This window comes from Gossypium hirsutum, chromosome A01 (genome assembly GCF_007990345.1).
Source record: "Gossypium hirsutum isolate 1008001.06 chromosome A01, Gossypium_hirsutum_v2.1, whole genome shotgun sequence".
Classification (NCBI taxonomy): domain Eukaryota; kingdom Viridiplantae; phylum Streptophyta; class Magnoliopsida; order Malvales; family Malvaceae; genus Gossypium; species Gossypium hirsutum.
In genome coordinates, this window is record NC_053424.1 from 118370248 (window position 1) to 118478341 (window position 108094).

Sequence of the window (108094 nt, forward strand, 5' to 3'; positions counted from 1 at the left end):
AAGCGTATTATTCTCCTATTTATAGGTTAAGGAGGGGTTATGAGTAGTTTTAATCAATCATAAAATGACATTACTATGACTTCAACAATCATAAGTAATTGAAATGAATATTATCGAACAGTTTCGTGACTATATTGTAATTTTTTAAAGTTGAGTGACCAAAATGTAAATTTACCAATAATTTAGTGACCTTAAATGTAATTTACCTAAATAATTTTATATAAAACTTTTAAATTATTTTCACTATTTTTATAAGACACGTACCTAAAATCTGAGCACAAAGATGATTCATTAAAGATTCTTTTGGTTCATCAATGAGATTAATTTGGGTGAGATTAAAGATAGTGTCAGTAATGAAATTAATTACTGTAGTGATAAAATTACATATTATAGCATTGAGATTAAAAGCATCGGTGGAATGCATATTTGAATTCAAACGCGACTATAACGATAAAGTGAGAAAAAAAAAAGACTACTAAGGAAATTGCATTAAGTTATTGTATATGTAAAAAATATTTTATATTAAATAATAAAATATATATGAAATTTGTATTTATGTTAAATATATATTAAATTATTCACCTAGGAAAAAAGAATTTTATTTTATATAAAATCAAATATTTTTCTCATATCGACTTTTCTTATTTAGAATAAAAGAATCGATCACAACACCATGAAATTCTAAGATTATTCGTAAACTTTTCGATGTAAAATTTTCTCTATTAATTAAACTCGTATAATTTTTAATATGAATATGTATTTGATATGAAAAATTTTATAATTTTTTTTAAAAAATTTTCATGTATTCAAACATGTGAAAATAAAAATATTTCATGACAAGGGGCTTGATTTTCAATTGCATTGGACTATCTTTTTACATCATCCTTATATTATAAAAATGGGACCATCTTTATTTATTTTTCATTTTAAATAAAATAAATTCTTTTTTATATAAATTATATGCAAAGCAGTATATTGCCCTTTAGACGCCATACGTAAAGTTGCTTGGCCTTTCTTGTCAACGCTTGGTGCAATTTTCATATACGAGCCGAAATAGAGAGAAAAGCTCCAACTCCATTCTATTCAATTGCTGCTCAAGGCCTTTGCTACCATTGTGACAAGAAATACACTTGGGATCACTAGTGCAAATCTAAACCGCAATTGCTTCTTTTTGGCGAGGATAGAATTTTTCCTCCGGTTCTTGATCCTCATTCTGATCCTAATCTTGTTGTCCATCTTCAACTCCAGGAAGTTCTGACTGAGTCGGCTATTTCATATAATGCCCTCGTAGGTGGTTGCTCCACAACGACACTTCGATTCACAAGTCAGGTTCATGGCAAGTCAGTTCAGATCCTTTTGGATGGGGGTAGCACTCATAACTTTGTGCAAACCCGTGTCGCCACTTATCTCCGCCTTCCGATCGAAACCACTATTCAGTTTTATGTCTTGGTTGTTAGTGGCGACCATTTGGTGTGTACTGGCATTAGTCGACAGGTAACACTCCTCATTCAGGGCCAAAAAATTTTAGTGGATTTCTATGTCTTACCGTTACAGGGATGGGATATGGTGTTAGGAATTGAGTGGTTAGCTACATTGGGACCAGTTATCATAGACTATGCTACATCAGTTTTTCAGTTTACACACAAGGGCAACCAAATATGTTGGTAAGGAGACTGATTTCCTGTTGCTCAGCCAATTCAATACAATTCCCTGCGTCGATTATCCTCCACACATGCCATCGTTGAGTTTCACCGGTTAGAATTGGTCTCTAATTCAAACGGGTCCATTTCTTCATACCCAACCGATATTGACATTATGCTGGATGAATATCTGATATTTTCACTAAACCCCAGGGTCTGCCACCATCGGAAACACGTGACCATGCCATTAACTTGCAGTCTAACATGAATACGATTCAAGTACGGCCTTACCGGCATCCTCACTTTCAAAAAAAGATGGAAAAACTGGTCACCGAAATACTTCACGATGGAATTATCCGACCCAACACCAGCCTATTTTCTTCTCCAATTATTTTGGTTTGAAAAACAAGATGGCACATGACGTTTTTGTGTGGACTATTGTGCCCTCAATGCCGTCACGGACCATGATTGCATTCCCATTCCATCAATCGAGGAATTGTTTGATCAACTGCATGGAGTTCACTATTTTTCAAAGCTAGATCTCTGGATATCATCAAATCCGTATTTGCACCGGCGGTGAATGTAAAACGGCTTTCCAAACTAACGATGGGCATTCCAAATTCCTCGTCATGTCTTTTGGCCTCACCAATGCATCCTCCACCTTTCAGGCCCTGATGAATGATGCGTTAAATCAAACTTTAAATCAAACTTTATTTGATAATATGTTTTGATATAACAAATTAAAGTATTTTCTAATAAAAATTAAAGTTAAATAAAATTGAAAAAAAATAATAAAATGATGTTAAAATAGTTTCAATTAAATTAAACATTTTCAATCATGTTAAAATTATTTTTAAACAAGTCAGCTCATATCTATAATTTTCAAAACATCAATACCTATTCTAAAATTGATACCAAGTTAATATTTTGTTTTCAATTAATTATCAAAAGTATCGATACCTTTTACTAGGTATCAATAAATTATCTTTGGTATTGTTGTAAACTATCTTTAACTGTCATTGAATCAGACATTAAATGCTAATAATATCAATACTCTCGTATAAAAAGTATCGATACTTTTTGTTGCAGGTGAATTTAATAATTTGGTATTTTCATCCCCAACGATTCTATTCATGTTTCCAACAATCGCAACGGTTGGCAATGAATTAGAGAGTATAAATACGATCTTCCAAAGGTCCTACAACAACTAGAGAGATCATCAACCCAAAAGATTAATCAATACAACCTTAGTGTTTAATTCTTTCATACTTTTCATACACTTGTAGGTTTCATTGTTATTCTTTAGCTCAATTGTATTCTTGTTTATTTTTGCTTAATTGGCTAACATTCTGTTCTTGTAAGGATTGCTTCTTAGTTTGCTATTTGTATTTACTCTTTGAAAGGGTTGAGTTTAAATGTTTGGGTAGGAACCTTAAGAGAGTTGCAATCTTAAGATTTTGGGTAGAAATTTAAAAGAGATTGTAAGGTTAAACCTTATCTTCAAATGTTATCAAATTAGTGAATTTGAGAAAACTAAGGTAGTAGAGTAAGCAATTGGGGGTCGAACCACTATACATCGAAGTGTTCATTATCTCTATTCTTTTCTTAGTAACCACAAAATCTTTAAGAAACTAATTCACCCCCCTCTTGTCGTGCCTTAAAAAAAAGTTGACCGTTCAAGTTAACACGATATTTTCCTACCGTTTTTTCGGTAATTTGTTCTCGTCTTCTTCGACGACATACTAATCTACAACGACTACATCTTGTTGCCCCCAAAAGAAAATTCATGTAGTACATCTTTAATTGTCTTTTAATTGGTCTCACAAAATAGAGATACAATGACTCCTTTAAATAGGTTATGATTAGAGTTCTAATCATACTAAAAATATTCCTAAAATAATCAGAGTTCCACTGGGAAAAGAAATCCAATTTATATGGAGGAATATATCGTCGAATCGCAATGTTCCCATTCGTGTTGTCACGACGTCGTCTGTCATCACAATATCAAAAAGCTCCTCATCATAACGTCATTGTCTGTTGGACTGAAAATACGAATCACACCCACAAAATCTTTATTGATTTTTACTAGCTTCCGCCATTTTCAAAGGTTTCAAAAAGGTAATCGGTCCTAATTTCTAACACGCTTGGAAAATTTTTCTCAAAGGCAACTAACACAAAACTGTGAGACCACATAATTATAATATAATTTCAACTGTATTTGTTTTTTTCTTCTTCTTTTTTTTTGTTGAAAATAAATGCATGACAATTTTGAAATCATTGCCACAAATTCAACTTTTTCTTATTTTTTCTCCAGAAATTTCTGTTATGTATCTTCTCGATAAGCAGTTTTTTAATCCAAGTTGACTGGAAATTTTTCTTCCTTGGCTTCACCTTTGATGCGATATTTTGTATATTTGTTCAATCGTTTTCTCTCCTTTTCATAGTGAACGCTGGTTTAGCGGCTACTACCAAAAGGACTAAAATAAAATAAAATCTTGAATAATTATTTAACTTTATAATATAAATAAATCATCTTAAATCCACATCCATACAAAACTAGACTTTTCTTTATATTCCTAAAAATGGAAAAAAAAAGGATTTTACATGAATTTATATATATATTAGAATTAGATTATGATTTGATTTGTCGATAAAATTAATTTAATTAAAATATTAAAATATTAAAAAAATTCAATTTAATTAATTTTTTTAATCAGTTCAATTGGCCCATATCGATTCTCGATTCAATTGGTTCAATACCATTTCTCAGGCAATTATCCCTATCCAACTGATCCAATCTGATACAAACATAATCAAATTTTGATAATTCATATATACAATGTCATGAGTATATTTTTGGCGTTCTGATCATGTTTAAAATCATTTATGTTTCATTTTATGTTGGTATTTTTTTTTTAGCATGTGTACCGTATGTTGTATCTACGGTTATAATCCAACTTATTCAAGCTCAAATAATGATAAGCTCGAACTCTACTTAAAACTGACTATTCATTAGTTAATTTAATCACTTACTTGAGTATCATTTTCAAAATTTAAGCTTTATTCGAGATAATATATAATTAAATTACTTAACCTCTTCTTAAAATATAATCAAACAACTCGTATTTAATATGATTATTCATGATTGTTTAGTATTAAAAACTTCGTTTGAACACTTATTTTTCTATTCAATATGTAGGAGGGCTAATTAGTCACTCTTTCAAGTGCTGTCGGCATGGGTTCAAATTTCGTTTATACTATTAACCTTTAAAAAATAATTTGATAAGTAGAATATTTTTAAAAAATTCAATTAAATTCATAAATTACAACATATTATATTCTCAAGTTTACGTAAAAATCAGGAGCAAAGGATACAAAGAGAAATGGAACTTCCATATCTGTGTAGTAAACAGCATAAACAGATTTAAAAAGAAACAGATATGAAAGCCATTGAAGTTTACAAGGTCGTTAGATAACTACCTGAAAAAGATAGCGCCGATTTTAAGGATTTCAAAAAATCGCCATAAATTTATTTTACGATTATTTTATCTTCGAATTTCAACAAGAAAAAAAGCTTTACACTCTTAACGGCGACCGCAGCATTTGCCGGCGGTGATGAGATGATACCGAAGACGACGTCGATGAACTGCCGGAACTCACCGTCCCATAGAACAAATCCGATAAGTAATTCCCGATATCTTCGGGTGAAAACCTAACAAATAATCTTGCACTCCTTTCATCTCCGACCGTTGATATCTGCGTATTATAAAAGTCTCGATATAATGTCACCAGTTTTGTTGCGATGGAAGCTTTGATCTCTTCTCGCAGTTCTGAATCCGGGACGATACAAGAACGTTGCTTCCAATACGCATTTTCAAAGCTTGCATTGAATTTTCTGAAACAGTCTTTGGCTTTACCCGCCGTTATCGGAGCCGTTGGATTGTCCGGCAACGAGGCGAACACTTCACCCCACGCTAACGGCTCGTAATTTGATGTGAATTGTTTCACCTTAGCCTTGTGTTTAGTGATCCATTCTTCGCCGAGTATGTACTGGAGATTCGATGTACGGACTCTGGAGATTACGTGCTGGAGATTGTTGGCTAAGAAGAGGTATGATAAGGAAACGTCTTTGTAATGCTTTGCTTTACCGTCGAGTTTGCAGAGTAAGACGAGGATGAGCCAAGCAAAGCGGACGGAAATCGCCGGCGCCGTTGAATCTTCGGAGTCTGGACCGAATAAGAAAGAAGCCGGTAATGTTGATTTCGCCGGTGGTGGCCAGTCCGAGATAATGTCGGTGAGGATGTTGCTGTAATCGGCGAGGAGAGTGAGGTAATTCATCGAGGAGTTCGTTAGTGGATGTAAACCGCCACCTGGAATCATCGTTTTGGATGAATCCTTTTGGATTGTCGATTCAAAGTCCATCAACAACGAACGAACGGACTCACTGAGTCGAACCAGCGAGTCGAGAGCTTGTAATCGAACGGTTGAAGTGGATTCGAATGAAAAGATCGTTTCGATCTCTTTCCAGTCTTCTGAAATCGCCGAGTACATGTCGAGAACACGGAACATTTTCTCCGGCGAAGATTTTTTCGTCTTGGCGACTAGCTCCGGGAATCCAAACAAAAGAATCGCTGCTTCTTTTGAAATCTCCGTGAAACAAGATTCTTTGATGAGATCGGACGTAGCAAAGACCTGATCGCAGAGGATTCTTTCTCCGGTGAAAAGCGTTCTCATTGAAATCTTCTCAGCTTCTAACCAGTTCTTGATTTTTAAATCAAGTACATCCCATTCCATTTTGTTAACCTGAGACGAACTCAATTTCTCGATTCCCAGCTTATAAACACCTTCATCGATAATCGATTTTCGAATTATTTTATAAACATGCATGCATTCTTTAGCGTAACCAGAAGCAATCATGCAATCAGCTATCAGTTTCAAATCCGACATGGCCATAGAAGAAACTTCTTCTATTTCAGAGATAGAATCACCTGCGGTTCGGATCTCATCATCGTCATCAAAATCCGACGTACTAGATCTCGCGGAGGTCCGTGACGACCTTGTAGAAACCGATTCTGGATCCAAATGAGCCCGGTTCATCGATAAAATCTGGTAAAACTCTTTTTGAAGCCTCTTCATCGCTGTTTGCATCAAAATTTGAGCTCGAACGAGTTTTTCCGAACCGGAATCTTGATCAGAAACCAACAAATGCATTGTTTTTTGTAACTCGTTAACAGATCTTATGAACTGTAAGGCTTCTCTTTTGCTTTCGTAGAAAAGAGAAGTGACTTTAGCGTAAGCCGACGTATCAGCATCCCATTTCATGATGATTGTAGCTGCGGCGTCGATCGTTTGCTCGATCATGGATTGTGAAAATCTCCGGCGGTTAGTGGTACTGGCCGTAGAATCCGATGTGGTGGATTGACGAGAGGTGGAAAACGACGGCGTTCTGGGACTAAAACAAAGGCTCCTCATTCCTTTTCTCGGCATTTTTTGAGAGGCAAGTTTTCCTTTTTTGAAGCTCTTTTTCTGTTTGGCGGCAGATGATAATAGATAATTAGGTAATACAGGAAGAAACTTGGATTTTGAATTTCGTCTTGTTTTGGGGGAGCTTTTAGAGTAATAAATAAATGGTGGGGAAGGGTGTATTCATAGACGTTTCGCCTAACGACGCCGTTGCGTGACAGGGAAGAACATGGGACTTTGACTTTTTAAGTCAAGACAATTTGCTTTTTACGCGGTACACGTGTCTCGTTATAATCCAATCAAGAAAAATATTAAAATTATTTAGAAAAGTAAAAATATCTCATAGCTGGCTAAACTTTTCGTAAATTCATAATTTAGTCCCTGTATTTTTATTTTTAGATTTCAAAATTTAAGTTTGTGTGACATTTCGAAATAAAAGAATATTCACTTAGTAGCAATGTAACTAAAAAAATTGTATTGTTACGAACCTGAATTTAATAAACTAATCTTAGCACTTGGATATGAAATTTGAAATATGAAAAGTAGTACTAAATTTCTAAAAATAAAAGTATAGGAACTAAATTTTAAATTTAAGGAAAGTATAAGGACTTATGACAAATTTTGACTTTTAAAAAATTGTTACTAAATTTTAAAATTAATAATTTATTTTGATTTATATCAAAAAGTAATTATTTTTATTTCTATTCTTATCATTAAGAACTAGCATGAATTACTAAATAATTAGACCAAGTTTTGACAATAGAAATAGATAATTTTTTTAACAGATGAACCAGTTTTTCGTTGGGACTAACGAGGCTCGAACCCTCAGCTTTCGCCTTGATAGGGCAGTGCTCTGACCAATTGAACTACAATCCCAAGGAAATAAAGAAAAGTGTACGACATAGATAGTTTTATGATTTCATTCTAGCCATTTTCTATTTAGATTTTAGATTCGAATCGTCGGGTTGTAACAAACAAAAGCGTGAATGATATATTGATATCCATATAGGTATGTACTTTGAGTGAGAGTGATGCAGATTACTAGTTACTAGGAATCCTTTCGTTATTATCAAATAAATCGATCAATACTCAATTTGAAAATGAAAAAGAAAAGGTCTTCTTTTTCTGACTATTAATACAAAAACATTCGCGAAACTTTTTCTTTTTCAATATTAATTTCATTATAGGTTCTTACCATTCTTTTTTATACAATACTTAAAACTACTCATAGCCTTTCTCTAAACCTTAAATAAGAGGATAATGTGATTAAGTGCACTCGAACCCTCGTCTTCCTACACGTAATCGAACTAAGATTCAATCGACAACTTCCATGAAACTTTTATCTATAAAATAATTCTTTTTTTTAATAAATGATTATATTCAATTTGGGTTTTATTTAATAGATGCAAGTAATACAAGTTGAATATTGAACACTTATTCTAATGTTGAAAAATGATAAAAATGTTTTTGACTTGAGACTCTAAAAAGCGTAAATACAAGTTGAGGAAAGATAAGCTGTGACGCTTAACTCTTAATATCACGTAAGCATACATATCATGAAAATTTTCATACGCTTAGAAAATTCTAATTAAATATAACAGCCTCATATTAATTCAAAACAACTATATGATGTTTAACTTTTCAAATAATACGGTAAATTGAGTCTTAACTCGATTGGCATGAGTATTATTGTTAATGTAGGAGGACATGGGTTTGAGTACGTCGAAGCGCATTATCCTCCTATCTATGGATTGGGGAGGAACAATGAGTAGTTCTAGATATTGTATCATAAAAAGCATATATGATCAAAACATTGTTAAAAAAATTCAAATAGTTTGATAACTATTTGATGTTTAACTTTTCAAATAGTATGACGATCGAGTACTTTAGCTCGATTGATATGTGTAATATTACAATGTAGGAGGATATGGGTTTAAGTGCGCTAAAACGCTTTCTTCTCCTATTTATGGGTTAGGGAAGAACTATAAGTAGTTCTAGATATCGAGTCATAAAAAACAGATATAATCAAAACTTATAACAAAATTATTTTTAAAAAAATCAAAAAAATTGATAACTAATGTTTAACTTTTGACATATTTTTCTTGAAAATAAAACCCCATGCTTAAAAGACAAGAAATCATTATCTATGAAAAGTACTAAAATTGTGTTCCCACCTTTCTTATTCCCCTTTCATTCTTTGATACTATATGATATGATTTTCTTTTGCTTATACATTCTTCTAATAAAAAATTAAAATTATGGTTTTGACTTTTTTTATACTCGAATTTGAGATTTAATTTATGTATTTTAATTTGATTTAATTTAATTTCTTCATTTTTATAAACTCATTAATTAATCTAAAAAAATAATATCATTAATTATTTTGAGTAAACTGCAAACATGATATTTTATAAAAAAAAATCATTTCAACACAAAACCTATTTTTTTTTTTAAAAATCATTTCAACACAAAACCTACATAGATATGATATAAAAAATAAAGGATTAAATTGCATTAAATTAAAATATAGAGACTAAATTTCAAATAAAACCCTACACTTAAAACGATAAGATATCGTTGTTTCCCACCTTTCTTATTCGCGTTTCATTCTTTTTTTTTATCCTTTTGCTTATACATTATTCTAATAAATAAAATAAAATTACGGTTTTTGCTCTTTTATTATATTTAATTTTGAGATTTAATTTCTATACTTTAATTTAATTTATTTTGATATTTATATTTTTAATAAAATAATTAGTTAACATTAATGATTATAACAAGATTAAAAAAAACCCAATTGAATGTTAACTTGATTGGTATGAACATTGTTGTTAATTAATACAAGAGGACGTGGGTTCGAGTGATGAGTTGAGGAGGAGTTATGTGTATTTTTAGACATTTTGTCGAAAAGAATAGATATGATCTATCTCGACATGATTATCATAAATTATGTTAAATTAAAACATAAAAAATAAATTTCAAAATGTGGTTGTTACTTTTATTATTTCAAAATATTCACTTCTTACATTTTCTAATGTGTAATAAAAATGAGGAAATTTGTGTTTGAAAGGGTGGAAAAAATGGGCACTATTTACGGCTTATATAATCAACAAAATCTTTGCTTTGCTTTGCTTTGTTTATTCCAAATGATAAGCGTGTGAAATAGAAAACTATTTTCAGAAGAAGAAAAAAAACTCCATCTTGTTCTATTTAAAATTAAAAAAATAAAAAGCCAATTTTTTTTTCTATTTTATACCTACACAATACTGCACGTCGATTGAGTTTTAGTTTGATTAGTATGAACATTGTTGCCAATGGGGAGGACGTAGGTTCAAGTGCGTTGAAGCATGTTATCCTCTTATTTATGGGTTGAGGAGGGGCCATGAGTAGTTTTAGGTATTATGTCATAAAAGAGTAGATATAATCAGAATCTACAATAACATTGTTCAAAACATATTTTTGTGAAAATCTATTGATATATTGATGACTAGGATCCAAATCAAGGCTTTAATTAAATCTAATTATAATAATGCTATGAAAAATAAGATTATATGTATCACACGTATGGTGCTAATTCCATTGCAACTAAGTCAAATATTAGGAGCCCTTAAATTTAGTTTTAATGTTTGATTTAGTAGTTAAATTTGATATTCGCGTTTGGCTTCGATGTTAATTTTGGCACCTTAGTTTGCTTAATTTAATATTAGGGTGTTTTTCCGAGTTTGACTTCAATGTTTAATTTGGCATCTGAACTTTATTTTTTGTTCGAATTAAGTATCTATGTTTTTTTTTACTAAAGATCATTTGGTTTGGGTATTGAATTGAACATTAAAATCAAACTCAGGTACCCTACTATATTAACCCTAAAAAGTTCATTGTTATTACCAAAAGAAATAGCATTATATGGGGTAAAAGTATCATGGAGGCCCATGTACTATTGAATTTTTCCACTTTTACTCAAAAATGGGTAAAATAGTCATTATATGTTAGATCAAAGAGTAAACCAGACATTTCTATTAAAAATTTCATTCATTTCTACTATTAAAAAATGGTGTGGATGACAGAATAACTAAATATTTATATGTGACGTGCGACATGTACCTCATTATGATGTACAATGACCGGTTGTTAACAATAAAAATGGATGGACTTTTTAGCAATATGGTCAATTTGCTCTTTGCTATTTGCTATAAAGTACAAATATTAATTTACCCACTTTTCAAGTAGGGGGCAAAATGTAATTTCACTCACAATACAAGGGTCACCATGAGAATTTTACCCATTATATGGAGTTATATTGTTTCCATGCATGCGATACACCTAAATTTGTTCATGAGTCGAGCTCGGGCTTGAACATTCAAGGCCTAATTCCGGCCCAATTTTAAGTTTATGATACTTTATATTATGCTATTTTTTATATATTATGTAATTTATAACACAAAAAAAATTTATATTAAATATATAATATTACTCTAATGTAAACATTAAAATAATGCTAAGATGACTATATAAAAAATTTCAATAAATAAAAAATGTATAAAATTATTAAATATTTAAAAAATAAAAAAATATGGATGGGTCTAAAATAAGTTTGGGTTATTTTTTGCAAATATGAGCGAGTTTTTAGGCTCATATTTAGGGTCGAGCCGAGCTTGGGAAAGTATAAAATATGTTAATATTATGTTTAGACTTAACTAGATACAGTCGTACACGCTTTATGATTTTCATTATTATTTTACTTGCCGGTATTAGTAAATAAATAAAAATTCGATGCTAATAGAGTCTTAGCTTGGTTGGTAAACGCGCTTCAATACGTTTATCCTTCGATTTAAGAGTTAAAAAATGATTATTCTAGACATTATATTTTATCATAAATTTTGTTCTCATCCTTTTTGTTTCAACTTTTATGCATAAAATATGTGTGATCAAGAGAAAAGAAATTTTAAGGAAAAAAAAATACAGGAAAAACCATTTTCAACCAAAGAAATGAACATAATTTATAATTTATATCATTTTACCTAGTCTTTGGTATGTTGTTGTTTGAATTTTTCTCATTATGTCTAATTACATATTTTTTATTATGAGTGGTCAGTCTTCCATAACCAACAATGGAGCTTTTATTTATTTATTCTATGGCTTTAATCAGGTCAAGTTCGTCTTATGTAAAATAAAACAAAAATCTCAGTTTTTTTTTTTAAATATGAAGTAAATATTATGATCATATTTCTCTCTTCTACAAATTTTATAAACCTTTTCCACCATATTATTCATGGTCATTTTTTAAATTATTTTACTGACATTTCTACATTTTTTTTTCATACCATTGGTACATAATTTGGGTAAATTTTTTTTATCCTGAATCTTGAACCTTGAACTCTAAACCCTAAACTTGAACCCAAACCTTGAACAGTAAACTTCGAACCTTGAACCTGAGCCTGAACCTCAAACCCGAACTTGGGTTTGGGGTTCGAGATTTAGGGTAACAAATTGCAAAAATTAGGTGTTAATGACATGTAAAAATTGTTGAAATATCATTAAATAATCGAAAAATGGACTATAGATGATGTGGCAGGAATGGTTCATAAAATAATCTCTACAAATACCTCAAATTAATAAGCTTTTTTTTTAAAAAAAATTAAGATATGCATACATGGATATCCGCAAATTATTTAATGATATTTTAGCAATTTTTTTCATGTTATTTACACATAATTTTTTTTTTACCTTGAACCCTGAATCTTGAATCCTAAACCCTAAACTCTAAACTATAAACTTGAACCCAGACCTTAAACCTCAAATGATGAACTCAAATTCAAGCTTAAACCCTAAAACTCAAACCCAAACTTAGGTTTACAATTTAAGGTTTGAGTTTAAATTCAAGGTTTAGGGTTCAAGTTTAGGGTTCGAGATTCAGGTTAAAAACTTCACCAAAATTACGTGTCAATGGCATGAAAAATTTGTTGAAATGTTATTAAATAATTGAAAAATGACCATAGGTGATATGATAGGAAGAATCCATAAAATATTTTCTCTACAAATCCCTGAAATAAATAAATTTTCTTTTTGAAAAATTAAGATATGCATACGTGGATATCCCTGGATCTTAGGAAATCAACAAAAAAAAATAAGTTAAGTTGAATATTATTCTATGTAAAAATATGTGACTTCTTCTCTTTTTGATTATACTTATAATTAATTAATTGAATTATATATTAAATCTTAGGTATAGAGATATGAGGACGTAAAGCCAAGCAACTATAGGAATTTTGTTAAATTATTCCACATCTATCACACATGTTTTTGACAAAATAGTGTAAACAAGATATACCCATTATAATTCCACGCGTAGGTAATGATGATTTTTAGTTTGTGAATTAAATTCTCGTGTTAGGTTTAGTGGTTAAGACACTTCATTAATAGAATTCACTCGGGTTTAAATTTTTACGGGAGTAAGTGGTAAGCTTTTATTTGAGTAACTCTTTTTGAACATAGTGTATGGGTGTTTGACGTAGATATTTTCCTACCACAAGTGTGTGAGTATAAAAACTTAGTCGAGACAATTTGAAATTTAAAAATTTTAAGCCATTTCGGGTTTGTTCCAGGTCGATTCATTTCTTGTTTAAGTCGTTTTGGGATTGAATCACTCAAATTTTTTAGGTCAATTCATTATGGATTTAAATCATTTCGACTGTTGGTTGCTCCAAATTGATTTAAATCATTGCTTTGCTTCCATCATCCAACCGCATCAATGTATTCAAACTCATGTCTTACTGTATTGACAACAACATTCATGCTAACCGAACTAAGACTCAATCGACAAATTAAAAAAAAATTAATAAACATTATAGTCAATTCTGTATTGGTTTCAGTTAATGGGTCGATGCAATTAATTCTCTTTTTTGCACCGATTAAAATTTCAGTTTGTACCGTAATTTAACTTTTTACTTTCTAACATCGTGCATCGATTAATACATGAATATTTTATATATTAAACATACTTTCAAAATTATTAATAAATCAAAAACGATATATCAAAACAAACAGATATCAATTTGTCCACCAATAGAATAGGGCCATGGAAATAATTAATGCACTGTGAGAAGCGTCTAGAGAGAGACTGGGTATAGCATGGCTTTTGACCTCTAGATTGCCTTGTTTTTGCTTCCATTAACCCATGAAAAATGGCAACAAATTAAAGGCTTAGTCGTCATCTTATTTATTAGCATCGGCACATATCTGACCAAAATATACTGGTTTTACCGGCGGTGACTGTGGCAACGGATTTGATTTGCGGCAATGAATAATTTACCAAGTCAACCTCCATCTCACTAAATTTTAAAGTTTATTTTCTTATTTATAACAATAAGAAGGACTCGAGTTCAAGTTCACTTAAACACGTATTATATTTCTATATTCATATAAATTTCAATTAGTAAAATTATTATTTGAGGATTTTTTTTCTTTTTTCAGCATTTTACCCTCCTCTTGTAATTCAATAAAGAAATTTACAATGTCGAAAAATATGAATTTAGATTAATTTAATCAACTATCAATGTATAATTCAAGAACTAGTACCAAGAACTAGTATCAATAAAAAAAATAAATGATAAACAAATGGTAAAACTCTAAGGTAATGTTTGGTACTTTCTCGTGTTATGATTTTAATAGAATGTGATTATTGGGAATGTGATTGTCGAGAAAATTACTTTATAATGTTTGGTATACATTAGAAAATATTGATTAAAATCTCAGAGAAGTTACGTTATCTCGTTTGGTTCACTAAATAGTTTCTTAAGAATAAAATAATAATTTACGAATTTACCTTTATTAAATGAAAGATAATATTCATGCATTTAATTTTTTTATAATAAACTTAAATATTCATAAATACTATAAAAAATTAAATTTTCAATTAATATATCGAAAAGAAAAGAGTGAAAAATAATAGAAAATAAATATAATATGTAAACGATATACTATATAGATGATTAAATATGTATATAAAAAAATAAATTTAGAGAAAAAAAACTACTTGCAAAGAATCTGTTGAAATAATAAAGAAAATCAAGTAGGAGGTAGGAGACTTAATAGACTAATACCCACATTTTATCATGGAAACTACATTGTCATATTCATGGGAAAGTAACTTCCAAGAGAAAGTTAAGATTTCAATGAAAGTAAATAAATTTTGACATAACACGCGTTGGAATTACGTGTCAATTGATTAAATTTCCAATAAATTGATTACTTTTCATCATCCAATCGCTACATGAATAATTTTTTGCCGATCATAGTTAATATGGGTTTAAGTGCGCTGAAACGATTTTCTTTCTATTTAAGGATTAGAGGGGGGCTATGGATAGTTTTAGACATTGTATAAAAAAGAGCAGATATGATAACAACCTATAATAAGATTAATTTGATTCAAAAATAAAAATTCAATTCGATTCGATTATTGTTAAGCGGAACTCAAGCCAGCAAAGTAAGTTCAAGTACCCTAATACTTGATCCAAGCAATTATTGAACTTAATCAAACTTTTTTATTTATAATGAGTTGGTGTCACGAATTAGCCGGATATCAATTCGATTAGGAAATAACCAATATGCCCTTTTTATTAAATGATTATTGTTATTATTTTGATGGTCTTTTTGTCTTCTCATATTTTTATATAGTTCTTAAATAAAAAACTAAAATTAGCATGTCTAGGGATTGAACATGAATTTATAAAAGTTAATGGGTTTATAAACAAATTATTTACCACTATATCAATAATAATTATAGAATAAACTTTAAAAAAAAATTTAACATAAAATATTTTCTCTCACCAAATTTGTATATATAGATAGTGTCACTGATTGCATTGACAAGTTAACTCGATATTTATTTTTTTAAATATAAAATTTCAATATTGAACTTTTTTTACTAACTTGATAACTTTTTGACGTGATATGTTATTTAAATATTCTTAATATGGTGTGTTTAACTATTTCAAATTTCTTTTACTCACAAGTTAAATTATTTTTTTTTATTTTTATTCTGTACATATGCATGCCTGTAACTATCAACATAAAGACGTTTGCGCTAACTTGATTTTTTGGCATTATAATTACAATTACAGAAAAGAGCTTTCGAATTTTCACTCTTTTGTGTCTTCAGATAAAATTGAATGAAAAGATTAAGATTCCATATCCGTTTCAGCTATTACTTGGGTGTTTTTGTTTGAGCTGTAAGAGATGAAATTCTCATATACGGTTCTGGGGGGAGGGGTCTTCTTGGTTTACCTATCTCAATAAAGTATATGATTGGTTCAAAGAGCGCCTCGAAATTCAAGCGATTGCAGATGATATAACTAGTAAATATGTTCCTCCTCATGTTAACATATTTTATTGTCTAGGAGGAATTACGCTTACTTGTCTAGGAGGATTTGCTATGACTTTTTACTATTGTCCAACCGTTACTAAGGAATTTATTATTTATTGTATGTTATTTTTAAGCACACGTTTATCTTGAAAATTTATAATACGTTTTAATTTTTATTTGTTACTTTACCTTTAATATATACACTTAATTAAAACCCAAACCTTATTCTTTAAAAAGAAATCTAATTTTTGTTATTTAAATATAAAGATTTTGTAAATGAAATGAATTCGAACTCAAACTTAAATCGAATCAAATTCTAATGATTTCGTTTATTTCGAGTCCAACTCGAGCTTCTATTATAATACTTAATCCAACTTGAATTGAATTTTGGTCAACAAATTTTGAGCTTCGCAAAAAAAAATTATTTTATTTTGCATTTTAACCTTAAATTAGCTAGCATAACATTTTATTTTTGAATAATCTTATTATATGTTCTGATCGTATCTCTTTTTTTTTTACACAATGCTTAAAATTACTTATAACCCCTTTCTCAACCCATAAATAAGAGGATAATACGTTTCAACGCACTCGAACTCATATCCTCTTATATTGGCAACACTACCCATATCAATTGAACTAAGATTCAACCGGATTCGGCATAACATTTTAATGGTGCAAAACAATATATAAACATTCAGCTCAAGTATCGGTCTAAACTAGCAACAATCTTACATAAGACACACCGGCCACCACAAAAGTAAATCAACTTAAATTCATGTCCTTGTCGTAGAAGATAGCCCTTCATCAATAGTCAATAACAGAGATTATTTACCCTATATATGCTATATATATATATAGCTTTCAAACTTCAACTACCACATAATGACTTTATGTTCGAGTGAAAATAATGTATGCTTAATAATTCATGTATTTAGTCAAATGTATTCTCATAACAATTACTCATTTATCACATTTAATGATCTTTGTATATGTTCATATTAGTTATATATAATTAGAGTTGTGTGATCTGAATCTCGACCTGAAAAGTTCGAGGTGCAACTCACTTGTTAAATAAATAAAATAAAGATACAAATTTGGAGATCTATTGAAACCCTACGATACGGACCTTACTTCTTCTTTTAGATGTTCATTATTAAAGGGTAGTTTAACCATCAAAATGGGTGTAGCAGAAAACCTCTTGTATTGTTGTTTTTCAACATTATTGAATTTCTCCTCCTCTGCCGTGGTTTTTCCCAATAAGGGTTTTTCACGTAAAATCTACGTGTTCGTATTTTTCCTTCTTATTACTTTGCGATCATTCCTAGTGCCATTATCGATGTATAGTATAAAAATCATCATGTTTGGTAGGAAGTGGAGTTGTATTTCTTTTGTGTAACTTATTGAATTTTCATCCAACTGAATATTATTAGTAAATACATTTTTTTATGTGTCTACCAATTTAAGAAATGAGTAAATTGGTCATTTTTAAAAAAAATTAGAGCAAATTTAATCCTATCAATTTCAAAAGTGAGCAAATAAGAATAATTAATCACGACGCTAATGTTTTCTATCAATTGGTATAATAACAAATTTAGCCTTCGGTGTTTACATAGCTTGTATAAATATTGGCAAAATGTGTAAATCTTTAAGTTTGTTAAATCAGGACTAAGTTGACAGAATGTATAAATGTTACGAGCTAAATTTGTTACATTGAGACCAAATTAATTGACAAAAATTAAATTTTAAGGGATAAAAAACATGTACAATTGACGAAAAATATTAACATTGTCATTAATTATTCTTAGTTATTCACTCTCATATTTGACAGTGATCAATTTTAATGATAAAAAATTTACTTTGACCTCTTCAAAGATGAAATATTTTCAATTTAATCCTTTTAAAATTCTAAAATAACAAGGATATACAAAAATAGAATTATAATTTTACTTCTTTAAAATTCTATAATTTATTTTTAACTCCCTAAAATTAAACTTTCGATTTCGTCCCTGCCCCCATCCCACCATGTTGATATCTGTATTCACCCCGTACATGCGTTTGTCGTAAAAAGAAAAGATGGCAAACAACGTGGTAAGAAAGCAATATAATTTCCAAATTCCAACACGCTATTAGTGTTTTTGCGTAAAACACACAAATTCTTCGATGCCGTACACCAAATTCCAACTTTGGTACTTGCAATGAAACTCACTTGACAAAGACGTATACTTATATATATATACACATACATCTATCTGATTAGACAGCTTCATACATGCACGAGTGTATTTCCACGACAAAACTAGACAATTATTTTGGTCCTCGAATGCAACTTTTGTATGTTTTTCTCTTAATTTGTCATGGTTTTTAGTTGTAGAACATTCTTCTTCCATAGTCAATGGCCAAAATTGAACGATAGTTTATGTTAGGGTTGTAATTCAATCGAGCTAAACTTTGTTATATGGTAATATAAAACACTAACCTAACCACCTACCAATTTGACGATATCTCCAAGATCATGTCATTTATGAGTGTCTGTCATTTGCATGGTATCACCTGCTCACCCCCATAATCCTCTAAAGAGTATTTAAGGCATGTGTAACATCTAGGGGAGGTAACTTGTCACCATACATGACACCTAATTACCACTAGCACATCACATCAACCTACCATAACTTAAATATATGTGAGAATGAGCCATTTCAAAGGACAATAGAACAAATACTCAACAAGTTAGTGAGAATTTCGAGTTTGAATTTAATTTAAAAACCTAGCTTGAAATTTGTCTCAAGTTAAAGTAAATATTATTATAAAAGTTCAACGTCTCAACATAAAAATGAAATGTATTTGAGATTAACTCGATTAAGTTTGTTTTCCTATTTGTATACTTGCCCAAAATTAAATGGTAGTGTATGACATTAAAGCCATAGTAAGAAGCTCTAGCTCGATTTAAAATTTAGTTGAATATCATTCCAGCTCGAATAAGTCTAAGCTCAAACCGTATTGTTGTAAAAAAAATTAAAATACTAATAAAATATTATAAATATATCATAAATAAAAGGTTAAATTAAACTTGCACGTTGCTTAAGCTTGAACTCAACTCAACAATGGCCGAATCAAATTTAGATAATTTATAAGCATAACTATCATAATTGATCCTTAAAATCAATTATCACAAACAAATATATTAAAAATTTATTAATAAACCCTAATTGATAGGTGTCTTCTAATATTCATTTCCTTTTCGAAACTGCTAACCATTTTTTTTTTAATTTTGACATTTTCTTATCTTTTCATCCATATAATATTTCTTATAGTTGAAGTTAGAAATTATATTTTTAATAGGTTCAAAGTATAATTTTATTATTTTTATTATAAATAATAAATTAAATTTTAAATGTTTGAAGGAATCAAAAGAAGTTAAAAAGCTATACTAGACTTAGATCGCGTTATTCGTTCAGACTTGAAGGCTCACTCGAAAATTAGGAGGGTTTGGACAAAAATATTAAGCTCGAAAAATGGACTTGAATAAAAACATTCAGTGCCTGACCCAACCTGGCTCAGCCCATTATTCAAATTTGTGATGTTTTATATTATGTTATTTTTATATGTTATGTAATTTATAACACATGAAAAATAAATATATAGTAGTATATAATACTACTATAATTTAGCCATTAAAAAATTAAGATAACTATATATAAAAATATAATAAATTAAATTAAATTAAATATAAATATATTTAAAATTTTAAAAAAATAACATGTGTGAGCAAAAAATGAGCTTGGGTTAACCATTTACAAATATAGGCGGATTTAGGCAACATTTTAGACCCATATTTCAAATCAGGCTAGACTTTAACAAGCATAAAATGTGATATTATCATGTTTAAGCTAAGCCTAAATCCAACCCAACTCATGAATTCTAAGTTATATACAAGGGAAGTTAAGGGTAGACAAGTTCTCGCTCCCTTAATTAAATGGGAAAATTTCTTTTTAGTCCATTCCAAAAATTAAATATTTTACTTTTAACTTTCTAGTTGTTGTTTAAATGAAAAAAAAATATTGACTCCCCAAAAAATAATAATTCAAATTTTAATCTTTTAAAAATTAAACCTTTTAGCTTCGTCCTAGGTATATATATACTTCTATACTATATATTAAATGACCGATTAAGTTGGTGTTATCCATCAACCATATCCCAACTTCATTAGGAAATTACCATTTTTCAAAGGGATAATATCAAAGCTATACATGAACTTTGGTCAAATGTGTAATTTGATACACGAAATTTGATTTGGTGCAATTATACACATGAAACTTGAATGATTGTTCATATGTATACATGAAGCTTTTAATTTTCATATCAAATTAATATAAATTTTTGTGTATGCAATATATCAACATAAAATGATGCTAATTCGACAGTGTTAATAATTTATGAAAATAGAATCAAATCAAAAATCCATATATGAAATTGTACAAAATTAAAATTTATGTACGACATTATACATTGAATCAAAGTTTAGGTATAGTTCCGATATTTATCCCTTTTTCAAAATAACAAATAAACTACTAGTTTTTTTTTACATAAAATCAAGGAAAATATACATGGCTTTAAACCTAAAACCCAAACTCGCATCTTTAATAATTTAGTTTTACCATTTCAACCAAAATTTTTTTTACTTTTTATACATTTGATTTTTTAAAAGAGTATATAAGAGCACGTTCAACTAAAAATATTTTCTTTTGTAATTATCGAAAAATACGTCTAGCTCTCCTAGACATGTTAATTGTAAAGCTCATCCAATTAGGTGCATTTTCATACTTTCTCTCTCCAAAAACGATTTATCTGCTTATTTAACTTTTATTTTCAGCATATCTCGCTAATTTTGCCATATATATATATATATTATTATATATAAGTTGCTGGTATTTGTATATTTTTAAGGTGACAACAATGGCTGCTGCCGCCCTAGTTGTCCATGCAAAGCCAAAGGAAAAATGACCCAGACAACGAGTCCACAACATCAGCTGCCACAAGAAGAAATAAAACAAAGCAAGTTGCAACAATCATGCATCACCCAACTGTCTGAAAAATGAAAAAGAAGAAAGAAGAAGGTGAAGAAGATTATGATTCAACGTTGAATATATAGTAATTCCGTACCAAATTCCCCATTTTTGTTATGTTGTTTTTTTTTTCTTTGAATGAATAAAGAACCAAAAACAAAATAGAGACTTTATGTGTTTACATTTGTTAAGAGATTTAACAGCTTGATATGCTTGATATTGTTGAATTTTACTGGCAAAAACAAGTACGACAGGTGTTTGAAAAAATGTTCCAATGGAAATTTTGGGGTTTTTTTCACATATTCTCACGCGTTGTTGTTGATTTGAGGACCATGATGAATTTCCATTGTAGTTTAGTGACATATTAGTGATGATATATATATATACACACTGTGATGTTCGTTCACATTCTAATTTTTAAAAATATAAATAATTAATGGTTAATTATTTCAAAATTTGACATTTTTAAAACACGAAAAATCAACTTTTTTTTTTAGTTCAATGTTATTTTTGCTCTACAATGACTAAATTATAACTTTTTATAATATGAAGACTATATTGAATACAAAGGCCAAAAAGAATGCATTTTAATCTCTTTCAAAAATAAAACTAAAAATTCAATCTAGGTCCTTTTAACAAAAAATTTTGGTTTTTAACCCCATAAAAATTGATAATTATATCTTGACCCCTTATGGTAACATTTTTTTTAGTATTCTTCACGTCTATTTTATGGTTCATGTTCGGGGTTCATGATTACCCCTCCCAACAATTTTGTCTCCAAGATTTAAACTTGTCTCTCATTGGGAATGCAATGTGTCTTACCATTGCACCAAACACTTGTTGGTTATAGTAATATTTTAATCCAAAGAAAATTATAAAATTTTGATCCAAAATCGGTTGAATATTGGGTAAAAGTACCCTGAAGGCTCCTGTACTAGGAGCCATATTGCATTTTGCCCTCTCGACTCAAAAAAAAGAGCAAATTAGTTCGTGTTTAGATCAAAGAGCAATCTGGTCTCTTTTTTTTTGTAAATGACTAGTTTATTCTTTAATCTAACATAAAAAAGACTAATTTACTTTTCTTTTAATTAGAGAAAGCAAAATATAATATAACTTTCAGTACAAAAACCTCTATAATACTTTTACCTCGAATATTGCTATATTAATACCCGTATAAATTAGTCCCTCCCTTGCCAATAAAAAATAATTTTATTATTCTATCAAAAAAAATTTAATTGGATTAAGGAGGTCCATACCCATACATTAAAAGGGCTTGATTTTGGAGCTTTGAAATTTCTTAATTTGGGCTCCCCTTTTTAACCCAAAGTTGCATAATCAAAGGGTTTTTCTTCTATGCTTAGTTTGGTAATCAATATTATTTTGATTAGACAATTTACATAATTTTTAACCCGTAAATAAAAGGATAATACGCTTCAGCACATTCGAATTCACGTCCTGACCAATAATCCACACATTGAAATTCTTTGATTAATTTATCTCGAATTGATTTGAACAAATTCTGATAACTAGATAGCAATTCAATCGAAAAAAATTCATTATATATTCTGATCTTATCTGTTTTTTTTTGTACAATACTTAAAACTACTTATAACCCCTTTGACACTCCCAATTTACAACTTATAACTAGAAGAATAATAATTTCAGTACAATATATTAAAAAAATTAAGAAAGAAGATTTATATTTTTCAATAATTTTATATATTTTTAGAAGAATTTAAATAGCAATTTTCTAACTCATATGATTATCCTTAATCAAATTATCTTCCAAATTACCCGATTTCTCTCGATGATTAATACTTCTAAATTAAAATAAAATAAAATAAAAACTTCCTTTCATCTCTCTCATCTCCTTCCTTCAATCTCCAGCTTTTTTTTTTCACTTTTTATTTTTGGCTGAAAAAAACAATGAATTGAAAGGTGTTTCAGCTTTTCCTCTTTGAACTTTAGCTGAAAGGAAAAACATATTTTTACTTCATTCATTCAAATTCCCACACAAAAAGGGGAAAAACCCAGAAATTTTAAGCCATGAAACAGTTACACAAGCAATCAAGCATTAACCATAGGCGAGATGAAGAGATCTTAATACCTCAAACACCTCCTTACTCACCCAAATCCTTAAAACACCCCAGATCTCTCCCTAGATCCATTAACTATCTCTTCAAAGAACAACGCCTTTTGTTCATCTTCATCGGCATTTTAATCGGTTCTACTTTCTTCATCCTCCAACCAACTCTCTCTCGTTTAGGCCCAACCGAGACTCACCCTTCGGTCCCCAAATCTTTCTCTAACAACGTCGTTTCCCACACCCAAGAGTTTTCCGTTTCCAATCAGAATCCTATTCATGGCAAAATGGGTCGTGTTCCCGTCGGGATCGGTCGACGGAGGATGAGGATCGTCGTCACCGGTGGTGCTGGGTTTGTCGGTAGTCACCTCGTTGATAAGCTAATTGGAAGAGGCGATGAAGTGATTGTTATCGATAATTTCTTCACTGGGAGGAAAGAAAACGTGGTCCATCTTTTTGGGAATCCGAGGTTCGAATTGATTCGACATGACGTCGTTGAACCGATTCTCTTGGAAGTAGATCAGATCTATCATTTAGCTTGCCCTGCTTCACCGGTTCATTATAAATATAATCCCGTTAAGACCATCATATCCTTTTTTACTATAATTTATTTCAATTTCGCATTAGTTTTTGTTATTTTTCTTTAATTTTCTATGATTGTTTATGTTATTTGATTGAATGGGTTTTTGTTTTCCATTGAATTATGCTTATTTTAGATCTTTAACTTGGTGGGATTACAAGTAACTTGTGATGGGTAATCTTAATATGTTGAAGCTTGCAAAGAGACTAAAATTAATGGGGTTTTGTGTCAGTTTTGCATTAGTTTTTGGTTTTTTCTCTTTACACTTCTATGATAGTTTATGTTATTTGATTGAATGGGGTTTTGTTTTTTTATTGAATTATGCTTATTTAAGATCATTAACTTGGTGAGATTACAAGAAATTTATGATGGGACTCTTAATATGTTGAGGCTTGCAAAGAGAGTGAAATTAATGGGTTTTTGTGTAAATTTTGCATTAGTTTTTTTGTTTTTTTTTTCTTTAGATTTTATGTTTAACAATACTATTCGAGTTAATGGGTTTTTGTTTTTTATTGAATTATGCTTATTTGAGATCTTTAACTTAGTGAGATTACAAGAGAAATGTGATGGGTACTATTGATATGTTGCGGCTTGCAAAGAGTGTGAATTTAATGGTTTTTTGTATCGAGTTTGCATTAGGTTTTGGGGGTTTTCTTTAGCTTTTATGTTTAACAAAACGGTTCAAATTGATGGGTTTTTGTTATTGTTTGAATTATTGCTTATTTGAGATCCTTAACTTGGTGAGATTACAAGAAAAATGTGATGGGTACTATTAATATGTTGGGGCTTGTAAAGAGTGTAAAATTAGTGTTTTTTTGTATCGAATTCGCATTAGGTTTTGGTGTTTTTCTTTTGCTTTTATGTTTAACGAAACCATTCAAAAAATTAATGGGTTTTTGTTATTGGTTGAATTATGTTTATTTGAGATCCTTAACTTGGTGAAGTTACAAGACAAATGTGATGGGTACTCTTAACATGTTGGGGCTTGCAAAGAGAGTTGGGGCCAGGTTTTTGCTTACGAGCACGAGTGAGGTTTACGGTGATCCCCTTCAGCATCCTCAGAAAGAAACCTATTGGGGAAATGTTAATCCGATCGGTGAGGAGCTTATAAAAGCGCAACAATTTTCTTTCTGTTTTGGTTGCTGAATCTTCTTTGTGTTTACGTTGTGTAATGTTATTGTGATTAGGTGAGAGGAGTTGCTACGATGAAGGAAAAAGGACTGCTGAAACCTTAACCATGGATTATCATCGAGGTGACGGTGTTGAGGTATGTTTTTTCGTATATTTACTTGTAGTTGAACCATGAACCATGTGGGGATGCTTGAATTGTGTACAAGATAATAATCCCATGGCATTGACAGTGGAGTTACGATTTAGCATAGCCTGATCTAATTTTATAACTTGGACTATTGTGACATTTGATGCTCAACAAGGGCGAAAGAACTTGTGATGAATTAATTGGTTTATAGATCCATAAATTGGCCGTAGTGCTTTGAAAGGAGATAAAACAGGTCACATGATAATTGAAAGATACCGTACCCACGACGCTCAAATGGTTATACTTGGTGGTTGCAGGTGCGAATTGCTCGTATTTTCAATACTTATGGCCCTCGCATGTGCTTGGATGATGGACGTGTTGTTAGCAATTTTGTTGCTCAGGTTGATTCATCATTCTAATAATTTTTGGCGTTCATGTGTAGGATTTGGTTAAGATTTGAATCATTTAACATTTTGTAACAACTGTTGTTTTGTATCACAGGCCATTCGGAAGCAACCGATGACTGTTTATGGTGATGGAAAACAAACACGAAGCTTCCAATATGTTTCTGATTTGGTATGTCTACCTGTTTATTATCGTAACTTCTTTTGGTACACTGCCTTTTTCTTAGTGACTTCTATCGGTATTTGTTCGCTTATTTTGAAGGAACATATGTATAATACAATTTGAAGAAAATTTCGTACCTTCATGATTAACAGGTTGATGGACTCGTTGCTTTAATGGAAGGTGAGCACATAGGACCTTTTAATCTCGGCAACCCGGGAGAATTCACCATGCTCGAATTAGCGGAGGTTTGTCTTTGTGAACCCAACTTACTTTTCATTAACTAAGTGAATCTTACAATTCATTAAAGCCTTCCAAATTCATTTCAGGTCGTCAAAGACACGATTGATCCAAGTGCAACGATAGAATATAAACCAAACACCGCGGACGATCCACATATGAGGAAACCGGACATCAGCAAAGCAAAGGAGCTGCTGAACTGGGAGCCGAAAATACCCCTAAGAGAAGGGTTACCCCTTATGGTGAACGATTTCCGGAATCGTATTTTGAATGAAGATGAAGGAAAGGGAGCTTAAACCGAAAAACGAACAGATACGGGAAACAAGTATGTATAGTGTGAACTGCAGCTGTATTTTTGCCAATTCATTTCATTATTATTATTACCTGATTATTATGATCTTTGTTCTACATTACCTGGAAAATTTAGCTGTTTGTTTGAGCCTCTATATAGGAAGATATGCTGTTCTTTCCTTTTATGATAATCAGCTCCAATTGTTCACATCTACATTGTGTAGTTAAATAATAATTAGTGTTTTTCTTCTTTTCTTCTATCTAATTATTTGCACACTAAAATACGATATTTCCAATCTCAAATGATTTGTTAAGTTAAAATTTATTATTGTCAATTCTAAAACAATTTAAACTCGAAATTATTCATATGTTCAATACGATTATGTTAATTCTATTCTAATTTGATCTTATTTTAATTCTGTTTAATATTAAAAGAATTAATTTAATCAAATCCTTATAATAATAGAAGTTCTCGTTTGACATTAAATATAACACCGAACTATTAATTCAATAAGGGTAAATTATAAAAATAGTCATTTTTTTTGTCTATTTGAAATGTTACGTTTTAGTCAATTATGTTATTATTTTGTTACGAAGTGGTCATTTTACCTTTAAATTCCGTTATCTCCCTAACTGCAGTCCAACTTGAATGTTCAATTGTTGGGATAAAAATAGATTTTTAATTAAATAAATTTAATTTGGATTGCTACGTAAGACATCTAAGATAGCATTTAAAATCCGTTTGAACTGCCACATAGGATCGCCGTTAGGGAGATAACAGAGCTTAATGGTAGAGTGACAACTTTGTAACAAAATGATAACGTAAATGACTAAAACATAATATTTTAAACATAAATGACTAAAATGTAATTAGAGACAAATAAAAGTGACTATTTTTGTAGTTTACCCATTCAATAATGTAGGAGGACATGGGTTTTATGGGTTAGAGAGGGACTATAGGTATTTTTAAGCATTGTGTCAATAAGTATAGATTGGGGAGAGGTTATCGGTAGTTTTAAGTATTGTATAAAAAAAATATGACCAGAATCTATGATGAGATTATTCAAAAACAAAATAATCTCTTTAATTAAATAAATAATATTAAATCCAAATCATATGATAAACTCGAATCTAAATATTTAATTAATTATTTTATTTATTAACAATGATCTTCTTGGTATAAGCCTTAACAATAAAAATAGCAAGCTGGGTGGTGATAAATTAACCGTTGGGAGTGTCTCATTTGGTGTGAAGAGGGCATCCCCCACCTGACAGTTATGTCTTCAATCGAAAACGATGAAACTTTTTATGTTTTATTTAACTCAGCCCATGCATTGTTCCATATGTATATGTCTCGTGATCCATCGCTTTGCTGTCCCCAATACTCCTTTTTGTCATTATTAATTATATCTCTAATTAATTATTCTATCATTATTGTTGATTCAGTATTAACTCGATTGATATGGACATTGTTGTCAATACAGAAGAACGTAAATTCGAGTGCGCTGAAACACATTATTCTCTTATTTAAAAGTTAAGGAAAGATTATAGGTAATTTTAAATATTGTATATAAAAAAAGAGAACAAATATGATAAGAATATATAATGAGATTAATAGTCAACCTATCATATCACAAATTTTGAAATTAGTTAAATATATCAAAGTCTTACCATAAATATCGACAAATGTTGGTACAACGGTAAAATATATTACACATTCGAGTTCAAATATTGAAGATGATATTGTTTGAATAGATAGTCATATTCCCAAAAAGAGTAATATCTATGGACTATAAAACAAACATCGATTTAAGGTTGAAACGTCACATCTCAATATAGATACGTATCAATAAGGATTTAATTATGAATTTCATCTTTTGAGAAATCAGCGTCTTTAATTTAAATTGTCAAAATTTGACTCTCTTATGAAAATCGAAAAGTTAGTTCAATCGGATTATATTGTTAAACAGTATCATTTTTTGAAAATCGACAATTCAACAATTTATTTACTAGAAATCAGCAAAATAATTTATCAAATTATATATAACAAAATGGCAAATCAGCAGTCCATGTTCATGTCTTACCAATAACTAGACTAACTGGAGGACTAAATTCCAATAAATTAAAATAGAGGGACTAACATATCAATTTGTATAAAGTAAAAGAATGGAATTCACATCCCCCCCCCCACCCCTCTCTCTTGCAATAAATCAAGAACTTGAAGCATGAAAAACCAACTGTTCTTTAGGAAATTGCTCTGTTTTTCTCTTCTATCAGATATTTCGAAGCCATTAGTTATCCTTCATTGCTATCCAAACAAAAAAGAAAAATGAAAGGAATGAATATATTGTGTGCATCCCAAGCTTCAACAGCCATATGTTTAAGCATAGACCAAGTCTCAGCCACCGCCAGTGGCCAAAACCCCACCACCGCCGCCGCCGCCAAAAGATTCACCAAAACCCTGCCTTGCACCGCTCACCCGCCGCCAATCAATCCTTTGCCTTATCATTTGCTTAAGAACCATGAGAAATGGTGTTCAAATAATACAGTTTCAGTTTCAGCTAATGATTTGAAGAAGAAGAAGAGTTCATTGAAGGCAATGGATATTATTACAAGGAAAAGCATTTCTTCTAACATTAAAGATGCTGCTGCAGATGCGGGTAATAACAAGATTCTGTCTATGAAACAAGATCAACCCATCGTTTCAAAACCCTCTGTACACCAGGTTTCCCTCCTCTCCTTCATTTTACATTTAGTTCGGGTTTAGATCGCTTCATTTTGGGTTTATGTCGTTTTTTTTATTAAAGATAATTCGAGGGTAAAGTAGCATGGAGTCCAGAGGTGCAGGTGGTGAGTTTGGTTCCGGTATAAGTATAATAGGAACATATTTTATGTTTATTTAAGTTCGGATCAGTTTAAAATATTAGTTTAAAATTTTATCTAAAATTGTCTATATTTATAAAAGGTTAACTCAAACTTATTTTAGGCTCGTTCATGTTAATTTTTTAAAATCTTAAAATATTTTCTTTTATTTTATTTTTTTATTTATTGAATTTTTTTATTTTAATGTTTACTTATGCTCTAAAAAAAATTTATAATATAAAGTATTATAAACTTAAAATGGATTGGGTTGGGCTTGAAACATGCCTAATTTTTTGTTCAAACTCTCCTAGATTTCGAATGGGCCTTCAGGCTTGAAAGGGTAGCTCGACCCATAAATAAGTCTACATAGTATTTCATTTCACTAGAAATTAGATTGTATTTTGCTTTCTCTACTTAAAGGAATGGACAAATTAGAGATTAAAGATTAACTTGATCCTTTTGTAAAAATTATATTTATTTTTATTGTTAAAAAACTGATCTTTATATATTAACATGATATATACGTGGCACACCACGTCTATTTTTAATAATACAAATGAATAAAATTTTTCACAGAAAGGATCAATTTACTTTTTGATCTAACGTAGAGAGACTAATATCTTTATTATTTTAGATGGGTTATCTCATTGATTTAAATCTTTGACAATTTTTTTTATTTAATTTACTTTTAATTTAAATTATTTTAAATTTAAATTATAAATCGAAATCGATAATAAATCGAATTATATTAAATTTAAATTCAAATTAATTGAAATAACTTTCTTTTCTTTTTTCTTTTTTTTAAATTTAAAAAAAAAATGGTTTCAGGTTGTGGTTCTAAAGGTGTCATTACACTGCAAAGGTTGTGAAGGAAAAGTGAGGAAACATTTGTCCAAAATGAAAGGTATGTATGATTTACTTCACTTCATATAGTTATGTAATAAAAAATTATTACAATAAATTTTAATTTAATAATTAAATTTACATTTTTAAGTATAAAAATTAGAATAATTAAATTCTTAAAATTAAAAATAAAATATAATAAATTGAAAATTATTTTAATATTTTTGTGTTTGGTTTTCATAATCTGGGTACCTTAACCAAGAACATAAACCCTTTGTTGTAATGATTTGATTAGGTGTGACATCCTTTAACATAGATTTTGAAGCAAAGAAGATGACAATTGTTGGAGAGGTGACACCATTACAAGTCTTGGCCAGTGTTTCAAAGGTTAAGTCTGCTCAATTTTGGACATCTGACATTTCTGCTGCTCCTACAACCAAGAATTGATGATAAGATTAGCAATGTTACTCCTTTTTTCTACTTTGAAGAAGAAAATCCAATGAAATTGTAGTTTGTACATTGAATTTGGCATTGTTACTTCAACATTTTTTTACTAAGTATTGAGAGTAAAATTGTATTTTATATCGATTGAGTCTTAATTTGATTAGTACAGGCATTATTGCCAATGCAAGAGAATGTGGGTTCGAGTATGTTGAAATGCATTATCCTCCTATTTTTTGTTGAGAGGGGTCATGGGTAATTTTAAGCATTGCGTTAAAAAGAGCAGATATGATCAAAACCTATAACGAGATTGTTTTTAAAAAAATACAAATGGCATAACTAGAGAGTTACACATGGCATACCACGTGTATTTTATGCCGACATACAAAGACCAATTTTTAACAATAGAAATGGATAATTTTTTAATAAAATGACCAATTTACTTTTTAATATGACGTATATAAACTAATTTGTTCATTTTTTTTACTGGAGGGAGCAAAATGCAATTTGATTCTTTGTACGATGGTTTCCATGGTACTTTTACCTTATAACTAAAATTATGGTTAAATATGTATTAAATATAAATATCGAATATAATCTAGATACCATAGGACTCTAGGGCATAAAAGTATCATGGATGTCTTTGTACTAGAAGTCTGATTATATTTTTTCCTTCTATTAAAAAAATAGACAATTTAGTCTCTAAACATTATAGTAAATTGACCAATTTTATTAAAAAAATTATCTATTTGTACTGTTAAAAACTAATGTTGGAATAACCAGACAACGACACATGGTATGCCATGTGTACCTCATAGTGATATATAAAGAGTAGTTTTTAATAGTAAAAACTGATCAAAATCTTTAACAGAATGATCAGTTTGCTCTTTGATCTAATATACATAAACTAATTTACCTATTTTTTTAGTAAAGAAAGCAAAATATAATTTAACTCTTAATATAAAGAATGACTTTACGGCATTTTATTGGTACATGTTTCATTATTCCTAGTAGTTTCATAGTGGGAAAATAAGAAAATCTTTGTGCCACATTATCGTATGAATCAAAACCTGGAAAAAAGGATTCAAGTACTAAATTGAAAAAATTACCAAATTTTTGGACCAAATGATATTAGATATTGATACCTTCTTGATAATTCTTGCTGGTGTAAAGATTTAGAACTTATTTATACATTCATAAAATGTTAATATTTCAATCACTTTTGTATAAAGCTCAACTTTCTAAACCCAAACTACTACCTCACCTACTAGTTCATCAACCAACAATCTCTCGATTTCCTTACCGATTACATCGATATCGTCCCTCAAGTTCGACCATTCACATACCTCGGTATCCATGTCCGGTTTCTTGTTTTCACTTACCAGTGATTTGTGCAAGCTATCTTCGAGCTCTAGTATGTTCCACTTCGGAATAATTTTTCTTACAAGCTTCTTTATCCATGGGAATTGATCTGTATATTGTTGATGGATCTCGAGTAGCTCCAAATTGATCCTATCGAACATCAGCCTCCTTTCGGCCCTTGACCAAGAATTCAGATTATGGTATTTTTTCTCGAGTTCTTCGAATACTGTTGGATTCACCGGACATTCTGGAGAATGCCATGTTGCTAAGAAGGTATCGAGGTCGGCTCCATTGATTCCGGAATCAACCAAGACATCAACTATGTATACAGACTCCAAATTCTTTTCAGCCGTTGCTAACTGAATAGATACTCGATCACCACCATCGTCGCTTGAAAGAAGCATCGTTCCTTCTTCATATGCCTCAGTTTCGAGTTTTAATAGTTGCAGTTGCATACGAAGGCCTAATAAAACATACGTAAAAGATAGGATCACAAGTAAACACGAGATAGACACGGAATGAACAAGAGTTGTGAATTACCATGGAGGTCAGCACTAATGCTTTCAAAGCATTCAGAACCGGATGATAAATCATCGGCGAAAGGAGCTTCAATGACTGAAATCGGACTCGGTTGATCTCCCTCCTTAGAGCCTGCTCGAGATCCTAGTTCTGATACAGATGGTTCCTGCATTTATTAAACCGAGTATTAGAATGTGTGTATTTGGAAACAGACGAACTAAAACATCATTCGAATGAAAAATGAATACCTTGGGCTCCAAGTTACATACATCACCACTAGAAACATCAGCATTCACTGAAGGAGGAGCAGATAATTCCGTGTCCGAAGGCTTTTTCGGATCATTAACTTCCAATGTGTTCTCAAGAACAGAACTGGAATCCATCGCAATGCTAGCAGATTCTCCGGACGATTGATGTGGGGTGATAACAAAATCCGGAGAAGTGTCGCTATTTTCCTTGATACTACTGGAACTACTACTCGAAAATCTAGATTTATTACCACGGGATCGTTGGTTACTGGTAACCAAAGAAGCTTCCCTTGGATTAAAATTGCCTTTTACTGCTTTTGGGATCACATACTTGTCTCTACGTAGACTTCCATGTCGAGTACCTATTCTAGGACTTCCAAAGTCAGTAGAAGAAGCCGGAACAGATCGTGATCTTGAAAGATTACCGAGACATCCATCTTTCCAACCGTCCCTACTGCTAATCCCTAAAGGTTCGTTCCACACTGCTGGCCGAGAACTATCACCGATCTTACTGCATCCTTCTCCAACAACCGAGCTACTCGAATTAGCTGAGCTCGTTTCCCTATCAGAGATAGCAAGCATTTCACCGAGTGTACTACCCCGACTAACCATTTGCACCTCTTGAGACCCATGTGTTAATTTCCACCTCTCAGATAATCGCTTCTTAGCCTCTCTACTAACCAATGATTCACTAGAACGGGATGATAGCCTCCTATGTTGTTTATCCCTGTAGGATGATGTTACATCGGAATCGTTTGTAGATTCAGAACCGGATGCATCACATGAACTCTCATCCCCTGCATATCCTCGAAACTTAGAAGTTGAAATTTTCATCGAGCCATCGTTAAAGCTATTTTTTATTTGCCGAGTAATCTCCTTCGCCATTTCCCTCGATTCCCTAGAATTATGCCTTGAAAACCCGATATCTTGTTGAACCTTTTTCTTGCGCCATATTTCTGTCTCCCTACTCTCAATACCTGAAATTTCAAGGTGTTCGATGCCTTCAGATGGAAAATGATGAGAATAACAAGGTGATGAAGCATTTCTAGTAGAATTCCGTGATTTCCCGAGATTTGGTTTCAATACAACAATTCTTGTCGGTAGAATAGTTGGCTCGTTTTTTTCGTCTAATTGAAACATAGGTGACTCAGGACGATTAGGAGCTGTGTATTTCCCATACAAGTGATGACCTTGAGGAGATTTACTACGGTGCTTCGATTGACCATCGTCATTGTTTAGAGTGCGTGATGACTTCATGACCGATATTCGACCACAATGAAACTGCGATGGCACACCTTGCAGATCATGCAAATGCTTAGCGAATAATGAATCCGGTTGCTCGAGGAATTTCAACAAAAGATCCGTGTTGGAATTTAACACCTCGAGTGTATCATCAAATTCCTCAGAATCCCGAAGCTTTTCATCGGTCGAAAACCGTTTAGCCTCCATAAACTTCTGTTGAATAAAAGCAACCTCAGCATCAGATAGCTTCGAGTTTACAGTCCCCAGCGAAGAATAACCACCGCCGCTCCTCTCCATTTTAGATACTTCAAAAACATCTTTAAACTCCGGTTCCTCTTTCAAGTTTCTCCTAGAAGATCGCCGGTTATAAAATCCGGCACCCTCAGCTCGTTTTTGTTCAGGTGGTAATCCATCAAGCCCCATCAATCTAGCTATAACGCTCGAAGATCGTCTTCGAGATTCGATTTCTTTCGACATTTCTCGTGCTAACAACTTCTTCATCGGGATCCCACTTGATTGTTTTGAAGATCTCAAACCCAACTCAAACATTAACTATAAAAAAACATAAACATAATTGGCATTCACATGACTATTCAATAGTATCTAAAGCTAAAATGAGTATTAATTCTAATCATATAGTAAAAAAATCATCACCTGATCTTGGTCTTTACTATTACTAATGGAGGTAGCAGAATCAGATGTCAAATTTGGAAATTTTCTCTGTTTTTGAACCTGTTTGTTTCCTGAGAAAGAAAAATTCCTATAAAAGTATTAGGATAAGCTGTTCCATGAGTAAAGAAAAGGTTAAGGCTTTAAAACTATTTTAGAAGCTAAGCTTTTAAAAGCCATGAAATCATATAGTAAAAAATGCATGCTAGATAGAGAAATGATTAAAATAATTAAGATAAATTTTCAAGGATAAGTGTGAGCAAAAAAAATATATAGCATTATTGAAAGCTTTAACATTTAACTGGTGAGAAACTAAAGAAGAAAAAACAACCAATGCGGGAAAATGTTGTGTTTGGTAACTAAGAAAATGCAGGAAAGTAGGATTAAGACCCAGAAAATTTTTGAACTTACTAAATTCACCAGAATAAAAGAGGAAAAAAAATGGAATCTTGATATAATAAAGGAACGAAAATTTTAAAAAAGAAAAAGAAGAAGAAAAAAACTTTGATATAATAAAGGAACGAAAAATTTTAAAAAGAAGAAGAAAAAAACTTTCTTTTGCCTCGGATTCCCCAAAACCAAGCAAAAATATCACTTCAAAATAAATTTAAAAAATTAAAAAAGAGAAAAGCGAACCTCTTGTTGAAGAAAGTTGAAAATGAGTGAAGTTTAGATCATCAGAGAAGCTCGAAATCTTAGGCCTTCGATGCCCAAATGGCTCCATTTTTCACTCATTTAACTCTAAACCCAGAAAAAAAAAACCAGAAATCTAAAACGGAAATTTAGAGGGAAAATCACGAATTTTGAAAGAAAGTAGAAGAAAAATTTTGATTGTTTTTAGAAAAAAGGGTAAGTGGAAAGAAATGTTAGCAGAGAGGTGAAAACGGAGAGCGTGAGAACGGCGGCAATAAAGAAGGGTCCGTTGAAGAAAGTTGAAAGCTTTTTTTTTTTTTCTCTTTTGAACATTCAAATGCTGAAAGAGAAACAGAGAGAGAGAGAGAGGGGTTAAGGCAAGGGGGGGGGGGTGACCCTGCGCGGGCAAGTGGAGATCCCCATGCCCTTGTCTTGTCCCTACCTTAACTAATTTGTCTACGTGTCTTTTTTTTTCTCTTTGATGGATAAATTATTTTCTATCTTAATTAAAATAATAATAATATAATTTTTAGTCTTTGAATTTTATAATTAGGTCTATGTCCGTATTTATATTTTACGGTTTATTTTTGTTTTTGAACTTGAAAATTAGATCAATTTTGATACTTAAATTTAGATTCTATCAATATTTGATAATGTTATTGTTCTAGAATTGATCGATATAACAATTTTAACAAAGGGTTAAATCAATTTGACTCGAAAACTTATTGAAATTGGTAAAAATAAAAAATCGAGACAGAAATCGATAGTTGATTAGGTTGAACTAATTTAATAAAATTTATATTTTAAAAAAATATATATTTTTATGAATTTTTAATATTTATTTAATTAGTATTGGTTTGACGATTGAACCAATTAAACTGATTGAATCGAGAATTGATGGTTTGATCTATTCAACTACTGGTCCAATTATTAAAACATTGAACGTGACACTATCACATTATATCATATTATAATCTAAGGTAAAAAAAATAATTGTAAAAATATAAAACTTGCGCTTTTATAATAGTGTCAAAAAAAAGAGTCATTAGGTAAAGGGATCGATCCATTTATGAATTTTAGTTGCTCAAAAGTACTTTTAACTCGATTTAGATTTAATTGAAGTTTTTTTATACGAGAAAATTAAATTTAAAAAGTTTTTTTAAAGTTTTTTTGGGAGTTAAAACTTATTTTTTTATTTTTTATTTTCCAACATAAATTATTTATGGTATAATATGAAATTTTCATTTTTATTTTTAACTATTATTTTATCAAAATATTTTCTTTTATTAATCTCATTATAAGTTTTAACCATATCTGTTCCTTTTTAACATAATGTCTAAAACTACTCATAGTCTCTCCTCAACCCATGAATAGGAGGATAATGCATTTCAGTACACTCGAACTCACATTCTCCTGCATTGGCAACAATACCCATGCCAGTCGAATTAAAATTTAATCGACAAAAATTTATAATTTTTAGGTACAAAAACAAAACTGTATTTATTAATTTCTTTATTTGCTTTTGCTTAAGAGGTTAAACAACATTTGAGATAAGAAAAAAAAATTGGAAATGGCTATAACATTTGATAGTTAATAATTATAATTTAATTGCAACTAACTAATTTAATAATAGATTAATTTATAGTGAATGAGATATGCATTAGGTAAATCAATAATTTTAAGACAAAATCAAGTCCAAACAATGACAATTTTTTAAAATTAAAAAAAAATACTATTTACTAACATTATTAGAGGCTTAATTATCACTCCAAATCACCTTATTTGCAAGTAAACATGACTTTAGGCAATATTATTAAGGTAAATTAATTGATTTGAAAACAAGTTTGTCATTTCTTGCAAGCCAAATTAAATCTCTAAGGGTTAATAATTAATGTTTGGGTTAGTATTCGGTATATTTACAGTATATTTGTTTTATTTCATAAACAGTTTTGAAAAATTGTCACGTGTTTATTTTTTAAATATTTTACTGTACTCTTATAGAACACTCACCAACTCTTTGACTTTACTTGTGTAATTTAAAAGCTTCACGGATAGTGATGTTTTAGCAACACTTTTTAATTATATATATTAATATATGTTCTTTTTGACTCATAGCTCTTTTTTAAGTACTCGAACCCACATCTTCTTATATTGACAATAATGTCTATCTTAATTGGATTAAGATTCAATCAGTAATTTTAATTGACATTTAAACATTTATACGTTTTAATTTAATTTTTAGATAAAAATATTGTTCCGATTAAGTTTTTTTTTATTGATTTAATTGTCGGTTTTGACCTTAAATATTAGTTTTGAGCTAATGTGTATAATTTTTTTTTAGTCAATTCATATACATTTAAAAAGCTAACCACATTATATCCAAGTGTTCTTTTTCAAGACATTTACAATTGACTCACTAACCGTTGACAGGAGCAAATCATTATACTCACACATCACAAATATGGTTGCCCTTATGGACGGGCGAATTTAAGGCAGCAGACAGAGCCTTAGCTTCCCTAAAAATGAAAAATTTGTTATGCAACTCATTGAAAAATATTTAATTTATAAATTAATATATTGTCGAATAACACTTTGGTTCCAAAAATAAAAATAATTTTCTTTTTAAAAATAATATAATAATTTAATACATAATAAATTATATTTTAATCTTTAAAATTTTTAATTTAATTTCGACCCTTTTTAAAAAAATTCTAAATTCGCCATTGCACTTAAGATTAAATTATAAATTTTTTAAAAATTAAAATATAATTTTATCATTATAATATACTTACAATTTCATAATATCTAAAGAGAATAAACTAAAATTTCTCCAGTTTTTAGGTCTGATGAATTGAAATGTATTGAAATTTAGTGATGATTTTAATATTTTATTCATATAAAATCAAAAGAATCTTTCTTTTCTTGAGAAAATTGACTTCTCAACCTTGGGAATTACTCACATTTGTTGACATTTGGTGTGGTATGATTTTTTTTTAACATGCTGAAAAGACTGAATTTTGAGTTTTTCTATCACTAGGATGATTTTTTTTTAATTGTTAGAATTAAAATTATATTAATAATTTTTGTAAATGTTGAGGGCTAAAATTTATTAAATTATTTAGAATTTGAATTAAAATGATGAATTTTGTAAATTATAAATGCTAAATTTGTTGAATTATTTACAGTTAAAATTAAAGCGATCGAATGTGTAAACATTAAATGGCTAAATTTGTTATTAGATTAATAAAAAAAGTCCACATAGCTTACCATCACTCATCTAATGACAATTAACGGGAAAGCGACTAAATTATTTCATTTCAAAAAATTTAGTGACTAAAATAAAAAAAATTAATAGTTAAAGTGACCATTTTTATAGTTTATACTAAAATTTTAATTTAACCTTGCGTTTGTTAGTGAAACAATATGGAATGGTGGGATTAAATTGGTAAATTAATCATCTTGTAGTCTAGTGGCGGAGCTAAAAATTTTATTTTAAGGAGTCGGAATTAAATTGTATATTTTTATAATAGTAAATGTGCAATTTCACCATTTAAATAGTCTATATCTTTATAATTATTAAAAGATTAAATTAAAATTTTATCATTTTTAGAAAAGTCAAAATACAAATTTACCGAAAAAAATTTTATTTTAGGACAATCGAGTACCCTACTTGCCCCTAACTCCGCCAGTGTATATAAAGATAAAAAATAATTTAATAAAATTTTAGACAATGAAGATAGTGACTTGTGCCAAACAAAGTTTATGGGAATCTTTTAATTTTGAGTACTAATACACTAATAGTAAGTGCTAGTTTATAGTCTTTTCTTTTGAAAAGTGAATAGAGATGTAATTTTTAAAAAGTTTAGTTTAAAATTGATTAAAATACATCGTTAATTTCTGTATTTTGATAAAATTTATGATTTTTATATTTAAAATGACTTGTTTTATTGTTAAAGTTAATAAAAAATATTTAAATTTAATTATGAAAATATATAAATAAAACATTAATAGGTAGGGGACCGGACTAGACCGGACCGGACTGGACCGGCTAGTAGCTAGGTAGCTTGGGGATTCATAGGGGAAATCTTTGGGGTTATGTTGTGTCTTGGTGGGTTCAGAAATTGACTCAAGCCTTTGAAGATTTATGTGTTTTGGGGACAATACATTGTCAATGGGATTTGTGCCTTTAATAGTAGTAATATACTATGGACAAAATGAAGGACCAAATAGACCCAAATTTCTATACATATATATGTACGTACACAAATTCAAAATATAGAGACACACCATTCAATTAGGCAGTCAAGTTGGGATAAATTCATTTTTTTAATAATTTTTATTATTTTTGGATAATTTTGGGTTTAGTTTGTGTAATTTGAAATTGGATTAATTTCAAGTTCGAGCCGTTTAAATTCTTTTTTTTTTGTTAATAATTGAATCAAGTTGATTGGATTAGGTTTTTAAGTTTCGAGTAATACTGACGTATCTAATGTATTCTATATTATGTATGTATTAATTTTTATCATAATTATATATTGAGTACCGAAATAAGTGTACAAATTTTATGAGATTATATTCATAGATATACGGTAAAAGTATTATGGAAGTCATTATATTAAGAGTTGAGTTGCATTTTGCCCCTCTTCTAGAAAATGAGTAGATTAGTTTATTTATATTAGATTAAAAAGTAAACGGATCCGTCAGCCATATTAATTTTTAACAGTAAAAATAGATGTAATTTTTAATTTAAAAGAAACATTTTAATCTATTGAAAAGATTTGATGATTTGGGTTTTGACATAAACTATATTGATAATCAAAGTTGATCAATTTGCATGATTTTCGGATCAGAAGAAACCCTTTTAGGGCATGTCAAAACCCAATCAAATCAGCTTCATCAATTATTAATTTCAAGATTGTAATTGAAGCAATGCTACAAAATAATATTAATATTAATAATAGAAAAAAAAACAACATTTAATTATATTACGTTATTGTAATAGTTAGACATAAAATGATAAAATTTGAAGTCAACGGTTTTAATCGAAAGATTTTTTATGAATAATTGAAAAGAGATAGAGAAGAGTTTCTTCTTCTTCTTTTTTTTGGTTTAAAATAGGAGCATGGAGCAATTCCGATATTTGTTTGCCTCGTTTTTCTTTACTCTGATATTTAAAAATATTATAAACCCTATCAATGAGGTCTTGATATAACTGGCAAAGTTGTTGGAGCTTCGAACATTAAATACTTGGATTCGAGTTTCATCATTCACAATTATAATCTGTGGGTTTTGTTCAGTTCTTTTTAAATTTGTTCGGAATGATGATGAATTTAACAATATTAGATGTCTGTTGATTGAGTCTTAGCTCAACTTACATCAACATTGTTACTAGTGCAGGAAGATATAGGTTCGAATGCACTGAAATGCATTATCCTCTTATTTAAAGTTCGGGAAGGGATTATGGGTAGTTCTATATATTGTATAAAAAAGATAAGATATGATAAGAACTTATAATAAAATTAATTTTAAAATAAAAACAATACCGGACTCCTACATATTTTCAGAAAAAAATATAAAATAACAATAATATTTTCATCTTTTTGGTATATTTCATCAAGGCATGATTAGCTGAGAAAAACCTTTATTTTAGTGTAAAAAGAAAAAGGAAAAAAAAAAGAAAGAGCTAAAGCAAAAAAGAACAGCATAACAAGAAAAAATTATTGTTGTCCCCAATCTATATAATAAAGTTTTTTTTTATTTGTAATAAAAGGCAGCCAAATTACACTCTTTTTTGCCTTTTCCTTTTCTCATTCCATCACAATGATTTTTCTTTCCTTCTAGAAACACTTTTGATTTATTAAGGGATCCAAAGGTTGATTTTTTTGGATTAATTTATTATTTGGTACGTGAGTTTGATTTTAATAAGTTAAGTATCTAAATTTTTTTGGTTGTCTCGATTAAGTAGTTATGTTTTTTTTTTACTAAAGCACACATGCCAAACATTCTTTGGTTCACATGATGATGTTTCGGTCTAAGTATCAAATTAAACATTGAAGATAAACTTAGATACTAAATTTGACATTAACCATTTTTATTTCCTTCGTAGAAATTAGAGGTGTATATGTGCCAAGTCTGGCCTAAAAAATGGGTATAACATTTTGTCCAAGCTCGGCCCGGATAAAAATGTTAAAACACAGGCTCTGTTCTGCCTGGCCGTATTAATATTTTATATAATTTTATTTAAAATATAATACATCAAAAATACTAAAAATATTAAAATAAATGTTTTCCCATCAAATTAAAAATAAATTAGAAAAACTCTACTTAAATGTCTTAAAAATGATAACAAAATTAACAATAAAATAAGAGTTATACAATATCTAAATAATAATAACAAAATAGTCACATAATAGTGAAATTGTACAAAATAATGAAAAAACAACAAGAAAATAGTAACAAAACAGTAAACATAAAAAGCAATTTTCTTTTTTTGTATATTTGAGCTAGGTCAAGCTCGGGCAAAAAAACTTTACTTGAGACCTGACCCGTTTTAAACTAGCATTATTTTTGTCTAAACTCATTTTTCAAGCTTATACCTTTAATCAAATTCTCTTACTTTTCAGGTAGACTGAGATGCTTGGCCATGGATAGGTGTAGTAAAAACATATGAATCAAAGAAGGTTTTGCTTTAAGAGCCCCCCACCACTCACAAAACAACAAAGTTCCCATGAATTCTAATGTATGATTTTTTTTTCCAACATTTTGTTGTCTGGTTTTTGTTCTGTTTTGTTTTTTTTACTGTCTTGTAATGATCATAATGTGCATGTCTTTTCTTCCTGCCAAGGTGAATTTGGTTATTTGTTTGATTATGTTATAGCCTCATTGATAGCCATGGAAATGATCTAAAAGAAGCTTCAACAATTTTGCTTGTTAAAGATGGGAAAAAAAAGAGGAAAAATTAAAGATAAAGATAAAGATAAAGATAAAAGAGAAAGGGTTTGACTGAAGAGCATTGGATTTGGAAGGGTAATCAAGTAATAATCAACAATAATTAAGGCTTTTGAATACCTATAATTGTCTACTAACCTTTTGCAAAGACAAAATTAGCTTAATCAAGAAGACAAATGCCACACATTCATTGGCCTATCAACCTTGATATTAAGGACCCTAATCTTTGATTATATCAACTAGCCTTACAACACTTGAAAAGTAGTCAAATTATGCATTATGACAAATTTAGTCATTAATGTTCAACGATTCAAAAAAAATTTTAAATTTTATCATCAACTTCTCAAAAAGAGTTGAATTGTTGTTTTTTAACGGAAATACTAACTAAAATGCTAAAATTTTAAACATGACGATCTATGTATACTTAGTACTAGTTTTTTTTTTATAATTTTTAAATTATTTATTGACATGATATACAAGACATGGTTTCATGTTATCATGGAATACATGTGGAACTTCGCGTCAACATCGTTAAGAACAGTTATTTAACTCGTTAATTGATCAAATTTAAGTCCAAAACTAAAGAACTAAACAGGCTAAATTTATCATTATACCTGATATTATATTCAATTTAATTAATTTGTGTACATGGAACTTGGCTTTTTTTTGGTTGAAATTGGAGACTGACCTAACAAGCTGAAGAAAAATAGACTAGTCTTTGAAGGTATAAGCTACGAATGGAAAGTTGTGGATATAAGACAATGATACACAAGTCAAATACAAGCCAAAAAACATGTATGTTCTGTCCCAATCATTAATTTTTACTGTGTTGTTGTGGCATTACATGATTGACTTCCCATCTTATTTCAAGTTACTTTGTCACTTTCAATTTTTGTTTTCTTGGTTTTAAAGCATTTTACCCTTTTCTTTATATAGATTCAGCATTGGATTTTAAGATTTTTTTAAAAAAGGGAATGGAAACTAGATTGCATTGACACTAAAGGTAGGCAAAGTTTAGATTATTGTGTGGTTCAATGTCGTGTTCTTGTTAGTCATTCAAAATTATTGGTTAAAAAAACAACACCCAAAACTATTAAAGTCATGTAGGGCCATGCTAGACCTATTTATGAATCGAGTCTGGCCTATTGTGTAGGCTGGTAGTCACTTGTATAGGCCTAGCTCAAACTAGAAGGGATTTGAATAATCAGGGTTAAGAGTGGGTGAGTGTGATCTCGAATAAAATTAAAATTAACCCTGAATTTGAATAGCATAAATAACAACATAAAATGAGCAAGGAGAGGAAAGATTTGTACAAGACAGGGCCAGTTTCAGAAATTTGTCGTATGATCAGATAAGTCTGACATGTCACAGATTTTTGTCTCAAAAGCAAAAGAACAGATGCAAATGCTTCTGTATAAGACCCGCAAATAGTACCATCATGTGCAACTGTTTTAACACCTACTCTGTAAACACTTCACACACTTGTACGTAGGTGTGTGTGTATGTATGTATGTATGTATGCTTGTAGCTGGGAACAAGCAAAGGAAAGCTTAATAGAACAAGGCAGATGAACTGAAGTATGAATACCGAATCCACCATGCACACCATGGAAATAGCAAAAATTTTCATCTTCAAACTGAAGTTAGTTTCGTTTTCTAATACATTGGTGCTGTCAGGTTTGTTGTTCACTTCGGTAATATTTCTTCTTCGAGACTGCCTGCAGGGGCTATCGAATGTTTGTTTTGATGTTAGCAGCAACACCGAATTTGAAACCGAATTACCAAAGGTTCGAATAATTCAGTACTTGATCTCATATTCTGCTGAATCTCCCAAATCTAGTTTATCCCATCGATCGTTCTCAATATATGTTAGTGTCCAAATGGCACCAATTAGATGGAAAACTCCATTAAAATGCTTAGAGCTTCACAGTCCAATGAATGCTGTATACAAAACTTCAAGACTCTATAGATATCATCTATCTGGCAATGTTTGCAATCCTTATTGAGGAAAACATGAACTTCGTTTCTTATTTCGATCCAACTACAACCCGGAATTCTCTTCATTTGTTTCTCTTTTATCTCTTTCCTTACTGTCGATGCAATTTCCCATCTGCCGGCGGCAGCATACGCATTAGACAGCATTATATATGACGAAACATCCTCCGGGTCCAATGCCATGATTTTTCTTGCTGCAAATTCCCCGAGTTTCACATTCGAGTGAACCTGACAGCCACCGAGTAGTGCTTTCCAAAAACCAATACCTGGTTCAAAAGGCAACCGGTGAATAAACTCTTCAGCTTCCTTGAACAGCCCAGACCGAGCAAGCATATCCACCATACAAGCATAATGCTCTGGTTTAAGCAAGTTAGGTTCTTTATGTCTTACCTTATTGAAATATGAATAGCCCTCAGTAACAAGACCGGCATGACTACAAGCCCATAATATACCAAGAATTGTAACATCATTAGGCTTTAAACCACTTACAATCATCTGTTCAAATAACTCGATAGCTTCGATTCCTCTTCCGTTTTGAGCATAACCACATACTAAAGCATTCCAAGAAACAACATTCCGTCCTCGAAGTTTATCGAAAACCAAGAGACTATCTTCCATGTTTCCACATTTAGCATAAAAACTAATAAGAGCATTGCCAATAAACACATTAAGCTTATCACCTAAACACTTAAAAACATAACCATGCAAGCTTCTGCCTTTACCAATAGCACCTATATTAGCAGCTGCTATAATAACACCGGAGAAAGTAGATTCATTAGGCATTACCCTTTCTCTTAACATCTCAATGAAAATATTTACAGCTTCTTCATTATAACCAGTTTGACTAAACCCAGAAATCATAGCATTCCAAGTCACAACATTTCTCTCAGGCATTTCTTCAAACAACCACAGAGCATCCTCAAATCTCTTATTTTTTATGTACCCAGATATCAAAGTTGTATAAGACACAACATTTGGTTGATGGGTATCTTCAAAAACCTTTCTTGCTTCCTCTATTGTACTTAACTTTGAATAAAGATCTAAACTTGCACTACCCACAAAAACATTAGAATTTTGACCACTTTTGATTGTACAGCCATGAAATTGTTTGCCAATGTTGAGGTCTTTTAACAAAGTGGAAGAGTGAATCACAGTCCCAAATGTGAATTCAGTGGGTCTAATATTGTTGAAAAGCATCCTGGTAAACAAATATATGGCTTCTTTATGAAGATGTTGCTTAGAGAAGGTTCCTATTATGGAAGTGGCTGAGACTACATCTAAGTCAGACATTTCGTCGAATAACTTGCAAGCATCCGCAAACGAGGTTGATGAAAAGCAAAAGTGGGTATTGGCGACTTTTGGGACGATAAATAGAGGGTTATGAGCTTCATTGTTGAATATGGTTGCAGCAGCGGCTCGAGAGAATCTATAATTTGGATTCAATCGAAACATGGAGTGGGTTTTCTATGTACAATTTTTTATAGCTAAATCAAGGCCCGTATAGTCAACTAAAGGGAAATATAAAAACTACTTGTTTGCTTGAAAAAAAATATTATTTTTATCATTTAACTTCAAAAGTTATAAATTTGTTACTGAATTGTTTTTGAATTATTCGAAATTTCTCATATAAATCAGTGAGCTGTTAAAATCGTTCTTATATGACTCTTTATGTTTACATCAATTGTATCAATCAAAAGCTCTTCTTTCTCTTTTCTGCTATAATTCAGCTTTTATTTCTTATATATAAAATAGCTTTGGTTGTCATGAATTGACGAATCAAAATTCAAACAGTTTTTTTTGATATTTGATAGTAACTATTAAATTGACTTAGATATAAGTTATGTTCTTCTTCTCATCAATAGGTACTGAACTATCATATAAATCGTTTAATAGTTGCTTGGAATTCACTAATCAAATTTTTTTTAAAAATAACTACCAAATGACTTAAATAAAAAAGGTAAACTACATAAATAGTCATCTAATTATGTTTTTTTTAGGGTCACCTATTTATGAAAAATTATAATATAATCATTCAATTATTAGTGATTTTCTTTTTTTATTACTAGACTATTCAGTTTTGCCTTTTTTAGTCACCCAACTATCTTGAGTTTTTAGATGTTTTCGTTTGGTATTAAAAAAAAAAGATAAAATTAAATAATTAAGTGATATTTTATAATATTTCATACCCACATAAATAATTCAATAAATCGTAAGATTTTTTTAAAAAAACTTTATAAATAAAGAAAAACCACACCATTCATAAATTATTCACCAAAAACTACCCTCATTTACATCACTTCTTATAGTTCAATGTTTGGGAATTAGAGATTTCATTAACAACAAGATTAAACGGCAATGGCGGAGGGTTTCGCCAATTAGGAAGCTCACCTATAATCATAAGCGTCTCCAACAATGGCGGAGTATCAATAACAGCTTCAAATAACCTCCCTTTCACCGGCAACGGCCTTCCTTCAATAAGGGCATCAATTACATTTCCGATAGAATAACATTTTCTGACGGGAATTCGACCACCGGAATTTTCAACCAATGAAGCTTTCAACGTTTTCCGACGAGTACAATCATCGGCCGTCAATGAAACGTCGTCGGAAGAATTGGTTTCGGATGAAAAGTTGGATGTTGGTAACAGTTTGTTGAGTAATTTCTTCAATTCGGAGATTTCCACCATTGATTGCTTCAATTGCTGTTTAGCTTCGTCTCTTTCATGGCAGGCTTGAAATAATAGCTGATATAATACATTGGTTATTTCTTGGTGTATCCCAATTTCACCTATAAATTCATCTCTTATTGATTGTACTTCGTTGTTGTAGTACATTTGCTTTGATTTTAGTTCAAGCAATGCCTAAAATTAGTTGAAAATCAAGTTAGAATGTAACCCAATTGCTCGATTCGATTCGATTTTATTATCAATTAAAAAATTAAATTAAATATAAAAAATCAAGTCAAATTCTATTGTTTTGAATTGATTCATCAATTTTTATTTAAATTAAATAAAAATAAATAATAAAAATCGAATTAAACTTAACTCGAATCGATTTTTATTTTATTAATTTTTTCGGCACTATTAAGAAACATTGATATATAACCTGCAAAATAACTATTAGATTCCTAGTGTATGGCTTGGATTATGAAAATACATACATAATAGTTCATTTCCATTTCTCATAATTACAAGAAGAAGCTATTTCATCACTTGAGAACTTAATTAAGAAAATATTTTTTTTAAGTCATAAAATTATTTATTTGTTAAAATCATTTGCAATAATAATAAAATTTAGCCATAAATCGTTGATTGAGTCTTTAACTCAATTGGTATGATTATTATTGTCAATACAGAAGGATGTAAATTCGAATGCGCTGAAGTGTATTATCCTTTTATTTATGAATTGGGGAGAATGCTATGAGTAGTTAATTTTTCATTAATTACAATTGACATTAAACAAAATGAAAATCTTGGACTTCCTTAATTAGAGATTTTTTATAAATAATAGTAGTGATTAAATCTCTTATTATTTCTAATTAGATAAAGGCACAAATTTATAACACCTTGTAAAATCAGAATCAATACTCTTTAACATACATTTGATCCATAGTATAGAAAAGAATGATTCAATATATAATATTGATATTTTAAAGATTTAATTAAAATATTTTAGAATTCCAACATACTGTGAAATTAACCTTTTTTATTTTAGAACAACAATTAAACATATATTCTGATACGCTTTGGAGCTAACACTTAAAACTTTAATTCGAAATTTGAAAATTAATTTAAAATCTTAATCATAATTTGAGATATATGATGCAATAAATCCTTTGTACTTGAGAACAATGCTCCCAAAGTTGATCTTCATCTTAATCATAATTTGAGATATATGATGCAATTAATCCTTTGTACTTGGGAACAATGCTCCCAAAGTTGATCTTCACATTGAATTTGCTTTATCATGTATTCATGGAAAATCCCTTTATATATTACAAGATTGTATATGTACCCTTTTAAGAAATGTATACATGTCATAATGGTAAGATATAAATCGGCTAGCATATGATTAAAAGTACCGTGGTAACCCTTATACTGAGAGTTAAATTATATTTTGTTCCATCTACTCAAAAGATAAAGCAAATTAATCTTAGTGCATTAATTTTTAAAGAGTATATTAATCTTTTCTATTTAAGATTTTATTCATTTGTACCGTTAAAAATTAATGTAAGTAACAAAATAACTAGATAATGATACATGGCATGCAGGGACCTATTTTTAATAACAAAAATAGATAATTTGATTTAACGTACAAGGACTAATTTGCCTCTTTTTTGGGTAAATAAGACAATGCAATCCTACTCCTAATACATACGCCTCCATGGTACTGTTACAGCTATCAAACACATGTTATTTAGGTGATAAAAATAATCTAATATAATCAAACATTTCACACAAAGGAGTTAGCAGATTGTAAAAATAATGATAAGCAAAGAAGTGAATACAAACACAAACAATATATATAAGTTGTAACAAAATTAGTTTTTTTTCTTTTTTAAGACCAAAACAGCTACTGCAGTAATAGAGAATGTACCCTTCAAATCTCATCTCATCCTCGAAATAGTTCGTTCAACCGCAGCAAGCTGATTTTTGAGCGGGCGCTGCACCTCCTGCTGCTTGGTCGCCTTGGTTAATTTTGATCGTCTGTGGCTGTTGGAAGGGAAAAAAATAGTCAGTGATAAATGAGTTTGAATAATTAATATGTTCGTGTTTAAAGAAACCATACCTCAGACTTTGAGTCGGTATCGGCAAGTCTTTGTTTAATGTCCCTGGCTATTGAAAAGAAAACCTCCTCAACGTTTAAGTTTGTTTTTGCACTCTGCATGATGACAAGAGTGGCTCTTGAGCATATACAAAAGACCAACTAATCATATCAGAAAAAATAAAATAAAAGACCCGTAGTGAAAATTACATACAGTTTCAAAGAACTTGATGCCGTATTCATCGGCAAGAGCTTGGCCCTTTGAGGTAGGGACGGCCTGAAAAAGAAGTTGCAAAATCAACTTGACTTGAAAAATATCTATGGGAAAACGAAAAACGGAGGGATAGCTGCAAATGCATTGAAAGAGAGGAAAATGTATGTGCAAATATGGAAGAGGGAAAAAGAGAAACGGACCCTTTTGCTTTCGTCCATATCAGCCTTATTACCCACCAGAATTTTGTTGACATTGTCCGAAGCATGCTGTTCAATATTACGAATCCAGTTTCTAATGTCTAAGCAAAAAAGGATAAACTTTAGTGGAAAAGAAGGGTATTTCAAGTTTCCAAATTACAGGAAAGTGAAAAGATTCAAAATCAAGGAAAATTAACAGGAAACGGTAGAAATGGCTAAAAAGATTCAAAGGTAGATAAGATCAAACAGCATATGTAAGAAAATACAAAATAAAAACGATTAAAAAGTTCAGTAATTACTATTGAAAGATGACTCATCAGTCACATCATAGACGAGCAAAATGCCCATGGCTCCACGGTAGTAAGCTGCACAAATAGAAAACATTACTTAATTCATCTGTCAACCAGACAAGACTCTAGAAGACAATAGAAAGAATTGAATTTGTAATCTTATTTCCAAGTTTTGTAATAAAACTCGGGTGTAAGACGTTATGCAGGTTTGAAAGCATTAGAGTCAAACCGTGGAAGCATACAAACTCCTAATTTCCAAACAGACTGAAAAAGCAACAGAAACAGAAAGGAGAGCAACAATGAACTAGAGATGTTAAATTTGACAATATCAGAGTGAGAGCAAACAAAAGCTCACATCATGCAATGACACTCACAATTAACAAACTCGGATAAATCAATGCCCAAGTCATGCTATCAAAATTATTATAAACCAAACTGATAGTAATTCTGATTGGATTCATTTCTAAACAATGACACCTTCAGAGCCAAAAACAAACCAGTTGTAATAGTCCGAAACCGCTCTTGCCCAGCAGTATCCCAAATTTGCAGTTTGATTCTTTTTCCATCAAGCTCTATAGTCCTAATCTTAAAGTCGATTCTGCCAAAGCCACACATCATTATTAACCCACATACCCTTTGTAACAAAATCAATAATAATAAGATCACTGTACTGCAATTAGGAAAACACCTACCCAATGGTTGTGATAAAACTTGTAGTAAATGAGCCATCCGAAAAACGCAAAAGAAGGCAACTCTTACCCACACCTGCCCAACAACGCAATAACAAGGTAAACATACATTTTTGTTACACAAAGTCAAAAGAACATGCAGAATATCAAGAAAAGATATCATGTAAATTAATACAACATCAACTATTAATTCCTAATTACAGGCAAGTATACAGCTATTTGCAGCAGACATCCCATGAATTAAGAAACAGTTCCTTCATGCAAATGTACATTCTATGCCTCCACGATGTTAATCATCAGTAACACTAATAGAGACCGAGGATATTCACATGGCAATGAGCTATGTTAAAACATAGAAATTCATAGATGTGACCTAAAATATATGACAAACAATGCTCACTAGCATATATTCACCATGAAAACACTAAATAGAACCTATTTTTTTCAAAAGAAAATGCAGAATATCAAGAAAGCTCATGTAAATGAATACATCATCAGTCATTAATCCCCAATCGAGACAGAGGATATTTACATGGCAATGAGCTATATTAAAACATAGAAATCAATAGATACAACCTATGTATGATGAACAAAGCTCACTGCCATAGTTCCACCATAAAAATAAAAAATAAAAAAAATACAAATAGGCCTTTCTTTTTACCGAATCAATCTCGCTTAACGCAATTGAGTTAATACATGAACCTAAAGCGAAGCTTAATCTAAGGTAATGATCCTGAAATCAAACCACGGTTTCACATCTAGGTTTTCTACATTACGAAAAAAAAATCAAATCCTATCAAAGAGCGCTGACATTTCTCAAAAACGATGTAGATTAACTACTAGATCGCATTTCAAATCAATATTCATATATAAAGAGATTTTAAATTTTAAAAAAAATTACCGCTGTCGCCGATCAAAAGGAGCTTTATGAGATAGTCGTAATCGGCTCGAGCTCTTGCAGGTGGAGCAGCCATGGAAAAATAGAAGAAATTTATTGAAAACAGCCAAAAAACAAGGAAGAACAAATAAACCCTAGAAAAAAAAATCGTCGTCAAAAATCAATGTAAAAATAAAATAAAATAATGGAAATAAAATGTATTTTTAATTTTATTTTGGTAAATTGAAAAAGAAAAGCAATACCGGCGAAGGAAGAGTTGAGATCTGGTGAAATGAGATGTGAAACGTCTCCGGAACGACACAAACGGTCGGCCGTTGAATTTTTTTGTTCTTCTGTGAGAAAGAGAAGAAAAGAAATATTGTAAAGAGAGTAATGTTTGAAGAAATAAGTTGATCGGAATCAAATCCTAACCGTTGGATTAATTTTTGGTGTTAAGATCTGTGTGGACGTAAGGTGGACGGAAACGGTTTTTCTTATCTTTCAGGGTTTATTCCATGTGATGTCCTTGAGGTATGGCCTAAATTTTAAATTAGACTCTATACTTCGTAATGTTCTGGTGGTATCCTTATATTATAGTATTATGCCAATCCTTATATTGAATAGAATAAAAGTATAAGAAATTACTTGATAAAATAAAACTAATTTTTTATTGTATTAGGTGTAAATTTTAAATTTAATTTTTATATTTTTATAAATTGAAATTTCAATTGGAATTCATACAGAAGTTAAATTCGTTTGATTAAATGTTATATTGTAGTTTTAGTCCACTTTCTCTCTTATTCAATTATTCTTTGTCCTTGTACTTTTCAAATTTCGAGATTTCAATTTGGACGCAGATGGTAATCATTAAATTTGTTAACTGATTTTTTTGATAATATAAAGAAATAAGAAGCTGGCATGACATTATAAATGTGAAAATATGTATTTGTTACTTATGATTTAGGAAGTACAAAAAATTTAATGAATTCAACAAATATAATTTGCTTAGGACTGAAATTTAAAATACAAAAAGCACATGGACTAAAATACCAAATTAAAATATATAGACTAAATTCACATTTTATGTATAGTACAAGGACTAATAGTAAAATTTAACCGAAAAACTAGCGTAAGGGACTTTTAAGTAATTTAGCAGTGGTGAACTGTCCTTACCTATTTCCGCACGGCGCTTCAAATCTAACCAACTCAAAGGACTCCACGTCATCGATCCGAGTGAAACTCAACCAACCAATCAGAAACCACCTCTCCTCTATATGTAAACAATCCATCTCCCCCTAAACTCTCAATTCACTCATTCTCCAATTCCTCGAGTTCTTCTTTCATTTCTGATTCCGTTCTCAAAAAACCCTCGTTTTCCCCATTCTTTATATCCTATGGCTCCAAAGGTTGGTGGGAAGAAGCCCGCCGAGAAAAAACCGGCGGAAAAGGCTCCGGCGGAGAAGAGGCCAAAGGCGGAGAAGAAGATCTCAAAAGAAGGCGGCGCAGATAAGAAGAAGAAGGCTAAGAAGAGCGTCGAGACTTACAAGATTTACATCTTCAAGGTATTGAAACAGGTTCATCCTGATATCGGGATCTCGAGCAAAGCGATGGGGATAATGAACAGTTTCATCAACGATATCTTTGAGAAATTGGCTCAAGAAGCATCGAGATTGGCTAGGTATAATAAGAAGCCGACGATTACATCTAGGGAGATCCAAACCGCCGTTCGATTGGTTTTGCCTGGTGAATTGGCTAAGCATGCCGTTTCTGAAGGAACTAAGGCGGTTACTAAGTTCACTAGTTCTTAGATTTATCTTTCTTTTTGTTTTGAGATTGGATTCTTATTAGGTTATCCGATTTGGGATTTTAGGGTTTTCAAAATGATGGTTTAATGTTCTTGAGTTTTAGGTTTTGGGATTCAATGATAGTTGTTTTGATTATACCCAATATGGATATTGAATGATGTTTCTTTCCCTAACACGAGATGTTCATGATCGAATTGAATGATAAACCGCCATTCCAAATGAGGTAGAAGCACTTTCTGGCAATACGTGATTTCAATCTGACCTCAGTACCGGAATGGGATTATTTGACCTTTAGTGCGTGAAGATGATGAAAGAAGGGATGTTAATACCATAATCAACGAAGAAGAAAGTTGCTTCAGGGAAGCAACTATTGCAAGGGGCAAAGAGACTTTACACTAACAAGACGAAACAGACTTTATTACCATAAAACGGTGCAACAAATACCATTAACACAACGCCATATAATCTGAATTCACTTCACTCATTTCAGACCAAAGTCTGTTCTAAAAAACACTGGCAAAGTACCATTACCAGTATTAACATTTTCCTACACGAAGGAAGCTACATACATATACAAATAAATGAAATTAAGCTTTCTTAGGAGACTTCTTGGTAGCCTTGGATGGTGACTTGGGCTCTTTTGCAGCCGCCCTCTCGTTTTTCTTTGGTAAAAGAATTGGGTTAATGTTGGGTAAAACACCACCATGAGCAATGGTCACACCAGCTAATAGCTTCCCAAGCTCTTCATCGTTCCTCACTGCCAATAGAACATGCCTTGGAATGATCCTATTCTTCTTGTTGTCTCTTGCAGCATTACCAGCTAACTCAAGAACCTTTAAATAAATAAATAAAAACCCAATTCTAGAAACATACTTAAGGGTGCATGATGTATCTACAATTTAAGTTTCAATCAACCAAATCCTCAACTTCAATGGGGATAATTCAACGGTTAAAATATATCTATAGTCCCTATAATAAGCACATTTTAACCTAACTCAACGCTTGGTAAAAAACGAAATTACCTCAGCAGCTAGCTATTCAAGAACAGCAGTAAGGTAAACGGGAGCACCCGTTCCCACACGTTGAGAGTAACGCCCTTTCTTCAAGTACCGGCCAATTCGACCGACGGGAAACTGTAATCCGGCTTTCACTGAACGAGAAACCGGTTTCTTCTTTGGACCGCCGCCTTTCCTTCCTCCGGCTCCTTTCTTCACCTTTGATCCGGTATCCATCACTTCAAGTACAAATTGGAGGAAATGACTTCAAATCCGAAATGAAATCTCGTAGTGAAATTTTCTCGAGAAAATGTTTGTGATTTCGTATATGATAATTTGGATCTATTTATGCGAGGAGAGAAAAATGGGAGACATTTGGCTTACGGATTTGGAGATTTTGAGCCGTTTAATTGGTTGTTTAATCGACGGTGGATATGCAACTCATTTGGCAATCCTCGTGAAATGGAACAATCCAATCAAGTTGATGTAAGGGGCTAAATTTTCACTTAACTATTGATTACTTAAGTTTAAAATTTCTTTTTCTATAATACTTACAAATTTTATCAACCCTAACCGTTAACATTCTATCGATTTAATCTTAAATTCTATAAACCTTAACTGTTTATATTTTATCGATTTAATTTTAATTCTGTTAAAATAATGTTGATTCATCTATTCTATCAATTTAATCTTAAATTTTATAGACCTTAACTGTTTACATTCTATCGATTTAATCATAAATCCATTAATAATTTCATTCACCCATTGACTTAGAACCGCATTGAAGCGGATATTCCTTGAGGATTTCGACCAGTTACCTTGCTCTTGTTCTGATTGAAGCAGGCATCAGCCCTTCAAACCTTTACATTCTATCAATTTAATCTTAATTCCTTAAAATCATTAACATTCTATCAATTTAATCTTAATTCCGTGAAAATAAAGTTCATTCATCGATCAACCTAGAACCGCATTGCAGCAGATATTCCTCAAGGATTCCAACCAGTTACCTTGCTCTCGTTCGAGTCTTTAGTTAGACCTTTCGTGCTGTCATCCGTTCTTACAGAAGACTCCATTGAAGCAGGTATCGGCCCTTAAAAGGTAGCCGTGAAAAACAGGGGTTACAATTGAAATTGAACGCGACATGAGTTCTCGATGTATACGATCGTTTGCCAACATTGGTATCCCACATGGTTAGTGGCAAAAGGCAACAGAAGTCAACGAAGAACAATAACAAGAAGATAACCGGAAAGGAAAGAACAGAAGGGCAAAACCTCCACACGCAGTTGCGATGCTATAGACCCGGGAAGATGATTGTTAGATTTTCAGTACGGGAAGATCGATTGAAGGAATGTTATCACTGACGATAATCAATTTGATAAAAATAAGCACAAACCCATATAATCTGAATTTCAGTTCATTCATTTCAAACAAAACATATTCTAAACAACATTACCAACATTTTCCTACAACCAAAGTACACAAAAGGAACCTACATACATTAACAGATAAATCAAAACAAACCCTATAATAGACAAACAACTAAGCCTTCTTAGGTGATTTCTTTGGAGACTTTGTAGCCTTAGATGGCGACTTAGGCTCTTTTGCAGCCGCTTTCTCGTTTTTCTTTGGTAAAAGAACTGGGTTAATATTGGGTAAAACACCACCATGAGCAATAGTCACACCAGCTAAAAGCTTCCCAAGCTCTTCATCGTTTCTCACTGCTAATAGAACATGCCTTGGAATGATCCTATTCTTCTTGTTGTCTCTTGCAGCATTACCAGCTAACTCAAGAACCTTTATATAATTAAAAAGGAAAACAAACCCAATTTTAAAAAACATATTTAAGGGTATATCTACACTTTAAGGTCTCAATCAACCAAATCCCCAAATTCAATGGGGATAATTCAACGGTTAAAATATGCCTATAGTCCCTAAACAAGTACAGGGACTAAATTCATAATTCTTTAAAAGTATAGGAACTATAAGCACATTTCAACCTAATTCAACGCTTGGGAAAAAGTAAATTTACCTCAGCAGCAAGGTATTCAAGAACAGCAGCAAGGTAAACCGGAGCACCGGTTCCCACACGTTGAGAGTATCGGCCTTTCTTCAAGTATCGGCCAATTCGACCAACGGGAAACTGTAATCCGGCTTTCACCGAACGAGAAACCGGCTTCTTCTTTGGACCGCCGCCTTTCCTTCCTCCGGCTCCTTTCTTCACCTTTGATCCTGCATCCATCACTTCAAATACAAATCGGAGGAAAAAATCGAAAAAGGAAAGGAAATTTCGAAGTAAAATTTTCTCGAGAAAATGTTTGTGATTTCTTATCGGAAAATTTGGTTCTATTTATATGCGAGGTGAGAAAAATGGGCGACATTTGGCTAACGGATTTGGAAATTTTGAGCCGCTTGATTGGTTGTTTAATCGACGGTGGATAATAATCTTGTTTGGCGATCCTCGTGAAATGGAACGATCCAATCAACTTGTTAGAAAGTGTTTTATCTATTAATAAGTAATTATTTTGGGTAAATTTTATATATAGTCTCTCAACTATTAATTGATTTCCGTTTTAATCACTTAAGTTTATTTTTTTATCATTAACATTATCGAAATTACCAAATAATTACCACCGTCCGTATACCAATACTTACCCTAATGTATTAATAAAAATATTTTTCTAACAAGTTTAAAATAGTACACTACACAACTTATAACTCAATATTCATATGTTTTCATTTTAAGCCCCGAAATTTAATTTTTTTGCAAAAAGGGCACAATTGTTAGCAAATATTTTCATTTTACTCACTCTAGGTTATAAAGGTCGACAAAAATCCTACCTACAATGCCGTATCTCTTTGTTCCACATATGTATATAATTTCCACCTCTGGTTCCAGTCCTCATATCCCCCCTATCTTCATCTTCGAACACAGCCTTCCACCTTACACTACCATCAACTCATTTTGCCACCTCTAATTCAAACCAGCTTCACGCACAAAAAATTTCAGCCATCGTTACTATCATCCAATGCTAAAACCGACCACCATCTATACCACATCAACCACTGCCTAACCCCATTACCACCATCACTTGTCGTAACAGTAACCAAATAAACCCCCCCCAACAACCCAATAACAGTAAACAACATCCACATAAAAAATACCTAATTTCTAATCAATAGGAGAGACAGAGAGAAGAAGAAGAAGAATAAGGAGTGAGAAGAAGAAACAAAAGAGAAGAAGAAACCCCTTTAAGGTTCATGATGGAGAACGACACTTAACCTGAATGAAGTAAAGGTTACACATTGTGGAGAATGGTGTAGCTAGATCAACAACAAGAGAAATGTCTACTGAAGCACAAGCTAAGGCTTTGGCAGATGAAAACTCTAAGATTTAAAAGCAAAAAATTAATTATTTCAAGCAACTGATCATTCACTTTTAGAGACAATTCTCTAAAAGGATATTTCCTAGCAGATTTGGGATTCAATGAAAAAGTAGTTTTCAGGATCAAATAGGGTTAAGCAAGCATTGCTTCAATCATTGACAAGAGAATCTGTCACAGATTTCATTAGAAGAACAATGGGATTGCAAACAAGATGCGCTTTCATGGTTTAGACATGGAAGATGCTAAAATTGTGTTGAAGATACTGAGGTCACTAACTCCAAAATGGAGTTATGTTTTTTGTTCCATTGGAGAATCTAAAAATGTTAGTCATTTGTCCATTGATGATGCGCTACAAAGCTCTTTAATTTGTCGTGAGCCCAAAGTCAATCTCTCAAAGCCTACACCGAATCCTCAAGTACAAAAGGAAGTGGTCGTGGAAGAGGAGGACGTGGTCGTGGGAATAAAGACAACAGATCTTATAATTCCACTCATGCTTCTAAAACAGAAGATTCCCAATAAAAAGGAAGAGGTTATTTTGACAAATTTAAGATTGAATGTTATAGATGTAGGAATTATGATCACTAAAAGAATGAATGCTATACAAAGCTACCAAAAGAAAAGGAAGAAAAGTCCAACTTTGCCGAACTGGAGGAGGAGGAGACACTTTTGATGGCCTTTCACGCAATAGAGGAGTTTGATCAACAAACTTGGTATGTGGATACAGGCTGCAACAATCACATGACCGGTTGTAAGTCTTTTTTTACTAAATTAGATGAAAGTTTTCATACAATCGTGAATTTTGGGGATAAGTCAACTATTTAGGTGATGGGAAAAGGTGATATTCAGATCAGAACCATGAATGATTTTATTGAAACAATTTCAAATGTTTTTTATGTTCCTAATTTGAAAACTAATCTTTTGAGTGCTCGTCAATTACAAGATAAAGGATACAATATCACAATTTTCAATGGAGAATGTAAGGTGTATGATTCAAAAAAAGGGTCCATTGTTGTTGTTAAAATGAGTGCAAACATGTTATTTCCTTTGAAGATTAAAGAACTTCATGATTGTCTGCTAGCTAAAGTAGATGATTCACCATGGAAGTGACACTACAGATATGGTCATTTGAACTTTAATGGCCTAAGGGCTCAACAAAAGCAAATGGTTATTGGTCTTCTTGTAATTATTCCTCCATCAAAGCCCTGTGAAGAATGTATTGTTGAAAAGCAGCATAAGGATGCTTTCTCAGGTGAAAAAGAGAAAAGAACTCAAGAAAACTTTGGTGTACTTTTTGTAGGAAAAATCTAAAGCATTTGATGATTTCAAGAGTTTTAAAGCTCTTGTTGAAAATCAAGTTGATAAGAAAATCAAAACACTTAGAATAGACCGTGGAGGAGAATTTTGCTTTAATGATTTTCTTGCATATTGTGAATCAAATGATATAAAGAGACAATTGACTGCTCCATATTCACCACAACAAAATGGTATATGTGAAAGAACAGAATCATTCTCAATATGGTTAGAAGCTTGCTCGCAACAAAGAGTTCCAAAAAACTTATGGCCTGAAACAGTGATGTGGTCAATTCATGTTTTAAACAGAAGTCCAATATTGGCAATGAAACACATGACGCCTCAAGAGGCATGGAGCGGCAAGAAACTCGTTGTTGATCATTTTAAGATGTTTTGATGCATTGCATATGCACATATAGCAAGAAACCCGTTGTTGATCATTTTAAGATATTTGGATGTATTGCATATGCACTTATATCTAATGAAAGAAGAATGAACTTGATGCCAAAAGTCAGAAATTTGTATTTCTTGGAGTTAGTGGAATTTCAAAAGCTTACAAGTTGTTTAATCCCTCAACGAAGAAAGTGATAATCAACAGAGACGTTATTTTTGATGAAGACGCTAGATGGGATTGGGTTGATGGCAATTCAGTTCCAAGTTTATTATTGGATGATGATGTCTCAACTGTTAGAGGCTAGTGAAATTCAAGATCAACAACCAGCATGGATAAAGATCAAGGAAAAGGCCAGCATGGATGAATTTGAAGATATTATTACAGATGATGGTGTTTATTTTGCATTATATGTTGATAGTGATCTAATCACTTTTTATGAGGCTGTGAAAGAGAAGAAATGGAAAGAGACAATGGATAAAGAAACTGAGTCCATTGAAAAAAATCAAACTTGGGAGTTGACAGATCTGCCTGAAGGACAAAAAAGCATCGATGTCAAATGGATTTTCAAGACGAAGTTGAATGAGGAATGTGAAATTGACAAACACAAGACTTAGTTGGTAGCAAAAGGCTGTAAGCAAGAGCACGAGATTGATTATAAGGAAGTTTTTGCCCCAATTGTAAGGCTGGAGACAAGTGAATTCGATTGCAGCACAACACTCATGGCCGATTCTTCAATTAGATGTTAAGTCCATGGCAACTTACAAGATGAAGTATTTGTTGATGAACCACCTGGTTACGAGAAGAAAGGGTTAGAAAAGAAGGTTTATCAACTAAAGAAAACTCTCTATGGACTAAAGCAAGCACCAAGGGCCTAGTACAGTCGCATAGATGCTCATTTTGCAAAGTTGGGATTTGAGAAATGTCCTTTTGAGCATACCCTCCATGTCAAGTCTGATGGAGGTAAAATGCTTATTGTTTGTCTTTATGTTGATGAATTTATATTTACCGGTAATAATGTTGAGATGTCTAATGAGTTTGAAATGACCAATCTAGGATTAATGTGATATTTTTTGGGATTAGAAGTCATTCAAATTGCCCTTATAATTTTATTTATCAAAAGAAATGAGATTCTTGCAAGGTTCAAAATAACATATTGCAAGTCATTTGCTACACCAACTAAACCTAGTTTGATGCTGCACAAAAATGATGAAGGAAGAGAAATAGACAACACTTATTTTAAGCAAATAGTTGGTAGCCTCATGTATTTGATATCTACCAAGCTTGACATCATGCATGCTATGAGTTCAATTAGCAGATACATAGATAACCCGATTGAATGCATCTCATTGCAGCTAAAAGAGTTTTGAGATATGTGAAGGGCACAATTGATCATGGTGTGTTTTACAAAAAGGATATTGATGTTAATTTTGTTGGGTATACTAATAGGTAATTATGCAGGGGCCATTGATGATCGTAAGAACACTTCCAGTTATGTGTTCAAGTTTAATTCAGGTGCAATATCATGGTTGTCAAAGAAACAGCAAATAGTTACACTTTCCACAACCAAGGTTGAATTTGTGGCATCAACTTCAAGTACGAGTCGAGCATTGTGGCTTAGAAATATGTTCAAAATACTTAGAGCTGAACAATCATAAACTGTGATAATATGTAAAGCATCAAGCTGTTAAGAAATCCAGTGATGCATGAGAGAAAGCAAACATATTGATGTCTGTTTTCATTTTTTGAGGGATCCATGCGAGGAAGAGAAGATAGAGTTGCAGTTCTGCAAGAGCAATGAACAAATTACTGATATTCTGACCAAACCACTTAAACAACCAGCACTTGAAAAACTATGGATGCTCGGAGTTTGTTATTCTCAAGGCATTGATAAAGGATTTGTCAAAACAAATCAACCCTAAACTGTTTACAACATAAATCAGTTTAAGGGAGTGTCAAATCAGTTCAAAGGAATGTGATGGTTAGATGTTAAGTGCGTGAAGAAGATGATGTTTGAAGGAAGGGACATTAATGCCATATGGACCTTTATCACTGCCAATAATCAACGAGGAAGGATACTGCAACTATTGCAAGGGACGAATTACCCCTATAACAAAGCCATATAATCTGAATTCCATTCATTCATTTCAAACAAACCTATTCGAAACAACACTGGGAAATTAGATTTCAGAAATACAATGGCCCTAAATTCCTACATTACCAACATTAACATTTTCCTACACAGAGGAAACTAAATACATAATCAAATAAATGAAACTAAGCCTTCTTAGGAGACTTCTTGGTAGCCTTGGATGGCGATTTAGGCTCCTTGGTCGCCACCTTTTCGTTTTTCTTTGGTAAAAGAACTGGGTTAATATTGGGCAAAACACCACCATGAGCAATGGTCACACCAGCTAAAAGCTTCCCAAGTTCTTCATCGTTCCTCACTGCCAATAGAACATGCCTTGGAATGATCCTATTCTTCTTGTTGTCTCTTGCAGCATTGCCAGCTAACTCAAGAACCTTTGAAGAAATAAAAAGAAAAAACCCAATTTTAGAAACATACATAAGGGTGTATCTACACTTTTAAGTTTCAACCAATCAAATCCCCAACTTCAATGGGGATAATTCAACGGTTAATATATATATAGTCCCTATACAAGTATAGGGACTATAAGCACATTTTTAACCTAATTCATCGCTTGGGAAGAAACGAAATTACCTCAGCAGCTAGGTATTCAAGAACAGCAGCAAGGTAAACTGGAGCACCCGTTCCCACACGTTGAGAGTATCGCCCTTTCTTCAAGTACCGGCCAATTCGACCGACGGGAAACTGTAATCCGGCTTTCACTGAACGAGAAACCGGTTTCTTCTTTGGACCGCCGCCTTTCCTTCCTCCGGCTCCTTTCTTCACCTTTGATCCGGTATCCATCACTTCAAGTGCAAATTGGAGGAAAAGAGTTGAAACCCGATATGAATCTCGCAGTGAAATTTTCTCGAGAAAATGTTTGTGATTTCGTGTTGGAAAATTAGTTCAATTTATATGCGAAGTGAGAAAAATGGGCGACATTTGGCTTACGGATTTGGAGATTTTGAGCCGTTTGATAGGGTGTTTAATGGACGGTGGATAAGTAACCTCTTTGGCAATCCTCGTGAAATGGAACGATCCAATCAACTTGATGGAAAGGGTTAGATGTAGTAATAAATAATTATTTTTTTAAATAAATTTTATAAATAATCACTCAACTATTAATATATTTCTCTTTTCATCACTAAAATTTAATAATTACCATAATGTATTAATAATTTAAATTTTTTATTTTCATCATTAATATTAGCGAAATTATCAAATAATTACCATAATGTATTAATAATTTTTTTTATTTAAGTAATAAAAATTTTAAAATAGGTTAAACTATATAGCTGATCAATCAATTTTCATACATTCTTATTTTGAGTACCAAAAAAAAGTTTGCAAAAAGGATACTAGTGTTAGCAAATGTTTTCATTTTGATCACTTTAGGTTATAAGGGTTGACGAAAATCCTAGCACGCCATATTTTTCTCCCACATATGTATATAATTTCCTCCTCATTCTTCCAGCCCTCATCTTTCCCGATCTTCATCCTTCAACACAACCCTCCACTTTAAGCTACCATAAACTCATTGTCACCTGTAACCCGAACTAGCTCTACATACCAAAAATTTCAGCCAATGCTCCTATCATCCACAACCATCCTCAACCCCTATTGCTAAAATTGACCACCACCTACACCACATCAACCACCACATAACTCACTTGGGTCAGCCATTACCATCATCACTCGTCATAACAGTGACCAAATAAAAAAAATCCTAACAACCCAATAACAAATGTTTTCATTTTGATCACTATATATTATAGGTGTTAGACAAAAATCCTACCTAGCACAGTCATATTTTTTTCCCCACATATGCATATAATTTCCTCATTCTTCCAGCTCTCATCTCCCTAAATCTTTATCCTCCAACATTGCCCTCCACCTTACACTACCATCAACTCATTTTGTCACCTCTAACCTAAACCAGCTCCATGTACTAAAAATCTGAGCCAATGCTAAAATCAACCACCACATAGCCCACTAGCTAACCCATTACCAACATCACTTTCCCTTACAGTAACCACATAAAAAAAACCCTAAGAACCCAATAACAAAAAACATCCGCAACAAAAGAAGAAACCCTTTTCAGATTCATGGTGGACAATGACACTTTGCCTAAATGATATATATGACATATCACTTATAATTGTCTAATTATTTTATTAATTTAAATTTTTAACAACAAATAAATATAAATTTCAATAGAAATGATTAGTTTGCTCTTTGATATAACATAGAGGTACTAATTTATTCATTATTTTTTAGTAAAAAGAGAAAGTACCATATTTTTCCCAGTACAAAAACCTCAACGGTACTTTTACTATATGCTTTCTGAATTATGGATTTTGGAATTTTGGAATTATAAAAAGATTGTAATGGCAAATATTATTATTGCATTTGGAGTTATGAAATGATTGTCATGGTTGAAAGTATTAATTAAGCTTAAACAAAATACAATGAATCATAGATTCAGCTGATTATCGTCTGCAAAAGTTGTGTTATATGAATAACTAAAAAGCTTTTTGAATAAACCCAACAATAGCTCCATCTATTTTAAGTTGAATTATACCCGCACCATCCGACAGTTTTGTTCGTTCGGAAACCAGATTCAGATGGCCCCGATTCCGGTCTCTGTGGAGGAGGTCTGTATTCCCTTGGTTTGGCAGGGTCTACAAAAATAACCCATCCATGCAAGAACTTGGCATTCATTTCTTCTCTAGCCTTCTCAGCTTCTTCAATGGATGTATATGTAACAAAACCGAACCCTTTTGACCTTCCGGTGGCTCTATCTCTCACGACTTTGGCTGAGACATATTTTAAAGATAATATATCATGATGAAAGCTGAATGAACAAGTATGCCAGTGCAGAAGCATAACTCAAAAGGCCAAAGAAAAATGAGAAACTGTTAAATTAAACCTTCGACAATCTGGCCAAATGGGTAAAATGCCTCTTGGAACTGTTCATCTGTTGTTTCCCTTGGGAGACCTGTTTGATACACCAAGATAAGAGGTGATAAAATGATCTGAAAACGTTTCAGCAGGCTATGATTAACGGAATCGTTACAAGGAAAATCATAATGTTCTCCCTATTCGTAATATTACCATCTCAGATGGCAACCGGAGTTCCCCCAAACACTTCAGTAAACAGCAAAGAAGTTTTGACAAATAAACTGAAGTGCCGGAGGGAACTCTAGTGGGCATCTGGCATACACCTCTCTTAGTTCTTGTTTCATATAATAAGCACTCGCTCTAGTTACTTATACCACGTTGTACGCTTCTACTTTATCACCCTAGGTCTCAAAGAACAAGACAGGCTGGTTGAACCTAGACATGATCTTGGGTTAAGTGAAAAGGTAAATAAAAAAAGGACAAAAAGGGACCTTTGCCTTTATGCTTAATATTACAAACCCTTCATTTTTGACAAGTTATGAAAGAATATGCATCTTATCAGAACATGCGTTTTTCTTTTCCTGCCACTCTTTTTATGAGTGCTATTCATTCTTCATATAACCCAAAATTCTGACTAGGTTCAACATGATATACTCGAATATTTTTTCCTTCGAAACCCTTGGATAACTTTAAATCAATCAAACAAAAAGACAAGATAGTTTATAGCATGAAAGAAAGCTATTCTAAGCTATTCATTCTTCATATAACCCAAAATTCTAACTAGGTTTTCCTTTGAAACCCTTGGATAATTTTAAATCAACCAAACAAAAAGACAGGATAGCTTATAGCATGAAAAAAAGCTATTCTAAGCTATGCATTCTTCATATAACCCAAAGTTCTGACTAGGTTCAAAATGATATACTCGAAATTTTTTTCCTTCGAAACCCTAGCATAAATCAATCAAAAAGAAAGGATATAGCTCATAGCATGAAAGAAAACTATTTTAAGCCAGTGCTCAAAGCCTTTTGCCTATGTCCTAAAATTTTTCATTTTAATGCCAATCTATCGTAGCAGATAACTGCCCTGAATTTCAAAGTACAAGTTATTTATATCTGGCTCAACTAATCCAATCCGAATTAATTCCTAGATATTGGCAAATACAGTGCTCAAAATCCTTTCCCTTAGTCCTAAAATTTTTCATTTTAATGCCAATCAATCATGGTGGATAATAGCATTAAACTTCATGGTACCACTAGTCATTTATCACGATTCCATGAGACACAGTTCAACTAATCCAATACGAGTTAACTCTGAGTTATTTATCATGAGGCATGATCTCAATCCAACTAATCCTAGCTGCTATTTCAATGAATGCTAGGTTCTCATTTAGGACTAAAGACCCTGAACCAGCTATTGTATTGCAAAGGGACTCCTCACAACTACCATACCCGCCATAGAAGATGCCAAAAAACCAGAACCCCTTGTTTGAAATAGGCACAATGGCACAACGCGATAGATACTAATTCAATCCTTTGTTCGCTTACAATAGGTATAAAAAAAGGCAATAGGGCTAGTAGTAATAAAGTTGATGCCTTTAAAGCTTTAATTAGGCCCTGCTTTCGATTAGCATCTTATTAAAGCATTTAATTTGGATAAATCACTATTTCTTTAATTTTATAAGTTGGCTTCCATTTTACAACTAAATTCCTTATTTCATTCAACGATCCAATTTATAAAATTATCAATTTAAAAAAAATAGAAGAAATGGAAATGAATATGAAAATTAATCACTTTTATGGAGAAATTTAAAGAATGATAAAAGGAAGGAAATGAGATAATACCGCTAATGAAAAGCTTGGGGGAAGTGAGAGTCGAACTGAGACGAATCGAAGCCAAGTAAGAACATGGAGGGAAGGGTCCGGTGAAGGTGCGGCGGGCTCGGGAAATAAAAGCCATCGGAACAGAGCCAAAAGAGTCGGAAAATTAAGGAACGGGGCTCTATTAGGGTTTAAGGGTTTTTAACAGTTGAAACGAAGGGTCTGAACTAAAACCCTTTTACATGTTTAATGTATTGATTCGCTGCATGCGTGACTATGAAGTGCAGGTCGGTGTAACATCCCAGCCATTGATGGAGTCAATTACCCATGTTTATGATATATATGTTTTTTGACTTTAATGGGGATGGGCCGGGGTGAATTTTTACCAACCCCTAACTCGACCCGATATTCTACTGTCATGACCCGATTTCAAGTTAAAAAATTTAATTCACTCAAACCCGAATCCAAAAATTAATTATATACTCGACTCTCATCTGATTCGATCTAAGTTCAAGCTTTTTTATTTGAAATTGTGATTAATTAAGCTTAGGAAAATTAGGTAAAAAAATATTATACCATAGAAGAAAAAAATAAAAAATGAAAATGAGAGGAAGACTTAAAAGAATAAATTAAAATGAGAGAGGAAAATAAACAAGTATGAAATAGAAGTAAAGGTGATAAAATGTGGAATTGATTATATGAAATAGTGACGCCATGTTATCTGTATCTCTTTCCAATAGTTTTATGCTACATCAGTACTCTTATCCTGAATTTCAGGATTTTATCCTGAAAAAAATCAAATCTAAATTAAAATACTAAAATTCAGGATAAAATCCTGAAATTCCGAATAAAAATACTGATGTTGGCATAAAATTATTGGAAATGGATATAGATGACGCGGTGTCACTGTTTCATACAATCCTTTCTCGATAAAATGATATTAGTTATGATAAAGTCTAAGGATTTTTTTAATTTAATTAATATTAAATATATATATATATATAAAGGTAATTTTGTAAATATTTCGGAGCAAGACAGGATGGTTTTACACTAAATCTTATTTTGGCTATTCTCTTAAGCTAACACACCTCGTCTCGAACCCCAATTTTGAAAAGAAAAAAAACACAACCTTATCTGGTTGGATCAGCTCAAAATTCGTCGATTTTGTGGAGGAAGAAAACAATATTTTTGCCTTTAGTTTAATGGTTTTAGCTTATTTGACTTCAGATGTAATTAAATCTAATGTAACTACTGAATATCGAAATGTCTTAAACCAAAAACAAAAAGATAAAATCCCAAGTAGAATCAAATCCATTATTCACTAGATTCAAAGCTTGCAGTTTGATAAATTTTTTAAATTTATACATGAATTTTGATTTAATTCAATTTTAAGTGTGAAATTTAATATTATATAATTACAAATATTTTTAAAAATACATATATCCATTTATTTTCATTATTTTCTAGTTTATGTTACAATAATAACAATATTAGTAATCTAGTTTATGAGAAATTATTCGGTACTTTGATAATAAAATTTTTAAACTCCACAAATAGGGTTGAGGAGTTGGCAAAGAAATATAAAAGGTATAACAAAATATTTTTAAAAAAAACACATGTCAATTTTTTAAGATATTTATGAAATAAAAAAATATACTAAAATTTAGATACCATAAATTGGATCATAGAGATTATGTAATTTCGACATCTATTCATTTAATTAATTCAATAAAATGATTAGTCTAAAATATTAATCATTTTTATATAAATATCAAATATATTAAAAAATAAATACTTGAATTCAATTAAGATAGAAGGTCGAACTACATTAAAAAAAGGATAAATTAATAAAAATTCAAAAATCCAATAATTCTTTGCAAAAATTAAAAAAAAACTATTTTTTTTTATTCACGAATTTTCAACCTTATTTTATGTTAAAAACAAGTTTTCAATTTTTGTTTATTTATGAATAATCAAAAGAGTAAATATATTTTAAAAACAACTGAAAAAAAATCCATTAATCATTCAATTAAATTGAAGAAAAATATTATCGAATTTTCTTTAACTCGTTGGATGCAAAATTGCAATGCATGCATTAAAAAAAGGGTCAGCATGCAAGGCGAGTTTGATTCAGTCACTTTTGCTTTATAATGTCTTTACATCCTTCTTCATTCAGTATATAGTTCTAGTTTTGTACAAAAAAAACAAAACCATTTATGGTGGATGCAACAAAAAAGAAGAAAAAAAGCAAAACGTTAAGACCAACAACACATATTAGAACCGATGTTAATGCCAGATCCTGGTATTTCGATTAAAAGTTATCCAGAAGGAGATGATCGGCATTTTTCCGGTATCGGCTCTACCTTCTTCTCCAACATCAATGTTCCTTTGAAGATCGTCAGTTGAAGCTCCTTTTGGTACTTGGATAACTGAACATCAAATAAAGTTCACAATGGCTTAATTCTCTTAGTGATTTGATATTCGGTATAAACAGATCAAAATAGACATGTCCATCATGTTGTTAACTGAACGGGTTGGGTTGGTTTTAAATTAGGCCACTTGGGTATTAATCGATTCTGTTTGGTTCCAAGTTCAGATCATTTCAGGTCCAAGGTACAGATTTCTGAAATCATAGCATTATGAAGTCTGGGTTATCTCAAGTTACTACTCATTTTCAAGTTTGGGTCATTTCAAATCCAAACTGTTTTAGGTTTAGGTTTCGACATGTTCATCAATGGGACAGGTCGGTTTGGTTTTTACATTAGATCAACTCGAGTTCAACCCAGGTTGTTACTTCTCATTTTCAAGTTCATATCCGGACTATTTTAGGTTTACATTGTTTCGAGTTTGAGTTAATTTTGGGTTGGATTCAGGTTATTAACTTTATGGTCAAATCGAGGTGAGTTGAGTTTCGGTGTTCATGTTAGAGTTGGAAAGTTTATTTAAGTCTTTTTTGTAAAGGTAAAAGATTTAGACAGCACTTACTTGCTGCTCACTCATCTTTGTAAAACCAAATTTCTTCGTCCAAATCGACAAAGCTTCGTCAGCTGCCGGGAGCACCAGGTTTTCGACATTCAGGGAACTTAGTAAATTCTCAATACAAGCAAATAATGCCTGGAAATATCCCTATAAAAAGATGAAAATAACAATTAGTTAGCTTGGTCCGACATTAGCATAGTCATGTTTTGACTAGATTGGAAGACTTCAGAACAAAACCGACAAACTGTGACAGTGTAGTTAAGTTAGGGATCTATCTTAAAGTATTTTAAGACGAAAAAGAAATGCAAAAAGGAATAAACTTGACAGCAATTGCATATTCTTACTTTTCCTTGATGTTTTCTACTTGTAGCTACAATAGGGAGCTCAGCAACCTCCCGACCAAATATTCTAAGAAGGCCAGCTGATACGACGACGGACCTGCACATATGCACCATGTATAACATCATAGATAATAAAGTAATCAACAAGATAATAACACCTCACAACCCCACGCTAAAGAATATAATGAAAGCAAGAGAGAGTAATGTACCTCACAATCAAAACCACGCAATACATTCCACCAAACTCTTGTCCTGATATATTTCTCCTACAAAGTTTAAAATCAAGATATCGTATTAACCACGAATATAACATATACTCCTGAGAACATTTTTTTCAAGACAAAAAGGAAAAAAATGGTGTAAGAATGAATACATACCCATAGACCATGACGGGAATCAAATCACGACCCGATTTTGCAACAATGGGATCAAAACATTCCTATAAAAAAGGAAGTGCAAATAATCTGAGCAAACAGGCAATTCTTACATACAGATTAAGTAATAAAATATCTGCAGGATAATCAACAATCTAAAGGCAGCTAGTAGGTAAATTCACAAAAAATCCCATAGAAAAAACAAATACTTCGAGACTAATCAAATTCAGTTACAAAATTGTTCTATTTTTGCAATTCTAAAAGTTTGTATAGATGAGTTTCTTGTCATGATTGTATGCTTAAGAAATTTTCAACTGCTTTAATAAAAAACCGTAAGCTGAAACACGAATGGAAGTATATGCAGATAGCAGCCATCCCGTAAATGTCTGTAAGTTCATCTGTATTCACTCCAAGTTCTATATATTGTTCAAAAGTCATAGCCACTAATGGCACTGAGCTTATCTTCAAATTACAATTTGAAAAAGTTGGGTCAACATAGATTGTTCCCAACAAACACACAGTACGACTGAAAAAGCTTGGTTAAACCAACAAAAAGATCAACAAAAAGGTATAAATATCTTGAGCAACTAGGTCAACGCACTAAAAAACATTAGTTTTATATCAGGAAAAACTTACTCGAAATATTGCAGCTGCACTTGAAAGTAAAGGCAGATGTTCAGAATAACGGCTTTTTCCGCTCAGTATTCGCCATTGAACACAATCTGTGGCTCCATCAATAAGTAATCCTTTTTCTAAATACTTTCTTCTAATTATATTTGCAAATACAGTAGGAATTATCTGCACTCCACTGGAAACATAACTCTGGAGAGCCACATGAATCCTGTTGCAGTCATCGCAACAGAACCATTTATCCTCGGGAATTTCCTGTAGGGTGGAAGGAAAAGAAAAGGTAAACACTTGAATAGCATGTATATGTTAACAACTAACCTGCCAGAACATTCATTTCAAACTTACTTTCAAATCACACAGTCCACTTTCCCTCAGGCAACCAACATGGAACTCCTTCTCACACTACAAAAATATATACATATTATACCAAAAAAAATATTGCTGGCTTGGATTGAAGCTGGATGAGGAAACAGCACATACCTGGTCACAGAGAATAACTGTTCGATCATCAAATGTAGAGCCACTAAAGTCATGACCCCTGACAAAAAAATAATCACTATCTCATAACAAAATTTTAGTAACACACAAAGGCTAAAATCTAAAAGCAGTGAACATATAAGAAATACACAAATAAAATGGGGAAATAATAAATAAAAATCAGAACCAACAAAAAATATCCAAAAATAAAATAAGAAACCATCAAGAAATTATTGACTTATATTGATGGAGGCATAGAGGGATTTAGTCACACATTCAAGCTCATTTAAAAAATATTGGTACCAACCTGCAAACAACACAACCACCAATTTCAAACTCTGGTGATTTGACAACTCTTGTCAATCGTATCACAATTGGTCTTGCTGTGCTTGAAGCTTCTCCAGCAACAGCTTTCCTACTAGAACCGTGTTCATCTGCACAATTTAGACAACGCCATTCACCTTCAGGAAGGTGCTCTAGATTCAAACAAGCTGCAAAAAGAACATTCAATAGTGTTAATGATGAAAGGAAATCTTCCACCAAAAAGAAAATTTAGCAAGACAACGGTACCAATTTATTTTTACAACTAAGATGATGTACATTGATAACAAGAGTATACATCCACCATTTATGTTTGAAAATAATTTGTATAAAGCTAGTCATTATAATCATTTGGCATGAAAGCACAAATGCAATTAGAGCTCCAAATGCTGACCCACATGTAAGTGTAGTAGATGAATTTATCACATGAATCATTTGATGCTGACCACTATATTAAATGTTTACAATACTAACAGTGAATGAAGTACCTCTCTAAACAGAAACATATACCAAAAAGAAACAGTTCAAAATAGAAGAAAATACAGACATGGATGAAAAGCCTGAGAGCATTCACGACAAAGAAGCAGATCTCCAGCATTTCCACATACTGCACATGTATCATCACTGGAACCAGTTGTAACACACTGCCCATTTGCTAATGACAATGCTATATCATGAAGCGTCAATCCGTTAGAAGTATAGATGTGGCGATACCTGTGTAAAGAAAGAAACTTATCAAAGAATTGACTTGTAACATTGTAGAGAAAGATCAAATTCTGTAAAGAACACTTACGGTTGTCTTCTGGCCGCCATTCCGGCATGTGCTTCAAACTGTGAAGGACTAAGCTGCTCACACCAAAAAAAAAAAAGAAAAAACATTAAACAAAAGTCATGAACGAGAGAGGTAATCCAGCATCAAATTGATAATTAGAACCTCACCTCTCTCTCACAACAGCAACATACTATACCATTTCCCTGCTTGTAGCCCTCAAGTAACTTCTGAAAAACACATTAAGAATTTTGGTTAGTAACACGAATAGGCATAAATTATTGCAAATAAACCATATTATCTCCCATAAAATATTGCACCTGCCCTTTGATGAAGTAGGTCAATTCTGCTCCATCTGGAAGTCCATTTGGCATAAAAAGTAACCTGTGTAAATCATTATCCCTGCCAACAGTTAAAAGAAATTCAAGGTTAAATCAGGCAGATCTAAGATTTGCAAAGAGCGGGAGCACAATAGGCCATACAATACCTTTTCTTCATACCACCATCAGCAGTTTTCTTTCGCTTCATGGCTGAGTTAAGCCTGCTAAAGGTAGAGCATTAGTGAAGCCAGAAATTAAAAAAATAGAAAATAAAAACCAACAACAACACAAGTCATAGCTAAACTGAAACATGACATACACATGCTAGATTCAATTCCACTAAGCACCCAGATAAAACCAACAGGGTCGAATCCTTATCCAAATTCAAAACCAAGATAATTCAATGAGATGGTCTATCAGATAAGGAAACAAAAGAAAGAATTTAGAAGTTGAAACATGCAAGACCACAGAAATCGGAATCACCAGAACTTGATATTTACCTTAGAGAATTAGGCAAACTAGGAGGTTTCATGTTATATATCTTCTCTGCTTGAACATTTCCGTTACTTTGCTGAAGACTAGCTGCAGAACATAACAGCATGTTAAAACATTAACAATAGTAACAGTTAAATGTGGCTCTATACTGGCAGACATAAAACCAGGTGTCCCTTTTCTCTAAGAAGGCTGGCAGTATGGCCACTAATATACCCAGAATAGTGCATTTGATGCCTAACACTTAAAATTCAACCTGCCTTGCAACACAAAAAAAATTGCAATAAGGAAAAAGAATCAAGTATTCTTATTGCACAACTGCAAGTTAGAGAGCAGAAGAGTCTGCATTGTTTTTTTTTTTGGGTGAAAAGTCTGCATTGTTTTATTTACTCTTGCATGTGCCACTTGAGTTGGCTTCCAAATCTAGGGATAGGTTGCTATGGCAGTTACATCAATTTCCCTTTGTAATTCATTCTTCCCCGTTTTCAGTTAATTTCTATTATTACACTAGATTTCCAAGTAATACTCACAAGAATTGGATGTATTGTATAAGCTACTACTTTCACATAGCAACCTATCCCAAGATTTGGAAGCCTGAGACTCCAAATACATTTGCCTATAACAAGGGAAGCAACATCTAGCAAAATGGCAGTCCCCTAACTGAATTCCTATCTTTTTGTTTCTCTTAGTTTCAAAGAAAATAAATAAATAAATCCATTCACAAACTCAAAAGGACCCAATAACAGATGGTATAGGACTACAGACAACCAAGATAAATCCAATCAAAGCATGAAAATGGAAATTAGTACCTTTCCAATCCTGAAAGGACTCCTCATTTATAGATGTACCAGCTACATCTTTTATAACTTCATCCAGAATGCTGAGTGGAGCAGTCTTGAGTTCTTGAATAATACTATATATTGGCTTCCCATTCTCCAAGTATATGTGATTATTAGGATGCCTAGTTTTGGCACCAGCATGCTGCTCAAACTCATAGGCACTTACTACCTATTCACACCCCAGACAAACCATTCAGCTAAAACAATACATCCTATGAACTAAGCACTTTCAGAAAATTTGACAGTAATAATTAGAACAATTGTATCACTTACTTTGGAGAATTTACAAAATGAGCATCCACACAAATAGCCCCCCGCATGAATAACTCCATCCAGTACTCTCTAACAACCATGAGGAAAAATTGTAATAACGTCAAAAAACAAGTCAAAGCTAACAAAAAGGAAATTAACCTTAGTTAGATGGAGAAAAACCAATTTACCTCCATCGAGATTGAAATATACTTCACCCGGGCTCCATCAAGAATACCAGTTCCTAACAACTTTTTAACATTTGTAGGGTAGTTACTAGGAACAACCTTCTTAGACATTTTCAATTCCAAATTGGGAGCACAAGAATATCGACTACTCCATTCGACTGAACTAGTCCCATAAATATTTTCCATATTCATACATTCCCCACCAACTGAATACGAAGTTTCGTTATCATAGTCCTCCTTCCTTTTGCTGAACTTAAACGTAATTTTCCTAATCCCTGATGAACTCAAATGCTTTGGAATTTCCAATGTAACATGGGAACTCAACATAGCCCCCGAAGTATCACACATTTGAGAACTATCACTCAGACTCTCATCGAAACTCGAATTCCTGGAACAAACAGAGGTAACTTCACCACTACCGGCATGGTTCCTACTGCTTATGTCATGGAAACTAGACGTGTTTTCTTTAGGAGAAACAATTGGGTTCGAAACCTCCGATCGAATATCTTCAGTGGAAACTTCTTTCGCTTGTTTCTTGTTAGGAGATGCTTCCGGTTCAGATTCCGGTTCAAGACATTCACGGTCTCGCTTCAATTCAGGTTTCGTACCATTTCCGTTCTCCGTAATCTCCTCCGTTGAGATTCTCAAACAAACTGCTTCTTCCTCCATTCAACAACGAATTCGTTCTCCAATTTCCGATAATTACAGCATTCATAAGAGGAAAATACGAAAAAAGAAACAAACCTTAGATTTCACTGCTCGTATACTGAAAACTCGAATCCAAATTCGAATTCAAGAATAGCGCAAAAAAAACTAACTGCAAAACAAACAAACAAAAAAAAAAGAAAATTTCAATTCAATCCAAATAACCGCTTAACCGTTATTTAATTTTAAAACATAACACTGCCAACCAAGAAATTTCAACCAAAGAAAAAAGAAAAAATAATAACTACCTATACAAAGCCAAAAAAAATCAAGGAAAATTTGCAGAAATTGGATCCAAATCACATAGAAACCTATAACAAATCGAAGAATAAACCATGCAGGACGATTGAAAAAGCCAGATTTAAATCTCGTGGATCTGAGATTCGTGGAAAGTTGATGAAAAGGAAAAAAAAATTTAAGGCTCGAATTAAAAATTAAACAAAGCGCGAAAGATTTGGGTTAGGGTTTTTGATTGTTTATGTGAAAGGCAAAAAAAAGGAAAAACGAAAACAGAGAGAGAAGGGCGGCAACAAACAAGAAGAGAAAAAAGCTTTGTTCGCGGTCCAGATTTAACTTTTTCAAGAAACAAAAAACAAGATAGAGAGAGAAAATAAATCTAATTCAAATATATTCAGTAGTTAATATTTTATTTTAAAGGTTAAATTCTGACGATAGTCTTTATACTTATCGATTTCTTCGGATTTAGTCCCTATACTTTTATTTGCTTAAAATTGGTCCCTGTACTTTTTAATTTACTCATTTTCAGTACCTCCTTAAGTTTTTTCATTAACTTTGTCAAAAAAAAAAAGTTAGGTACATTACAAATCTAACCCCTTAATTGTTACAATTTTTATCAATTTGACCCCTATTCTTTTTTTCTTTTTTTTTGTTTTAATAATTAAAGAAATTATAATTTTTTCCCATATGTGCCAACGAATTAAAGATACGAAAAAAAACCAAAACTTGTAATTCTCGTTTAGCAACAATAAGTATGGTATATATTCGGTAATTTACGTTATAAATCATTAAATAACCTCAACTTTTAAATAAAACATAAATTTTTTATTTAATTTTAATTATTAACAACTTTAAGTCACTCGCAATAACATTCTTAATTTATTTTAATGAAATAATTGAATCTATGCTCCTACTAGATTTGTCCATAGGTCGTGACTGAAGGCTTGCCCGAAAATGGGTTTGGACAAAAAATAAAGCCCATTTAGAAAAAGAGCCTAGTCTCGAGCAAGTTTTTTTTTTGTCTGGACCTGCCTCGGCCCAGTCCGAATTTGTAAAAAAAACTATTATTTTACTGTTGTTTACCCACTGTTTTGCTACAATTTAACTATTATGTTGTTACTATTTTCTTGTTATTATTTTGTTGTTAATCTTGTTATTGTTTTAAAGGCATTTACTTGTTAAATTGCACCTATCTTAGTCTTATTTAAGTATAAATACTTTTTAAATTTATTTTAAATTTATTGAGAAACATTCATTTTAATATTTTTAGTGTTTTTTAATGTATTATATTTTTAATTTTTTTATATAAAAATTTTAATACGGGCGAGCCGAGTTCAGCTCTGGTTTTAGCATTTTTTATTCGGGTAAGGTTTGGACAAAAATTTAGACCTATTTTTTAGGTCGGACCCAGACCTATAAATCGGGCCTAGAATTTTTTAGGGCCCGACTCATGGACAACTCTATTCCTATTTTGCATACTTTTAACATGTCAATAAATTAATACTTAATTAGAATTTTAAATATTTTTTAGGTTTATTTTTCAAAGTTTGATTACTTGACAAAATAGAGTTTTAGTTTTTTTTTCTTCTTAGTATCCACAATAATATTAGGAAAAAAAATTATATTATCATTAGAGATTAATTTTAGAATAATATTAAATTAGATGAAAAGGAGATTTTGAAATACATACACATTCTTTTATTGAAAATAGTTTTGCATTTTCACCTTAAAATAATAATAAAGTTACATATCAATAGTTAGTGCAGTTGAAATTGAATCGAATCGATTGGTTGAATTTGTTGAACTAGAAATCGATTGGTCAAACGGTTAAACCATTTTCATATAATCGAGAATAAGTAGAGTCATTAAAAATCATTGACCAGAATAAAAAAAATATTGAGTATAAAATTGATTTTATCCGATTTTGATATGTTTTTAATTTTCTTTTTTGTTAATTAATTTAACCATAATAATTAAATTTTTTGATTTTCTGATCCAATCCGGTTTAATTTTTTTTTCTCTTTTTAAGTTCAATGAACTAGTTTTGATAGGTTGGATGATAGTTTAAAATTTTAACTTTGTTATGCATATTTACATTACTATTTATTTTTTAAAATTGATAATCTGACTGATTCAACTATTATTACTTTAATTTTAGTAGTATTATCGACTTAAATCTGCTAACAACATTACAAAGTAAATAAAAGAAATTATGTCAAAATAAAATGGAAAAATTAAAGATTAGCATAGTAAAGGGGCTAAAATCAAAATTAGACCGAAAATTTTAAAGGAAAGTTGAGATTGTTGCTTAGGATATTTTGGAAGGAACTAGAAGACAAGTGGATGTATAGTGGGACCCACAGATAAAGTGACCTGTAAAAGGAAACCACGTGGAAGAACACGAGATGTGACGTGGGAAGAGAGACAACTTTGGATAATGTGTCCTTTAAAAGACACGTATCCATAAAATTACATTTAGGGTAAATTCTACCTAACGTCACTAAGTTATTGATAAATTTACGTATTGGTCACGTAGCTTCAAAAAGTTACAAAATAGTCATTAAATTATTTGAAAGTTTTCATTTAAATCACTGGACCATCAAGTTTGTTTTTTTTTTAAGTTTGACTAGAAAGCTCCAAATGATAATTTGACGATCAGTAAGTATAGGGGTATTGACAATTTGATTAAAACTAAATTAACCGATCAAACCAATCTAATTCGGTTATTTAACTAATGGCTGAATTCAGTTCGGTTGGAGATCAGTTAATAATTTTTTGAAATTTTGATTATCGGTTAATTCAATTCAAAATTAGATAATTAACCGAATTAACCAATTAACTGAAATATTTGTTGTTTTCAAGACGTATGTAGTGTTTGGTTGTTAACTTTCAAGACTTATGTAGTATTTTTAATGTCTTATTTGTTATTTTCACCTCCATTTAAAGTTTTTTTTAACTATTAAATAAAAGAAAATGAACATCACTAATGTATTTTTTTATCTGTTTTATACTTATTTTAACCAAAAGACAAAAATATATAAATTTCGGTTAATTCAGTGACCGGTCGAATTAACCGAAATATTTTGGTTCAGTTAATGTATTTGAAAAAAAACTTCGGTTTGGTTAATAGTTAATGATTTTTATATTTCAGGTAATTTGATAAATAGTAATTTGGCTTGGGTATTAACCGAACTAACCATTTGAACACTCTTAGCGTGGATCAGTTGCCATTTAGTAGTAGAAGAACATACCTTAGATCCAAGTCGAAGAGAAGGTGAAGGAAAGCTTTCAATTGGTCCAAACTGTGAGAAAGAATAACATACAATAGCGATTTAGCAAACTGATGATTAAATGAAAACTTTTGAATAGTTTAAAGACCACTCTATAATTTTTTGAAGTTAAGTGGTCAAAATATAAACTTATTAATAGCCTAAAGATCTTAAGTGCAATTTACCCTTATTTTTATTTCAAATATTATTATTGTTGCTGTTGTTTGGTGTTGGGCCTAAAGGAAATCAAGCACTCTTTTTAAACTCAAATTTTAGTTCTGGGCTTTTTGGTGAATATTTCACACTAATATATTATGGGTTTTTATTTTCTAAAAAAACGATTTAAAGATTTTATATCTAAAAATTTTGTTTACACTTTACACCAATAATTTTATACATTTTATAACTAAGTCTAATTACTAATATTTTTATACATGATTTATTTGAATTAAATTACAAATTATTTATTCAAATATAATTTAATACGAACAGATCGAATAGCTCAAACTCTGAAGAGATCTTATTACCATTCAATGAGTAATTATATTTATTTTTGTAATTTTTTTTATAAATTTTAAATAGTTTTAAATTTATTCATAAGTTTTTTTGTTTTTAAAATTTTTTTAATGCATTTTTAAAGAGTATCTGCCAATTTGATAAAAAAAATTATAAATGTTGATGGTTTAAAAAAAAGGGTAAATTTTGACAAAAATTAATAAAAAGAACCAATATTTTTAAATTTAAAAAATAGAGTGACTAAATTTTAAATTTCAAAATAGCATAGTGACCCCTAGCATGTTTAAACATAAATAATAGTAATTAAGAAGGTCAAGTTTTGGTATTAGTCCTTGTGATATATATGTAAATTTGTGAATTTTGTCATTGTACTCTAATTTGATCAATTTTAGTTCTTGTAGTTTTCGATTTTTGAAATTTCAATATCGATTGGAACAATAGCCATTGTATCCATTAACTAAAATGACGTAAATTTTTTGTGAGTATTATGTGAAAATAGTAAGTTGATCTCGTACAAAATTTTGGAAATATAACACAATATAACTTAATGATTTTAATTGCTATTGTTTGATCAGATCAGAATTGGAATTTTAAAATTTGAAACATACACGAGTACATTGATTATATTTATATTAAAAAAATAAAAGAAATTAAAATATTTTTAGAAAAGTGGACAAAAACAAGAATTTCCGATTGATGGAGGGAGAATTCTCGACAATCCTCGTAAGATTTTAGTAGACCACAACACGCTTTATCTTATTAAGCTCTTCAAATTTTTTGAAAGCCCTCCCAAAGTTTTTGGAAATTCTAATTAAACCTTTTAAAACTTTTAAAAATTTTAATTAGATCTCTCAGTTTTTTAAAAATTTTAATTAGACTCTTATATTTTGAAAATCTTTATTAAACCCCTAAAAGTTTTGAAAATTTTAGTTAATCCCCAAAATTAGTGGACCCTTAAACCCCACCCAAATGAAAACGCACATGCAAAGTATGAAGATGAAAAACTTTTATATTAGTGAATTCTAGTAAAATATATCATAAACTTCAATTAATGTAGAAAACTAACTTCAATTAATGTAGAAAACTACTTTTAACTTTATATGGCATATTCATAATTACAATTTATTACTCTAAAAGGAATAAAATCCATATTTGGTAATTTGTCTATGTGTACACTTCCGTAGTCGTTAAATACATTAATTAATGTGATGTGATTTTTTACAGTATTATATAGAAATAGGAAGTTAACATAACATTATACATACGATAATATGTTGCCATGTATGTAAAATTGAACGTCGATCATGGTAATATAAAAGGATCGCAAAGCAATAAGAAAGAAAAATAAAATACACAATTTTTACGTGGAAACCCTTTTGGAAAAAAAACCACGAACAAATAAGAAAAAATTTCACTAATGTTGAAAATCAAATAATACAAGAGGAGTTTCGAATATATCTATTTAAAGGTTGAAAAACTTTATTCTAATAAAAGTCAAATAGAGGAAGTGTAGTGAGTCACTTAGTTTTACCACTGTATTATTTCTTTAACGGGAATTTGGGTCATACAACTTTAACAATATCTGATTTTGAAAATAACATAATTTAATTAAGGAATTTAACTGTTACAGTTTGAGTCAATATTGAAAATTTAAATTTCAAAAAGTACAAAAAATTGACCAAATTAAAGTACAAGAACTAAATCTACAACTTATGTATAGCACATGGACTAATATCGTAATTTGACCTTTATTTTGCTATGTTAATCTCATTATAAATACCAAGGGTGTAACACCCTCTACCCGTATTCCGAGCCTAGAATAGGGTACGAGGCATTATCGAACTTAATATGATCAATCATGTAAAAAAATCAGCCATAAAATTTCTTCTAAATTAAAAACTTTCATACATATGTTTAACATCCCTTATATGGGTCTGCGGGGCCCAAAACATACATTCAGTGTGGTTCGAGACCAAACCGTAAACATATGAAACTTTTGCAACACTTAGAAAATTTTTACACTTTGGAGAGTTACACGCTCGTGTTTTCAACCCGTGTAACTCTCTGTTTATAACTTCATCACCCTTGTCAGTCGTACACTTCATATAAATAACAAGAAACGTGTATGGGCTTAATTCTCATTAAATTTCTCATATATATACACAATTTCATGTTATGTAGTCATACAACATATATCAGCCATACCTCTGTAATCTAAATATATTTTCATAACAATTTATCTTGATTTCATACTATTTCATATTTAAGCTTAAATAACCAAAGTATTTGAAATATCATCTTTATGCAAATAGTACACATGAGGTATATAATTCTATAATTATGAATAAACGCATTTATCAAACATTTTCCATATTCATATATCAATGTCTCATGTCTCCATATATAAATAACCGTCATTTTCATGAATTCCGAGTTCAATTTCATAATTATTTGTCTCGTGTTCAATTTATTCCATATCGGAATTTTATTCATTAAAACATTTGAATTATCAATACATATGGACAGTACATTCAAGATGAACATTTATATAATCACAAATGAATTCATTTATCAACCAAGTTCTATACTCGTATCTTATCAACTCGTACTTCATTGTATCACATAATTCCATGTAACACTTACCAAACATTGTCAAATTAGTGAATGTCTTATGGAATTGAGTACTTCGTTTTCTCGATGCCATAGTTCAACTATGGTCTTACACATCTTCACATAATGATGCCATAGCCCAGCTATGGTCTTACACATATTCACATAATGATGCCATAGCCCAGCTATGGTCTTACACATATTCATATATTGATGCCATAGCCCAGCTATGGTCTTACATGAATCACATATCTCACTGATGCCATATCCCAGATATGGTCCTATACAGTAGCATATATCACACCGATGCCATATCCCAGATATGGTATTATACGGAAATCACTTGTCACTTGTCACTTGTAACCGAAGCTACCACTATTCACTGATCAGGTAGCCGGAGCTACCATTTTTCACTGATCAGGTAGCCAGAGCTACCACTTTTCACTGATTAGGTAGCCGGAACTACCACTTTTCACTTTTCACTGATCAGGTAGCAGAAGCTACCACTTTTCACTTGTCATTTGTCATTGATCAGATAAGTGTAGCCTAAGCTATCACTTATCACTTTCACTTTTCCTTGATCAGATAAGTGTAGCCGAAGCTATTACTTATCACTTTCATTTGTCCTTGATCAGATAAGTGAAGCCGAAGCTATTACTTATCACTTTCATTTGTCCTTGATCAGATAAGTGTAGCCGAAGCTATCACTTATCACTTGTTGCCATGGTCCAACCATGGTCTTTTCCTTCAATTCATATTGTCACTTAACTGAAATGCTCAATTTGATCATTTATTCAATTTTCGTGCTTTTACATTATTCACGATTTTATCATCAATACATATGAAATAACACATCATGAAATTCATAAAATTAACAAATAATCACTAAAATTTAGCCATATAAACTCACAAGTTCAATTTTTGTATTATAACGATAATCATAATTTCATAATAAATATTCCAAATAAAACATTATATCATTTCTAATCCAACACTTATCGATTATAATAGGGCATGTGATCAATTTATACACGAGTCATTCATATATTTTTGTATATTTTCCTCCTCCTCCTCTCCATCCACATCTTTAGTATAAACAACACACTTGTAGGTAACATTATCCATAATTTTCACTATCTACTTATGTGAATATTCAAGCTGTCTATCTGTGTCATAGTCACTAAATTATTTTTATCTTGAGCTACAGAACTCTAAATTAAGGTCCATAAATTTTCCCAGAAAGTAGACTCATATTTCTTCTTACCATAAAAGTTTCATAATTTTTGGTTGGGCCAATTAATACAGTTTATTCATTGTAGTCTCCCCTGTTCTGCTGTCTGACAATTCCGACCCTTCTTCACTAAAAATTAATTATCTTCTCGTACAAGATTCGAATGATGTCCTCGTTTGTTTCTCTTGAAAATAGACTTATTCAGGATTCTAAACATATAAATTTAAGCCTCTAATTATTTTTATCCAATTTTTGATGATTTTCCAAATTCAGAACAGGGGAACCCGAAATCATTCTAACCTTGTCTCACAAAAGTTATTGTATCTCATGATTTACAATTCCATTTCTTACATAATTTCTTTTATGAGAAACTAGACTAAATAAGCTTTAATTTCATATTTTATTTATCCTCTAATTCGATTTTTACAATTTTTGGTGATTTTTCATTAGTGCAAAATGTTGATTTCCATTTTACCCCAAATTTCACAATTCATACAATTCAGTCCTTGCTCAATTAACCCCTCAATTAAGATAATTTTCTCAATTAATACTTTTTCTAGACATTATAAGTTATTTCATAACTATTGAAATTCATAATTTCCACATAAAACTCTAACTTCAAACTCTTTTACAAGTAGGTCCCAAACATTCACTTTCTATTCAATCATTTCAATATAATCAGAATATAAACAATTCAAAGCTCTAATTCCATGCCAAATCATCATATACTTCCAGCACTCATCCATAACAGCTTCAAAAATTAGACATGACATCAAAAACTAATGAAATAGTAAGTTGGACCCAATTGTAAAAGTCTAAAAACATAAAAAATTCGAGGAGAAAGCGAGAATTAAACTTACATGAAGCTAGAGTATGAAAACCAGCTTGAACCCTCCTCCATGGCTGTTTTTCAGCTGATGAATATGAAGAGAAATGAAGAGAATTCTAGATATTCCAATTTAGTCCCATTTTTATTTAGCCAAATTTGGCAATTTTCCGATTTTGCCCTTATTTCACCCATTTCCTGATTTTTCTCAGCTATTGCCGCCCAAAATATCTCCTTTGGGCTTATTTGCACTTTAAGTCCTTCCTCATTTGACAATTGAACTATTTAATCCTTTTAGCAACTTTTTCAATTTAGTCCTTTTTATTTAATTAACCACCCAAACGTCAAAATTTTCTGACTAAATTTTATTACTACCTCACCAACACTCCATAAATATTTCTAAAAATATTTATGGCTCGATTTATGAAGTCGAGGTCTCGATACCTCATTCTCGATCCAATTTACCTAATTAATTCTTTTAAATCACCAAATTCACTAATTCAAAAATGCTTTTATATTAACATTTGACTCATAGGTATTAATTTATTAAATTTTCAACTCACCCGTCGAATTTAGTGATCTCAAATCTCTATTCCCGATACCACTGAAAATTAGGCTGTTACAAAGGGAATTGTTCACATTTGAGTCATAGTATAAGAAATTAAGTTCTCTTCCAATTTCATTATTCAATTCAATTCAATTGTTCTCAAAATGTCTCAAACATCGAATTGTAACCAAAGGTGGCTCTCGCAGTTTATTTTTGGGTCCTTTGATGACATGCCGATTCTCATATTCTATGATATGATGGAGATTCACAAGCCTAGACCATCTGGTGAAGAACGAACTTCAAAGGTGACATGTGTCTCACCTCTTCTGACTACACCTTCGGCACCGACATCGACACCGACACTGACACCAACACCAAATAGGGCTTCCGAAAATGTGGCCAAAGAGGACGAGAAATGAGAAAATGCTAAAGCTTGAAACTAGTGTTGTTTGCTTGTTTGGTTTATGTTATGTTTAGGTTTAAGGCTTTGAAAAAAGGAAGCTATGATCTTCATTTTAAGCCTTTGTGGTCTTGTTTTTTTTTTTTTGATTGATTACATTTTAAGTTAGTGAAAGGACCAAGATGTTTAAATTAAAAAAAGTAGAGTGACCAAATGTCTCGAAATTAAAATATAGGGATTAAATTTTAAATTTTAAGATAGCACAACGACCTCTGGTATGTTTAAACTTAAATAGTACTTAATAAGAAGGTGAAGTTCACACATCAGCCCTTATATTATATGTAAGTGTTGGGTTTTGTCCATAACTCTAATTTGATCAATTTTAGTTCTTGTAGTTTCTGAATTTTTAAATTTTAATATGGACAAAAACAATAACCATTGAATCCATGACAAGAATTTTTTTGCGAGTATTATGCGGAAACAACAAGCTGATTTCACTTGAGATTTTGGAAATAGCACAATATAACTTAACAAATTTAATTGCTACAATTCGATGAGGATTGAAAATTCAATTTTTGAAAAATATATGGACTAAAAATGACCAAATAGAGTACAAAAACTATATTTATAGTAAATCAAGATAAAAATTTTGAAACTAATTAATGGTTACATTATTTTCTAAAGGCCTTAACATATATATATTTATTTTGGAGGGGCCATAGTGCATTTTAGCCGTATATTAAGGGGTTACATAGTAGCTTTTCCATTTTTTGAGGGACCAAGACCCCTGTTTGCCCCTTTAAATTTGTCTTTGCCCTTATCTTGTGGTTAGGGTAAAGAGTTGATAGGCTGTCGAAACATGCAAAAAAGAAAAACCTGCTTGAATATATAAATTAATAGATAGCAACAAGTAGGGTCATATCTACATAGGTCAATAATAATATTATTCATTAAACAAAAACAAAAAAAATGTAAATAAAAAAGGGGTTTTTGTAAAAGTAAAAATTGAAATTAAATTAAAAAATAAATTTAAATTGGAAACTCAAATTGAGGAAAGCAATAATTAATAAATTTAGAAAAATCGGCAAGAAAAAGCTCAAGCCAAAGTTAAATCTCCATTTGATTTATGAATTCGATCATCAACACAAATATAACTTTAATGCCTTTAATAAATTAGTTCTAGTTGTTGACTAAAACCAATCTTTCATTATATGATTGGTAATCAAGAGACAACTCGTTTGAAATTACTTCCCTAACCCATAAATAACCTTGCTACTCAACGCCTATGGGTCAATTCATCGGTAACATTAACAAACAAACTCACTTCAACGGGGTTCATTTAAGCTAGATCACACATTTACACCACACAAACATAAATTGCAACATAAACAAGATACACAGTTTGTCACTAGTATTAGAATAAATTAAACAATTACAAATTTAGTCATCCTAATTGACTCGGTGACCATTCAAAGCAATTAAACACTGACCACATATTCAATAAACTTGAACAGTTGTAATTAAAACAAATGATGCATGAATACCAAATAACAAAGAAAAATTAAAGCGAAAATAAGTCTTACGAATTTATTAAATCAAACTTCGATAAAACTATAACACCCCTTACCCGAGCAAAGGATGCCACATTTTCGAGTCAAACACCCCTTACCCGAGCAAAGGATGCCACATTTTCGAGTCAATCACTTCACCAAAGCTTAAATTATTCATTCATGTTCCACTTATCATTCATCGTATACTCTTAAGGCTTAAGGGTATAAAAAGCCCTTGAACTTTTTCAAGAAAAACAATTAAGCCCTTACTCTTTTTTTTTTTGCGTTCAATTGAGTATTTAAATTGTCAAAATACATCATAAGGCCCTTTGAACTCAATTGGGTAAAAAACCTAGTAAGACGCATCAAAAAGTACCTAATGGAGTTTCCGATCGATGGAGGGAAAATTGCCGATAATTCTCGTAAGATTTTATCACATGGAGTCCAAAGTGACCTTTAGATATTAATAAAGAGAGATCTTATATGGATAAAAAAAAATGCTTTTTTCTATTATTGAGAGTAGGCCACACCATCTTATCGTATTAAGCTCTTCAAATTTTTTAAAAGTCCCTCAAAGTTTTTGGAAATTCTTATTAAACCTTCAAAAACTTTTGAAAATTTTAATTAGACTTCTCAAAAAAATTTAAACTTTTAATTAGACCCCCAAAATTCAGAAATTCTCATTAAGCCCTTTAAAAATTTTGAAAATTTTAGTTAAACCCAAAAATTAGTGGACCCTTGAACCAAAAAAAACCGCATATACAAAGGATGAAGATGCAAAACGTTTCTGGTGGCAAATTCTAGTAAAATATATTATAAATTGTAATTAATATAGAAAACTAATTAACTTTATATGGCATCTTTATAATTACAATTTATTTCTCTAAAAGGAAAAAGTTTTTCATATTTGGTAATTTGTCTGTGAAAATCTACAAATTAACAATATATTAAGTGATGTTATTAGTTAAAAAGTTTAATTACTTATATTTATTTTTAAAGCTTTTCGGTGAAGTATTTTATCGTACGGTTTGGTAGCCGTTAAATCCATTAATAAAGATGACGTGATCTTTTTTTACAAGTATTATGTGAAAATTGCAAGATTATGTGAAAAATATTCATATGATAATATGTTTGCCACATACGATTTTGTAAATAACATAATTTAACTAACGAATTTAACTGGTAAAGTTTGAGTAAGAACTAAAATTTTAAATTTTGAAAAAATATAAAAATTAAAAACATGGACAAATCAATGGGGTAGGTAGAGGCCCATTGACCCTAGCTCCCCCAAAGGAAAAATTGTCTATTTAGTCCTAATATAAATGATAATATCATAAATTAATGTATGGTAAAATTTAACTTTGTCCCCCTTAAAATGAAAAAAATCCTATTTTTTTAGTATAGTATAGGAGCTAAATTCATAACTTCTATATAATATGGGGACTAATATAATAAATTTACCTTTATTTTTCTATGTTAATCTCATTATAAATACTAACCTAGTTGTTAACGTTTGAGTCATAGCACAAGAAGACAAAAGAAAGCTCCATTGCCTTTTAATTTTCTCCTCTTCCAATTTCATTGCTCAATTGCTCTCAAAATGTCTGAAACACCCAATCGTCATCGAAGGAGCTCCTCTGAAACACCCAATCGTGTCCAAAGGAGGCCCTCGCAGATTGTTTTTGGGTCATTTTCTGACATGCCAGCTGACGTATTCTATGATTCAACATTCGACGAAGCACCACCTTCCAAGGTGGCCCGTGTCTCACCTCGTCCACCTGCACCTTCAGCCCCGGCAGGGGCTTCTGAAAATGTGGCCAAAGATGATGAGAAACCAAACAAGTTTGTTTTTGGGTCGTTTGGTGACATGTCAGGTCACGTATTCTATCATTCAACATTCAACCAAGCAACACCTTCCAAGGTGGCCCATGTCTCACCTCCTCCACTTGCACCTCCAGCACCGGCAGGGGCATTTGAAAATGTGGCCAAAGATGATGAGAAACCAAAAAATGCTAAAGCTTGAAATCAATGTTGGTTGCTTGTTTGGTTTATGTTTTTGTTTAGGCTTTTATTTTATATAATCACATGTCTTCATCCATTTTATAGTCTAAGCATAATCTTATTCAAATTAGGGATGATATTCAGTATGCTATATTGTTTAAGCTTTAAGGCTTTAAAAAAGCGAAGCTTTGTTCTTTATTTTGATAATAAAAATCCTTTAAATAATAATTTTATCAAATAAAATTTGAATATTCAAATATTTATCTTAGTTTTAATTTGTGGAAGAATTAAATTTGAGTTGGATTAATTAAATAAAAATTCAATTAAACCCTAATTTAATTTGATTGATTCATAAATAATGTTAATAAGATACGTCAATTGATTAAATTAATCATGTTATCCACTATTCCGACAAATTTGATTTGGGAAAACATCAGATTTGAATTTAATTCAATCGACCTATAAATAATTTTAATAAGATACACCGATCGATTAGATTAATCATACTATCTAACATTCCGACAAATTTAATTTTTAACTAGATCAAATAATAAAAATACTTGAATTCAAATTTAACTTGATTAATCCATAAACATTTTTATTTTGGCTGAAAAAAATCATAAAAAATTTGGGAAATAAAATACTTAATTACTTTTAAAAAATTCTTGATAAAATAATTTCAATTTTATAAATACAAAAATTGTATATCAATAGTTAAATAATAAAATATTTATTTCAATTTTAATCAGTGTGATTTTTCATACTAAATAATTAATTCATTGTTTTTTTTATTATAATCAATAATAAAACTATTTATTAATAAAAAAACCATTTAATAGTTAAATAATTTTAAAATAATGCCTATAAAATACTAACAAGGTGGAACCTTAAACCCAAGACCCCTTTTTTTGGTAGTAAAAGATATTATAGTAGGAAAGTACTTCACCTTATATGGTATATTATTTGGTGTATTATTTACCATATAAGTTTAGTGGTAAAAGTATTATGTTGTAGGTATAAGAGTTTCGATTTAATCTCAAATAACCCCTTTTCCTTCCTCCAATTATAAAATAAAAACACTAATGTGTCATATTTGAATATTGTCACTTTCTCCAATTTCTGGGTTCATGGCTATCATTTACAAAAATGTCATATTTGATATATTGTCAATCCGTAAATCTATACAATTATCTATTAACAAGTGTTGGGTGCACTGATGAAGCACATTACACTCCCAAAAAAATAATACGAGTTTGAACTTTGGATACAACATTGTTGGGAGGGACAGTTATGAACCCCGAATATAGATCATAAAACGGATATGACGGATATAAAAAAATCTTAATTATCAATATTTATTTTTCAAATTGAGGTGTTGTTACGTCCATGAAAGATACGAAAAAAGTTTAACTATCTGTGGGACCTAAAAAATACAGCGGTTAAACAAACATGTCATAAACGTGTAATTACAAACAATTACACTCAAATCCAATTATTTTTGTAGATTTTCAAACATGCCCATAATGATATATTTCGCAAGTAATTCTATATTAAATCCAAAATGATACAAACCCCTTGTTGATGTAACTTCCTCTCGTGTATTAAAAACGAACTTGTATTTGTGTGTGGCTTATTTTGGTATATGTAAATTCCAAGGGTGAAACTGAATTTTTTTGGAGGGTAAAAATGTAATTTTACCATTATATTAGCTAATATCTTTATTAAAATTTTATATTTTAGGTTAAAGTATAATTTTATCATTACTAATTTATATTTTTACACAATTTAAAGAGAAAAATTGTAATTTTTCAATTTTGGGACCAAAGCCCTGCATACCCTCTTGCCACCATGGTTAATTTCCCTATAGATACCAATGGAGTTGTTTTACATTTGTGTTATATACTACAAGAAAATATCAAAATCACATTTGCTTTTCCTTTTCTTCTTCTTTCTGCTCTCAAGATGTCTCCAAGATCCAATCGTCACTAAAGGAAGCTCTCGTAGTTTGTTTTTGGGTTTTTAGATAACAACTTGGCTCTTGTACCCTACAACGCGATGAAGATTAGCAAACCTTCACCATCACCCAAGCACCACCATCCAAAGTGACCTACGTCCCAACTCCTCCTGTTGCTCATGCATTGATGGGGGTGTCCGAAAATGTGGTGGCGGCCAAAGACGACAAGGAAACCAAAAATACTAAAGCTTGAAGAAGTAGTGTTTGCTTGTTTGGTTTATGTTACGTTTAAGCTTTCTTGCATCAAAGAAAACGAAGCTTGTCCCTCCGTTTTGATAATAAAATCCTTAAATTATTATCAATAAAAATTTCAATTTTTCAAAGATTGATGTTTACTTCTCGTGCTTTTTTACATGTTAAGCCATCGTTGTTTTGTCTTAGTTTTTTAATTTAGTACATGTAATAACAAATATGTACTTAGACTCGAATTTAGCTCAACCGATTTATGAATAAGTTAGGTTGATAATTCGATCTATTCATATATATATTTTAGATAAATTTGTCTGCTTTTTTATACAATTTAATTCGGTATAAGCATTCGATTCAACAAATTAAATTGAAATATATTAGATTAAATAAAAAAATCGGTAAAAAGACATCTCTAGTCTCTCTCAATTTCGGTATTGAGCAAATTGGTCCTTCCCAAAAAATCGGTTAAAATCTCTAGTCTCTCATTTTCAATTTCAAAAGTGAGCAACTAAGGATAATTAACCACAACTTTAATGTTTTTCGTCAAATTTACATATATTTGACTGGTATAATAATAAATTTAGCTCTGATAATGTACACATTCTAACAATTTGGTTATTATTTAACAAATTTAGTTCGCAGTATTTTTGTAAATATGTAAATGTTGAGGCTAAATTTGTTAAATTTTTTAAGAATTAAGAGCAAATTAACAAAATATGTAAACATCCAGGGCTAAATTTGTTATTATACCAATAAAAATTATACATAATATTCACGAAAGACATTAACGCTGTGATAAATTGTCCAAAATTGCTCACATTAAAAAATGACAAGGATTAAATTGCTCCAATTTTTTAGAGGGACTAATTTGCTTAATTTCGAAATTGAAAGAAATTAAAGAGATATTATACTGTAAAAAGTCATTCAGGCATTATTAACTCGATCGGTCCATAAATAGTTTTATTTAGATTATTTCGTTAATCTATACTAGATACCGTTATAGATTTGATTAATCATTTGACTCAATATATTCCATTTGAATTTATTTGAAACAAAAGAATATAGTTAGACTCGAATTTAATTCGGTCGATGCATAAACAATTTTTTTTAAAATTATTTTTTTGACTTAAATTTTTTCCCCTATTTTTTTTCTGTATTTTAATAGATGTGTCGATCGATTGGATTAATCATACTATCCAACATGTCGAAAAATTTAGTTTAAACCAGATCAAATAAATAAATTGGATTGAGAATTCGGTTCGATTTATTAGATTTATTTATAGATTAAGTTGATGATTCAATCCGATAATTTTAACAAATTTAATTAGATTAAATAGAAAATATTTAGTCTTGAATTTAATTCGATATATCTGTAAATACTTTTATTTAATTTTATAGAAAAAAAAACTAATTCCTATCAATACTAAAAAAGATAATTGCATCAAATATCTCCAAACTGTAACCCTCATTTTAAATTGGCCCTTAAACTTTAAAACATTCTAATTACATCCAAAAACTATTGATGTTATAAATAAAGTCATTCTGTTATTAGAATCGTTAAATGAGACGTCAGATTATATGTGACAATTTTTTAATAATCTCATTATATTTTCTAATTCATATATGCTCTTTTTGACACAATGCTTAGAATTATGTCCTCCTGCATTGAAAATAATGCCAATGCCAATATTATTTTTAGTTTCTAATTTTAAAAGTGACGCCACAATATTTTACTTTTCGTTAAAAATTTTATTTTAAATTATGTCACATACAATTTTACATATCATTTAATGATTAAATTAACAATTTTAATAATGAAAATATTTTATCGATATAACTTTAACAGTTTAAAGATGTAATTAAAATATTTAAAATTTAGAGACTAATTTAGAACGAGGGTAATTATCTCTTCTAAAAAAATGGACCCTTAAACCAAAAACCATTAATAATAATGATAAATGCACACAATAAGCATGAAGATTAAAACCTTTTTTTTCATCAAATATCTAGCAAAAAATAGTGATAAATTTTGAAATTATACATGAATTTTGATTTAATGTGTAATCGTATACATGAACTATAATTTGATGCAATTATATACGTGAAACTCTAGTTGTGGTTCAAATGTATACTTAAAACTTTAATTTTGATTTAATCATACACATTTAAAGAAATAAATACATCAATTTATTTTTATATTGGACAAATATAAGTATTAACATAAAATGATGTTATATCAATAATTGTGTTAATAATTTACAAGAATTGGATTAAATCGAAATTTTATGTATAAAATTGCACAAAACCAAAGTTCGTGTATACAATTATACATTAAACCATAGTTCATGTATAGTTTTGAAATTTATCCCTAAAAAATATTATAAACTTTAATTTATAATAGAAAACCACTTAACTTTATATGGTATCTTTATAATTACAGTTTTGTTTTTTACTCTCAAATGAATAAAACTCATATTTGGTGTATTGTTTTTGGTATAACTAATTTGTCTTCATGTCCATGTTATAATCTAAGAAGATTTATTTTTTAGGGTTAAAAGTGTAATTTTGTATTATTAATTTGTAATTTTGTACATTTCAAAGGGTAAAACATGTAATTTTTCAAATTTAAGAGCTAGGGCCCCTACCTACCCCTCCCGCCACCTTGGTTAATTTGTCTATAAATACCAATGGAGTTGTTTTACATTTGTGTTATGTATTGCAAGAAAATATCAAAATCTCCTTTGCTTTTTCTTCTCTTCTTGTCTTTCCTCTCAAGATGTCTGCAAGACGCAATCGTCACCAAAGGAAGCCCTCACAGTTTGTTTTTGGGTCTTTGGACAATAACTTGGCTTTCGAATCCTACAATGCAACGGAGATTAACAACTCCTCACCTTCCACCCAAGCACCACCATCTAAGGTGGCCTGTGTCCCAACTCCTCCTCCGCCTGCAGCTTCGACACCAGTTGGGGCGACCAAAAATGTGGCGGTGGAGACCAAAGACGACGAGGAAACCAAAAATGCTAAAGCTTGAAGTAGTGTTGTTTGATTGTTTGGTTTATGTTATGTTTAAGCTTTCATGCATAAAAGAAAATGAAGCTTGCCCTTTGTTATGATAATAAAATCCTTAAATAATTATCAATAAAATTTTCAATTATTCAAAGATTGATCTTTGCCCCTCGTTGTTTTGTCTTAATTTTTAAGTTTAGTACATGTAATAAATATATATACTCCACTCGAATTTAATTCAACCAATTTATTTATAAGTTAGGTTGATAATCCATTCCGATAATTTCAATTTGAATTGATTTTTTTAAAAAAAAGGAAGAATTAGACTTAAATTTAATTCGATCCGCAATTTTTTCAAATCAAATTGTTTACTTTTTTCTGGGTACATTTTAGTTAGGTACGAGCATATGATTCGGAAAATTAGATTAAATAAAAAGTCATTTAGACGTTATTAATTCGATCGATCCATGGATACAGTTATAGATTCGATTAATCATTTGGCTCGACATATTCCATTTGAATTAATTCAAGACTCAAATTTAATTTGATGGATTCATAAACAATTTTATTTAAAATCATTTTGTTCACCTAAATTTTCTCTTCTTTTTTCCCCTATTCTGTCTATATTTTAATAGATACATCGTTCAATTGGATTAATCATGCCATCTAACATGCCGATAAATTTGTTTTAAATTGGATCAAATAAATAAATTATTTGTATTCAAATTTAACTCCATCGATTCATATACAATTTTATTCACCTATATTTTTTTTTAATAAGATACGCGGATCGAGTGGATCAATCGTGTCATACAACATTCCGACAAATTTAATTTAACCCGGATCAAATAAAAGAATATGTATATTCAAATTTAACTCAGTCTTCTATAAAAAAAAATTATTTTGGGTGAATAAATCCACCTAATTTCCCAATTTTTTTCATATTTGTGTATTTAATCCATGAATAAATTTTGGTAATAATATGCTTAAATATTAAATATACAAAAACTTCACTTTCGATAAAATAATTACAATTTTAAGCTGTGTGAATATTAAAAATTTATATTATCATTTCTCAAAGTATCTATCAAAGCGAGCACATTAACTAATCTTCCGCATTCTGTAGGCCTATTAAGAGAGTAAATGTTGGCCACAAATTTTAAAAATTACTCAATAATTTCTCAAATATTTATATTTCTTAACATGGTATGTAATTATTAGTTGAATTATAAAAATCTCATTTATAAATAAATAATGTTTTTGAAGTTACATAGTAATAATTACATACCATATTAAGAAAAATAAAAAATTAATGGACAACTAGGATTTACTAAAATAAATAAGGTAAATAAAGGTGACAAGTCATAGCAACTTTATTTCTGAATTATAATATATTGTTTTTTTGCATATTATATATGGCATGAAATTTATGATAATTTGTTCCAATTTTATTGTAACTAAATTTTAAAAAAACTTATTGTAATTAATTACTTGCCTTTTTTGTATTTTATATAACGGTTGGGTAAATTTGGGTTTTGAAAAAAAATGTAGTATTTTAAAAATTTTAAATCACGTGAATTAGATGAGATAGTAAGAGTTTTTTTTGCTTTAACCAATAGTTGCTTTAAAACTTGTGGCTTGCATCTATCTCTTTACGGGCCTGAAAAATGAGGAACATTAGTTATTGGGCTCAATAGATATTTTGAGAAAAGAAATTAAGGGTAAATTATACCATTAGTCATCTGACTATTAGCTTGATTTCAATTTTTTTCATTAATGTTTTAGATTGTTTTTATTTTTGTCACTCTCTGTTAAATAATTAACGAGAATGATGGTGTGATCTTTTTTTAATTGGTATAATAACACATTTAGTCCTCAATACATACATATTTTATTAATTTGATCCTAATTTTAAATAACTCAATAAATTTAACCATTTATATTTATAAATTCTATCAATTTAATCCTCAAATACATATAATTAATTATTTGAATCCAATTTTATTGATTTGGTTGGTTATTTTAGCTTTGATATAACATGTTTTTATATAACATCTTACACGATAATAGATTTTGGGTTTGTAGATTTTTAGATAAAAGGATTTTTGAAGAATTTCTTAGAATAAAATTTTTGGGGCTTAGGATTACGTATGAAGGTGAAGAGGCATGAGTATCGAGGTCATGTTATATCACGTTAAACTTAGAATTATGTATAAGATTCGCGGGGGTCTTATATAAGATCATCAAAAACAAAGTTAGTTGCAGAAATGTACTTGAATTTATTGATATCTTAAAATCTTCGAGTCTTGTTATTTTGATCTTCTAAATTAACACACAAATAATTTAGAGAATGTGGCTCTCTCTTTTCTCGATATGGGATGTTAGAAAAGTTACATATATGTAATTTGGGGATCATAATCCTAATATATAATTTTTGCACATTAATCTTAATTTCTAATTAGCCCGTTATCAGTTAGAAAACAGTTAGTAGGGTATATACACATATTTGGCTCATATTTTATTTAATAACGGAAGCTCAATAAGCCTTAACTAAATTAGATCATTTTTAATTTGGGTTAACCTTTTTATGATAGTAAATAATAACATGTAATTATTCTTATTATATATATGCGGTGTCCATATTTTTCAACAATCTCCCACTTGAACCACACACACAGATATATATATACACTAATTACCCTATAATTAGATGTCATTATATAACCTTATGACCTCAAAACTTTGCTATCATATCCAAAAGGTATTCCAAAAAATCTCGTCCATTAATTATGTCAACATGGAACCAATGCGACTTTCATTACATATATCATGACTAAATCCATCATTTATTGGGTATATTAACACAACCAAATGACATAGATCAAATATGGATGTGTAGCATAGAAATTACATGCAATGTGATCTAAAAATGTAATAGCTCGATTTTAGTGGTGTCGAAAAATGCGATTTCGGAACCCCATCTTTGTAAATCGAGTTTGTAAATATTATATATAAATATTTACTAAGATGGTATAAAAGAATATTAAAGTTTGACCCATCAATTTTGTTTATTAATTGTTTAATTTAGGTATAAGGACTAAATTGTAAAAGTTATTGTTATAGGTTTTTAATTGGTCAAACACTTTAAAACTTAGATTGCAATTAGCCAAATGTCCAAAATGACAATTAAACCAATTACCAACATGAAATAGTATAAAGCAAATATAGATTATCATAACCTTAAAAAGAACCAGAACCAATCAAACTTGAATTATGAACGAGACTAAATTTTCCATTTCCAGATAAACAAAAAAAAAATTGAATTTGTCTAATGCTAAAATGAAAATCAAGTTATGTCTAAAAGACGGTACAACAAAAATCTCATTCAAATCCAAATAAAATTCAGTCATTAATAATAATAATAATAATAATAATAATAATAATAATAATAATAATAATAATAATAATCTAAAAGTCCCTATTGCTTCAACCTGTACCGAATTACTGTTACCTATATAGATGTATCTTTCACCATCGTTAGGTTTTCTATAGTTATGAACAATTTTGCGTAGACACATTAATGTGACTTGTTACACTGAAATCTACATATATTTGGCCCATACTTCATTTAATAATTGAAGCTTAATAAGCTTTAACCAAATTAGATCATTTTTAATTTAAACTAACCTTTTTATAATAGTAAATAATAACACGTAATTATTATTATATATGCGATGTCCATATTTTTTCCAACATAAAGATCATAACAGTATCATATAATCAACAACAAATGATTGGATTACACATTCTGTTACGAGTTTTATAAAACAAAAAATGCATAATGATAAATTTAGCCTTCAATGTTTATATTTCCTATATCAAATTGGCTTATTTTTAGCTAAATTTGCCCATAACATTCATAAAAGAGTCAATTTTTTTTTCTTTAATAAAAATATTCACTAAAACATTTAATTTTTTAACGATCCGATATGACAATATGTGTGATAATTCACATGCACTCCATTTTGACATTGTATTATTTGTCTCATATGATCAACAAATAATTTAAAAATTATAAAAACATAAAAAGAAATTGTAAAAAGTTGAAAAAAATTTAAAATTGATATGAATTGCATGTTGATTGCTATAAGAGCTGTTATGTTTAAAAATTTAACATTTTTATTCTTTTTTTATGGTAATTCATTTTCAAAAGATTTAGGGTTAAATTTAAATATTAACACTCAGTTTCATAAAAAAAATCAAATTTTAGATATTGTTGTAGAATATTTTTTTTAAAATATCGTTATAGGTTCTGATTATATCTATTTTTTTATACCATGCTTAAAATTAGGCATAGTCCCTTCTAACCCAAAAATAAAATGCGGTTTAGTACACTGAAATCTACGTCTTATTATATGAATAATAATACCTATATCAATCGAATTAATATTTAATCCGTATTGTTGTAGAATATTTTAAATAAAAGAATCCATTGAAAATTCTAGTTGAAATTAAAACCCAACAAAAATTCAAGAAATAAAAATCTAATCAAATATAGTTTTTAAAAGAAAGAAAAGGTGGTTGGGCGGCTATGCTGGGGGTCCAATTATGAAAAATAGAAGAAAAAGAAAAAAAAACAAGAAAAAGGAAGGGTAGCGTTAGATGGACGCAGAGAAAGGGGAGGTGGAGGGTGGCGAATCTTTTAATGCATGTGGACCCATTCCAGGTGTTTGGTCATGCTTTCCACTTCATTTCTATTAACATAGCCGAGCCTTACCCCCGGCTTGGCTCAACCATTCCCCCGAAATACTTTTCAAATTATAACACATCGTTATCTTCTCCAAATTATAAAAAATAATACGTGGATTGAGTATTAATCTTATTGGTATCGATATTATTGTTAGTACCAAAGAATAGGGGCGAAGTCAGAATAGATTTTTCGTGGAGCTGAATGAAATTTTAATTTTTTTATAGTTTATATCTTTATAATTTTTAAAGGATTAAATTGAATTTTTATAATTTTAGAGAGGGCTAAAGTATAATTTTACATTTACTAATTTAAAATTTTAAACAAATTTCAAGGTTCTAAATAGAAATTTTTCATTTTAGGGGGGTCAGGGCCTCTACCAGCCCCCCTTGTATCTACCTCTGCAGGAGAACGTGGGTTCGAGTTAAAACACATTCTCCTCTTATTTAAGAGTTGGGGAGGAACTATGAATAATTTTAAACATTGCATCAAAACGAACAAATATGATAATAACATATTATAAAAAATAATATATTATGACACGTCCAAGTAAAAATATATTAATTAAATATTGATACGAGAATCAAATGAATTTTTGATTAAAATGATAAATTTAATGTTTTAAAAAAGATTAAACTATTTTTTTTAGAGTTTCAATTCCATAATTACTTTCACATTTAGGTGTGAATTTAAGAAATATTTTAGGAGAATTTGAAATTTAATTATAAATTTTTTGAAAAATTAAATTATAATTTCATCATATATTAATTTTATAATTTTATTTTGGTAAAAAGTTGTAATTTTATTATATATAAATTTATAATTTAATAATTTTTAAAGAGATTGGTATGCAATATTTCATTTTTTTACAGGTTTGCTTGCCGCTTTTGCAATCATCATTGCCCACATTGGGCCATAAATTTTTCTTCGAGTCTAAATTAGTTATTGAACTTGATAATTATTCTTACATTGAGGTCTAAACTTTTTTTTTAGGTTAGTCCCTGATATTTTCTTGACAACCCTAAAGTTCAAGTCCCAAATAATAATTTAACCCTTTTAAAAACTATAACGTAAGTGTGAATTTTTATTAATATAAAAAATCTCATAATAATATAATTTATTTTCTAAAAAATAACTTTTAATTATTTCTGCAATGACTTGTGATTATAACTTAATTAGAGGTTTTAAGGATCAATTAGAGGTTTTAAGCGTAGTTAAATATGAATAACATATAATATAAAATAAGTTAAATAATACCAACAACAAAATTATTTAATAATAGAATTAGAAATTCTATCAAACGTGTATACTCGTGAAAATTATGAATTTAGAATATAAATGTGAGTTTAAAAATAACATATAATAAATAGTTAAATGTATGATTTGAAACTTAATCATGAAACATGTACAATATTAAAATAAAAAAATAGATTAAATGCACTATAATTATTTAAACATGTGGGATGCCACGTGTATGTCATTTTGACCTATAAGGACAAATTTTTAACAACAAAAATGGATAAAATTTTTAATAGAAGGACCCGTTTGCTGTTTGATCTAAGATATAAGGACTAATTTAGTATTTTTCTAAAGTAGAATGGGTAAAATGCAAATTGATTCCTATTATGAAAGCATTTATGATACTTTTAAAATAGATTATAACATTTTATTTAATATTTGCTTATTATATTTTACATTGTAAAATATATTTCTTACTGATTTAAAAGTGCAAATTAGATGACCGATTAAGTCTTAACTTAATCAACATATGCTGTTGCTAATGTAGGAAGATTTGAGTTCGAAAAAGAGAGTAGATATTATTGAACCTATATTAAGATTGTTAAAAAAAAAGATAATAGTAGAATTTGTAAAATTCAGCCGAGTCAAACAAAGCCGCCAACAAGTGAAGCTGTCTATTAGCCAAGTCCATAAAATACAGCGCGGCTTAATCATGACCACGACACAAAACCCGAACACAAACGTGCCCTCTATCTCTATGAACCGGACATGACGTGGCAGCACATGGTTAGACGAAGGAATGTTTCGTACGACAACTTAATGTACAAATACAAACACCATATTAATTCTCAACTCAACTGGGGCTAGTTTTCACCGAAATAAAAGGACCTTTGCTCCTCCCCACCATTTTTCAACACTCGTCATCGGAAGAGCTTCCTTTTTTTTTTTCTCTCCTTTTCCACCGCCGTCGATCTCGATCCTTATCCTCGTTTTCAAACAAGCTCGAAAAAGATGGTAATGTTTCAGCTGCCTTTTTTGTTTGTAGTTTAAAAGTAATAGTTTTGTTCTTGAATTAAATCGTATTTCTGATATTTTTGTGTAATTTTTTTGCAATCCGACTGGATCGTCTTTTTTAAGTTTTAAATTGATAGTTTGTTCTTGAATTTACTCGTATTCCTGGTATTTTTGTTTAATTTTTTAGTAATCCGATTGGATCCTTACTTTTTTTTGTTGATTTTTTAAGTTTTAAATTAGTAGGTTATTCTTGAATTTAATCGCGTATTTTTGACATTTTTGTGTAAGTTCTTAGCAACTCGACTGGATCGTCATTGAACAAATAAAAACCAGACTGGATCTTCCTTTTTTTGTTGATTTTTTTAAGTTTAAAATTAATAGTTTATCCTTGAATTTAATCGTATTTTTAAATATATTTGTGGAATTTCTAAGAAATACGACTGGATCGTCTTTTCTTTTGTTGATCTTTCAAGTTTTGAATTAATAGTTTATTCTTGAATTAAAATGTATTTCTAATATTTTTGTGTAATTTCTTAGCAATCGGACTGGATCCTTACTTTTTTCTGTTGTGATTTTAAAGTTTTAAATTAATAGTTTATTCTTGAATTTAATCGTATTTCTAGTATTTTTTTAGCAATCAGATTTTTTTTCTTATGCAATCACTGTTTTTTTAAGTGTCTAGATCTTAGAACTTTAAATCTGCAGTTAATGATTCGATTATTTGGAATTTTTATGATTTGGTTTTTATTTCTATGAAATTAGATGTACCTAATTTCTGCTGAAAATGGAATCATCAATGATCTAGTTTCTAGTTTCTTTAGCTACTTGATTCTACTGAATTTGCTGTTAATCTAATAGCGTCAATTTCTATTTTATGAATACTCTATTTTTAACTGTTTTTCTTTGACACTGACCTTTCTCACTTGTTTAATACATTGATCTTAACCTGTCTGCCCTTGTTATTTGGATCCATGTATTTTTGCTTTTTTTTTTTTAACTTTTACTGAAGCCAAAAAATAATCTTATTTTATCTATCCAAACATAATATTATGATTTTCTGATCATAAACAATAAACATTGTCGCCCCATTGCGAACCACAACCAGTTGATTTATCCTAAGATGTTGTTGACAAGTGACCCCATACGAAGATAAGGGGCAGCTGAAAGAGATCAAGTTAGAAGCTAGTGTGAAGGGTATTTAAGTGCGGCTTTGTTTCGTTTATTTATTGTTCAATTTGTTAGGGTCAAATCATGGAGATATAGAGTATTGGAATAGTTGATTTTTTCCCCTTCATTTTGGCCGTTTCTACTATAATTGATAATGTTGTATTTGTGTGCTATTGATGTTATTAAACATCGGGGTTGCTTTGGATATTTGTTTTCTCATTTGATGATTTTATACTCCCAGGCCAACGCTGCATCGGGAATGGCTGTGCATGATGATTGCAAGTTGAAGTTCTTGGAGCTCAAGGCAAAAAGAACCCACCGCTTCATTGTTTTCAAAATTGAGGAGAAGCAAAAGCAAGTTATTGTGGAGAAGCTTGGTGAACCAACCGAAAGCTATGAGGATTTTACTAAATGTCTCCCCGCTGATGAATGTCGATATGCTGTGTACGATTTTGATTTTCTAACGGCCGAGAACGTACCGAAGAGCAGAATCTTTTTCATAGCATGGTACTGCAAAGTTTCTTAATCGTGGTGTTCCATTGTTTCCTTTTATTACTTACTATATGTTGTTGTCGTCCTTTGAAGGTCTCCCGACACGTCAAGGATCAGGAGCAAGATGATTTACGCCAGCTCCAAAGATAGATTCAAGCGAGAACTGGATGGAATTCAGGTGGAATTGCAAGCAACAGATCCAACTGAGATGGGTCTCGATGTGTTCAAAAGCCGTGCTAACTGAATACGGTTCTTTTAGGCATTTGCAACCGGGAAGCTTCCTTCCTTCCTACAGTATGTCTTTACTTAAGTGAAATGTTTATAGGTTTCGAAACGGCAAACTCGGGATTTCCAGAGTTATGCCATAAGACTTTTATCAGTCTTGATGATGATAAACCCGTAGTTTCGGGTATATGTGATTTGTTATCTATAGAACCTATGTATTGAGTGCCTTTGTGTAGTCTTAATCTCTTTCAACGCTAAATGCAACTGTTTGTGAGGGTTAGACAACACATTTAGTTCGTTTTCAAGTTTTTTTTTTCTTTAATTTTCTTTGAATATTGACCCTTGTTTATTTGTTTCAGTGTGTTAAAAAGGGCATGCTTTTATGTCTTTCGAGTCACTGATTCTTTTTGCCATTATTTATGACACTGGATTCGATTGCAAATTTATTTGTACAATATCTTTTGCTGGTTGATATTTTTTTGCTTGATTCAGACTTGTTTATGTTTTGTTTTGTTCATTTAGCTTCAAAAAGTTAAAATATATCATTAAATTATTTAAAAATTTTTATTTAAGTTATAAAATTATCATCAGATTATTCAAAGAGTTGTTAAAATTGCTCTTGTACGACATTTTTTATTTTCATTGTTAGTACCAAGTGAAAATGAACTCTTTTTTGTTTTTTGTTTTAGTTTAATTTATTTTATAAAATATTTTTGGATGTAACGAATTTATAAATTAAAATTTAACAGATTTATAAAATATTTTGTAATGAATTTGTGAATCAAATTTTAAATTAATTTGAAAAAAAAAATGTATATCCTAATGTGTTAAATAAATTATTTTGAATAATTTAATAATTATAATGAATTTTTTTTAATCTAAGTATTGGATTTGGATGCCAACTTTGAATGTTAATAATGATGCTTTGTCATGTTCTTAACTAATGGGCTTCGCTTGCTTTCCCGGCTAGGCTCATCACAATATAACATTCTGTTGTCATGTCAAAATGTTTAACTGTAATTAGAAATCATTAATATCATATTAAATAGGATATTAAAATTTTAAAAATGATTAAATTATTTATGAGTTGATATCGAGTTAATTTGTAACATCAATTTAATGTAAAAATTAATTAAATTATTTATGAATTTTGCAATTAAGTCTACTTTAGTACTTAAGCTTGAAAATTAAGTCTATTTTAATTCATAAATTTTTAGAAAATATAAAAGTTCGATGATCTGTACTTTGATAATATGTCACTTCATTAGATCTAACTTAAAAAGTGATAATGTAATACAATACTAAATTACCATACCAAATCATCGAACATTGACATTTTCTGAAAATTTTGGTCCGAATTGAATTTATTTACCAAAGTTCATGGGTCAAAACTATATTAACCCTTTAAAAAAGTTAAAATTATATTAAAAAACTAGAATTTGTAAAATTCAGCCGAGTCAAACGAAGCCGCCAACGAGTGAAGTTATCTATTAGCCGAGTCCATAAAATACAGCGCGGCTTAATCATGACCACGACACCAAAAGCTGTGCCCTCTAGAACCGAGCACGACGTGGCAACACAATATTAGGTGAAGAAATGTTTCGTACGATAACCTAATGTACAAATACAAACACCCTATCAATTCTCAACTCAACTGGGGCAAGTTTTCACCGAAATAAAAGGACCTTTGTCCCTCCCCACCGTTTTCAACCCTCGTCATCGGAAGAGCTTTCCTTTTTTTCTCTCTATATTTTCTCATCTCCTTTTCCACCGCCGTCGATCTCGATCCTTATCCCCGTTTTCAAAAAAGCTCCAAAAAGATGGTAATGTTTCAGCTGCCTTTTTTTTTTAAAAAAAAGTTTAAAATTAATAGTTTATCCTTGAATTAGATTGTATTTCTGATATTTTTGTGTAATTTCTTAGCAATCCGACTGGATCGTCTTTTTCTTTTTGTTGATTTTTAAGTTTTAAATTAATAGTTTAAGCTTGAATTTAATCCTATTTCTGATTTTTAGTGTAATTTCTTAGCAATCCGATTGGATATTTTTTTTTTCGTTTATTCTTGAATTTAGTCGATTTTCTGATATTTTTGAGTGATTTCTTAGTAATCCGACTGGATCCTTACTTTTAAGTTTAAAATTAATAGTTTATCCTTTAATTGAATCGTAGTTCTGGTATTTTTGTCTAATTTCTTAGCAATTCGACTGGATCGTCTCTTTTCTTGTTGATTTTTTTGTCGTTTTAAATTAATAGTGTATCCTAGAATTAAATCATATATCTCTGGTTTTTTGTGTAACTTCTTAGCAATTCGACCGGATCGGCTCTTTTCCTGTTGATTTTTTTTGTAGTTTTAAATTAATAGTTTATCCTAGAATTAAATCATATCTCTGGTATCTTTGTGTAAATTCTTAGTAATCCAACTAGATCCTCTTCTTTTTTTGTTGATTTTTCTTTTTTAATTTTGTGTTTGATCGTTTAATTGATCTCTGCATCGATGCTTGAAAATCCCCGGAAATTTTTCAGTGTCTGGATCTTAGGATTTTAAATGTGTAGTTAATGATTTGATTTTATTTCTATGAAATTATATGTATTAATTTGTGCTGAAAATGGAATCATTACTGTTCTAGCCTCTAGTCTATTTAGCTGCTTGATTCTACTGAGTTTGCTGTTAATCTAAATACGTATCGGTTTCTATTTTATGAATACTCTATTTTTAGCTGTTTTTCTTTGACACTGACTTTTTTTTTTTAACTTGTTTAATATATTAATCTCAATCTGTCTGCGCTTGTACTTTGGATCCTTGTATTTTTGTTGTTATTATTATTTTCTTATTTTTACTGAAGCCAAAGAAAATCTTATTTTATATATCCAAACATAATATAATGATTTTATGATCGTAAGCAATAAACACACCCCATTGTGAAGCTCAACTAGCTGATTTAGGATGTTCTAAAGGCAATGTAAGGTGAGCTCTGCTTCATCCTAAAGATGCTGACACATGATGTTATACCAGCATAGGGGGCCATTGAAAGAGATCAAGTTAGAATCTAGTTTAAAGGGTATTTAAGTGCGGCTTTTGTTTTCTTTATTTATTGTTCATTTTGTTAGGATCAAATCATGGAGATATAGAGTATTGGAATAGTTGATTTTTTTTCTTCATTTATCGTTCCTTTGTGTGCTATTGATGTTATTAAACATTGGGACTGCTTTTGATATTTGTTTTCTCATGTGGTATTATTTTATATCCCAGGCCAATGCTGCATCGGGAATGGCTGTGCATGATGATTGCAAGTTGAAGTTCTTGGAACTTAAGGCAAAAAGAACCCACCGCTTTATTGTTTTCAAAATCGAGGAGAAGCAGAAGCAAGTTATTGTGGAGAAGCTTGGTGAGCCAACCGAGAGCTATGAGGATTTTACTAAATGTCTTCCCGCTGATGAATGTCGTTATGCTGTGTACGATTTTGATTTTCTAACGGCCGAGAACGTCCCAAAGAGCAGAATCTTTTTCATTGCATGGTACTGCAAAGTTTCTTAATTGTGGTGTTCCATTGTTTCCTTTTATTACTTACTACATATTGTTGTTGTCCTATGAAGGTCTCCCGATACATCAAGGATCAGGAGCAAAATGATATACGCTAGCTCCAAAGACAGATTCAAGCGAGAACTGGATGGAATCCAAGTGGAATTGCAAGCAACAGATCCAACCGAGATGGGTCTCGATGTCTTCAAAAGCCGTGCTAACTGAATACAGTTCTTTTAGGCTTTTGCAACGGGGAAGCTTCCTTCCTTCCTACAGTATGTCTTTTACTTAAGTGAAATGTTTATAGGTTTCGAAATGGCAAAACTTGGACAATTACCGATTTCCAAGTTTTTCCATAAAGACTTTTATCAGTCTCGATGATGATAAACCCGTAGTTTCGGGTATATGTGATTTGTTATCTATAGTACCTATGCTTTGAGTGCCTTTCTGTAGTCTTTTATCTCCTTCAGCGCTAATATGCAACTGTTTGTGAGGGTTAGACAACACATTTAGTTCATTTTCAAGTTCTTTTTTTTTTTTGGTTTAATTTCATTGAATATTGACCCTCGTTTGTTTTCTTTCAGAGTGTTAAAAAGGGTATGCTTTCATGGCTTACGAGTCACTGAAATTTTTTTTTTTTGGTATTATTTATTACACTGGATTTGATCGCAAATTTATTTGTACGAGATATTTTTGCTGGTTGATATTTGTTGGTGAAGAGACTTGGTCTTGAAGTGAGAGTGATTGTTAAGTGTTAGCTACTTTTTGCCTGTTGTTTTTTTGGGTGATGGGCTAAGTATTGGATTTGGATGCCAACTTTGAATGTTTGATAATGATGCTTTATCATCTTCTGTCAACTAATATCTTTCTCTTGCTTTTGACTTGTTTGATTGTTTTGTCGATTGTTCGGTTGGTTCTTTGTTTAAATTTTTTTTCAAAGGAGTTACTTTAAAAAAAAAAAAACCTATGTCTATTTGGTATCTCAAGTTTTTTTGATCTAACTGATGCCACCATCGTTATCCACGCCCCTACTGGTTTTTATACGGTCTTCTTTGATGATCGAAACTCTCTCTTTTCTCTTTTCCTCTTAGTTGCTTTTTATACTGAACTTCATCGTCGTTGGCTGCCCAATGATACATACCCTCACCTAATTCAAAAGAGTACCTAAAAAACCAATAGATGAGTAAGGAGAAAGAGAACGAGCAACTCAAAGTAAAAAGGTGAAAAAACCCATTTTTGGTTTTTAAGATGGCACTTCTCAGCAGTCGAGTTTCAGGGAAAAAAGAGAGAGGAGCAAGAGAGAAGCGCTTCGTCGTTGAAATCAAAGGTGAAAGGACATTGGATGTAGACCCTAACGAGCGGCGATGCAGCTCTATGGCTTCAAGGGAGAGAGTTTATCTTGGTTTGAGGAGGAAAATTAAGCTAAAGGGGAAAATGTGTTTTGAACGTCAAACAAAATGGTGGACACTTTTCTGGGTTTCTTTTATCCGCGGTGGGTCGGCGCTTGAACGGTGATGGTGCTGGGAGGAGAACGATGGAAAAGACATAAAAGCAAAAAAGAGAAAGAAAGAACATTATTATTTGGAATAGAGATATAAAAAACATTATTATTTGCATGATACGAGATAATAAAATTTATAAAGTTTTATGAATTAATTGAGAAATGGGCAGCCTTGCTAAGATAAAATTGATGAATTTGTATTTTATGAATTTGTGTGCCTTTAATTGAGAAATGGACAATTTTGTTCAATACATTTTCTCATCTATTTTCCGAGTTCCCAAACAAGCTGAAAAAAGAAGATCGTCATGTTTTAGTTGTTTTATTTTTTTAAGTTTTAAATTAATTGTTTATTTTCGAATTAGATCAGCAATTTCTTCCGATTGAATCGTCTTGCTTATTTATTTATTTTTTTTAATTTTTAGTACAGTGTTTGATCCAAGGTAGTTGATTTAATTTGATTTTAAAAAAATCGAACAATTAGATGATCATTTTATAATTTTTCATAGTTAAGTTATAAAAAGAAACTTAGTTAGGTTACTATTAATGTAATTCACCCTTATTTTATTTGTTTAATAAATTTATACGACGAGCAAGATGATATATGTTACTTAGGAGGGCACTGCCTAGAATTGCAAGCAATATATTATAATCAACCTTGATAATGACAACAATAGGAATTATTGTAGAGTAATAAGAAATAAAAATAAATAAACGTAAATTTTACATGGAAAATTGTTATTAGACAACCCTGTTATAACCAATGTCTAATAGAAGAAGTATAGTCTTATACGAATTCAACTTGTGCGGCATGGTCTGTATCTTAGGGGTTCGAGTCAGATCAAACAGGATTCGGGTCACACAACTCTAGCATTGGTAATACTCAAAATGTATGAACTTAGACCCAAAATTAATGAACACAAGCTCAAGCTCAAGCCCAACTAGTATAACAATGTTCAATAAATGAGTAGGCTAGCTAATCATTAACAAGTGACGAGATTCGGGTCACACAACAAAATTGGTTGATATCGGTTTCAATATCTTCAAGAGCCATGTTCATCATTAGGC

General features: G+C 30.8%; 14 protein-coding genes, 1 long non-coding RNA gene and 1 pseudogene across 19 annotated transcripts; 6 read left to right on the forward strand and 10 right to left on the reverse strand.

Moving 5' to 3' along the window:
• Window positions 1–4964: 4964 nt before the first annotated feature.
• Window positions 4965–7236, reverse strand: LOC107957975 (exocyst complex component EXO70H1). The gene has a single exon (XM_016893611.2). It carries the CDS (start codon window positions 7125–7127, stop codon window positions 5217–5219), a length of 1911 nt encoding a protein of 636 aa, XP_016749100.2. The 5' UTR covers window positions 7128–7236; the 3' UTR covers window positions 4965–5216.
• A 13870-nt stretch (window positions 7237–21106) lies between these two features.
• Window positions 21107–21808, forward strand: LOC121230526 (uncharacterized). Its single transcript, XR_005928536.1, has 2 exons — window positions 21107–21271; window positions 21409–21808. It is a non-coding gene; the product is annotated as an uncharacterized lncRNA (long non-coding RNA).
• Window positions 21809–23573: 1765 nt separating this feature from the next.
• Window positions 23574–26548, forward strand: LOC107957976 (UDP-glucuronic acid decarboxylase 1-like). Its single transcript, NM_001327666.1, is given in 7 exon segments — window positions 23574–24197; window positions 25139–25286; window positions 25378–25457; window positions 25766–25849; window positions 25950–26024; window positions 26168–26260; window positions 26342–26548. Coding segments are annotated over 7 exon segments (1311 nt in total).
• Window positions 26549–28740: 2192 nt separating this feature from the next.
• Window positions 28741–30830, forward strand: LOC107961274 (protein SODIUM POTASSIUM ROOT DEFECTIVE 2). Its single transcript, XM_016897449.2, has 3 exons — window positions 28741–29268; window positions 30234–30309; window positions 30544–30830. Exons 1-3 carry the CDS (start codon window positions 28873–28875, stop codon window positions 30693–30695), a joined length of 624 nt encoding a protein of 207 aa, XP_016752938.1. The 5' UTR covers window positions 28741–28872; the 3' UTR covers window positions 30696–30830.
• Window positions 30831–31802: 972 nt separating this feature from the next.
• LOC107957977 (uncharacterized) lies at window positions 31803–35719 on the reverse strand. Of its 2 annotated transcripts, none has more exons than XM_016893613.2 (5): window positions 35366–35719; window positions 34715–34803; window positions 32819–34612; window positions 32592–32736; window positions 31803–32514 (listed from the first exon to the last, which is right to left on the reverse strand). In XM_016893613.2, the coding sequence occupies exons 1-5, from the start codon at window positions 35451–35453 to the stop codon at window positions 31931–31933; spliced, it is 2700 nt and encodes an 899-aa protein (XP_016749102.2). In that variant the 5' UTR covers window positions 35454–35719; the 3' UTR covers window positions 31803–31930. The 2 variants fall into 2 exon arrangements, with proteins under 2 accessions (XP_016749102.2, XP_016749103.2); XM_016893614.2 differs by having other exon boundaries at window positions 34715–34820; window positions 35366–35521.
• Window positions 35720–44008: 8289 nt separating this feature from the next.
• Window positions 44009–45800, reverse strand: LOC107957978 (pentatricopeptide repeat-containing protein At5g42450, mitochondrial). Its single transcript, XM_016893615.2, has one exon. It carries the CDS (start codon window positions 45754–45756, stop codon window positions 44200–44202), a length of 1557 nt encoding a protein of 518 aa, XP_016749104.2. The 5' UTR covers window positions 45757–45800; the 3' UTR covers window positions 44009–44199.
• Window positions 45801–46597: 797 nt separating this feature from the next.
• Window positions 46598–47137, reverse strand: LOC107960696 (uncharacterized). Its single transcript, XM_016896994.1, has one exon. It carries the CDS (start codon window positions 47135–47137, stop codon window positions 46598–46600), a length of 540 nt encoding a protein of 179 aa, XP_016752483.1.
• Window positions 47138–48718: 1581 nt separating this feature from the next.
• Window positions 48719–51770, reverse strand: LOC107957979 (ras-related protein RABE1c). Its single transcript, XM_016893616.2, has 9 exons — window positions 51598–51770; window positions 51359–51489; window positions 50461–50533; window positions 50266–50366; window positions 49778–49843; window positions 49482–49579; window positions 49282–49344; window positions 49092–49184; window positions 48719–49015 (listed from the first exon to the last, which is right to left on the reverse strand). Exons 2-9 carry the CDS (start codon window positions 51429–51431, stop codon window positions 48935–48937), a joined length of 648 nt encoding a protein of 215 aa, XP_016749105.2. The 5' UTR covers window positions 51432–51489; window positions 51598–51770; the 3' UTR covers window positions 48719–48934.
• Window positions 51771–52570: 800 nt separating this feature from the next.
• Window positions 52571–53312, forward strand: LOC107957980 (probable histone H2B.3). Its single transcript, XM_041115445.1, has one exon. It carries the CDS (start codon window positions 52729–52731, stop codon window positions 53140–53142), a length of 414 nt encoding a protein of 137 aa, XP_040971379.1. The 5' UTR covers window positions 52571–52728; the 3' UTR covers window positions 53143–53312.
• A 216-nt stretch (window positions 53313–53528) lies between these two features.
• Window positions 53529–54468, reverse strand: LOC107957983 (histone H2A-like; annotated as a pseudogene).
• Window positions 54469–55532: 1064 nt separating this feature from the next.
• Window positions 55533–56502, reverse strand: LOC107957981 (histone H2A). The gene is made up of 2 exons (XM_016893617.2): window positions 56164–56502; window positions 55533–55928 (listed from the first exon to the last, which is right to left on the reverse strand). Exons 1-2 carry the CDS (start codon window positions 56371–56373, stop codon window positions 55674–55676), a joined length of 465 nt encoding a protein of 154 aa, XP_016749106.1. The 5' UTR covers window positions 56374–56502; the 3' UTR covers window positions 55533–55673.
• A 4819-nt stretch (window positions 56503–61321) lies between these two features.
• On the reverse strand, window positions 61322–62270 carry LOC107957984 (histone H2A). The gene is made up of 2 exons (XM_016893618.2): window positions 61921–62270; window positions 61322–61721 (listed from the first exon to the last, which is right to left on the reverse strand). The coding sequence occupies exons 1-2, from the start codon at window positions 62128–62130 to the stop codon at window positions 61476–61478; spliced, it is 456 nt and encodes a 151-aa protein (XP_016749107.2). The 5' UTR covers window positions 62131–62270; the 3' UTR covers window positions 61322–61475.
• Window positions 62271–63705: 1435 nt separating this feature from the next.
• On the reverse strand, window positions 63706–66353 carry LOC107957985 (organelle RRM domain-containing protein 2, mitochondrial). Its single transcript, XM_016893619.2, has 3 exons — window positions 66069–66353; window positions 64256–64324; window positions 63706–64142 (listed from the first exon to the last, which is right to left on the reverse strand). Exons 1-3 carry the CDS (start codon window positions 66181–66183, stop codon window positions 63892–63894), a joined length of 435 nt encoding a protein of 144 aa, XP_016749108.1. The 5' UTR covers window positions 66184–66353; the 3' UTR covers window positions 63706–63891.
• Window positions 66354–68118: 1765 nt separating this feature from the next.
• Window positions 68119–75322, reverse strand: LOC107957986 (uncharacterized). Of its 2 annotated transcripts, none has more exons than XM_016893622.2 (19): window positions 74977–75322; window positions 74027–74840; window positions 73860–73928; window positions 73557–73755; window positions 72756–72837; window positions 72423–72476; window positions 72256–72337; window positions 72106–72165; window positions 71960–72012; window positions 71714–71880; window positions 71153–71336; window positions 70849–70906; window positions 70714–70770; window positions 70375–70623; window positions 69742–69803; window positions 69574–69630; window positions 69368–69461; window positions 69030–69170; window positions 68119–68473 (listed from the first exon to the last, which is right to left on the reverse strand). In XM_016893622.2, the coding sequence occupies exons 2-19, from the start codon at window positions 74690–74692 to the stop codon at window positions 68363–68365; spliced, it is 2445 nt and encodes an 814-aa protein (XP_016749111.1). In that variant the 5' UTR covers window positions 74693–74840; window positions 74977–75322; the 3' UTR covers window positions 68119–68362. The 2 variants fall into 2 exon arrangements, with proteins under 2 accessions (XP_016749111.1, XP_016749110.1); XM_016893621.2 differs by having other exon boundaries at window positions 72423–72479.
• A 24636-nt stretch (window positions 75323–99958) lies between these two features.
• Window positions 99959–102405, forward strand: LOC121230551 (actin-depolymerizing factor 2). Of its 2 annotated transcripts, XM_041115465.1 has the most exons (3): window positions 99959–100124; window positions 101533–101798; window positions 101877–102405. In XM_041115465.1, exons 1-3 carry the CDS (start codon window positions 100122–100124, stop codon window positions 102025–102027), a joined length of 420 nt encoding a protein of 139 aa, XP_040971399.1. In that variant the 5' UTR covers window positions 99959–100121; the 3' UTR covers window positions 102028–102405. The 2 variants fall into 2 exon arrangements, with proteins under 2 accessions (XP_040971399.1, XP_040971392.1); XM_041115458.1 differs by lacking the exon at window positions 99959–100124 and having other exon boundaries at window positions 101431–101798.
• Window positions 102406–103467: 1062 nt separating this feature from the next.
• LOC121230562 (actin-depolymerizing factor 2) lies at window positions 103468–105972 on the forward strand. 2 transcript variants are annotated; one of them, XM_041115474.1, is made up of 3 exons: window positions 103468–103831; window positions 105259–105524; window positions 105603–105972. In XM_041115474.1, exons 1-3 carry the CDS (start codon window positions 103829–103831, stop codon window positions 105751–105753), a joined length of 420 nt encoding a protein of 139 aa, XP_040971408.1. In that variant the 5' UTR covers window positions 103468–103828; the 3' UTR covers window positions 105754–105972. The 2 variants fall into 2 exon arrangements, with proteins under 2 accessions (XP_040971408.1, XP_040971406.1); XM_041115472.1 differs by lacking the exon at window positions 103468–103831 and having other exon boundaries at window positions 105220–105524.
• The last annotated feature ends 2122 nt before the right edge of the window (window positions 105973–108094 follow it).

Coding starts and splice junctions, on each gene's coding strand:
- LOC107960696 (XM_016896994.1), bottom strand. CDS start 47,137: ATGTACTACAACAACGAAGTACAATCAATAAGAGATGAATTTATAGGT.
- LOC107957981 (XM_016893617.2), bottom strand. CDS start 56,373: ATGGATGCAGGATCAAAGGTGAAGAAAGGAGCCGGAGGAAGGAAAGGC. Junction 55,929..56,163: donor TTGAATACCTTGCTGCTGAG/GTAAATTTACTT, acceptor AATTATATAAAG/GTTCTTGAGTTAGCTGGTAA.
- LOC121230562 (XM_041115472.1), top strand. CDS start 105,235: ATGTGGTATTATTTTATATCCCAGGCCAATGCTGCATCGGGAATGGCT. Junction 105,525..105,602: donor AGAATCTTTTTCATTGCATG/GTACTGCAAAGT, acceptor TGTCCTATGAAG/GTCTCCCGATACATCAAGGA.
- LOC107957984 (XM_016893618.2), bottom strand. CDS start 62,130: ATGGATACCGGATCAAAGGTGAAGAAAGGAGCCGGAGGAAGGAAAGGC. Junction 61,722..61,920: donor TTGAATACCTAGCTGCTGAG/GTAATTTCGTTT, acceptor ATTTCTTCAAAG/GTTCTTGAGTTAGCTGGCAA.
- LOC107957977 (XM_016893613.2), bottom strand. CDS start 35,453: ATGGAGCCATTTGGGCATCGAAGGCCTAAGATTTCGAGCTTCTCTGAT. Junction 34,804..35,365: donor TCAACTTTCTTCAACAAGAG/GTTCGCTTTTCT, acceptor TTTCTTTCTCAG/GAAACAAACAGGTTCAAAAA. Junction 32,515..32,591: donor CATTAGTGCTGACCTCCATG/GTAATTCACAAC, acceptor ATGTTTTATTAG/GCCTTCGTATGCAACTGCAA.
- LOC121230551 (XM_041115458.1), top strand. CDS start 101,446: ATGTTGTATTTGTGTGCTATTGATGTTATTAAACATCGGGGTTGCTTT. Junction 101,799..101,876: donor AGAATCTTTTTCATAGCATG/GTACTGCAAAGT, acceptor CGTCCTTTGAAG/GTCTCCCGACACGTCAAGGA.
- LOC107957979 (XM_016893616.2), bottom strand. CDS start 51,431: ATGGCTGCTCCACCTGCAAGAGCTCGAGCCGATTACGACTATCTCATA. Junction 50,534..51,358: donor CCTTTTGATCGGCGACAGCG/GTAATTTTTTTT, acceptor GTTGTTGGGCAG/GTGTGGGTAAGAGTTGCCTT. Junction 50,367..50,460: donor AGTTTTATCACAACCATTGG/GTAGGTGTTTTC, acceptor TGGCTTTGGCAG/AATCGACTTTAAGATTAGGA.
- LOC107957986 (XM_016893621.2), bottom strand. CDS start 74,692: ATGGAGGAAGAAGCAGTTTGTTTGAGAATCTCAACGGAGGAGATTACG. Junction 72,838..73,556: donor GTCCTTTCAGGATTGGAAAG/GTACTAATTTCC, acceptor TATGTTCTGCAG/CTAGTCTTCAGCAAAGTAAC. Junction 72,480..72,755: donor AGTTTGCCTAATTCTCTAAG/GTAAATATCAAG, acceptor CTCTACCTTTAG/CAGGCTTAACTCAGCCATGA.
- LOC107957980 (XM_041115445.1), top strand. CDS start 52,729: ATGGCTCCAAAGGTTGGTGGGAAGAAGCCCGCCGAGAAAAAACCGGCG.
- LOC107961274 (XM_016897449.2), top strand. CDS start 28,873: ATGAAAGGAATGAATATATTGTGTGCATCCCAAGCTTCAACAGCCATA. Junction 29,269..30,233: donor CAAAACCCTCTGTACACCAG/GTTTCCCTCCTC, acceptor AAATGGTTTCAG/GTTGTGGTTCTAAAGGTGTC. Junction 30,310..30,543: donor ACATTTGTCCAAAATGAAAG/GTATGTATGATT, acceptor TGATTTGATTAG/GTGTGACATCCTTTAACATA.
- LOC107957985 (XM_016893619.2), bottom strand. CDS start 66,183: ATGGCTTTTATTTCCCGAGCCCGCCGCACCTTCACCGGACCCTTCCCT. Junction 64,325..66,068: donor CCCCAAGCTTTTCATTAGCG/GTATTATCTCAT, acceptor TGTATCAAACAG/GTCTCCCAAGGGAAACAACA. Junction 64,143..64,255: donor ATTTGGCCAGATTGTCGAAG/GTTTAATTTAAC, acceptor AATATGTCTCAG/CCAAAGTCGTGAGAGATAGA.
- LOC107957978 (XM_016893615.2), bottom strand. CDS start 45,756: ATGTTTCGATTGAATCCAAATTATAGATTCTCTCGAGCCGCTGCTGCA.
- LOC107957975 (XM_016893611.2), bottom strand. CDS start 7,127: ATGCCGAGAAAAGGAATGAGGAGCCTTTGTTTTAGTCCCAGAACGCCG.